General features: G+C 41.5%; 1 protein-coding gene across 2 annotated transcripts; it reads right to left on the minus strand.

Annotated features, from left to right (window-relative positions):
- Positions 1 to 3,533: 3,533 nt before the first annotated feature.
- On the minus strand, positions 3,534 to 106,524 carry LOC124281129 (enterin neuropeptides-like). 2 transcript variants are annotated; one of them, XM_046717148.1, is made up of 6 exons: positions 106,329 to 106,524; positions 51,338 to 51,516; positions 12,806 to 12,914; positions 8,155 to 8,269; positions 4,640 to 5,572; positions 3,534 to 4,495 (listed from the first exon to the last, which is right to left on the minus strand). In XM_046717148.1, exons 1-6 carry the CDS (start codon positions 106,404 to 106,406, stop codon positions 4,464 to 4,466), a joined length of 1,446 nt encoding a protein of 481 aa, XP_046573104.1. In that variant the 5' UTR covers positions 106,407 to 106,524; the 3' UTR covers positions 3,534 to 4,463. The 2 variants fall into 2 exon arrangements, with proteins under 2 accessions (XP_046573104.1, XP_046573103.1); XM_046717147.1 differs by having other exon boundaries at positions 3,534 to 5,572; positions 106,329 to 106,523.
- Between the last annotated feature and the right edge of the window lie 37,655 nt (positions 106,525 to 144,179).

Below are 144,179 nucleotides of genomic sequence, written 5' to 3' on the forward strand. Positions count from 1 at the left end.
GATGGGTGTCTGAATGGACGAGTAGGTGTGTAAATAGGCGAGTAAGTGTCTGGATGGGCGAGGGTGAATGGACGAGTAGGTGTTTAAATAGGCGAGTAGGTGTGTGGATGATTCTAAGTGGACGGACGAGTAGGTGTGTAAATAGGCGAGTAAGTGTGGATGGGTTAGTAAGTGTCTGAATGGACGAGTAAGTGTGTGAAATAGGCGAGTAAGTGTCTGAATGGACGAGTAGGTGTGGATGGACGAGTAAGTGTCTGAATGGACGAGTAAGTGTCTGAATGGACGAGTAAGTGTGAGACTGAGAGGGTAACTGTGTGAATGGACGAGTAAGTGTGGATGGGCGAGTAAGTGTCTGAATGGACGAGTAAATGTGAGTCTGAGATGGTAACTGTGTGAATGGACGAGTAAGTGTGGATGGGCGAGTAAGTGTCTGAATGGACGAGTAGGTGTGAGACTGAGATGGTAACTGTGTGAATGGACGAGTAAGTGTGAGACTGAGATGGTAACAGGGTGAATGGACGCGTAAGTGTGGATGGGCGAGTAAGTGTCTAAATGGGCGAGTAAGTGTGAGACTGAGAGGGTAACTGTGTGAATGGACGAGTAAGTGTGGATGGACGAGTAAGTGTCTGAATGGACGAGTAAGTGTATAATGGAGAGGGATAACTATAACAAATCGACACTTCCCTTCCAATGGGCGAGATTCTAGATTGTCTAATAAGTGTCTGAATGTATGATTTGACACCAAGATCGTTCAAATCGGCGTGAAAAGGCGGGTATGTGGGTAGATTAGCGTTTATAGATTACGGTTATTCATTGGTGGCAGTGTGAATACTCGTCCACACTCTGAGCAAACCAGGATACGAAACTTAAAGTCTGTGGAATCCTTCCCTGATTCCCAAACCAGAAAATTGTGCCATTGTGCACAACTGTCCTACACCTAAAGCTGAATACCATTGTGTCAACCTCGGAAGGACCCGAGAAATGTTCAAGATATCCTCACCGATATTCAAAATACAAAAACAAAATTCCCTTCGTGAACTACCGTACAGCAGACCACGGTGTGGAAGAGAAAGATGTTTAAGACAAAGTCGTTTGTATCTCAGTATTCTCAGCATCAAATCCATAGAGTGAGTGAGTGAGCGTGATTTTACACTGCTTTTACCAATATTCCAGCTTCACAGTGACGGATACCGACAACGGGCTTCAAGCATTGTATCCGTGTGGAGAATCGAACGACGTGACAAGCGAACGCCTTAACCACTAGGCTACCCAACCGCCCCAGTGTATAGTAGCTTGTGTTAATCAAGCAATATAATTGCCAACACTTGCAGTTGTCATTTCGGATTAAAACGTAAACTCGAAAAGAATGTAAGATCAACACATCCGATTCAACTTCACCGTTTTGAAATGAAGATTAAAAAAATAATTCCCATATAAACTCGCAAAACACAACTGGGAATTCGACACATCAGAGCTTGGGACAAAGGTTTAATACACTCTCGAACCAATTGGTCCTGGAAAATGTCGAAGCAGCACCTGTCAATATCACGAACTTTTAAAAAAAAAATAATTCGAAAACCGTCAAGATTACATAATCATGGTGGGCAATGTCATAACAATCATGGTAACACGTACGTTGGGCTTTGTTGCAACATATTACATCTCACATTAGCCCCTTTCACTGACTGAACATGTGATGTGATTACTGTCAGCACCATCAACAGTCATTCCTGACAAAAGATGCATGTTCAAAGCACCTGGCTTATTACCGAAACTCCTCCGCAATATACAGCAATCTCGGCTCACTTGGGTCTGCATATGGGTCATTGCGCTTCTGACGTAGGCTTTTTAATTTAGATTCCACGTTGTGATTTATGCTTTTGCGGGAGGGAAGCGTACCTGTCACTGGGCACTTTAGGCACATGCATACACTTATTTCTTCTCGGTATTCTTTTACATGTGGTATGTTATGGATGTATTTGTTTAGAGTAGTCTCCCTTTCTATGGAAGGTGGATAACTCTGGTGCTACTTTGATGCCAACAGAGCGTCCAGCACTTCAATGACAATTGACAAGTATTTTTAAGATCTCATCTGTGAAAGATGATACCAATGAGCTTGCTCCTCAGCCAGAGGAAAAGGAAATATCCGTTCCAGAGTCCCATGCACCACTATATTTAGATCCGATCAATTTCAACTTCATTTCTCCGACCCTGGTGATAACTCTGCCTCATTCCTTCATTTATGTATTTAGTTAGAGTACATGAGACCTTTCTGTCGCTTGTCTCTCGTATCCTATCGTCTAATTATGAGTCAGATTTCAACATCTACACCACGTGATGCGTATTGATACATCCTTACACTAGTCTGTTAACTGCAATCTTCTTCCGCATAAAGCTCCTACAAAATAGCGATTTTCCTTTAAGCGAGCTATTAAATACAACAATACCACTTTCAACATTTACACCAGGGTCACATCTTATGCTCAACTGTGTCACATGACAATCACGTGATTGTAACTATATCCAATATGGATTCTTCGAGATGACCAAGATACAACTGAGTCGAACAAACTTCGGTTAGATGATTACACGGTTAGATAGATAGAGAATGCCCTGAAAGTATCATTTTTAACACAGATCCTAGAGCTAAATTGAACGTGCTGCACTACAGAATGACAAAACAAATTACCGCTTCACAGCCTGATGACCGATGTGCCACTAAATCGCTGCCTCAGTTCAGCAAAACATTTAATACCGATGACTTCCGATAAATTTAGGTTTCGATTATTACACGCAGTTAACTGCGAATGGTCTTCAGTCGATTACAACAGACACCACCAATCAATAACACATCTGACCTTGCTTTTTTATTTCCTTAACGTATAATCATTTTACATTCAGAGAATCTTTATCCATTAGTACAGCCTACTGGAGCACACACACAGAGCTCGTACTTTGAAACAGTGGATTAGCTTTCTGGGTAATCGAGCGGTAATGTTTCATATACATCATTGATTTCGTTTTATTAACCATTGATTTTGTGATATAACATCCATCTGCTTCTTCATTAGGGACTAATTGTTAGCCCTCTCCATAACAAACCCATGAACGCCGGTACCTTTACAATTCTAGCTGTTAAACTAATGTCTTAATGCGTAGCTCCCGCGGTTATCTCCCTTGAAACAACGAAAACGTTAAAATGTCTGTTTTTCAAGTTTCGTAGGGGTCGCTATGTCAACGTTAAGTTATAAACTCGATGTTGAAAATGGTCCTTGCAGTTTGTATTCAAACATAAAAACGCACCTTATAATATTATTTTGACTTAATTTACTCTTTCAAAACTATCACACAAATTTGTATCACAGTGATAATGCATTCAGATATATTTCACAACTTATTGTTTGTTTATTATTGTATATTAAAATATGGTGGTATTATGCCCATGATTTTCAAAAGTCTCGTATTTGTGTTGACGTAACAAGTGTCATATTTTGTAAGAAGGGTCTTCTGAAAATAGTAATATAACACTGATAGAATAAATAGTATCCATGTTTTAATCCAGAGAACACATTGCAAATTTCCACTCCTCAACTCTGTGCCTGTTTGCAGTTCAGAGCTGCTACCTCGGGTCACGTGGACCTATCTTAGGTAACGTCATAAAGCCTCGCTTTCGTCTCGCTTATAAAAGTTACTGACATCACTAAGTCCTCGCTTATAGAAACCACTCACGTCGTCACGTGATCGTTTGTCAGCCTCGTTTTCAAGTTCGTTGTCTTCTCTGACGTCCGTGTCCCGTTTGTAGAAGCTGCTAAGATCTTCGTTTGACCTCTTGTAGAACCGACTGAGGCCATTTGCCATCCTCTTGTAGAATGAGCTTAGTTCTGCCGGGCTTCGCTTGTAGAATCCGCTGACGTCATTAAGGCCACGTTTGTAGAAACCAGATAATTCGTCACGTGCTCTCTTGTAAAAACTGCTGAGGTGGCTGTCGTCCCCGCTGCGCTTGTAGAAGCCCATTAAATCGTTTCTTGCGCGTTTGTAGAAGCTGCTCAGGTCATCACCACTTCTTTTGTAGAAACTGCTCATGTTGTTGTCGAGACCCCTTTTGTAGAAGCTGTTCACGTCGCTTCGTCCTCGCTTGTAGAAGCTGCTTATTCCGTCATTAACACTTCGCTTGTAGAAGCTATTGAGGCCTTCATTGAGTCCCCGTTTATAGAATCCACTCACGTCATCTCGTGCTCTCTTGTAGAAATTGCTCAGTCCGTCTCCACGTGAACGCTTGTAGAAGGAGCTGCTATCCTGAAACCCACGCTTATAGAAACTGCTGAGGTCACTTCCGGGGGCACGCTTATAGAAACTGCTGAGATCACCTCCCGGGGAGCGTTTGTAGAAGCTACTAAGATCGTTTTCAGGAGACCGCTTATAGAAGCTGCTGACATGATCCTTGCCACGTTTGTAAAAGCTGCTCATTCCATTATCCTGTCCGCGCTTATAGAAACTGTTGAGGTCACCTCCAGGGGCACGCTTATAGAAACTGCTGAGGTCACTTTCTGGAGCACGCTTATAGAAACTGCTGAGATCACTTCCTGGAGCACGCTTATAGAAACTGCTGAGGTCACTTCCTGGAGCACGCTTATAGAAACTGCTGAGGTCACCTCCAGGGGCACGCTTATAGAAACTGCTGAGGTCACCTCCTGGGGCACGCTTATAAAAACTACTGAGGTCACCTCCAGGGGCACGCTTATAGAAACTGCTGAGTTCACTTCCTGGAGCACGCTTATAGAAACTGCTGAGGTCACCTCCAGGGGCACGCTTATAGAAACTGCTGAGGTCCCCTCCTGGGGCACGCTTATAAAACTGCTGAGGTCACCTCCTGGGGCACGCTTATAGAAACTGCTGAGGTCCCCTCCAGGGGCCCGCTTATAGAAACTGCTGAGGTCACCTCCAGGGGCACGCTTATAGAAACTGCTGAGGTCACCTCCTGGGGCACGCTTATAGAAACTGCTGACGTCACCTCCAGGGGCACGCTTATAGAAACTGCTGAGGTCACCTCCAGGGGCACGCTTATAGAAACTGCTGAGGTCTCCCTCAGGGGCACGCTTATAGAAACTGCTTACGTCCCCGCCGGGAGCACGCTTGTAGAAACTGCTGGTGTCACCATCGACACCTCTTTTGTAGAAACTGCTCATTCCTTCATTTATTCCTCGCTTGTAGAAGCCACTGAGGTCATCGCGACTCCGCTTGTAAAAGCTGCTTTGGCCATCACCCCGAGCTCGCTTATAGAAACTGCTTACATGGTCCAAATCCCGTTTGTAGAAATTGCTCACATGTCGCATGGGGTCTCGTTTGTAGAAGCTGCTCATCCCGTTTTCTCTCGCTCGCTTATAGAAGCTACTCATTCCACGGTCCCTCTTATAGAAGCTGCTCATGCCGTTATTTTGGCCTCGCTTGTAGAAGCTGTTCATGCCACTGTGGATCGCTCGCTTGTAGAAGCTGCTTAGGCCATGGTCAAGTCCTCGTTTGTAGTCTCTCATTTCAGTCGCGTCAGGCTCGCCTTCCGGCAGTGGAACATCACCTGCAGAACACAGAACACATTTGCTATTGTGTCATCCTTATAAGCTACAAAGACATCCCCAAACCATAAGAAAATTACAACAGATTCTTTGATATTAGATTTGCGGTTAAGTTCTTTCAGTAGCATTCAGAAGTTGTGATGAACAACGGGGAGAGTTCTATGGAAATGCAACTGTTTATCATTTATATGAGCGACGTACGTTTCGATGTAGCTATTAACAACTTGCTTGATAGCGGTGTTAGTAGCTACACATAAACGTCGCTCATGAATTAATGATAAAGTAGATGTATATCCATAGAACTCTCCCCGTTGTAAATTTGCGATTATTCTCATGACTGCCTTAGGGTTGGGAGAGCAATGGTGACAGAATATCGCAAGTTACAAGGAAAGGGCAGAAACCTGTCGTCATTGGAGACAAACAGATTGATCGTACATTAAATCAATCGCCAAATCTTTTGAAAAGCGGCGAGTCACCGATCTGTGATGTCCGGTACTTTTCCAATCAAGGTCAGATACAGTTTTAACGAATTAAAACAAGGTATGGGAACATGTGACAAAGATCTGACACAATGCTATCACAACGCTATCGCAGTACAACTGGACACTGCCTCAGTATTATCCTAACACTCTCGTATTACCATCACGACACTATCTCAGTATCAAGGCATTATCTTTGCACAACACCGTACCGGGTCTATGAAGACACAATCACAGTACTATCTCGACACTGCCTCAGTATTATCCTAACACTCTCGTATTACCATCACGACACTATCTCAGTATCAAGGCATTATCTTTGCACAACACCGTACCGGGTCTATAAAGATACAATCACAGTACTATCTCGACACTGCCTCAGTATTATCCTAACACTCTCGTATTACCATCACGACACTATCTCAGTATCAAGGCATTATCTTTGCACAACACCGTACCGGGTCTATGAAGACACAATCACAGTGCTATCTCGACACTGCCTCAGTATTATCCTAACACTCTCGTATTACCATCACGACACTATCTCAGTATCAAGGCATTATCTTTGCACAACACCGTACCGGGTCTATAAAGATACAATCACAGTACTATCTCGACACTGCCTCAGTATTATCCTAACACTCTCGTATTACCATCACGACACTATCTCAGTATCAAGGCATTATCTTTGCACAACACTGTACCAGGTCTATGAAGACACAATCACAGTACTATCTCGACACTGCCTCAGTACTATCCTAACACTCTCGTATTACCATCACGACACTATCTCAGTATCAAGGCATTATCTTTGCACAACACCGTACCGGCTCTATGAAGACACAATCACAGTACTATCTCGACACTGCCTCAGTAATATCCTAACACTCTCGTATTACCATCACGACAGTATGCAGTTTTAACGAATTAAAACAAGGTATGGGAACATGTGACAAAGATCTGACACAATACTATCACAACGCTATCGCAGTACTATCTCGACACTGCCTCAGTATTATCCTAACACTCTCGTATTACCATCACGACAGTATGCAGTTTTAACGAATTAAAACAAAGTATGGGAACATGTGACAAAGATCTGACACAATACTATCACAACGCTATCGCAGTACTATCTCGACACTGCCTCAGTATTATCCTAACACTCTCGTATTACCATCATGACACTATCTCAGTATCAAGGCATTATCTTTGCACAACACCGTACCGGGTCTATGAAGACACAATCAGTATCAAGGCATTATCTTTGCAGAATCATCCTTGCACCAACCTTGACCAGCAAGGTACACTTTCTTTTGTGAAGCACTGTACCCATGTGTTCTTTATTGCCTTCATCTCGTGTTACCGAGCCTTATAAGAGAATCGCAGTTAAACGTTAATGAAGCTGGCTGCGGTGACGGACCATGATAATAACAAGATACGTCTCCCCCCTACTGATGGACGTGGACATCTACTACCTCACATTTGGCACCATCGGGAGATCGTCTGTGTCACGACTCACTCTTGTGTAATGGCCACTCAAACAAATCAGATGGCCCCAATGCATCTCATGTCTGGAAGTGAATGAGTATGCTTTTACGCCGCTTTTAGCAATATTCCAGCAATATCACGACGGGGGACGCCAGAAATGGGCTTCACACATCGTACCCATGTAGGGAATCGAACCTGGGTCTTCAGCGTGACGAGCGAACGCTTGAACCACTAGGCTACTCCACCTCCCCTTAGGATTTGTGAACTTGAACTTAATGTGTTACACGAGTCATTTGGATGCCACGGGTTTGCTTCCATGGCGCTCATGATATTCTGTTCCTACTGTCAAGCTCATATTGTTCCCAGACCATACACATGTTACCGTATCAAGACATATTATCGCATTTTCAGCAACCCATGCTTATCGTAAGATGCGACTAACGGGATTGGGTGGTGAGGATCCCTGACTTGGTTGACACACGTCATCGTATCCCAATTGCGTAGATCGATGCTCATGCTGTCAATCACTGGATTAGCTGGTACGGACTATTATTTACAGATACAGCTGTGCTATTCCTGAGTGTGGCGTAAAACAACAGACAAACAAAACTTACTGTCGCACATCCGCGCATGCACGCCGACCTCGCCTTTGTCGACGCCAAAGTTCTCGTAGTCGACCAACACGTAAGCCTCGCCTTGTAGAATACCAGACGTACAATGGCACTGGATCTGTAGAGAAGAACAATTGATAATGGCGTTACGCAGGTGCCAGTTTGAAAGGAGGACCATTATTTTCGTAATGACATTCACAAATTTTGATTTATGGATTTTTAGGTGTGTTTTATAAGCAACAACTTTGGCAAACAATTTTTATTGATTAGCCATAATTTGATTTTGTCAGCATACACCAAATGGGATTCTCTAATTTTGTTGTATTAATTTATTATAACAAAACATTTCGAAAGATGGTTTTATCGAAGTAAAACATACAGAAAACGTCTTGAAACATTATAAATTATGCATCGTGAATTTAACTAAAGATAATTTATCTATTAAGGTTTTTAATGGGGAGACTTTTAAGATAACGATCATTTGCACTGACGTTTAAAGAAAACGCAAGCCATCTGACGATGCCCTCGAACATTGCGGCAAATATTACCGACAAAGGTCTCTGGCGATGCTTTTGCTCGTATATATTGAGAATATCTCTGGCTATTTACCAATTTGAGCGAGTGAGGCAGTGAGTGGAGTTTCAGCTTTTCCACGGTGTGTTAGCTTGATGTGGAAAGAATATTGAAATATACGATTTGGCGCACGGACACTCCATAAACCAAACAAACCCAGAAAAAAACATTTAGGAGAACCTGGGATTCGAACCCACAACCAGTTTAACCAAAGATGCCCACGATAAACAAGTTAGCATATTTTGTGGATTTGTGGAAGGCAAGAAAGTATTTCTTTGTGTTGGTGACACACACGACTGTAACTTCCAGCGGGCGGTAGGGCAGCCTAGGGGTTACAGCGTTCGCTCATTATACCGAAGACCCGAGTTCGATTCCTCACATGGGTACACTTTGGAGAGCATATTTCTGGAGTTCCCCGCCGTGATATTGCTGGAATATTGCTGGAATATTGCTGAATGCGGTGTATAAAACTCACTCCATACTTCCAGACAGATCAGTGTGTGGGGGATCAGGGTGCCGTTGTACAAAGGAATCTCTGCGCTAAGGTGATCGTAACTGCCATACCTTAACATAGACTTACGACTGGCGTAGCGCCAAGGCTGCTTAGTACAACCGCACCCTGACCTGTACGTAGTATTAGGAATCGTTTTCGATGGTTACGCAGCCATATTTAACAAGATGGTTGGGCTAGTAAACCTATGAGACGGTGGGATGGGGCAGTTGTTAATGCGTTCGTTCGTCACGCCAAAGACCTGGGTTCGATTACCTACATGGGTACAGTGTGTGAATCCCAATTCTGGTTTCCCCGCCGTGATATTAATTTGCCGGAATAGTGCTAAAAGCGGCGTAAAACCCAACTCACTCACTCGTCCTAAGCCGACTACCCACATAGGTACAATGTGTGAAGCCATGATATTCCTGGTCAACCATAAGCAGAACGAGATTGAGGAATATTTGCATGTACGTAAATTCTCTCATTATCCCCGAGTCTTGTCTACATTTCCCAAGAGCAACGATGTTCATTAAGGGAAGATTTATTTCCTTTCGGGGGACATCACGTCTTACAGCTCCTTACACTTCCAAGGCTGCGTTCGGACACGCGTTGACCTGGAGCTTGAAAGCGACAGCAGCACGTTCGAACTGATCAGAGGTTCGCCCTTGCGCGAATAGTATACTCTAACACTGTTTCAGCTGCCTGTTCCATTAATTTAATGTCCAAAATCTACATACTGTCTTAAAGAAATATCTCCGAAAAATACAAAAATTGCGGTCATAATAATATTTATATATAACAGTAAACATTGTCAAAGACACAAGTCTCCAATTAAGATGATTAAACTGCTCTTTGCAAGAACCTTTAACCTTGGTTCGAAACAAGGGTTTCTGAAAAGTCTTCAGAGATATGAAAAAACACTTGTAATATACAAACTAATATCAAACTTTCAGTTTTTGGCACATTGTTATTTTGAAGCTAATGAATAGCTTAACCAAGAGGTCTAGCACGCCATCAGAACATTCACGAATATCAGGAAAGAATGATCCATTGTGAATTGAAGCCTGAAGGTTGCATCTCCGAAGGCGTTTATTATGTCGGTGAAGTTTTTGCTGTCACTGGGATCGGAAAACGTTAAGTGTCTCTTAAATGATGGCGATTTGGTGCGGATAAAACACTTCAATATAAAACTGTTTGTAGGCCGACATTAATTCATTCTGTTCTCTGGCCCGTGACTGTTGGTCGAACCCAACTCACTCACTCACTCACTCAACCGTGTCAGAATTTCATCTTTCTGCACTTATACTTATCATAGAGTTTTATAAAGATCCTTCACCTAATCTGTCTCTCGGATTCATGTTGCGTCATATTTTCTCGTCCGCTTTCTCACATCGTTTCATCATATACTGAGTTTTTTGTCAGCGGGATTTTTCTCATTGTATCGTGTTTTCGTCTGATATGCCTTGTCATAGCACATCTTTCTGCCAAAACCACTTATCATGTGGCGTCTTTCTGCCAATACCACTTATCATGTGGCGTCTTTCTGCCAATACTAATTAACATGTTGCGTCTTCCTCCAATACCAATTATCATGTGACGTCATTCTGCCAATATCACTTACCATGTGGCTACTTTCTGCCAATACTAATTATCATGTGGCGTCTTTCTTCCAATACCACTTATCATGTGGCGTCTTTCTGCCAATACCACTTATCATGTTGCGTCTTTCTGCCAATACTAATTAACATGTTGCGTCTTCCTCCAATACCAATTATCATGTGACGTCATTCTGCCAATATCACTTACCATGTGGCTACTTTCTGCCAATACCATTTACCATGTGGCGTCTTTCTGCCAATAACTTTACATGTGGCGTCTTTCTGCCAAAATGACCTTTCATGTGGCGTCTTTCTGCCAACACGACTGCTTAAACGACTGTTTCTAACACAACTTATGCGACGTGTTTCTTCCAATTCAACATCTCATACGACCCCTTTCTTAAAATACTTTTTCGCGTTTTTCTTCCAACATGACCTATCTTTATTTTCTATTCTGGTGAGACTCACACCAGTTGCTTGCCGACATTTTCTCTCGTTGGATCAATTTATCCCCCAGGGAATAAGTCTTTCTGATAGATATATCATTGAGGGAGGAGTGGTCCCTCTATGTGAATCTCTCCACTGAGAGGGTCAACTGCCTATGGGTTCAAATCCTCCCTTCCGCTTGGGTCTCACTAAAAAGGCCAACGTCTATCACCTTTGCTGTATTGGAGTTTCTCCCACATCTAACTGACGTGCTGTGATACATGATCGAACTACTATTTGAAGGGGTACGAAAGCCTAAATTACTCACTCAATCTGTCCTGACTCTTTTATCACTAAATGTGTTTTCTATAAATATGTTGCTTTTCTAAGGCCCGTGCGTCTGTGTCTTGATGAGTGCGTGGAGGGACTTTATTAACGCGACGGCAGCAACAGCCGTGAGAGGCTATTTATCTGTCTTGCAAGGTTTGTAGGTGTCGAGGAACCTATAGTTTTAGCAAGGTCAACGGAGACGGTATATTTATCGCTTTAGGGTGGGATAATCGATAGGCTGATTGCAGTACCTATTGTGCCTTTGTCGAGAGATTTGAAACTAACATTTGCATTTCGCCAGTGAGAACTCTTTGTCCGGGACCATCATGTCGATCATTGCAATCTACTAATACCAGAATACCGTGATACCAACGAAAATATATTACAAACCCACATTAAGCATCAAACCTGAATATGGTTTGATATGTAATCGGGTTTAATTTAAGCGCCAATAGGTACTCAATTGACCCTCTTTTGGCAAAATGTCAGCGTTAAGTTCTTGGTCTTTAGAATAGCTTAAAACAATCATTCGACCGTGTGAAATCTCTACTGATGGAGATAACAATCTTCGTATTTTTTAGGTAAATTGCACGTGTTCTTGTGGTTGAAAGCATTACGCGGGTACAATGTGTTAAGCCCATTTCTGGTGTCCCCGCTATAATATTGATGACCAGCGGTGTAAAACTAATCGATTCCCACTATTTCACATGGGTACAATGTGTTGATAGCTGGAATACTGCCATCTCTGGTGCCCCAACACGGGACGAGGCTTGGGATAATATTGCTGGAATACTGCTGAAAGCGGTGTAAAACTAATCTCACTCTCTCACTCACTATTTCATTAACATCACGGGACGAGGCTTGGAATGATAGTGATACGGTGATATTGCTGGAATATTGCTGAAAGCGGCGTAAGACTAAACTCACTCACTCACTCACTATTACTTAACATCCAATATGCTAGATTTACCTCCATGCTGACAGCGGTAACATATCCTATCTTTGGGATTACACTTTCTCACTAAGGTTGAGATTTTAGTACTATTTGGGTTCAGTCCCGAATGCATTCGAGTCCCCACTCGAGGGAGGCACCTTATCTGATACTGTGGTTCGAATCCCGGGTGGTACTGAACCCAAACGTACATTCTGTACTTCATAGAGAAAGTTCAGTGCCAACTGTAACACGTGTAACGTTTAATTAATTTACTTTCTGAATGACTTTCCGTAGTCTTACCTCTGTGTAGTTTTTCTTGTCGAAGTTCTCTGCTTCAATGACAGTACGTGACGCTACCTCGTCATCGTGACACGACGGGACATCTGACACGGGGCGACACAGGCCGTACCTGGAACAAGATGACGTCATAGTATCACAAGGAGTGGAATACATAAAGTGTATCCTTGCGTATATACAGTGCTGGTGATTTCGTCACATCTCATATCATTGGCTAACCAAATAGTTTGTTTGCCCGTGTGTTTCTATGCACGGAAAACAAGTTCGGCCACATACACCTGTAGACTAGTTTCCTGGTTATCTGAAAATAGAATGATCGAGGCTCGTGTTTCATTACTACGCTGAACGATATCACTGATTACGTGTTTGCTAATTTTGTAACGCGGATTTACACAACATGTACTTTTGTTGCGTTTAACCCTCAAACCCCTCCAATAAATACCTAAATTATTACATGAACGAACGAACGAACGAACGAACGAACAAACGAAAGAAAGAAAGAACAAAGAAACAAGCATAAATAAATAAATAAATAAAAAAATACATACATACATACATAATACATACATAATACATACATACATACATACATACATACATACATACATACATATATCAGGCGACAGTCCAATCTTTATTCTTTAAGACAGCTCTGTCGACGGCATATTTTTTACATTCACAGTATATATTTCTCTTGCTCTAAAACCTCCATTAGAGCAAGAGAAATATATTATATACTGTGCCTCTCGTCCAGTAACGAGGAGCAGGGAGGCCGGTGAATGGCCGACACCGTGGAACTGTCTTATGAGTCCGTTTCGACGCTCATACTATCAGCCACTGGTTTGGTTTGACTAGTGACAGCCGGCGTAATACGGCTTGGGTATATCTAACTAACGAGGATATGTAGCACGGTTTGGTTTCATTGTGTCCCCTCGGGTTGGATCGATGCTCAAGCTGTCGACCACTAGTTTGTCTGGTCAATATTTGATTATTCACCGCCGGTCGTCATAATCTTTTATATTAAACTGACTGCGGGGTTCATTCACTTAGTCTCTAACACGTTTCAGATCCACACACGAGCTATTGTATCCTTTAGGCGTTAGGTAATAATATCATGTAATTCTTATGTTCATTCAGCAGTAGAAGTATTCCATTGTATCGGCATTAAAATGAGTTAAGGCCTGATGGCATATGTGAGTGAGTGAGTGATAGAGTGAGTGAGTGAGTGAGTGAGTGAGTGATAGAGTGAGTGAGTGAGTGAGTGAGTGGGTGAGTGAGTGAGTGGGTGAGTGAGTGAGTGAGTGAGTGATAGAGTGAGTGGGTGGGTGAGTGAGTGATTGAGTGAGTGATTTTGGGCGAGTGAGTGAGTGAGTGAGTTAGTTTAAAATCGCCGATTTTAGCACCATTACAATAATATCATGAAGGGGGAATATTCACGATGGAATCGAACTCGGAAGGCTTCCACTCCTAAACCACCTCGTTCTCTTCAATTATAACAATTAGCTGATACTTGTTCACTTATTAAACTCAGTCTTTTAGTTTTCTGAATCCCGTCTAAAAAAATCCCTAACGTTATTCGAATTTTACGATTTGATATCCTTACAAAGTTTCCATTACGGAAATGTCTCAAAGCCTTCTACCGCACTAATGGCAGCAATTTGCCGAAAAGAACCCAACCCCGCGTAATTTAGAAAATTCGCCCATTCAATACAACATTCTGGTCAAGTAAATTTTCATTAAGATTAAATAACGAATGTTGTAACAGATTTTAATCAGTTTTTTTATTCATCATCGTACTAAATTTAATTCCAAATTGAGAGCCAAGGATGATAGCATATCCGATAAAAAAGTAATAGGATTATACACGCATCTGGCCAAGCAAGGCGAAGAAATATAACCTGTGTTCGTGCGTCCGATCGTTCACCAACCACATGGAAAGTATTAATTTAAAATAGTTTGAAAACAATCTTAAACGCGTGAAAACAATTGCTTTATAGGGGATAAAAATCAAAGAACAATAGCCGAGGGCACCGGTTTCCCCTAGCAACCAGATTATAGGTTGGAATCAAGGCGGTTCCATGGGATTGCAATATTGTTTTTAATAGGATCACTGCATGTTCACTCGCAACAGTTATCAAAGCTAATCAGCCTACAATGCTTCAAAGCAATCTTCTTTGCTCGAGGTACAGCGCTGCTGTATACGCTTTTGAAGACGTCGGTGTCGGCTTGCCGTGTAGCTGTTCAATTTAAAATTCAAACCTTCAGCGTTTTAATACAAATTTAAGTCAATTTCCGACGCACGGAGAAGCAACAAGTGCTAAGTCAGCAAGAGATTTGATGGAGTTGTCATTCTGGGGAAAAAGCTGAGAGCAGGGAGGAGGTTTGACAAGACGGCCCTAAGTCAATCATAATGTCATCTTTTGAAGGGTCGAGGTTTGATTAGGTTTGAAACATCGTGATTGCCTCGTGTTTGTTCAGAAGGTCAAGCGTTTGAGGAATGATGGCTGAATTTAAGCAATTTCCTCCCCGTATTGCCATCCAAATCATAAGAGAAAGGGATTATAAAGGAAGATTGACATTTTATGCCAGTTAAACCGATCTTATTGAAAATCTGTGTGCACAAAAAACTTGTCAGAGATGATCAGCAGCAGAGAGAATACGTACAATGAGATAAATGAGGTGGCCTTCTCGTCTCTCAGTATTATGTTCAATCCGCATTAAGTCTTATTCACGGTAGACTATTTTTTGATCATATGGTGTATGTACGGCGTATTGCTTTAATACAATGTTGCTTTCATAGAGGGGTGGACAGTTAAGACACTTAGCTGTTATCTTCAGGGAACAGAGGGCGAGAAATGGGAGTGGGGGAATTATGTAGGGTTGGTTGGTTGTTTTGTATTTTAACGCCGCACTCCTAAGTAGTGGATAAAAATAATTTTATCGGATTTAATGGCCGGGCAAACATGAGTGAGCGAGTGAGCGAGTGAGTGAGTGAGTGAGTGAGTGAGTGATACGCCGCTTTTAGCAATACTCCAGCAATATCACGGGACACCAGAAATGGGCTTCACACATTGTGCCCAGATGAGGAATCGAACCCGGGCCTTCGGCGCGACGAGCCAACGCTTTAACCACGGGGCTAATACGTTTTCTACACAGACGTTTGATATTTCTGCATCCGATGAAGGTCATGCTCAAAGGTTGATTAAATGTAATATTCAGTGACATTTGTAAACTATAACGTGAATCCCCTACGGTACTGCTACGCTACACAAGTGAGTGAGTGAGTGAGTGATACGCCGCTTTTAGCAATACTCCAGCAATATCACGGGACACCAGAAATGGGCTTCACACATTGTGCCCAGGTGGGGAATCGAACCCGGGCCTTCGGCGCGACGAGCCAACGCTTTAACCACGGGGCTACCCCACCGCCCCTGACACAAACATGACAAGCGTTATTAAAATATTATTACAACAGTAACACTTCAAACATAAGGTCGTAAACACAACTGCGAACCCCGTTTAAATTTTCACCACTGCACCATCGAATAATCATTTCATGGTTCATTTGGGGTTTCAAATAAGGGTGTACTCGTTTGTTTGCCCGGCCGTTTGTATGTTTGCTGTTAACGTCTCACTCAGAAATTTTCCAGCAATATGACGGCGGTCTGTAAATAATCGTGTCTGGACCAGACAATCCAGTGATTAACAGCATGAGCATCGATCGACTCAATTGGGATACGATGACATGTGTCAACCAAGTCAGGGAGCCTGACCACCCGATCCCCTTAGTCGCCTCTTACGACAAGCATGGATTACTGAAGACCAATTTTATCCTGGATCTTCACGGGTGGAATTATGTAAGGGCCGGTTGTCAGAATCTGACAGTAGCCCAGTGGTTAAAGCGTTCGCTCGTCACGCTGAAGACCCGGGTTCGAATCCCCCCAACATGGGTACAAAGTGTGACAGTCCCGGAATAGTACGAAAAGCGGCGTAAAACTAAACTCTCTCACTCACTGACTGTAGCCCGTCCCCGTTTCAGCATGACTGTTGTGACTCCCGTACTCATGAGTTTGTGTTCGCGTGTGCGTGTGCGTACGTGCGTGCGCGTGTGTGTGTGCTGGTGGGAGATGGATGGGAAAAGGTTGTGTGTGATAGTGCATGTGCGTAATACTAAAAACACTTTGTGGTAAGGGGTGGTGGGGTAGCCTTGTGGTTAAAGCGTTCGCTCGTCACACCGAAGGTCCGGGTTCGATTCCCAACATGGGTGCAATGTGTGAAGCCCATTTCTGGTGTCCTCCACCGTAATATTGCTGGATTATTGTTTAAAGCGGCGTAAAAGCATACTCATTCACTCACGTTGTGGCTAGGCACCCATTGCTGAACCCATACGCTTTTGTTACATGACCAATTACCTCTTATCACTTGCAGCTGTAGAATTCACCAATACACGTTCAGCATCCATTTCCAGTCTCATGTTTATAAACATATGCTCTGACATAAAGGTGAGGTGAGATGAATTGGGTTTAACGTCGTCCTTGAAAATATTTCGCTCATATGACGACGTGCATGCGTGTGTATGTGTATGTGCGGCTGCTTGTACTAGCCCAGACTTAAGCTGGTTTTATAGTGCTAGCCCACTGAGATACCATGCCGGAGTGAAGCATGAATACCCCACTCAGACACATTATACTGACTCCTAGCCGACCAGTCCTTGTTGTACCCATTAATGCCGAGCGCCAGGCAGGGACCAACAAGTACCATTTTTTAAAGTCTTTTGGTATGACGCGGCCGGGGATCGAACCCGCGACCTTCCGCTCTCCGGGCGGACGCTCTAACCACTACACCACGGAGGCTGTCTTCACACACAAAAGGTCAAATGGACTGGGAAAAAGTTAAAACGCCCTTTACACTCGTTTTGGCCTCATGCTGAATTCTCTAGTGCTAATGGTGAACGGTAAAATGAACAATTCCTCCGAAAATATATTTATACACCTTTCGATGTTCCATCTAGAGCGAGATATAAATACGTTTTCTACACAGACGTTTGATATTTCTGCATCCGAAGAAGGTCATGCTTAAAGGTTGATTAAATGTAATATTCAGTGACATTTGTAAACTATAAAGCGAATCCCCTACGGTACGGCTACGCTACACAAGTGAATTCGTCCACTTGGTATTGGTTTTGAAACTCAATATCTCTATAGGAAATCTAATATATTTATATTTTCAAGTTTCCTTCCGTCTAGGTATCATTACAAATTGATGTCGATTGTGGAGGCGAGGACTGGCGAGACTGTTACATGTCAGACAGTGTTGACATGGCTGGGAAGTGATTTTGTTGAGCGTTCTCACTATCAGGTTAAGAGCTTGTGTATCATATTTTGGATAAGCTAAATCGATAAACACTTTGGTATTTATACAGGCAAACATGTAGTCTTATACAACCAAAAACGTACTCGCAGTCATATATACGTATGGTCATATACGTACGTCATACAAACGAGCTCGGTCATACACCCTCTAACGTACATACAGATGCATACCTTACGCACACGCGCGTCCGTAAATATACTCACATACGTCATACATATACGTACTCGCGCACATTCGCACGCATACACGGGTACTCATTCACATACACCCGTACGTGCATGCGTACATGCATTCATACGTACATACATACATACATACATACATATATCCATCCATCCATCCATCCATACATACATACATACATACATACATACATACATACATACATACATACATACATACATACATACATACATACATACATACATACATACATACATACATACATACATACATACATACATACATACATACATACATACATACATACATACATACATACATACATACATACATACATACATACATACATACATACATACATACATACATACATACATACATACATACATACATACATACATGTCGACACAGCGTTTTTGTTTTGTTCTTTTACGCCGGAACCCGATAACATAATATCAGACGACAGTCCAATCTTTATAAGACAGCTCTGTCGACGGCATATTTTAGATTCACAGTATATATTTCTCTTGCTCTAAAACCTCCATTAGAGCAAGAGAAATATATTATACACTGTGCCTCTCGTCCAGTAACGAGGAGCCGGGAGGCCGACTGTGAATGGAGTCCGCTTCGCAGGAAACACCGACGACGGAACTGTCTTATGAGGATTGGACTGTCTCCTGAGATCATGTTATCGCGTTTCGACGCTCATACTATCAGCCACTGGTTTGGTTTGACTAGTGACAGCCGGCGTAATACGGCTTGGGTATATCTAACTAACGAGGATATGTAGCACGGTTTGGTTTCATTGTGTCCCCTCGGGTTGGATCGATGCTCAAGCTGTCGACCACTAGTTTGGCTGGTCAAGATTTGATTATTCACCGCCGGTCGTCATAATCTTTTATATTACACTGACTGTGGGGTTCATTCACTTAGCCTCTAACACGTTTCAGATCCACACACGAGCTATTGTATCCTTTAGGCGTTAGGTAATAATATCATGTAATTCTTCTATTCAGAACATGCACATATAGGTTATAATAATAAAGATCAACAAGACTGTCTGGATCAATGCTCATACTGTTGGTCACTGGATTGTCTGGTCCAGTTCTCGTTTATTTACAGACAGCCGCCATATAGCTGGAATATTGCTGAGAGCTACGTATAACTATACTCACCCACTCGCTCAAGAACATGTTCAAAACGGCGTAAAATCAAATCCACTCACTCAGCAAGTGAGTGAGCTGGTTTTACGCCCCTGTTCGCAATAATCCAGCAATATCATTGCGGGGACACCAGGAATGGGCTTAACACATTGTACCCATGTGGGGAATCGAACCCGGGACTTCGGCGTGACGAGCGAACGCTTTAACCACTGGGCTACCCTACCGTCATACACTCAGCAAGTGGAGCAAGCATCTCAGGATGATGATGACTTGTACACGAGCTCGCGCTCCCCATGTCAGCCTCCGACAGCACACTCGTTGTGTTGTTGTGTTCATTAAGTCATCAATTATACAGAAGGGCGAAGTGAACAACCGTGGGTCTCATACAACGAATAAACGGTCGGAGATGCGAGCATATCTCACCAATTATTCTAACCAGCAGGACTTAATTACCGTTAAGCCTTTGAGCTGGTGTTAGATGCCAGTGACCATACAACTCTCTACGATTGAAGCAGGCAAGTTGTCTGTTCTGGTGCTTGTTAATACGCTATGAATATGACAATATGAAGACACTTTGATGTTTTACAGATTTCCACGAAAACGCTTCAGCCAGGCACCGAAGCATCCAATGTTTGCGGGGGATATAAACCATTCTCTATTTTATCATTGCAATGAGAAGCAGTTTGGCATGACGAGAGTTCCTGTAGCTGGTCCAATAGTCAATAATCTTCAGACAATATCTGAAGGTTAGGGAGTCGTTGAGACTTGTGTGTCTTCAGATCTGTTTTAACGTGTTTGATGTGTTGGTTGCGAAACAGAGGGAGATCGTTTAAAGATGATTGAACAGTGGTGAAGGAATTTTTATGCTTTTCATTAATTAACAAATTGGCATATTGCAGATATAAAAGACATTCAAATTCCTATAACATCTGGCAGGTATTACAACCATCCTTTGACAAGGACTGTCCCGGCGCCTTGATGCTTGAAATAAAAGGCCAATGTATTTCAGTAATTCGGATCCTTTCCACATTAATAGAGTTCCGGGTTAAAGAAGACGAAATGTATTCGCGACAATCATGCGGTGGGATAACTTGGGCTTTTCGCTGCTTAAAGCAATATTCCAACAATATCACTGCGGAGGACACCAGGAATTGGCTTCACATATGTAGGGAATCGAACCCGGATCTTCGGCGTGACGAGCGGACGCTTTATCTACGAGGCTACCCAACCAAAGTCACCGTGGCCTATGGACTTTGACAAACGAAACATATATACACGCATACACAGCAGTCTCGTAGTAATTATAGGATTAAAGGGGAGATGTTTACGAGGCATATGATCCATTGTAAATGTGATCATAATTCTCAAGGAGCCGTGGGGTAACCTGATGGTTAAAGCGTCGGCTCCTCACGTTGAAGACCCGGGTTCGATTCCCCACATGGATACATTGGGTGAAGCCCATTGTTCCCCTCCGTGATACTGCTGGAATATTGTTAAAAGCGGCGTAATATCACACTCTCTTTCACTCACTCGTAGTGTTCAAAATGTCGTCGCTCACAACTTAAACTTTTCTATTTGATTATGAATAGAGAGCTAAATATCGCATGACAATATTAATCATAAAACGTTAATAATCACGTCTGTCTGTCGGTCGGTCTGGGGCGCCTCTGGGGCGCTGTCGAGGCGTCACTGTGTCCGAACCTACCTTCTGTATGACCCTTCTAACTTACAATCACATTAAATGACACGGAATGATCGAAATGAAGTTAAGGCAAACAGATCTCAAGCGACAACGTTGTCATACGGTCTCTAGAGGCTGCCGTTCAGTTGCACAATGGTTACAATAACACCTATACCTAATAGATAAACTTTGCAATGCATTTACTCCACAATTTCGTAATCACTAAGGCGGGGGTCTAAGCGATTGTTTACGTACTTGTATTGAATATACTACAGGAATGGAATGATAAATGTTTAATGAAGATCAGCATTCTACCATTAGCAGTTGTTTTGTTCCGTAGGCAGCTGAAAGCTTTATAGGCGAATGTCTTGCTATATATACATACGACTATTCAAAGTTCTACTTTACGACTATTTATTTTACCTTTAAGCACGTAAGACAAACAGGGGACTGATAAGTATTTAATGATCACAAACACAATGGCCATTGTGCTTACAGAAGCGATTTTCATTATTTTAGACCACAACGTATGACGTATGGAATTTTTAATCTGGATCTTCTCTCGTAAGTTTATTGTTTCAGTGTTTTGTATCGTTGGAGGGGAAGTGATTTCTGAAAACGATAGAATGTCTCCCTTACTCTCTCTCTCTTTCTCTCTCTCTCTCTCTCTCTCACACACACTCTCTCTCTCTCACTCTGTGTGGTTAACGCGTTCGCTCGTCACGCCTATGACTAGTCTTCGATTCCCCGCATTGGTACAATGTGTGAGGTTCCCGCCGTGATATTGCTGGAATTTTGCTGGAAACGGCGTAAAATAAACTCATCCATTCCCTCTTTCGCTATCCCTCTCCATCCATGCCTTCTTTTTCTCATCCCGTTTCCTCTTCCGTCCTTCCTCTTTCCCTTTCTCGCATCCATCACCACTCTCTTTTTCACTCTCTCTCCCCCCCCCCCCCCCCCCCCCCCCCCCCCCCTCTCTCTCTCTCTCTCTCTTTATACACATATATACACATTTGTACGATGTGTCTACGTGATAGTTTGGTTGTCCCGTTGATTTGGTTTGAGATTGGATTACACAACTAACAAACATTTCATTTCTCTCCCTCTCTGTCTCTCCCTGTCTCTCTCTCGCTCTCTCTCTCTCTCCCCCCCCCCTCTCTCTCTCTCTCTTTATACACATATATACACATTTGTACGATGCGTCTACGTGATAGTTTGGTTGTCCGGCTGATTTGGTTTGAGACTATAGCTCAATGTCGTGCTATTAAGTGCGAGGGAGACTGAACAAACCGAAAAAGATCCGGCCCCGATTTCTCGAAACAAACTTAAGTCTGAGTTTTGACTTAAGTAAGAGTTTTTTTACTCAAATTTGAGAAAAAGCAGGAAAATGCATTTCCTAGAAAGAACTGAAATCGATATTACACTCAAACATAGTTGATAATTCGAGTTGTGTAGATAGGCTACTTAAGTTGTTGGGGCTTTGTTATTAAAAAGAATGCAGTTGAGTTAAAAAATCAGCAGTTTCAAATTGTCAAACTCAGTTTGAAATTTGAGTAAAAACTTAACTTTATTTGAGAAATCTGAGCCCGATCTTTTTGTTGGACTCAGGCACACATGAATCTATAATTAGCACAAACGTAATTCATACCCATATTATTCAACACTGAAACATTAAAAGTTCAAACTGTCACTGCAAACATGTTTTACTTGTGTTTTTTCAGATTGGTTATGTTCAAACTGGAACAATAAATGACAATATTTTTTTCATTTGAAACCTTACAATGGAACAAAAACAACTGCGGAGGACATTTCATCCTTCAAGACCGAGACAGAATATGGTTTCATGTAAATTAGCAAGTTTTCAGTTGCAGAAGAATAATATTTTTTTATCCCGTCTCAAACGTATGTAAATGTGATTTTTCTTTCAGGATCAAATCCACGCTCAGACTTTGTTGTAATAAAACACTTTTTTAGAAGATGAACATATGAATAAACGATAGAAAAAAACGAACATGAATGCTATGCCCTAAAACAGCATGGCCATCAGATTCTGAATGCTGAATGCAACGAAAAGTATATTTCAGATGTTATGTTCGGTATGGGCTCAACGTTCTATAACAACGGCCCTGATAATGAATATGACTAACTTCCATTACAACTCTCCTCCATCAACACAACAATCGAATAATCGGCGCTTCTCCAAAGACAAAAAGACATATCTCAATATATTATTAATGCAATATAAATATAACATCCAGAGCATAATTAATCCGTTAAACTAGCAGCCCTTTCAACTAATTGGATATAATTTTAGGAGATGTTTGATAAAAGAACACTATGTCTATAAAATAGCCATGCATATCGATTAAGGTGATAACTAAAATCTGGTTGGTACTCATGGGACGTATTCATGTAGTCTTGTCTGGGGATTGAACTATTCTAAACACTGTAGCCTGACACGCGAACGTTAGATCTCGGAATACAGAATAACCACTGTAGTGAATGAATATTGCGTTACGCAATGTCCCAGCAATATCATCTTGGTCACCAGAAATGGGTTTCAGACTGTTCCCCAAACCGGATATTCCGCGTGATGAGCGAACACTTTAACCACGGGGCTAATCTGAGGCATCTGTGGAATGTATTCTGTTATACCAGATGACAGGTATGTTGTTTTAATTACGCATTTCAATCTGTGGCACGTCAACACAACATAAATCTACTTCAGCTATACAGGCGATCTACTTGACTCAGCAACACAGGCGATCTACTTGACACAGCTACACAGGCGATCTACTTGACTCAGCTACACGGGCGATCTACTTGACACAGCTACACAGGCGATCTACTTGACACAGCTACACAGGCGATCTACTTGACTCAGCTACACATGCGATCTACTTGACTCAGCAGCACAGGCGATCTACTTGACTCAGCTACACAGACGATCTACTTGACTCAGCAACACAGGCGATCTACTTGACACAGCTACACAGGCGATCTACTTGACTCAGCTACACCGGCGATCTACTTGACTCAGCAACACAGGCGATCTACTTGACTCAGCAACACAGGCGATCTACTTGACTCAGCTACACAGGCGATCTACTTGACTCAGCTACACAGGCGATCTACTTGACTCAGCTACACAGGCGATCTACTTGACTCAGCAACACAGGCGATCTACTTGACACAGCTACACAGGCGATCTACTTGACTCAGCTACACGGGCGATCTACTTGACACAGCTACACAGGCGATCTACTTGACACAGCTACACAGGCGATCTACTTGACTCAGCTACACATGCGATCTACTTTACTCAGCAGCACAGGCGATCTACTTGACTCAGCTACACAGACGATCTACTTGACTCAGCAACACAGGCGATCTACTTGACACAGCTACACAGGCGATCTACTTGACTCAGCTACACCGGCGATCTACTTGACTCAGCTACACAGGCGATCTACTTGACTCAGCAACACAGGCGATCTACTTGACTCAGCAACACAGGCGATCTACTTGACTCAGCTACACAGGCGATCTACTTGACTCAGCTACACAGGCGATCTACTTGACACAGCAACACAGGCGATCTACTTGACTCAGCAACACAGGCGATCTACTTGACTCAGCAACACAGGCAATCTACTTGACTCAGCTACACAGGCGATCTACTTGACTCAGCTACACATGCGATCTACTTGACTCAGCTACACAGGCGATCTACTTGACTCAGCTACACAGGCGATCTACTTGACACAACTATACAGGCGATCTACTCGACTCAGCTACACAGGCGATCTACTTGACTCAGCTACGCAGGCGATCTACTTAACACAGCAACACAGGCGATCTACTTAACACAGCAACACAGGCGATCTACTCGACTCAGCTACACAGGCGATCTACTTGACTCAGCTACGCAGGCGATCTACTTAACACAGCAACACAGGCGATCTACTTAACACAGCAACACAGGCGATCTACTTGACTCAGCTACACAGGCGCTCTACTTGACTGAGCAACACAGGCGCTCTACTTGACTCAGCTACACAGGCGATCTACTTGACTCAGCTACACAGGCGATCTACTTGACACAGCTACACATGCGATCTACTCGACTGAGCAACACAGGCGATCTACTTGACTCAGCTACACAGGCGATCTACTTGACACAGCTACACAGGCGATCTACTTGACTCAGCAACACAGGCGATCTACTTGACTGAGCAACACAGGCGATCTACTTGACACAGCTACACAGGCGATCTACTTGACACAGCTACACAGGCGATCTACTTGACTCAGCAACACAGGCGATCTACTTGACTCAGCTACACAGGCGATCTACTTGACACAGCTACACAGGCGATCTACTTGACTCAGCAACACAGGCGATCTACTCGACTGAGCAACACAGGCGATCTACTTGACTCAGCTACGCAGGCGATCTACTTAACACAGCAACACAGGCGATCTACTTAACACAGCAACACAGGCGATCTACTTGACTGAGCAACACAGGCGATCTACTTGACTCAGCTACACAGGCGATCTACTTGACACAGCCACACAGGCGATCTACTTGACACAGCTACACAGGCGATCTACTTGACTGAGCAACACAGGCGATCTACTTGACTCAGCTACACAGGCGATCTACTTGACACAGCAACACAGGCGATCTACTTGACACAGCTACACAGGCGATCTACTTGACTGAGCAACACAGGCGATCTACTTGACACAGCAACACAGGCGATCTACTTGACTCAGCTACACAGGCGATTTTTGACACAGCAACACAGGCGATCTACTTGACTGAGCAACACAGGCGATCTACTTGACACAGCAACACAGGCGATCTACTTGACACAGCTACACAGGCGATTTTTGACACAGCAACACAGGCGATCTACTTGACTGAGCAACACAGGCGATCTACTTGACACAGCAACACAGGCGATCTACTTGACTCAGCTACACAGGCGATCTACTTGACTCAGCTACACAGGCGATCTACTTGACTCAGCTACACAGGCGATCTACTTGACTGAGCAACACAGGCGATCTACTTGACACAGCAACACAGGCGATCTACTTGACTCAGCTACACAGGCGATCTACTTGACACAGCAACACAGGCGATCTACTTGACTCAGCTACACAGACGATCTACTTGACTGAGCAACACAGGCGATCTACTTGACACAGCAACACAGGCGAACTTCTTGATTCAGCTACACAGGCGATCTACTTGACACAACTATACAGGCGATCTACTCGACTCAGCTACACAGGCGATCTACTTGACTCAGCTACACATGCGATCTACTTGACACAGCAACACAGGCGAACTTCTTGATTCAGCAGCACAGGCGATCTACTTGACTGAGCAACACAGGCGATCTACTTGACTCAGCTACACATGCGATCTACTTGACACAGCAACACAGGCGAACTTCTTGATTCAGCAGCACAGGCGATCTACTTGACTCAGCTACACATGCGATCTACTTGACACAGCAACACAGGCGAACTTCTTGATTCAGCTACACAGACGATCTACTTGACTGAGCAACACAGACGATCTACTTGACACAGCAACACAGGCGAACTTCTTGACTCAGCTACACAGGCGATCTACTTGACACAGGACCACAGGAGATCTACTTGACACAGCAACACATGCTTTCTATCTGACACAGCAACACAGGCGATCTACCCGACACTGTAGCACAGGCGAACTACCTGCGTATATTTACAACTGTAAAGCAGGTTGGCGGGAATATTATGGCAGTTAACCGTGAAAGCAATTCAGAAAAAAAACATGCATTAGACAATTACGTCTCGGCAAAGTTTCCCTTTTGTCCAAACATAACGAATCGTTTTAAACGCGGCGCTTGGCGAACGATTTCCGACATCATCAGCGAGTTCAAGTAACGCTTAATATCACCCGCAAACTTATGATAATTGGATTCGCAGCTTTTAGAAATCCCTGGGAACATTGCGAAATTATTTTCATAAATTCTTTGACGGTTTTCAGATGAAAGGCAATTTAATTGTTTTCAACAAATTGTCATTTGGACAAGGGAATAACGAAAATGGCCAGCTCATACAGCGGTTGTCTCCCTTTATGGCCACTCGCCCACTATTTGTGTTAATGGATGCAATAACTTCTTTGGTAAAGCAGTTGAGAGAATGTCGTTAAATAGTCCTGCCAGGCAACCCACAGCTGGCGCCACTGTAATAGTATCAAATCAATCCAAAAAATACGTCAACGCTCAGTGCTTTCAATGACAGACTTAAAGATATGATTGATCCTCCAGGGGTATATATTGTGTCCTGAAAATCTCAAAGGACTTACAAAAAAATTAATCTCGTTTTTGGTAGAAGCAAGATGGCGGCGATTTCATCAGCATCTACAAAATATATTCTTAATCGGATGTGTGTACTATGTGATTGACATAATTACGTATATTCCACACAAACATTAAACTGAATCCATCATTTGATGAACTGAGAAGAAACGTGATCGAGTCCTTAACTACGAGTATTGATTTCAGTTTTCTGTCAAATAGACCGACTTTCATTATGAGTAGCGACAGTGGTTTTAATGTTAATTCCAAATTGATTTCGATGTCAGTATCATTTTGGTGAAAATCCGCCTGTATCATACGGGTCAGTGTGTTAATCAATATCAAATAGGGACAGGTGACAATCAAAACAATAAACAGGGTTAATTATGTGTGCATATCGCTGTCACTTTCAATGTTGATGTCAAAGTTACTTTCAATTATGATGTCAACGTTAGCATCGATGTAACTGTCGATGTAAATATCACTGTTACTTTCAATGTATATTTACTGTTACGTTCAATGTAAACGGAATTGGGGCGTCACAGATTGTACCATTGCGCAGATCGATGCTCATGCTGTTGATCACTGGATTGTCTGGTCCACACTCGATTATTTACAGACCCCCACCATATAGCTGGAATATTGCTGGGTGCGGCGTAAAACTAAACTCACTCACTCACACATTGTACCAATGATCCTGAAATCAGTGATCAATGTACCAGAGATCAAGAATCTCCCTCTTGAGTGAGACTAGCGAACGCTTAAACCACCACACTACCTACCGTAGAAGTCGGCACATACGCAACACAACAAATTGTACAATCTTTGTAAGTAAGAAGAATGGCAAAAGCGGCAACGCACGGAATCCATATGTTGGAAGCACAAGAACGTTTCGTCTCCGTCTTTTGCTTGCCTCTTGTCCGGATTTTAAGCCAAAGGCGGGTAACTCTCATTCCCTGACGCGAAACCGAAAAGGTATTAATATTTTCGTTATATCAACGTTTCCAGCCCCTATTAGTGTGCTCAACCAAAACATATCGCGTCATTATGGTCAAATCCACCCAAACAGAAGTATAATCCTTGTTGCTCAGTGCCACTTTATTCTATACGTATGCGTGCACCTTACCTATCTGACAGTGGGGTAGCCTTGTGGTTATAGCGTTCGCTCGTCACGCCGAAGACCCGGGTTCGATTTACCACATGCTTACAATGTGTGAAGCCAATTTCTGGTGTCCCCCGCCGTTATGCCTGGAATATTGCTAAAAGCGGCGTAAAACTAAACTCATTCATTCACTCACTTTACCGATCCGGAAGCCCCTTGATGTATCAAATAATAGTTAGCATGACCCATTTTGACAAGTAGCATCGTTGTCCGTCACAATCCACGTTGCCATGGTAATTGATTTGTTTGGAACTTGCAGGTCATGATCAAGACCTTTTAAACAGAAAATGTCATGGACGATATATAATTCTATTGGCATAGTGGGGTTGACCTTTCTGATTTGAGCCTAGCTAAGATACATAGCGTTCACTGACATGACTGACTGACTGACTGACTGTGTTTTGGTTTTACGCCGCTTTTAGCAATATTCCAGCAACATCACGGCGGGGGACACCAGAAATGGGCTTCACACATTGTACCCATGTGGGGATTCGAACCCGGGTCTTCGGCGTGACGAGCCAACGCTTTTACCACTAGGCTACCCCACCGCCCCTCACTGATATGAACGTTCATGTCAGTGAACACTATGTATCTTAGCTAATTTGAGCCAGACTGTTTTGGCCTTTTTGGTCCGCAGATTTTGATTGTGAATTAGTCATTTGGTCGAAATGTATGTTGCAAAATGGATTGTTCATGATTGTTTAAATTTAGGAAAGTTATACTTAAATCGTCAAGGCGATAAAAATACAATTTATCGTTGGAGTGAAATTCACTTTTACACCTAAATCCCTTGTATGTATCCATTGTCACAGCGATCTTCACCGTCGTCAGTATTTAAATACTTTTGTTCGAGTATCCGTTGTTAGACATGTGACATGTAAGTACCAGTAATAATTGAATCTGGACCAGATAATCCCGTGATTGTCGTGATGACCATATTGATGACACGTGTCAATCAAGGCAGCTAGCCTGACTACCCGATCCCGTTTGTCGCCTCTTACAACATGCATGGGTTGCTGAAGATCAATATTCTACCCCGGATCTTTACGGGTATAGGTCCGGGCTGTGTTGAAAGGCTAAGACCCCCTGTTGGATACAGTTTATACCAACAGTTTATACAAACAGAACAATTGTCGATTACATGAAAAAATATAGTTACCAAGTCGATTATTCGATACTAGCATCAATTATACTATCACATAAGTATATGTAAGTGTCATCGACGTTGAAGAAAGTATCTTCTACGCGGATGTATCTTCGTAATTGTTAGATTTTTCAGACTGTGGCTCTAAACCGCTTCCATACTAATCAGCCAATCAGTATTGAGGCTTCACATTGTCGGTACGTGTGCGCAGATAGGTCAAACTGGAATATCTTAGTTGGAGGTGGAGTTCCCGAATGTAGATAAATAAATCTACCCATTGAAATGTTGAGGATAATTTATACATCTTGTTGTTTCTGAGCGACACTGTATCTAATCCGATATTTTATGCCATCAAAGGAATATTGATGGTCAATACAGTGTTCGTAAAGATCTCAATTTCCGAAAAGAGATGGTAACGTACGTAACGGAGCCGAATAGTTTAGAAAGTTGACATCTGCCTGAGTAAACATTGGACTGTCAAGGTTCTCTCAGAGTGAGTTTAGTTTTGCGCCGCTTTTAGCAATATTCGAGCAATATCACGGCAGGGAACCAGAAATGGGCTTCACTCATTGTACCCACGTGGGGAATCGAACCCGTGTCTTCGGTCGGCGTGACAAGCGAACACTTTAACCTCTAGGCTACCCCACCACCGAGTTCATCGCACGCGAACTTCAGGCAATGTGTTCCGTGCTCGCCACACAGAGGTGAATCATTTCGGTGTAAATTGTTGGATTTTGGTGAGATTGGATGAAGATATATGCAGCAATTATACGATTCTCATTGCACATCATGACTTGCCTTCTTGGCCTCCATCAGTTAACCACTTGTATGTATGTTGAAAATGTTCTTGAAGAATGCAATTAATTATTTTAGAAAATATTCAATTTTCAAATTACATTTTTGAAAAAGGGAAAACAATTTATTAAAGTGCGTACCAAGGAAGATTAGCTGAATTTTTTATTACAACTACATGTAATGCATTTCATGAATTGTTAACAATGCTTGGATCATAATCATTGACTTGGATAAAACGTGTCACTTTTAGGTTTATACTTTCTCAAGATTTATTAAAGGACTTGCGTTCTCAAATTTCATTTTCTAGCATTATATATACTGAGTCAAAAAAGAAACTTCACATTCTTTATTCTGGGCACTATAAAAGAACAAGAGATGGTAAGATGGTTAAATTGTTCTGATTTCATTGCTGAGATCTGTGTGATGTACTCGATACACTGACAGTGCCATAATCAGTTCCATTAGGCTACACCGCCGTTCCAAAACATGGGTATACAGAATGTCAAGTCACAAGAATAAAAATGCGAAATTTCTCAGTTCAATATCGTGTATGGCCGCCCCGCGCATTCACCACTGCCAAACACCGTCTCCTCATCGACTGCCTGATGCTTGTGAACACGTGGTTGGGGGTTCTGCGCCATTGCTCTTGCAAGGCAGCGCCAAGTTCCTTCAAATTCTGAGGTTGGTTCCTAACACCACGAAGCCTTCTCCCAAGTGCATCTTAAACGTGCTCTATTGGATTAAGGTCAGGGGACCTCGATGGCCAGTCCATGACGTTGATTCCAGCGTTTTGAAGGAAATTTCGTGTCAACATCGCGGCCGAGCATTATCATGCTGGAGCTGTAGACCTGGGCCATGAGCCGCCATGAAAGGAACGAGTTCAGGGGTGAGCACCTGGTCGCGGTAAGCAGCAGCTGTGAGGTTTCCACGGATGACCAGAAGTCGGGAACGGTTGTTCCCACAGAAAGCACCCCACACCATGCAACTTCCGCCCCCGAATCTGTCGACTTCCTGTACACAACATTGGGCATACCGTTCACGACGTCGTCTCCACACTCTATGCCTGCGAATCTGAAGGTAAACCTGGATTCATCGCTAAAGACGACTCGATTCCAGTCTCTCTGGGTCCATCGGAGGTGACGTTGTGCCCACAATGACGTTGACGTTGATGAAACGGCGTCAATATTGGCCCACGATATGAGCGTCGAGAATGGAGATTGGCAGCCCGCAACCGATTTCGAATGGTCTGTGAGGACAGTCGACCTCTAAACATCTCAGCCCTGGTTCGTGTAGCCGGCAGACATCTGTCACGTAGGTGACGTAGGACGATTTGACGGTCTTCTGCTCGTGACGTCACACGTGGACGACCCGACCTTGGGCGATCACAAGTGGTGCCAGTTTGTTGTAGACGACCTCGCAAGTCATACACAGTACGACGGCTGCATCCCATTGCTCTTGCGACGTCAATAACTGATCTTCCCGCTTGCAACATGCCAACGGCATGTTCACGTTGCACATTTGACAATCGTGGCATTTCAAGTACCGTTAGAACTGTGGTTTAAAAGTGTTTTTTCAATTCTTGAGGCCAATGCAAACACGTGCATATGAAGAAAACTTCGATGCGAAGATCACGTGATCGACTGCACGTGCCAAACCTGATTTGGCACTAACGTCATTTGCACGACGAATGGATGGGTTTGTGTGGGTTTTGCTACCGTTTTTCTAGAGTCGAAAGATAGGGATCCCATTTCGGATACATAGATGTATCATCAGAGAAAAATTATTCATTATTTTACAAATTACATTTTGTGAAGTTTCTTTTTTGACTCAGTATATGTACAGTGGAGAAACCTCTGGAATGGAATAACGAAGTACAGTAAAGTGTCCTCATCTCGAAGAAACGGTTGTTTCGAAATCGCTTTTGAACCAACACCTGTATCGTTTGTGATCTTATCACTCTTCGAAGATTAACAATCATTTAATGTATTTCATGCAATCAGGCTAATGTTTTGATTACAAAACTCTGGATAAATGGAATCTGGATAAATGGAAAAGTTTGTACATGGTCATAACTGTATCATGTTGGGGATGCTAATTCCTGCATCGAAATCTGGGATGTTCCGCTGTCGAGGATACAGCCAAGTTATCATGATTCCATAACTGTGTATGCTAAAATGTAACTAGAAATATCCTATTGGCTGTTGGTCCTTGTATGATGTTTTCATGTCACGAAGGGTTGTGGGGTAGCCTAGTGGTTAAAGCGTTCGCTCGTTACGCCGAAGACTCAAGTTCGATTCTCCACATGGTTACAATGTGGGAAGCCCATTTCAGGAGTCCCTGGCGTGATATTGCTGGGATATTGCTAAAAGCGGCGTATAACTAAACTCACTCACTCATTCAGTCGTCACGGGACAGATGAGCCTAAAAATAAAAGTGAGTGAGTGAGTTGGGATTAACGCCGCTTTTAGCAATATTCCACCAACATCACGGCGGGTCAAACCAGAAATGGGCTGCACACATTGTACCCATGTGGGGAATCGAACCCGGGCCTTCGGCGTGACGACCCAACGCTTTAACCTATATGCTACCCCACCGCCCCCCTAATAATAATAGCCTTAGCATTGGTGAACATATTAAATTCACTGTAAGGTTACAGCTGTAAATGCGCTCAATTCCGGTTATAACGAAGTCAAAGAACCTATAATTTCAGTACGTTTTAACCGTAGTTCATTAGACGCATGGCGTTATAAGCATGTTCGATATAAACGTAATTTACTGTTTATATGTTTAACTTCATTATGTTAATCTGATTTAAAATCTTGAGCTGATATGAACTTGAGAAATGATATTTTCAAACGGTTAAAAATAACCAAATGTATTTATACATTAAAGTAATCACTTGCTAAAGTTTGGCACATTTACGTTACGACTTGGAATGTATTTCATTGCGCGATGTCCATTTCATCTATTATATTAATTAAAATTCAACTATTTTAGATACATTTAAGAGCGAAAAAGCTTGTTCTTCCAAATTCAAATTCCATCTTTTACACCCTGTCTTAGTAAACTATGTTCCAAAAAATCAGTCCAATCATGTTTAATACCTGGAATATTGATCGTCAACGACACACTCGCATGTTCAATACAACTAACCCATATTCCGTCAAACATGTCTGTTACAACGGATGTGTTGCCAAACATCCAGAACGAATTCCATTCAAAATAGTCAGTGCTCTGAAAGAACTCACCACTGAAACTAAACTATTCCCGATACACACTAGTCAGAACTAGACCAGGGGAAATGCCACATTTCTTCAAACTCCTGTTCTGTTCCACGCCCAAACCGGTCTTTTATAACCCCGAAAAGGAATCTGTATGAGTCTGAATGTTTATAGAAAGGCCAGTAAATACAATAGAGCTCCACTCAAGCGCCGGTAACGCTGTACCAATGAGATACTTATTACCAATGTAATACGATGAATGTCTGCTTTGTACGACGATCGGCACTTAAACTGATTAACTGCCATTTGGTGTCGTCAAGTACAGAGCGCCTTGTGTACTTGAGTACCAAAGCCAAAATAACAATGATGTTCACAATATCGTGGAAAATACAAGTTACAGTCCAGAGATTGTCCAGAGACTCACGTAAATATATTTCGCTCTGATATGTTCTTGGGGTGTAATGGAAAAAACACTAAGCGTTGTCGTAGGCGACGTACAACGACAGTATGCCCTTATGTACACAGAGTATATACATATTATATGTATATTAACGGCCACTTTGTCGTTTTTCGTTTGTGTATGTTGTTTGTTTGGGGTTTGTTTTCTTGTTGTCTTTTTTTTATCTGAAAGGCAATAATACAGCCATATTTAGCGAAAATTAACGATATCTGTATTCAAGCAAACACTATGATATTCATAATGACACCCCTGGTGAAAAAAAGTGATGCGTCTACGTGACAGTCACTCTCTCTCTCTCTCTCTCTCTCTCTCTCTCTCTCTCTCTCTCTCTCTCTCTCTCTCTCTCTCTCTCTCTCTCTCTCTCTCTCTCTCCACATATATACACATTTGTACGATGCGTCTACGTGATAGTTTGGTTGTCCCGTTGATTTGGTTTGAGACTGGATTACACAACTAACAAACATTTCATTTCTCTCCCTCTCTTCTCTCCCCCTCCCCCTCCCCCCTGAAAACAAATAAAAAGACATATCTTCACCATTAAATCAATAACAGGGTTCCCGTGTCCGTGCTCAAGCTGACCGATGCACTTTTAAATGGACCGAGGAGGAATTCACACAACTCACGCAGTGTCCAGCTACTGACCAAACCCACACTGCCCTCTTTGACGTACGTGAAGCATCAGGAACTACGTGCCAATTGTGAACTTCCAATTATGCTGTTTGACGGGTTAATATGAAGCAATAAACCCCTTCTGTTCTGTTTCAAGACGCCTACAACGACGACAAGATCACACCATTAAGCCCTTACAGACACGAGCGTTCACGATGATACTTCAGTGCGCGCAAATGCATCGTGGGAAGTTCATGCCAGCACAACGTCAATTTCAACCCCACTTTGGCAAACGCTGGAAGTATCGTTTACCACTTGAAAATGACCTTGGAAAAATCGAGTCCGCGAAGAAAAAACGAAAAAAAAAGTTAAACGTCTGTTCTTTACGATGCCCTAGAATGAACTGATTTAACCAACTTGTTAGAAAACTGTATAATTACGACTATTTATTTTGTTGGCAAAACAGCGGATAGCTGGGATTGGTAAATCAACGGACAGGCGATAAAAGTGAAAGATAATCAGCAATACCCTACGTGCTTTAGACTGTAGTTTAAGTGAAAGGCCTGGTATTTGCTGCCACAATGTGGGAACATGAAGATTGGAAAGAGATGCTACACGATCCGTTGTTATTTGTCAGCGTGGCCTCTTTAAAGTGACCTTCCTCGTATAGCTGGTTAAACGACAAGGATGGTTCAGAGTGTCACAGATTTGAACAAAGGTCGGTGATTTATTGTCGGGGCAAACGAAATGTCTTCATTATGTCTGTGTAAATTAGGTCTAACGTCTTCAACAGTGTTGGAGGTTAATCACAGTACTCCATAATAATGTAGGGCTGCAAGATGAACGGGAACATCACAGATATATTTCCTTCAAACCAGGCAATTTGGGTTGAAGAACGTGCATAGGGAAGGGGACAAATCCTGGATTCGAATCTTCAAACTGCGGATCCTGACACAAAAGGGAGGCAACTGGCAAGCCAAATGTAGTGTTTTTGGAGTATTAGAAAACCCGTGTCCCTAGCCTTGAAAAGATGATGTGTCTGGATTAATAAAAAGATATTTTGTACATTTTGTTTCGTAGTTAACATTATTGGGGTAAAAAATAAACCAACATAAAAATGAAGAAAGGCAGCAGTTGTAATCTAATATTGACACTTTTAACAAGTTATATCGGCATTAGAACAATAGATGACAGGAACACCTAAATGCCCAAAAGTTTCTTATAAAATTAAATGTAACTAAATTGTATACAGTTTCAGTATCATTTTGAATATGTTAAATATAAGGTTGTCCGATTCTGTTTCTGTTTTGTAAAGGATTTGTAAAGTATTATGATACGGTTGAGGGCACTATTTGTTTCTGAGAATCCAAATATCATTGTTCGAAGTTTTGTTTTGAATCTATGATATGACTTGTTTCCACATTTATGTTTCTTACAATTGGACAACTATAAAACACATGTCAGTTTCTTGGTCAGTTTTAAAAAATGTAAATGAATTTGAGTATAGTTCATTTTAAAAAGCATATCCTTTGTTGAAACTCTTATTTGAATACGTCTGAATTGAAACCATTGATGTTTGCAGTTTACAGTCGCCCAGAAGGTTTTGTGGACAAGTGCATATAGTCCGTTTGACTTCATTTTGGACCGATGAATTGCTCACTAACACAAAATGTAATAATTGCAACAAAACCAAATTTGCACAGTCACGTGAAATCGACAGACCAACTCTGATGATTTGCCTCATAATTTTGGACACCCGAATAAAAATGTTGTTTAACAAACGATCATTACTTTGTTGTCACTTTTCGCTATTTCATACGAGGGAGAACCACTTGCTAGTAGAACAGCCAGGTGTGCGAGTTGTACGTGTGAAATTGAAATTGCACTGCACACCCTTGTTGATTACCTGGCTGTTCTACCAGCAATTGGTCCTCCCTCGTAAGAAATAGCGAAACGTAAAAACAAAATAATGATCGCTTGTTAAACAACTTTGTTATTCCTATGTCCAAAATTATGAGACAAATCATCAGAGTTGGTCTGTCGATTTCATGTGACTGTGCAAATTTGGTTTTGTTGCAATTATTACATTTTGTGTTAGTGAGCAATTCATCGGTCCAAAATGAAGTCAAACGGACTAAAGTCGTGTCACGTAAACTTCTGGCTAGCTATTCTCGAAACTTCTTAAGTCCTACGACCTTCGTAAGCCCATTCTTAACACATTGGCTACGATCAAAGTTAAGAATTCTTAGGGCTACGAACGTTTCGAGAATAAGGGCCCTGCTCATTCATTTTCCCACTTTGTCTTATAAGATTAGCTCTGTTTACTTTGAGATGTGTCGGGTATTCAGAGCAAATCTGTTTACCACTGTACTTAGTAATATGAATTAATACCTGTGAAGACCCGGGGTAGGATTGGTCTTCAGTAACCCATGCTTGTCGTAAGAGGCGACTAACGGGATCTGGTGGTCAGGCTCACTGACTTGGTTGACACATGTCATCGTATCCCAAATGCGTAGATCGATGCTCATGTTATTGATCACTGGATTGTCTGGTCCAGACTTGATGATTGACAGACCGCCGCCATATAGCTGGAATATTGCTGAGTGCGGCATAAACATAAACTCACTCACTCATTAGTAATATGACGATGGCCTAATATTCAAGTCACACAAAAAAGTCATTGAAATGACGATGGCTTGGAACCATTTATATGGAACCTGTCACGGGCCTCAAATTAATCTCAATTTATTTCTAAAACTGAAAAAGCACAGTTAAACTGACGCTGTAGGCATGGGGACCCCATTACACTGCTGTATATCTGGAAAAAGGGTTCTTTTTGTAAACCCCTAAAACAAATTCTTTTCAAACCCCCACACACATGTCCACTACCATTCCTGCCACCCTACACACACGCACACGCAAACACGTACGCACGCACCAACAATTCCAGCAAAACAATAACACATACAATGACATTTAGTAAAAACAAATTTCATAAAGAATTACATTTACTCTTGAAATAATTGTTATCCTTATTTGTTGTACGCGCCATGTCGCCACTGAAGTCGACGTTAGGGGCAATACATGGAGCTCGCAGACAACGTCGATGATGAATGACAAGCCGTAACCTTTTTCCCCCCATCCATGCCCCCAGCTCTGACAGTGATATATAGACTTAAAGTCTGATATCTTCACCTTGCCTCTGGCGATCAAATCTGAAACCTATGCTTGTCGTTCGAGAAACCGTAGACGGCAGAGGCCCAGATAAGCTGCGTATCCGGGTAAAATACGCATAGAAAATTTCCAAATACGCATTGAAAAACTAATTGTTGCGTACCATTTACGCATTTAAAATGTTAGATACGCAAAATGTTTAAAACATATGCGTACGGAGTATATTTATAAAAATCGCTTGCGTAATGAAAAAGACATCGATTGCTATCAAGTTGTACTGTTAGTATAGGACAAGTGTTGTACTGTCAGTATAGGATGAGTGATTGTTTATGAAATCATTTCCATTATATTTAAGTTGGTTTTGATTAGGTATGACATGAGGCAGAACATATCTGCTTAGTAAACTTACTCAATGACATAATACTTAGGTGAGTAAAATGACTGAAATACGCAAATATTTGAAAGCAGTGGGTAACGGAAAATGAAATACCCACTCAACATTCATAATACCCAGTCCCAAAAAATACAGTGGGTACGGTACCCACATGACCTAAATCTTATCTGGAGCTCTGCATAGACGTATTAAAGATTGAGACTATTTGCAATACGTCTCACGTTACCGATAGCTACTAACATCAGCACATGGCAACTGTCATACCAGATGCGTAAAACCAAGTACGTATTCCTAAAAAGAAGACATTGAAATTTTCGCTGAAATTCCTTTGATGTCGTATATTGTTTAATAAGGGATTAAAGCATCAGGTAGGTTCAATATGATATCTGGCCAGTGATCAATATCGAGTTGTTTGCTGAACACTACCGAACAGTGGATTCATTTTCACTCTTTACAAAGAATTGGTATTTGAGTATTTTAACTACTTTTTCTCTCATCTCATCTTAATGTATCTATTTACATAGTATGTATTAGATTAGCGACGGTCTCGTATACTTTATCGAAGCAATAGGTACTTTAATATTAAGTATGGATGTTCATTATCGTATTGTATTGTTTTTGTCGATGAGGTGAGGTGAGGTGAAATTGGGTTTAACGTCGTGCTTGATAATATTTCGCTCATATGACGACGTGCATGCGTGTGTATGTGTAGGTGCGGCTGCCTGTACTAGCCCAGACTGAAGCTGGTTTTATAGTGCTAGCCCACTGAGATACCATGCCGCAGTGAAGCATGAATACCCCACTCAGACACATTATACTGACTCCGAGCCGACCAGTCCTTGTTGTACCCATTAATGCCGAGCGCCAGGCAGGGACCAACAAGTACCATATTTTAACGTCTTTTGGTATGACGCGGTCGGGGATCGAACTCACGACCTTCCGCTCTCCGGGCGGTCGCTCTAACCACTACACCACAGACGCTGTCGTTTTTGTCGATAATGTATGTAACTAGTGTAACCATACTGTGATACTATAGACTGAGTACAATAGGGTATATTGGTACGTTATTTGTTTAATTTAACTGGGGCATTAACACTCAAACGATAATTCTTGCGATTAGTCTTAACATTTTATGTTTGGATAATAAATGCGTAGTGTAAATGTTACGGACCGATATTGATTCTGAAAGGAAAATTTGGCTACTTTGTCATATAAAACATATCGAGGTTTGTTAAGATCCCAATTTCCGAAAAGAGATGGTAACGTACGTAATGAAGCCAAATAGTTTAGAAAGTTGACATCTGCCTGGGTCGACATTGGACTGTCAAGGTTCTCTCAGAGTGAGTTTAGTTTTACGCCGCTTTTAACAATATTCGAGCAATATCACGGCGGGGACACCAGAAATGAACTTCACACATTGTGCCCATGTGGAGTAGAACCCCGGTCTTCAGCGTAACGAGAGGACGGTTTAATCACAAGGCTACTCCACCACCCCATCCAGGCATCGACTCAAGGAAGGACGAGCTGAGGCGCTCTTTTGCTGCATTCGTGAGAACCTGTAATTCCCGGTAACAAGCTACTACTTACAAAAGAAACACGCAGTGCTCCAAACTAAACAGCTGTGCCTGAATCATCACCATGCTTTGCCAGAAACAACGCAACAGCCTGAAAGTCACACTGGTGCCAAAACAGCATTCCTGTGCCAGAAATAACATGAAATGCATGTAGTATGCCAGTGCCTGGAATAATGCACCAGTGCCTGAACGAACATGCCAATGCCTGGAATTACATATGAGTGAGTGAGCGAGTTCATTTTTTCAATATTCCAGCTATATGGCGGCGGTCTGTAAATAATCGAGTCAGGACCAGACAATCCAGTGATCAACAACATGAACATCAATCTACGCAATTGAGATACGATGACATGTGTCAACCAAGTCAGCGAGCCTGACTACCCGATCCCGCTAGTCGCCTCTTACGACAAGCATGGGTTACTGAAGATCAATTCTTACCCGTATCTTCACGGGTTGAATTACATATGAAAGCCCGAAGCATGACAAAAGTGCCTGAAACAACATCATTGTCTAGAACAACGCACCTGAATCGAAATGCTAGACCCAGAAACAGATTGCCAGTGCTAGAAACATCCTATCAGTTCCAGACACAACTTATCTGTGCTTGAATTATCGCAGCTGTGCCCGAAACGTCGTAAATATTGCACCAATGCCCGACACACCATAACAGTACCTAAAACAACGTAGCAGTATTATATAAATGTATCAGTACCTGAAACAACATACCAGTGTCTGAAACAACACGATAATACCTTAAAAATATACTAGTGCCGGACACAATATAGCAGTGCCTGAATCAGCATACTGTCGCATAACAGTTCACAACAGTGCCCGAAAGAACATACCAGTGTCTGAAACAACATACCAGTGTCTGAAACAACATACCAGTGTCTGAAACAACATACCAGTGCCAGACACAATACAGCAGTGCCTCAATATGCTTACTAGTGCATGATAGAACACAACTGTGCATGAAACAACATACTAGTGTCTGAAACAACATACCAGTGCCAGACACAATACAGCAGTGCCTCAATATGCTTACTAGTGCATGACAGAAGATAACTGTGTCTGAAACGACGAAGCAGAGTCAGAACCACGAATGCAAACATGGCGTCGCGAGGAACGGATCCATTAATCCACTGCGTATGTCAACTGTATCCAAATATAGCGGCTGTCACTTAACATTGCCAGGTCATGAAGATTATTTCTTTCCGGTTGCATTTAAAGTCAAACGGCAAGCGGAATTAGTCCAGCAAGTCTGGAAATATTTGAATGATCGCCATTCCCAACAATAAATCTTGCTCAAATACCACAATCGGATCTAGGAAATGTATTCTCCCAGTCAATACCAGTAATCAACAACAACGACAGCGGCATCGCCGACGTTAACAATTTAATCCAGTCTTGACGAAGTGAGGAAAGACATTAAGTTCAGAAATTGGCATTTGATGACCGGAAATCACGGAAGTCCGAGTGGTGGGTGGGGGCAAGCTTAAGCTGGGGGCCGGAAACGTATGCATGGAGTATCATCGATAACGATGCGATTTTGATAATTAGATATTTTTGTAACGCTTTTGCTTTGGCGTCAATCATATATAACACGGACGTGGATATATGCTTTATTGTGACCGCTGGTTTCAAAAACAGTGTTGTATTATTCGATGTTGAAATTGCTTTGATAAGAACCATAATCAATTTAAAAGTTTCAGTGCAAGCCGAAAATTAAAACACCATTGAACCTTTTGGCATAAATTCGTCATTTTTACTATCTCAATATCCATAATTACATATCCAATCTTTAAAAACACATTAAAATTCATGTGATATTTTATCCGTAAAACAATTATTTCATAATTCGTGAGAATTAAACTAAAAAAAATACTTTATACTTTAAAAAAGCATGAAATGTATTCATTGATTCATGCAAAAAATACATGATAATACATATAATCGCTGATGAACGCAAGCCCTGTGTCAAGCAATATGTCATTTGTCGCATTATTCACTTATTGACACAGGACGTGACACGTTATGTGTAAATGAACTGGGAAAGGGACAATAGCTTATCATTACCCGTTCTTAAAAAAATAATTGCCCACTGTATCCTTACTTTGGTTTTGTAAATTTGAATTTTAAAAAAGGCTACATGTAGACAGGCATATTTACCGGACTTTAGAACAGCCTATGAATCAAAGCAGCAAAAATATAGCAAGATTATTAATCAATAATGATAAGAATGGGGTCATACACTCCATGGCAGTCATCTTCATAATACAGATGATGATGAGGAGGATGAAGACCGAGGACTTCTGCAAATGATAATGCCCTCAAAAATAGCATTACCGTTATTATTGCTAAAATACATGGAATTTGTGTTGAAAAGAAAAAGGAAACAGTGAAAGAATTTGACTGTAAGTTTACTTAAAACCAGCTTCTGACGGGGTTGACTGCCCGAATGCAATTACGTCATCGAACAATTCAAGTGACGTCAAAACAGAAAGTGACGATATTCGACCTTGGCCTTGACAAGACCATAGCCTGCAACATGTCAAACTATGTCAGTGTTCGGTTTTTTTTGGTCCATCAACAGACTTAATAGTGTAATTGTTAAGGTTAGCACCAACAAGAAAGCCAATGTTACCGCTATTTAATGCGGGAATTCGGGTTGCTTTGACTTGTTTGACCCAGAATATCTGCCAGTCGAAAGCCAATTAATGTCGAATGAACCGTAAGCCCACGCACCCACTATGACGTCACTTGACAACAGAACTGATAGTGGCCCGTCGTTAAGGTTGAGCGGTCCAATATCATTTGCAGCGGCCCGCAAATTTCTGGTAATGGGAGGGCCGTTTCATGATAATTCCATTTATTTTAGCTATAATTTCTTATAATGGGAGGGCCGTTTCATAATAATTCCATGTATTTTAGCTATAATTGCTGGCAGTGTTTGCGCTGAAGCGAGGTGGATGATGATTAAACAACGTTCATAAGGAACCCGCTTATCACGAACTGACGGATATTACGAAGTTATAACAGAGGTTCCTTCGAGTTCGGGATAACTGTAGTTTACTGTACGCGTCCAGTGACTGCCGTCGTGGCACAGAAAACTACCCAAGCGATGCAAGAACTGAACGTTTGAAAACAAATCAATTAGTGGTGGTCCAATTGATTAAAATAATCGAAGATTGGTCGCAATGACTAAACGACCAAGCAATCGATCACATTTTGTCAACATCAAACACAAACGATTCTGGAACACTTGTTTGCATTAACAATATTTATCACAAGGCTGGTTTTGTTTGTTACGTTTCATAAGCACTACAAGCTCGTTCCTAGTCAGGATTAAAATTTATCTTGAAGACTCCAGGAAATTTATGTTCCTAACATACTAGTCATCCTTTAAAGACATGAAATTTGCCAAAACAAACGAAAGAACTACATGTTGTTGTTTTTTATTTTTTGTGCATTAACAATCATAACCAGGACAATTTGATAAATAACGCTAACCAACTATTTTCGATGATTGATCGGTTGTAATGAACCAATCATCAATTATAAGATTTTAACCAATTCCCAACACTAAAATCAATACGATTTGAAGGCATGATGATGTACACATATTTCTCGCCAGTTCTTGTGTATGTGTATATCGCTATAGGTGCCACGTTTCTAAACACGATACTGATAACGAGCTCGTGATGATGATGATGATGATGATGATGATGATGATCTTGATGATGGTGATGGGATTAGACGAAGCAATAAATATATCCCAAGGCACTAGGCACTGACATTGGAGAGTGGCACGCGATACTAAATCGATTAAGACATATCACAAGTAATGCTTTCGCGACCAGGTGAAGGACTATTTATATCGGATATCGAGTTTCACACTGATGTGTCTGGAAATTGTTCAAATATGTCCAAGAGTTTTTCTTTTGCTATGACTTTTGACTTATTTGAGAATGTTACTTGATAAAATGTCTCTTAAATGCCAAAAAAGTATGATGAATGAATTAAAATCTCTTAGACGTCTCATTGTCTCGACCAACATAAAGCTTTCATTCCAAATGGAAGGTATATGTCTGCGTCACACTGAAATATAGCTTAACAGCACAAATTTAACTTTATGTGACATGTCTATAGGGAAGGTTTGTTTTCAGGAAACTTTTAAAATGAGTGCAAGTGTCCGTATGTGTGAGTTTGTGAAAGTATCACTGGGTCCTCAATACCTTAATGTGCTCATGATTTAATTTGTTAAAATTGTTTTTATTTACAACGTTTTTAGTTTCAAATGCGTGAAAGTTTGTGTGAAACATTATTGAATACTTTAAGGGGTATCATAATATCAGTTTCCGTTAGTTTACAGGGGGGAGGTACTGTCAGGCCGACAATCGGGTTAATATCTCGGTTTCAGCCCCTTCTCGCAAGTCGGCCTGGCGCAACATTTTACCCTTATTTAAAAAGGATTAGCGAAACAATGGCAATGGGGGATTGAATCTGTTGGACATGTCCAAAAACAAAGTTTGGGGAAAAAGTATTTTCGACTGGCACGATGATGCGTTTATTTACAATACATTAAATTTTGAACGATTTTCGTATATTGGATACATTTACTTTAAGCACTTTTCAAACAGACAACAACTTCGTCCACAAACTGTCGCTAGCTGTTGGAGGACTTCTCTTCAGCATACATTCCCACGATTGCTAGGAATGTCTCTGCCTATTGCTCTTAAACATGTAGACCCGTGAATATCCGGGTAGAATAGGTCTTCAGCAACCCATGCTTGCCACAAAAGGCGACTATGCTTGTCGTAAGAGGCGACTAACGGGATCGGGTGGTCAGGCTCGCTGACTTGGTTGACACGTCATCGGTTCCCAATTGCGCAGATAGATGCTCATGTTGTTGATCACTGGATTGTCTGGTCCAGACTCGATTATTTACACACCGCCGCCATATAGCTGGAATATTGCTGAGTGCGGTGTAAAACTAAACTCACTCACTCACTCACTCACTCACTCTTAAACATGTAACCTTAATTATAATGCACTTATGCCTTATATATACAATAGAAGATACAGATTAATATGTACTGTTTCTTCTTTTCCGTTTTAGTTGCATATGATTTACTGCACAAGCGTTTGTAAATACCGTGGAGATGGAGAAAAAAAATGGATGACGTTTTCCCAATCTATTTCAGTCTGAATATTATTGTTAATATAACAAAACTAAAAGTTAGTGTTAAGTTTAAAACCACACCGTGTCTCTTCGTTCACTTTGAATCAGTGGCGTGCAATTCTTTTGAGTTTTACATCGCATACAGGTCTGATATTGTTATGAATTTATTCATTCGTTAGCTTTATTGAAGGATTGTCGCCGCAATTATCTATACAGAGTTGCGTCCCTTGACGTCACAGAATCCCATGAGTGTATGTTCGGATCCGGATCGCCCGATTACGTTTTTTAAGTTAGGCAGCAGCAGACCCGTTCACGTGGGTTTTACCAAAGTATTTAAACTCTAAGACCAGCATCACCCAGGCCTTCCTCCCACACCAAGCCAACAATCCGGAATATAAATTCAATATTGTTGAAAACAAAGTCACACCAAACCCACGAACTCACATTTTTTAAAAAATGCCTACGTCTGCTATGAAGCTGGCATTATCAAGAATCACAACGCTTTCGTCCGTGCAATGATTCTCCGTCTGTATGTGTACACGTGGGCTGCATCAACGACTTGCGTGACTTTGAACTTATCTCCCACGCCAGTCTAGAATTGAATTACTGTTGGAAGGAGGATTAAACCCAAATTCTCTTTCCTTTAGGGATAATTTGGACGTATGTTTGGTGAGTTGGCGAGGGAACGCAATGTCCTATAAGAATAATCAAATTCTGTGTGAAACTGTAATTCGTGGTCCAGTTGGCGGATGGGCTGTTCAGACCAGAAGGAGGCCAAGCAAAGAACATTCCGAGATAAAGGTCCACCAGATGTGTCTATTTAGCGCAATAAAAAATATGAAAGATGTCAAGGAAATTCTATTAAAACGATCACTATTACTTCAGTTTCCAGTGCCACCACCGCTATCATCGCTACTACTACAGCTACTACTACTACTACTACTACTGCCACTACCACTATCAGCCCCCCCCTCCTCACCACTACTACAACACTAAAACTACTACTACTCCTACCACTGATATCACCACCACTACTACTACCACCAGCAACCCCACTGCCATTACTAAAATACTACAAGTACTACTACTACTACTACTACTACTACTACTACTACCACTACTACTATCACCACCACTACTACGATACTACAAGTACTACTACTACTCACCACCCCCGCCACCACTACTACAACACTACTGCTATATCATCACCACCACTACTACAATACTACTAACCACTACTACAACACTACTACTACTACTACTACCATCACCCCACTACTACTACTACCATCACATACACCACCCACTACTACTACCACTTTCATCACCCCCACCACCACTACTACAACACTACTGCTACTACTACCATCACCCCCACTACTACTACTACCATCACCCCCACTACTACTACTACCATCACCCCACCACCACTCCTACAACACTAAAACTACTACTACTACTACCATCCTCACCCCACTACTGCTACTACCATCACCCCACCACCACTACTACAACAACTACCACCTACACCCCCCACTACTACTACTACCATCACCCCCACTACTACTACCACCATCACCCCCACTACTACTACCACCATCACCCCCACTACTACTACCCATCATCACCACTACTACTACTACCATGACCCCCACCACCAATACTACTACCGGCACCACTGATATCACCACTACTGCTACCACTATCAACCCACCACCGCCACCACTACTACAACACTACAACTGCTACCACCACCACCGTTATCATCGCCACTACTTCTACTATTACAACTAATACTGATTCCACTACATCTACAACTTCCACTGCTACTACAGCAACAACTACTACACCAAACCCAACATCGTCCCAACCACTACCACCAACACCACAACCACTGCAACAGCTACTACTACCGTCCATCAAAGACACTGGTTAAGGAATCTTTATTCATTAATATGTTTTTCAGTTTGTAACCAGACATAACCAGCCTAAATATAACGGGAATATTGCAGATTCCTGAGTTGAACAACAAACAAATGGTACCTAAAATTGTGTAATCAAGCAATAGAAACGTCTGGGGATCGAGACGTCTTTTATGAACACACGATGGTTAGTCGTTCGTCTTATAATCTTATAAAACGGTCTTGTGAAGTAAAACGTTCGGGAAATGTCATATTGACAGTGTAGGCAATTCGACAGTGGGATAATCATGTCGGGGTGGTCTCTGTTACTCATAATCCTGCGACTGATCGTGGTATTCCAGAAGAGTTGCGTTTGAAGGATTTATCTAAAGCTATTACTACGATATAAGATCTGTTCAACAAATTGTCCCGCTGGAATTTCAAACACCGATCTCCCCCTTTCTATCTTGTTATATCAATCAGAATTGATTCCACGAAGATATCCATTTTCTTCTAGTACATGAAAAGGATGTGACGCATTTCTAACGCCACCTCCAACTGCATGTAAAACATTTTGGACATATTTCGTTTCAGCAAAACATTCCTAATTTTCTTGGTTTTGTCTTACTGCAATTGTAACCTCTGAACCGCATGAACGACATATGACCTTGACCTTGTCCTTCGAACGCCATACACATGTGCTGATTGAACAACTGTCACATCACACCATATTCAATTTGCATACGACACGACTTGAAAGGAAATAATTCTACAGAGATTTCGAGTGATTATTAGGACAAGGGTTTTAATAAAAAAATAAATGCCTAACTCAATTCATTTGATTGGTGGCAATGTTGCCGGGACGTCATTTCTCGCGGAGGATTCGTGCTTGTCCGGCTGTCATTTTTCATAACAATTAAAAACTGACATCCTTTAATCCATCTACAGTGTTATCGAAGACGACAGTGCTGTAGTCTGAAGTGGAATTATTTTGTAGATAGGAGAAGCTAACATGCTGAAAACTTAACGTAAGTATTTTAAACATCCTACTTATGTTGCAAATTATGTTCAAAGCTACAATACTAATGTCAAACCCTGAGCATCGCGGCAATTCCCGAACCGAATGCCACAACCCTACTAACTTTCTACATTGTCATTTTTATGGCGATTATTTTGCTAAAAAACGACATGTTTGCGGAATTCATTAGAAGACGCACGATCGTTGAAGCCTACGCAACGTCGCCTCAGCGTCCAGACGTCGCCGATAGTGATCACTGAGGCAACAACATGTCAAAGACGAGTGTCCATCTAGGGCTTATCAGCTTGGGACTAGAATACAAATCAGTCGTTGGGTAAACAGTATACATCTTCTTATGTCAGCCAGAAATTACGGTTCCTCATAATGCAATAAGGCCGGCGTTGCTTCATTCTCCTAACTCATTTCACTCCTCCTAAAATACCAAGAGGAACCGATGTTATATGCCTCGATAACAACAGCGTATTTGGCTATCTGTTGACTCTCCAGCAATTTACGTGTTATTGCGGGTCCGGCGACACCGTAATTTGATCAAAGCCCTCAACTCAAATCTCTGTAGTTCCCCCCGGGAGACAATGCTGGCCACCAAGTCGATTACGCGAAGATTTCTCAACAGTTGTCTCAATTGAGAGAGACCGCTAGGGCCCGAAAGGAAGAAAGGTTTTAAAAAAAACCTTCGTGGAAGTGAGGCGGCGGAGAAAGTTAGGGTAGTCGGGCGGTTTGCAATTGTTGTCTTAAGCACTGCGGAAACATTTGTTCAACCAGGGCTTTCAGTTACTGTGTAATCACAGGCTATCGTGGTGCAAGAGGTCTTGGTGGTTTATGTCCTTCGGTAAAGAAAGGCCAGACATTCGCGCCTGAAAGTTGGCGAAAATATTTGAGAACGTTTATGATGCCACAGCGAATCCAAATAAACTGAAGAGCGAAAGAAAGTATACACACGATTATGGGATTTGACAAAAACGCTACGTTACTCAAAATGGTTGTCGAAACGCTGCAAACAAATGGTCCAAAACACAACTTCAATACCCACGTGAAATATGTCACCATCGATGCATCATTTCGTGTCTAGTGCCAGGAAACACTGGCGTTTGCTGTCTTTGGTTAGACAGTGTACTATGTCTATGAATATGACATCAGGCGTGTAGCAAGCTAATTGTTTTCGTGTATGCACGATAGGTCGCTAGGCTTTATATTTAGATAGTATTGAGGGCTTGCCCAGCCTTTTTAGAAATAATCATGTGTAAGCCCGGGGGCGGGCGTAATGGTAGCTACGCCCCTTGACATAATAAACGACTGAATATAATGTCCGTATTGGACGATCGTAGGGAGTGGATTGTGGTGAGTGTTTAGGGTTAAAAAATCTGTTTAAATGTATTTCCGTCACACAAACACACACACACACACACACACACACACACACACACACACACACACACAGAGAGAGAGAGAGAGAGAGAGAGATTGTCACGTAGACGCATCACTTTTTCTCACCAGGGGTCCAATATGGGTCCACAGAGAGAGAGAGAGAGAGAGAGAGAGAGAGAGAGAGAGAGAGAGAGAGAGAGAGAGAGACACACACTCACTCACACACACATGTACAGAGCTGTAATTAAGACCATGGTCTCCTGTTCCAGTAACAAGTAATGTGTCAGTCAATATTTCTGCGTAGGTTGGTGGGGTGGGGATGTCCCTTGGGCAGCGCCACTGAAGATCTCAAACGTGTGGGTCACGCGTAATGGCCTGAGCCCGTTACAATCACCAATAAACATCAAATAAATATAATCCACATTTTCCACAGTCACACGAAAGCTCTGCCAAAAGAAGATTCGATTCCCACTCTATCATGAACATGTATAATATGTTACTGTCAAACAGGTGTTCGCGAACAAATGAGCATATATTGCCGTATCGGTTACATCATGAACACAGGTTCTCGTGTCTTTGCGAGGATTCAAGATTTAAAAACACAGTACAATTTTATTGTACTGCTTCACAGTACAATCTGATTGTTTTTTCTATTTTGTATTTTAATCTTTAATTCTCACGAAGACACGAGGGCCTGTGGTCAAATGCTAGTCAATGGTTCATCTGAAAGATGACGTCAGGTGTTCACGAAGTCCTGGCAAGCACTGAAAAACATCCACCAATACACGTTCTCCTTGGACAGGTGTCACAAAACTGCTACATCGTGATGATTCGTTCCTAATAGTGACTGTTATATGCGGTGTACTAAACACAAGAAGCCTTGAGACATACACCATTGCTCTGCTACAGAGGAATAAAGCTAAAATATTACCCGGTGGTAGGTATTGGTTTTGCGGTTTCTTCTCTTTCGATTGGTTGACGCTGAATGAATAGAGAGGTCCTCTGTTTCGAGATGTGTTGTTACCAACATTTCCATCACAATTAATGAAAAGCGCTTTTTAGTATAGATACTTCTGTTCTGGACAATCGTTTCCGGAAATCAGTATACAGGTCTACGGATGTAAAGCTAAACCTCGATCCTAAATCCGACATATTGACCTTTCCGCACGAGATTTCATTATCTGTTACTTTAAAGGGGTTTCACTGCACCTACAACAGGGATTGCGGTTCTAGTCCCAAAAACAGAGTTGGGATTGGGAGTCAATTGGTACCAAAATGTGACTGGGGATATCGTGCTGACGGGGGTATATCGGTGAACATGCAAATCTACCCCTTGACACTCGTTTATGGCTGTAGAATCGGCCTAAAATTGTTTCAAAATTTCAGACAAGGCCGAAAATGTGCATTCAGCCTTCACAAAGGGATGATCATTTAATGTTGCGGATGGGTGGCCTGAGAATGTTTGAAAAGTAATTATTCTCTGACGGCGACAAACGCCACGTCTCCATCACCATCCGGATGTTAAGTAGTTAGTACCTCACCTCTGGGTTTGTTGGCTTTCCTTTGTTGTTTTACGCCGCACTCAGTTATATGGCATGAGCACCGATCTACGCAATTGGAATACGATGACATGTATCAACCAAGTCAGCGAGCCTGACCACCTGATCCCGTTAGTTGCCTCTTACGACAAGCATGGGTTGCTGAAGATCAATTCTAGCCCGGGTCTTCTCTAGGTGTAATTACTTACCACAGACTCTCTGTCATCTGCAACGTGGAGTTGTTAGGTTTTGTAGGACAGGAAGTTGAACCTGCGCACGCACACACAGGAAACACAATGTGGGTTCCCCTGCCATCGTCCGGAGTGGGGTTAGTTTCGACAGACGAACACACGGTGCGCGGACTAGGGCAGTTAGGTAGTGGCGAGTCCTGAAAGGAATAAAACCATATTGTACTAAAGAAATCATAACTGACATAACTGACACCTACATCGGATGTAAGAAAGATAACCTTTCCTTAAGGCGTGCGTCCATTTCGTGCTTGTTCGTATCTTTGATTGAACCAATATGTCGATGTTGAGATTAACAGGTTATTTTCATAATCATCCGAAGTAATACAGTTCATCGATTCAATATTTTTTTCTCATAAGGCCATTTCACCAATGACCGTGTTCAGTATCAACAGGAATGACTAGCAGATTGATTTATTGAGAGTGTCCGATTTTTTCTAGAAAGGTGTTTCGGGTATGATTCAGAGATTACACACACACTATTGCTTTAGTTACACGCACAACATTGCTTTAGTTACACGCACAACATTGCTTTGGCAAGACCTGGTATTGAAATGCCCCGAGATCAATATGAAATGCGTTACAGATTATAGCATTGCATTGTGGTCGTATTATTAAGAATGTCGGATTGAACGAGGTCAGTTTTGTTTGCTTATAATATACCATTTACCTGGCAAGCACGACGTTAAACCCACTTTCACCTCACCTCACCTCACCATTTACCTGGTGAATACGTTATCATTGACTCGTCATTTAGCTGGTGAAACATATTGTCATGGATTCATCATTTAGATATTGAGCATTCTAGCATGGATTCATCTCTCATCTGAAGTACCATGTGTTAAGGAAACTGCATTTAGTTGGTATATAACTGACCATTGATTCATCATATTTTTATTTTTTTAATTTATTTATGTTTTGGTGTGTGTGTGTGTGTGTGTGTGTTGTGTGTGTTGTGGATTCAGCACATACAATTAGTCTGGGCGTTTTGTGAATTCACTATTAAATTTTAGCCTGTGAAGATTATATATCATGGGATCATTATCAAACTGGTGATCACTTTATCATGGCTTTGTCAGCTGAATCAGCTGCACAATTTATCCTTCGTCATTCAGATACTAAACATGTTATCGTAAAGCGATGTGTTAGTGTTCCTACACAAAGACAGGTCGATAAATCTGCAGTGGCAGTCACAAATTAAACTGGGGGGATTAACGATAAATGCATTAGCTCGCTCCTTTGACCATTTTCAGTGCGACGCTCAGCATCCGGATGGGATAACGTCCGTGTTAAGAAGTCGATTTTGCAGAGAAACGTAAAGATATAACTGCAGTAAGGTGATAAAAATATACAAATGTCATTGTTCATCAAACATTTTTCTTCCAACAAACAAAACTATTAAGACTGCATTTTACGTTTTCTTGCGGACTCTAAGTAAATAATGTCGACAATGAGATGCAATCGTTTCAGATAGCGCGGAAAGATTGGACAGAGTTAGTACTTCTGTATCTTTTGTCATTTTCACAAATGTGGAAATTTGCGAATAAAGTCTTCACTTTAATCATTAATGTGATCTGAACCGATGCTGTGCGGAAACTGTAGTCGAGAAATGTCTACCGGGACTAGGTCGGTGGGGTAGCCTTGAGGCTAAAGCGTTCGCCCGTCACGCCGAAGACCTGGGTTCGATTCCCCACATGGGTACAATGTGGGAAGCCCATTTCTGGTGTCCCCCACCGTGATATTGCTGGATTATTGCTAAAGACGGCGTAAAACTCACTCTACCGAGACTATGAACAGGCCATTCCTTGTTTTATGCCATTAATTCGGAGTTCCAGTTTAAACTATTTCAACGCTTTTTGGAATATTGTGGTCAAGGATCGAATCACTTCCGGGTTAATGCTCAATCCACTACACACAGAGATAGTCGGACCACTCAGAACCAACATCACTGTCTGGTTAACTTACGGCTTTAGTGGAGGTCGTAGTTAATGAATTAATGATGGCAAGCATTACGTATATTTACGGAGCTTCACAAACGGCATTAATTACAAATATAGATCGTGAACATCATTGAACCGACCGCCCCCTTTACGAAACTTCCGTTTGTGACGGAACTGCCTTCGGGTTGAAAAATACACCGTAGGGATTACTGCACGACACGTCCAGTTTTATTACAGCCGATTTCCGGCTGAAAAGAACCGGAAGTCCAAAACAGCCCCTCATCCGACAAATATTAAACGTGCCTGTTTCGAATCATAGCGTCTCTGGTTATTAGATAGGCCTCTGGATGTGATTGCATTCACGCGGAGTATATTCTATTATGGGCCAAATGTTTCGGAATAAACTAATAAAGAAACTCAAACTTTATTACGGCTACCGTTTCCCTAAACCAATTGTGACCGGTCAAGCGAGCAGCACGAGATGCAGGCATCTTGTCCAAACACTGACCGCCTACTTCTTGACCAACAAGCACGGACATTAGACTACAAACTGCTGCGTGTCTCCTCTGAAATGTCGTTCAATCGCGTTAGACATATTTATTTCCCACCGATCACGTTACAGGTGCTACAAACGTGTAACATGAGCACATCTCATTTGGAGTTGAACAGAATGTTCCAGAAATAGGCTCCACCTCAGACTTTTCATAGAAGAATTTGCAGTTTTCGCCTTTAATACCTATCTGTTCTTGTACGCCTGCGCAGAATAAACTTGCCTGAGACGATAATGAAACCGATAAATGGCATTGTCAGCTTATCCGGCTCGGCAATTTGGGATAAAATGTCCCTGAAGCAGTGATTAGTTGGTTCTTGAACAATACAATACCTACATCAGTCGTTATTCAGTCTGGTGGTTTGTTTACAGGACAGATCAGATGCTGAAAATAAACACGGCATTGTGGACAGTCATTGTACACGAGTCACAGATAGGCTTAAAGAGCGGGTGCTCATATGCTTTCATAACGGGGATAAGGGGTTCTCTATTGCTTAACGCATTCGTCCATCAAGCACACACATGTACGTGTTCTTCTTTCACGCATTGCCCCCTAACCTGCGATTTACATCCGTAGTTGTTATAGTAAAGGATTTGGTTTCAAAATGTTTTTAGGGTGTTATACGTTAGAGTGAGTGAGTGAATTTGGGTTTTGAACTGCATCTAACAGTTTTCCAACCATTTCCATTAGGGGGTCCTGTCGTCTACGGTGCCGCAATTTTCGTTGCAGAGTTGCGCCCCTTGGGCATTGCAGAATCCTGGTCATGGCTCCAAATCCCGGTTCGCCCTGATTATGTTTCGAGGTTTGTCAGTACCATACTGTGATCATGGAAATTGTCTGAGACCTGTGTTACTCCGGGCTTTCCTCCCACATTAAGCTGACACGCCGTCACTCACTCACCATATCAAATGGCTAAATGCACAAATGTTACATTGAGATATAGACGAATCCATCTGTATTCCGCACCATCTTCATCTTATCTGTTTTGTCTGACACACGCCCACTGATTTCATTGTTCACGACGTGACCTCCCAAAACTGACGTTACATATGTACTCAATCGCATTAAACGTCAGGTCTCACTGGCGCTAAAGAAATGAGGACGTCCCATTTCGAATCACGCCCGAACGACATTTCATCGACCAGTCAGAGCGTCGCTAACAAACAGGAAAGTGACAGTTGGAATGTGTTGTCTTAGCATGCAGCCTTGTAAAGGTAAATACGAGGTATTCCGAACGACAGTTACCAGCTGTACGACTGAGACCGATAAAGTGCAGTGTCTAGATTTTCGAAACTCTCTTAGCGCTAAGATAATTTAATGTTAATGTATAGCACTTACGACCATCTTAACACTAGAAGAGCTTCGAAAATCTAGGCCCAGACTTTGCGGGGCGGTGGGGTAGCCTAGTGGTTAAAGCGTTCGCTCGTCACGCCGAAGACTTTGGTTCGATTCCCCACATGGGTACAATGTGTCAAGCCCATGTTTGGTGTCCCCCGCCATGATATTGCTGGAATATTGCTAAAAGCGCCGTAAAACCATACTCACTCACTCACTCGCCAGACATTACATACGTTGGTAGTACTGCAATACAATCAAGACCATCTGTTCGACATTCCAGAATGCCCCTTTGTTAAGACTGCTGATTGGTTAACTTCGACTTCTGAGACATTTCATTGGTCGGATAAAGTTTACAAAAGTTGCAAAATGCAAACTTGGATCTTACCGTGATCTTTAATGAGATTACAGATGCACTTTTATCCATAGGCTTATTATTCACCACATTACGGTGAGTTTGCAATACAGCCGCCACACCCACCCACAACAAACACAGGCTGAATATTGCGATAAAGTAGATTATATATCAGTCGACAAAGTATCTTAATTTTCTATTAACGCGTGAGAACCCCAATGCACTTTCAGAGTAGCCATTGCACTACGATTAAGATGATACCAATGCGGAGAAACATCCCCGTAAATAGAGTTGCTATCAGATGTCTGAAAAGGAGGATTAGTATCTTCGGCTGGAGCGGAGGTAATTATCAAGCCATCAGAGGTCTTCAGTACATCTGCTTCGCCCTCGAGATTGAACCGCGGCCCACGTGACAGTTGGAAAAGATTCATAGACAGTTGCATTGCACTTTCGTAACATCCGTATTTACGCATTCTTCTGGATCATGTGAAGGCCGTTGGCTATCGTACATGATCCATTGATCCGCGCAGTCAAGACGTGCAATGCAGTGTTTCGTTTGTGAAATCCGAGTTGGTGTTTAGCAGATCAACGAGATTTTGCTCTCCGCGAAAAGTCACGTGACTAGTAGCTAAGTGAGTGCATGTGATGATTACACGATGGGGATTAACCCATGGTGCCATCTTTGTTTATGAAGATAAAACAGCTAAACCCGAAGGTCGTGGTATGTTAGGGCCGTTTCATCTGTTTAAAAGCGTCGCCTAAGGGCGTCTCCAAGGTCAAGGTCACAATAAACGTTTGAGACGATAAGGTTTTTTAACAGGATTAGCACAGAAATAGAAAGTGGAAATATTCCAGTCGAGACTTATGATCCTTCATTTTCCTACTAGATATAGGTTTGTGATTTGAAGAGAGCAAGGGTTGTCCAATTGTTGGGATCGGGTGGTCAGGTTCGATGACGTGGTTGACACATGTCATCGGTTCCCAATCGCGCAGATCGATGCTCATGCTGTTGATCACTGGATTGTCTGGTCCAGACTCGATTATCTACAGACCGCCGCCATATAGTTGGAATATTGCTGAGTGCGGCGTAAAACTAAATTCACTCACTCACCATTCACTCCTAACGCCACAACTGCTGTAGCTTCTGTAAACATTGGAAATTCAAGGTGTTTGTTTGAATCCTAGGTACCACAAATGAATATGGTTTTACGCCACTTTTAGCAAGATATTGCTGTTAGGAACACCACAAATGGGGTTCCCACATTGCATACAGGTGGGTAATGGTTAATCTTTAACCATTGGTTACGTCATCGCCGCAGATACCCAAGAGCACATTAAAGAAAAATATGCTCTCTTTATTACATTCAATTATACAATCAGGTGATGAGAAAGCGAAAATGTTTTATCCAAAGCAGTTTTCCATCGATTTCAAGACTAGGGACATCAGAAATGGGCTATACAAATTGTACCCATGTGAGGAATCGAACCATGGGCTTCAAGCATGACGAACGTAAGTAAGTGACTGGACGTTGAGGAAATACTAGAAATGGATTTAAAACATAGGATTCGAACCCGGATCTTGGGTGTGATGTATGGTAAGCGCTGTGACAAATTTTGGTGAGTGAGTGAGTGAGTTTGGTTGTACACCTTTTGAACAATAATTCTGTTATTACACGATGTGTTAGCTTGCACAAGGACAGTCCAAAGTGATTACAAAGAATCATTTTCAAGGCGAATCTGGGGTTCGAACTTACTATCTAAAGAATGACAATCTATAATGGACATAACTCTCATAAGGCTTAAAGAGGCCTGGGGGTAAAGGTCACCCATTTTGTTACGCAGCGTTTACTAAAATGGCTTCAGACATTGCCCCTTCTGAGGCGTGACGAGCGAACGCTTTAACCACGAGGCTACCCACCCCGACTCATCTTTCCCCATCCATTCTCCTATGGAACTGCAACTAAAACACTTTTCACAACGGTTTTAGTGACATATCACTCACTCTTGGGCTTAGATGGCTTCAAGTAGTGGGCGAGACAACAATATAGGAGGGAGTTTATTCGAGCCGGGTTAAAAACACAAACACACCGTATTCTGTCATTTCCAATCACAAGATTGCAAAGTTAAGAAAAAAAAGAGGTTGGCGTTTGATTCCGTGATAATGGCTGAGATTCCTGCTCGTAAATATACCGTTAAGCAGCTTACAGAAATCTCAAGGATGGCATGAAGAGATACCGTTACATTATAACCTCTTTGGAAGCGAAGGTATGGATAAAAAACATCTGATTTCTGACAGTATACGCTCCGTATGATACGTAAAGAAAAGTGAGTATATTTTTTCAGTAGATAAAATGTGTGTGGGTTATATTCCACCTTGGCACATTGAGTGGTATTTGTTGTTCGTTTTGAGCATCAACCACAACCATAATCTACGTCAGTAAATGTATATTGCATTAATGGGTTTTTTTCAATTTCTCGAACCTATGTATGATGGAGTTGATAAAATTAATTACAGATGCTGGTACAAATGTCATACCGATATAAACCGACTATCTGAAAAATAACCGAAGTAATTCATTTGCAAATGACGACTGCGAATCTCTCACAAAGAGAACACCGTTCTCTTAAAGGTAAAACATGCACACGTTGATATGCCAAATGAAACTTTCAAACAATTATGGATAAACCGACCCACGCAAATACATCTATATCATAAGATTACTCTTTGTTGAGTTACATATTTTGTTTTCTATTTAGAACGATTGATATAAATAGGCTACCAAATATCCGTACACCATATTCTTCTTTCAGTACCCCACAACGAAGCACGTTTAACACATGTGGCCTCACCTTTGGCAAGCGGCTTTTGCCAAAATTGAATCTCGTCAGCCAGCAGTGAATGGGTACCCGGTAGGATGAGATCGTCGTATGATTCTTCAAGCGCCAAACAGGCAACTGGGTTGTAGCACCCACTTATCCATTGACCGGGGTAATGTTAGCGCTTTGGGCATACACCTTGAGTGTAGACATGTGCGAAGTATGCACATTATTATTATATCCGCAAAGAATTTTGGTCTGATGTCAACATAGCACTGTATTTACACAGCCCTTCACTTATTCCTTCGGGCTGGTTTCATACCGTGGTTTCGCGACAGTCTTGGTTGTATGCTTTGTGTGAACAGAAGGTAGGACCTGAAATTATTTGTTAATGTATGTTTTCAAGTTGTCAGATGCGTTCATGATGGGTTCGTATGGGTGAGAAGAATGATTGTCTTTCTTTCTTGTTTATCGCCGTATAAAGCAACATTGAGACCAGACAGTCCAGTGATTGATATCATGAACACCAGACCAAACAATAGGGAAATGATATCATGGATCAAGTCCCACTCTATGGGCTGCAGCGGACCGACAGTATATTCTTACCCGAAAAACCAATCCGGGTGCGAGGAATAGAATGTTTTGCGCTATCCCGGTTCTGCTGACTTTAGGATTATTCGAACTTCCTTAAAAGGAAAGGTCAGTTTCTAGTGTTTGTGAATGATTTCAGGTTTCTAGTCGACATTTACTATACCAGATATTACAGATCACGTAATCCTCATTTTTGAATGAAATCAAAATTGGGTTATTCATTCGAAATCTCAATAGAAACTGTTTCTATTGTGTATAGCAAGAGAGTGAACATCAGTAATTTTGTAGCTAATGGCGGCGAAAGTCTCACTAAGAACGCAGTATGTAACTTCAATGTCATAATATATCATGTTCAAAAACAGGAGGAAAGGGGCGGTGGTCTAGCCTAGTGGTTACAGCGTTCGCTCGTCACGCCAAAGACCCGGGTTCGATTCCCAACATGGGAACAATGTGTGAAGCCCAATCCTAGTGTCCCCTGCCGTGATGGGATATTGCTGGAATATTGCTAAACTCACTGGAATATTACTAAACTCACTCACTCGTAGGAAGAAAAAATAGCATTGGGAAATTAAAACATTCGGCACTGGAAAGGGAAATAAGTTCAAACATGAGTAGAAGCAAAGTGTTAACGATACGCGCGCTGTATAAATCCACCACTCTGCCAAATACTGACACCTTAATTAGATACACCTTGTAAAATACAGCAGTTGCTTGAGCTTCTAAATCCTTTTCAGGACAATTTGTCGGAATAAATGTCATGTTCGGAAAATAAACACAAGTCACAATCATACAACATAATTAACGCTAACACAAATCGGAAAATATTTCGAAACAAAAAGTAGATCAAAGGCACATTACCGATGCCGAAATTATTTGCGATATGGAATTTAAATGAAACAATTTTGCGCGTAATATTCTCGAATGAAAATAAAACACGTCGCTAAGTATTCAAAATATCCGTATGAGACCAGAATCCTTCAGCAATCCTCTTTCAGAGCACTTCGTATTTCTATTATGAGAAGAGACGGGTAATCTTTGTACATTGGCACCAGTGCTGTAATGACAGCGCTTCCGTCCTTGAGTAGTTCATTTCTATGTTCAACTTTTGAAACTGTTCTGTTCTTATTTATACGATACTAAGAAGATTGTTCTGAAAAAAATGTACCTTTCGTACACAGAAACAGAGTAATCGTTCTTCCAAATCATTCCAACCACATGTTCTATGAAAACTGCAGCGCAAATACCATCATCATCTTTGTCCATGTCGTCACCACCACCAGCACCATCATCATTATCATCATCATCATCATAATCATCATCATCATCATCATCATCATCATCATCATCATCATCATCGACCACCTCCGTGGTGTAGTGGTTAGAGCGTCCGCCCGGAGTGCGGAAGGTCGCGGGTTCGATCCCCGACCGCGTCATACCAAAAGACGTTAAAATATGGCACTTGTTGGTCCCTGCCTGGCGCTCGGCATTAATGGGTACAACAAGGACTGGTCGGCTCGGAGTCAGTATAATCTGTCTGAGTGGGGTATTCATGCTTCACTGCGGCATGGTATCTCAGTGGGATAGCACTATAAAACCAGCTTAAGTCTGGGCTAGTAAAAGCAGCCGCACATACACATACACACGCATGCACGTCGTCATATGAGCGAAATCACCACCACCACCACCACCATCATCATCATCATCATCATCATCATCATCATCATCACCATCATCATCTACACCACCACTACCATCATCATCATCATCATCATCATCATCATCACTATCATCATCATCACCACCACTACCATCACCACCATCATCATCATCATCATCATCACCATCATCACCACCACCATCATCATCATCATCATCATCATCACCATCATCATCATCATCATCATCGTCATCACCACCACCACCACCATCATCATCATCATCATCATCATCATCATCATCATCATCATCATCATCATCATCATCACCACCACCACCACCACCACCACCATCATCATCATCATCATCATCATCATCATCATCATCATCATCATCACCACCACTACCATCACCACCATCATCATCATCATCACCATCACCATCATCATCATCACCATCATCATCATCATCATCATCATCATCATCATCATCACCATCATCATCATCGCCACCACCACCACCACCACCACCACCAGCATCAGCATCATCAGCAAAATCATCACCACCACCACCACCATCATCATCATCAGCAGCAGCAGCAGCAGCATCATCAATAAGCATATCATCGATGTCGAAAGCTATAGCTTTGTGAACAGTGGCAATTACCTCATCTTTCCACTATCTTTCTACAAAGCGCTGTCAGTTCTACGATTGTCTGCATTCTTCGACAGACAAACTGTGGGTACACACTAGTCATATTGCTACAGTTGGTTTACGAAATGGGGTCCGGTTATGGACACTCAAATAGCCAAGTGGGAATTCTGAAGTAGGTTCCTTGAAATGCTTTAGATACGAAGTTGACTGTACTTTAACCGAACACTCGTCGCACGGTTATTTTAAGGACAAGATATTCTTGCATATTTCTCTATCGGTTAATTGTAAAACATTTTGGTCAGATGTTGAAGATCGTTTGTAATCATACCTACGCTGAAGTCACTCGGAGCTGGTGGGCCTTCCGAGTTGGTCGGTTTGTTGTTAAACGCCGCACTCAGCAATATTCCAGCTATTTGGCAGCGGTCGTAAATAATCGGGTCTGGACCAGACGATGTGTCAACCAAGTCAGCAAACCTTACCGCCCGATCCCGTTGCTGAAGACCAATTTTATCCCGGATCTTCACGGGTTCCGGACCAAGTGAATAAATATAGTTTTACGACAGTTTTAGCAATAACCCAGCAATATTTTGACAGGGACCCCAGAAATCAGTTTTACACATTTTGCCAATATGTGGAATCGAACTCGGTCCTCAGGCTTGACCTTTCAACATACTCACCGCATGGCCTACTCAATGCCTATCAACACTAACCTGTATACTGTCAAAGTAAGAGTTATGTGATAATAGCTTTAATACCAGTTGTTTGAACATGGCATTGTACAATACAATACTGAGCAACAAATACAATATTCCGAATGGGTTGAAATTTTTGTGACATTATTTTGAAACTTCTCCCGGTTTTTATCTACTTTACTCTCCTTATTTAGGCAGTGAGTGAATTACCGCATATAACATTCGCGTTGAAATGTTTAAACCGTCACGACTACAGGTGAACGTGTCTTTCAAACGTCTCCAAATTGATTCCAAAATCAAATTCATGCCAGCTAAAGAGACCCTTTAAAACACGTTAGCATCGCACGAAAACTTTCAACAACCTTAATAGCCATAAATAACTCCATCGTATTACTCCCTTTCGATCCCTAACAGAATGGCGTGTCTCCTTTTTGCTTGATTTCTTGGTCAGTGGGTAGATTGGAAATTCTGGGCGAATATTTGTCGTGCAGAGTAATCTTGAATGCATCACAGGTTATTTGTTAAAAATTTGGTCATGGGTGACGATATGCCTTCTGATGCTTTAATTCGTTGTGAGGAATTGTGGTTGCCCTTTGCTGCAGGATTCGCTGATTAGATAACGTGTTCATAACGAACGACAAATGACACCATTACAGTTTGTCCCGGCTAAAGTCCGCCTTTTTATTATTATTTTTTCCGGAATTTAAAGACGGTTGTAGCTTCCGGTTGAAAATGTTCATTGAATTGGAAGATCTTTGTGTGCTTTAGGCTCTTCCGTTACAAAATAGATACGTAGTTTCTCTTTCCTGAAACCAATTTTACAGTGCCGTGGCTTTGGTGGTCTTTCGCCTCATAGACACTCGAGGCACTTCCCACGCCTGTGGAGTTTGGATTGGTCAGCGTCACTTCAAATTTCCGGACGGGAAAGATCACACGCCCGAGAGGCTTCAGGTTACGAGGTTGGCGAAACAGTGACCACTGGCTCCCATCCAAATAGCAGACAAATCATTGGTCGTTTGCAGAATTGGCCATTAACAAGGATTTTGAAAGAGTTATATATCCCATTTCACTAATTTAAAGCGCTCGCATTTCTTTTCACTTCCGAATTGAAGCTCAAGCAAGAATGCAAGTCATTTTCACAGTGAATTTGTTGTTGTTTTGTTTTATGATAGAAGACATGGCTTTTTGTGTAGATGAGTTCAGTCTAACAAGAAGCCGGATGCGGTCTTAAGACACTGTGAATTGTATTGACAACACTTTGAATCGCCCACCAGATGTGAGGTGAGGTGAAATGGGGTTTAACGTCGTGCTTGAGAATATTTCGCTCATATGACGACGTGCATGCGTGTGTATGGGTATGTGCGGCTGCTTGTACTAGCCCAGACTGAAGCTGGTTTTATAGTGCTAGCCCACTGAGATACCATGCCGCAGTGAAGCATGAATACCCCACTCAGACACATTATACTGACTCCGAGCCGACCAGTCCTTGTTGTACCCATTAATGCCGAGCGCCAGGCAGGGACCAACAAGAACCATATTTCAACGTCTTTTGGTATGACGCGGTCGGGGATCGAACCCGCGACCTTCCGCTCTCCGGGCGGACGCTCTAACCACTACACCACGGAGGCGGTCTCGCCCACCAGAGAAGACCGTGGTAACAAAGTGGTAACAAAGTGGTAACAAAAAGGCATTTAGAAGTTGGACGAACATGAACACATGACACGTTTCATGGGTGACAATTTCTTTGTATTCTTTATGTACATATTATTCTAAGTACAAACATAGCATTATATTGTAATGACAAAGCCAAGAGCGAGGGGTGGGGGGGTGGGGGTATATTAACACAGGCACATTACCACCGCCCACACCCATTCTTGGCCTTGTCATAACAATATATTGTTATCTTTGTACATTAATCCTAGTTGACTTCGTGATTATATTGTTATCTTTGTACATTCTCCCACCTTGCGTTGTGTAAACATGTTTTATCTATATATATATATTTACTCTGTGCACTGACTCAGCATTCACCTGATGAAGAAGCATGAATTAGCTCTGAAACGTCGTGTGTAGACTAAAAAGAAGTTGTTATCCATAAAAAAATGTCCATTTGGCAATTAACATACTCAAATCAATATGAAAACATTTACGTTTCTTTCTGTGGCATTTGATGACAAATTTAAGGTTATTTTTTCGTTTAAGCGGAATTTTAAGAGTGTTTCTGTATTTGAATATCGGATTACTTCTAAAATGCACAGCCAAAGGGTTCTTCAAAATTCAAAGCGATCGTTTTCACCAGAGTATAATTTGAAATGACACAAATACATTACTTCTTTCTTTCCTTTTGTTTCATAGTTTATTGAAATTTGATATATCTCAACAAAATGTTTTCGCGAGGAAGTAAGTAATTATAATCTAAAAACCATAAGTCAGTATGGCATTGTCGCATTAACGATCAAGAGATATGCGAGTCTCGACAAGTGCGTCGACTAAACTGATTTATGACATGTTATGGATTTCATTGAGCAATCCCTCTGTGACGACATTACAGCATCATTAAGGTTCAATTATCACTGTGATGATGTTGTATGCTGCGAATAAGTATCATCTTTCTATACTGGACCTCTAGTAAATGGAATCTGTCAAAACCCCACCTTGTTATTTCTCAGTAAGAGTCTTATATTAAAGCAAGTGTATTATGTCTGTAGGCTGTGTCAACACGCACGTCACATTTACGCGATAATGCTTTTTCAGCCGATATTTATCACAACCAAACCGTTGTTAAGAGTTAAAATTAATTCTCAGTCCATGATAATATGGAATTATAAATGGGTAAGGTTTCTGCCAATTGTAAGAATAACCTATCCTGACATTTATTTAACAGGAGGATTATGTACCTTGAGCAAAGGGAAGGCATAACTTCAGAACTTTTTCTGAAGCATATCAATTAGATTTTGTGTCTGTCCTCAATCAAAAGAATATGCGAGCGAAATCTGCTACTGTCTTAACCATTAGCGTTGTTTGTGGGCGAGACGTATTCTTCAATATTATACTGTCATACAAGTTGTGTCGAGTGCCGCTTTCAACAGTATTCCAACAATATCACGGCGGGGGACATAGAAATGGGCTTCACAAATTCCTCCAAGTCATGAATTAACCTACTCTCATCTACTAGTCAATCAAATGTGTGAGACTCATTTTCACCGTTGATATGCATATAGACTGATGTACAAAAGAAAGTACACTCCTGGGTCTGTAGGATTTTTTTCCCTAAAAGCAGCGCAAATATTTTTAAATGTTTTCTGAATTGTGTACGTGTTGCGAAAACATAATTGTGCCCATAATCGAACAATCGAATCGAACCAAAATCATCCAATCGCTCAATTATGTCCAATTTATGTATTATTTACCAGAACCCGATATCTAGTAATCAAAAGAAAGAATACAAATGGCTTTTCGTCACATCTGTAATTCCCACGATTTTCAGAGCCAAATTTATTTTCAGCAACTTCAAATCTTACATTCCAAGTCTGCCAAAAAGGGCTGTTTTCTTGACTCGTCCTTTGAAGTGAACATGTTTTATGACTACAAACACGACGTTAACTACACGTCAACTATATTTAATATCGTCAAGTCGCAGATAGTTGACTAACAAGGCGACAAGGACACGGGTTAAAAACGGAAAAGAAATTTCCAGGAGACTAATTTTGGTTAGTGGATTTGTGTCGCAGGCTGGATTTGGTACTCAGCACTTTCATCTGCAGGGAAATGAAATCAGATCCCCCTACAAACCCGGATGTTGGACTTGATGAACCAGTTTTACCATTGTTTTCTTATAAGAGGTTTCGTGAACGTAATGGAGAGCAATGGAAGCAAGATCACCCATGTAACAAAAACGTTATCGGTTGAAAAAGACCCAAATTTGGCAGTGATAATCCATCAGAGCTGGTGTTTTGTGGGGCTTTGGGCGTTTATTGGTCGGAAATCGAATATACGTCGTCAAATTGGTTGTTTGGATAGGATACCGCGGAAACACGGTGTAAAGACCACTAGTGACATGATATGTCGACGAAGACGATCGCCAGAAAGAATAGCAGCAATAAGGAGGAATACTTGGCAAAGAGCAGCAATATTGATCTTGTCATTTTCACAGCACACCACACATTAGCGAGCCTAACCGTTTTACACAAAATAAAATACTCCATGTTCGTTTTTGGTATACTGCATTACCCTCCTAATTCACACATGCGCCCGATCTTGGTTTTTAAATTAACCCTTAAAAAGTCAATATCTGGCTGTTTGAGTACTTAAAGCGAGCAGACTGAAATTATTGAATTTTGAGAGCAATCGACCACATAACCGTTGAGGTACATGAAGCCAATCCATTGTAATACTAAAGATTTAAAGCTGTCATCATTTCAGAAAACTTCATCACTTAAAGAATTGTGATTTGTCTTTTTTCAGATTTGTTAAAGTCAAATGTCTCTTTAAATGTATGTCAACACACTGAGCAGATTAGCTGAGTTATACGTCTAGACTACTGAAACGAGATTTGAAGCGAAAACGTTTCTTGTTACCGGAATTAGACAAGAGAGATTGATATTCTGCTCAAGGCAAGGGCATGGATGACAACGACCAGATGTTCTTCGTGAAAGGTCATGTCTTGCTCGGGAAGACGATGGTGTGGAATTCATGTTAGGTTTTAGGTTTTCCTGTTTGGATGCGCCTGACAATGGATAGAAACATATGTGCGTGTTTTATGCCGCATGTTCCAACAGTGGGACAACAAGAGTCTTGGTCTAGAGACACAATACTCATGAATTGTTAGTTTGATGAAACGGGTAATGAGAAGACCAATCGGTTTCAAAATATCATCACTAACCTATCAGTATCTTCACGAAAGAGCCCGAGTCAGCAGATGTCATCTGGTATCGGATCTGTGAAGACCAATCAGTTTCTAAATATCATCACTAACCTATCAGTATCTTCACGAAAGAGCCCGAGCCGTCATATGTCATCTGGTATCGCATGTGTGAAGACCAATCGGTTTCAAAATAAAAATCATTAATCTATCAGTATCTTCCCGAAAGAGCCCGAGTCTTCAGATGTCATCTGGTATCGCATGTGTGAAGACCAATCGGTTTCTAAATATCATCACTAACCTATCAGTATCTTCACGAAAGAGCCCGAGTCTTCAGATGGCATCTGGTATCGCATGTGTGAAGACCAATCGGTTTCTAAATATCATCACTAACCTATCAGTATCTTCACGAAAGAGCCCGAGTCTTCAGATGTCATCTGGTATCGCATGTGTGAAGACCAATCGGTTTCAAAATATCTCCACCAACCTATCTGTATCTTCACGAAAGAGCCCGAGTCTTCAGATGGCATCTGGTATCGCATGTGTGAAGACCAATCGGTTTCAAAATATCTCCACCAACCTATCAGTATCTTCACGAAAGAGCCCGAGTCTTCAGATGTCATCTGGTATCGCATGTGTGAAGACCAATCAGTTTCTAAATATCATCACTAACCGTCATATGTCATCTGGTTTCGCATGTGTGAAGACCAATCGGTTTAAAATATCACCACTAACCTATCAGTATCTTCACGAAAGAGCCCGAATCTTCAGATGGCATCTGGTATCGGATCTGTGAAGATCCGGGTAAGACATGACTATCAGCTACTCATGATTGTTGAGTAACGGGACATCCACCGCCATCCACCATCAGTGTGATAACTCGCTCCGCTTAACAAGTAGCATGAGCTGAATACTCCCCACGGCGTTGAGTTGGTTGAAACAATGCCAGAAAGAGACATTCTGTGATAAAGGGAACATTCCAGCGCCTTGAACATGTACTTGTTGAGCATGAGCTGATATGTGCTCTATATAAATATCCAATAATGAATAATAATAATAATTTTATCTTTGGCTCAAATCTTATGTTTCCTTGTTGGATTTTTCAGGTGAACGATTGACGTATCCTTGTTGGTTTTAATTTGATACGCACACCTCGAATTATGAAAATCAGATCATTGTATGACAGACATTGTACAATGGACTCTGCCACCGGCATATGTTTCTTATTATCGAACGGGTTCTATTTTGTTTTTGCTTTGTTGTTCCTTAAAGCCACACTCAGCAATATTTCAGCTATATGGCGGCGGTCTGTAAATAATCGAGTCTGGACTAGACAATCCAGTGATCAACATCATGAGCATCGATCTACGTAACTGGGATACGATGACGTGTGTCAACCAAGTGAGCGGGTCTGACCATCCGATCTCGTTAACACTCTTACGACAAGCATTGGTTGCTGAAGACCAATTGTAACCCGGATCTTCACTGGTTGAACTGGTTACTATCAACGTTCATATCTGTCACAATTTCCCATATGGTCATCCTTGTTTACATAAATGGTTCTACATAAGCCCAACACTGTGATATATTTACCCTATACTGCGTATTTTCATCACGTTTAAAACCCATTTCTGGTGTCCCCCGCCGTGATATTGCTGGAATATTGCTAAAAGCGGCGTAAAACAAAACTCACTCACTCATCACGTTTATATGTCAGTTAGTGCAATCTGCTATTGGTGAACAAGTGCTGATAATATAACAACGGAAACGTCAGTGACGTCAATTCGTTTCCTGTATTCCTTACATACTAAAGCATCGGGTTATTAAGCTTGACACACGTGGTGTGATGTAATTTGAAAAGAACCTGTTAAAGGAATAAAGAATGTATCCCGAGGTATGGATCGTTTGATTACCAAACCGTACACTGAATTCTCCATTTTTCCTCTAAGCAGAAATTTCTGATTGAGCTAATCTGTGCCATTGTCACAAAAACTGAAAAAACGTTCCCGATTGATGAATTAAAACTTATTCTCCGAATTCCTGTGGCGATTAATCCTTTCAAACGAGCATTGAATCGACCGGCTAACTTCCATCACAGTGTGTCATAATTGAATAACTAGAGCCAACCCCATCACTTATAATACCATTGGTGCTACTCCTGCGACACCTTCGTATCATCAATACATCGCACTTCATGGATGGAAATCTTGTTACAGAAGTTATAATTAAATCTCAGTCTTTCCTCGACGTCTCGGCAAGTTCTACTGCTCAAATGGGTTTATTGTCTGGAGAAAGTATAAATAGGTGCTGTCATATCTGTCAACCTTGCCGCCCACCTGCCGTCAACTACGTGTTTTGTTTCGGAAATATAGATGTCTTAATGTGTTGTATTTTGTTCGTGGTGCTCTATTGATTATGCTTCCTGAATTGAGATATTGCTCCGAATAACGCTTCTGTGATTTATTCGAAGACGGTAAAATATTCGAGCCATATAAATATCATGTTCGCATGTGTTTCGCAAAAGGCAGACAACTGTACGTTTGTAATAAGCATAGGGCTTTAGTTCAACCCACACTGTGATTTGATCGAACTTTGGAATTAAGGAACCTTGACAGTCAGTCAACAGTGTTTTGCAAGTTTCAAATATACTTGTTACGGCCATATGCAGAAAAAAGAAGACAATAGAAAAATACAAAACAACTGTACTCAAGCTAACTGCTATCATACAGGTCTACAAGCATATGAATAAAGCGCTTTTGACCAATTCTGATTAATTTCAAGAATATCCAGTGTATAAAGTCTGCATGGACCACGTACACTGGAATACAGGTGCCAATGTTCGACACATTTGAAACCTAATCTTAAAGATGCACGAATGTCGAAACCCATACACTAATGTTCCAGTTGAGTGAAACGTACCTGTTAGCGTCAACGTGTAACGCACATGGCAACCATGTTCTTACAGCTTATGCTCGGTAATAATATTTGACGCTACTCTTCAACGGACTGGGATAGCCAGATGTATTTGAGAAACAAACGTAAAATAGGACATCGTTATGAACAACACACGTGACGGGCAACCAACGCGTGAACATCAAACTCCTAATGACAAACGCACTTAGAAATCTGGATCATATGAGAACTATGATCAACGCCCTTGGAAATCAAGATTTTTATGATCAAAGCCTTTGATGTTCCAGATATTAATAATGAACGCACTTGGAAATCCAGGTTTCAAAGAGCTAAGCACTTAAACATTCGGGTCATCAAGATAAATGTACAGTGAAATTCAGATCCTAATTATCAACGCACATGACAATCCAGTTATTGCAGATCAACGCACTTGGAAATCCAGGCGTTACAGATCAACGCACTTGGAAATTTTGGTCTAAATGATTATCGCACATGATATTCGCACATGTGAATTCAGGTTTTAATTATCATCGCTCATGGAAATCACGGTTTTTTTCAAGCATGCACTGTTCTTTGGGACTTACGAGCTGGCTGTTATGCCAGTGACAGCACTACACTTACTGACTACATGTTTTCTTTATTATAGGATATTTATATAGCGCACATATCCACGCACTAGTGCATGCTCAAGGCGCTGGTATTTATTCCCTCCATCATTGGATGTCAATCTCAACGGCACATCGCATTATCAATATCAACACCCTGGGGGAGTATACAACTCTTGCAGCCACTAGGTTGCACCGAGTTATTGTGGCTTTCTTATCCTAACAAGGTACCCATTCACAGTTCGGTGGACTGGGACACATATTCACAGTACTTTGTCCAAGTTCACTGCACGTTGCTGTACCCGCAACTAGGTGTTTGCACGTATTCATGTGGCCACCATCTGGTCAAATATCAACGGACTCGTGGGTTCTTTTAAGTACACAGGGTTGTGTACTGTACACTAGGGGTTATGACAACACTGAAAGAGTCTGCACACAAAGTTGACTCCAAGGTTTTTACACCCGGTCACAGGTGGGCTCGATCTCGACACCTCAACCTCGCTGGACCGCTAGCCTGGCGCCTTAGCCAGCTCGCCCAGCTCTTCCCATGTTTTGATAATATCAGGTACATTACTGAATACTCCATCCATCCCTGTAGAGCTACTAATGCTCATTGCTTCGTAACAAGCTATCCGCAAAGAGTTGCCTAGCGTTGAGCATAATAGCTGGGCGGTTAAAAGGCCCACGGGAGGCTACAGTGGTTGTAAATGACGCTTGGTGTGTTCCGACTGAAATCCGAATACCGAGGGTTTATTGGTTCAGCTTCAAGAGGTTCAACATTTAGGTTTCTATTTTACTGAAGTGCTGTTACTGTTTGTGGTATTTCGTAATGCCACACACAGACAGTTTTATTGCTACTGTACGTTTACAACATTTTTAACGTGATTATATGTAATACTCTAGTGTATGCTTAACTACGTCAAATGAACAGTCTTTAAGCCACTATTTCTAACTGCTTTATGTGATATTAATCAAATCAGATCAGCATCATAGGTCAACATCGACGTCGTTTAGTGCACGCCCTATCACGATAGGATAATCCCCTGGTGATGCCATTGTTGAATTGACTGTACCGCACTCTGTTAAGGATAAAACTGTCCCTATGGCAAGTATAATTAGAGGTTACGTTTCAGAGGAGTACTAAAAGGTTATTATTTTTAAAATGTTATTAAAGGAACACAAATCTGTTTCCAAGAATTCTTTTTATTTGAATATATTTATTTCAGGTCAGGCTATTGTACTCAACGAAGCTTTTGAAAGGTATTTAGAAGATGGACGAACATGAATACATGAATTTATGGATAACAACTTCTGTTTTTCATTCACCTGATGAAGGAGCAAGAATTATCTCTGAACCGTCGTATGAAGAATAAAAAAGAAGTTGTTATCCATAAAACGTGTCATGTTTTCATATTGTACTCGACAGAACAATAAAAAGGGTAAGGACCACCCTAATATTCAATATTTATGTATTATGTGCATCATAATATGAACAACTGAATACTTTCATCTTGAAAATTGGGGTGGTCCTTAACTTTTATTGTTGAGTATATTTCATAACACAGTCATTATTCTTAATGGGGGTAACATTCACTGTACTTAAAGAGAGCTGCTGACTTCTATTGTTCTATTTCATATTCAAAGGTTCCTTTCAAAAGGAACTTTCTGTCAAACTTTCTATACATGTTTACACATATAAAGACTTCAGTTATCCAAACATCTCGCTCCTAATTGCACAGTATTCTCGAATATATGTTAAAATCGAATAATCAACTTCTGCACCTTCGTTATTTGAAAGCTAAGATTAAAGAAATATTTTGTTAATTTTCTGAGGCAGACACAAGAATCTCGGAAACTTTCTCTGAAAATTGGTCTGATGGCAAAGGTATATATACCCAGAGAGTCTGTAAGGGCATCATTTTTTTATGTGTTTCACGTACCCACCAAACTTTGAACATGGGTGGAAAAACAAAACTTAATAAAGACAAAAACTATCTCAATAATGTTCTTGATGCTCAATTATTGTAATTCTTATTACAATTTATCGCGTTCTTTGGATTAGTGGCAGCGACTGATTAAAAGATAAACATTTTATATGACGAGGCGGTACACACCCTTTTAGGTTCGAGTCGTTCGAATGAACAAAAAACGTTTGTTTGGGGGATCGGCAATAAAATTAGAAGGGTCGGTCGGGCGATGTGAAACACAGAAAATAAAAATGCTGCACTAATATACAGGTACCTCCGTCTTTAAGGAAGGAGTGTAATGTTTCTTTTGGTGTTAAGTGTATAGCAGTCGGGGTGTGCTGACAATCGAACTATCAGTTTGTCACAAACAACCAAATCCCACGTCACCAGCTTACACAATCATATATGAGAACATTCTCTATGTGGGAGGGGCGGTGGCGTAGCCAAGTGGTTCAAGCGTTCGCCCGTCACGCGGAAGGCCCCGGGTTCGATACCCCATGTAAGTGCAATGTGTGAAGCCCATTTCTGGTGTCCAACGCCGTGAAATTGCTGGAATATTTCTACAATCGGCGTAAAACTAAATTCACTCACTCACTCACTCATCCTGATACAGCAATGACACCTTGACGTCATAATTAGTCGTGTATGGTTTGTTCAGGATTGTATCTAACGTACTCTAAACATTTGTTTTGTTAGGTTGTATATTAGGGCTGCGCAATATAACCAGTTTACCGGTATTTACCGGTTCAGACATGAAAACGATACGTATTGCGATACGCTGATCGAAAACCGGTATTTTGACATGCATTCGGAAAACTTCGTAACACTCGGAAATCTTCGGATATTTCCGTTTTTTAAATTGTTCTTTTCCCTGTTTCATTAGTGCCAAATGTTAATTACATTTTTATTTTGTCATGATTAAAAGTTTTTATAAACGGTAAATCAGTCATAGTGATTTTGTTGTGTTTTTGCTTGTAATCAAACATTAACTCGATTATAAGTAGTTTTTGTTAAAAAAATAATCCTTGCAATATATTGCAATATATATCGCAATATATGCTTCCGCATCGCAATATATCGCAATATGAAAATTCGCTGCAATACCCACCCCTATTGAATATTGGATATTATTAAACGCCGCAACGAGTAATATTCAAGCTGTTAACGGCGGTCTCTACATAATCGAATCTGAACATGGTTGTTGGATTTCATCGTATCCAAGATCGATGCTCCTGATGACAATCACTGGATTGCCTGGTCAGGTATTTTTGCACGCCGCCATCACATAGTTGAAATATTCCTCTTTTAAAGCGTTATACAACATGCAACAAATAGAAACCATACAAACGATACCGGTACATTTCAGACCGACAATGTACTGTCACGAGTAATTTCGCTCTTTTGAATTGGATTTTGCACGGAATGCACGTTCAGCACCTACTCGTCACTGACAGTTGTACCGTTAGCCATGTTACAGTTGGGCTCAAGTCACGATAAAGAATGGCTTCCTGCGTGACACGTGAGGAGTATTCACTATCTATTTTTTCGTTGCCTGATCTTCTGAAGTGTGCCACAGCTTTAAACATTGAAAGACAAGGTAATTTTATACCAAAGCACAGTTGACTAACGTATATATATATATATTTGCAAGCTTGGCGAGAACAAATCTCAAGTCACGATGAAGCATGGCTGTCAGCGTAACACGATAAGAGGTGGTGGAATTGGGTTTTACGTCGTGCTTGAGAATATTTCGCTCATATGACGACGTGCATGCGTGTGTATGTGTATGTGCGGCTGCTTGTACTAGCCCAGGCTGAAGCTGGTTTTATAGTGCTAGCCCACTGAGATACCATGCCGCAGTGAAGCATGAATACCCCACTCAGACACATTATACTGACTCCGAGCCGACCAGTCCTTGTTGTACCCATTAATGCCGAGCGCCAGGCAGGGACCAGCAAGTACCATATTTTAACGTCTTTTGGTATGACGCGGTCGGGAATCGAACCCGCGACCTTCCGCACTCCGGGCGGACGCTCCAACCACTACACCACGGAGGCGGTCAACACGATAAGAGCATTTAATATCTATTAGTAATCAGTTAAGACGTCCTAAATATCTCAGTGTCAAAATACCCAGTTTGTTTAGCTTAAATATATTTATAATAATAATAATAAGTCATCTTCTATAGCGCACAGTCTCCAAACACCAAGTGGTTGCTAGCGGCAAATATCGTTGTAAAGTCAAGACGTAGTGGTTTATAAAGCACGTTGAAAGCAAAATCTCCGCTGGGAGCATGCGTCATAATTAAGAGCTTGGGAACGCAAACAAATATCATAACTTGACTGCTGACCTCTATTTATTATTTCAGACCATGAACAGTTCCAAGAACGTGATGATTAAGGGGAGATTAATTCCAAACATATTGTAAACGATTGTTTTGAAATCAGTTGATAATATTCGGCTTTGAAAAATAATTTTTTTATTGTCGTAACTGTCCATATTTATGGCATATTTATTGTTAAACTTATTCCATTCCCCAACAATTACGAGTTTTAATGAGTCATTTGTCAACTCAAAAAGAAAATATTAATATATATCCGTTAACATATTTTCGAATGTCCAAATACTTCGCAATATGCTTCGGATTAGATCATACATTATTTCTTCCTGGCCTAATCTTCTGAAGAGCATCACGGCTTTCAGACACTAAAAACGACAAGATGATTTTATTCCAACGTAACGTTAGCTGAAGCAAATGTCGTCTTGAACCCTTGGCGAAAACAAAACGCTGGTAACATAGACAGAGAACCTCGGCGTTTTGTTTGTTTTGTCGTGAATGTCAAGAGTATCATTAGCAACCTTTATTGTGACTCGGGGCAAAATACCCCATTTGATATTATTCCGTGATTTCTTAAAGATGCGCGAAGGGACCTGGGTCTTGTCTACTTATCTTTATTGTGACTCTTGGTTACAAGGGGTCGTCGTTCAGCCAATCACTCGAAGTGATTAGTTGGAGAGATCGATGATCGGTAGAAATCCAACAGAATTGTTGACGCTGTGATGAGGCTGTTGGTGTTTGGTGCCAGAGAGACGATGAAATGGTGTGTTAAGTTTGTACTTCCTTACATGACACATGGACGACTCGTGTGGGATCTGTCATCGTGTTTTGTCGTTGTACTATGAGGAAACGATTGCCGCTCAAAGTGGATGTGGTTGGCGTTTGTAAGGATTAAAGGTATTATGAGAGAGAGAGTGAGAGAGGGAGATAGAGACGAGAGAAGTAGGAAGGGAGAGTCGGAGGTAGAGAGAGAGATAGATGGAGGAAGGGAGAGTGAGCAGAGACAGACGAGAGGAGGGTGGGGGAGAGAGAGAGAGAGAGAGAGGAGCGAAGCAGTAAGGGAGAGGGAGAGAGAGAGGAGGAAGGGAGAGGGAGACATAGAGAGATTCAAGGAGGAAGTGAGAGACAGAGGGAGAGAGATAGAAGGAGGTAGGGAGAAGAGAGGCATTGAGAGAGAAAGGAGGAAGGGAGAAAGAGACCACATACAGACACAGATTGAAAGACAGAGGAAGAAAGCTTGACCGAGGCATAAAGAGACACAGAGAGAGAGGGAGCGGGGTTGGGGGGTAGGGAGGCGTATATTGCACTCAGTGTCTATTTCCCCATACATGTACTCCCGTCCAAAGTTTTCAGCAAAAACAACTTTCCTCTACATACGAATACAACATGTCAAGTTGTTCATGAAGGCGACATTTGGAGGACGAAACGGAGCCTTCGCCACCTCCAAACCGTGTCCGCGCTATGTCAATTAAATCACAGCTTATTCTCCATGCCACTGAGATAAAGCTCCAGCAGGTTTTGATGGACACTTTGATCTGCTGGAATATCAATATTAATCCATATGATAAGCAGGCTCCATATCAAAATGTCGTCTTATTTTGTTCGCAGAATTTTGGAAGGTAGTCATAAATTGTTGGCAGAAAAGAATACATTCTTTCATGTCAATGTCGACACACACGTAAAGACAAGATACGATATTTTTGTTAAATTTCACCTTAGGTTGAAGCAAAGCCACACTGACATTACATAAAGTAAAAGAAAACTTTTGCATGTTGTTTGTGATTATTTAATGCTGCTATTTATGTAGGCTTGTCACTCCTCAGAGATACAGTCTTTTTATTCATGGGTTACTTGTCAATAACTGAGCTGGGAGCAGCAAAGAGATACGATTACATGATTGAAAAGGCGAAGAAGGTTATAGCGCTTTCATGATGACTTGCTGCACCACGTTTACGTGTGTGTGCGTGCGTGCGTGCGTGCGTGCGTGCGTGCGTGCGTGCGTGCGTGCGTGCGTGCGTGCGTGAGTGTATGTTTTGGTATTAGTCCAAACTAATGATATTTCATAGTATTATCCCCTGAGATACCATGCCTCTGTTTAGCTCGGAGACACTACTTGCGCACATTATACTGACTCGGTGTCTACCAGTCGTTGTTCTATCCCTTAATGCTAAGCACCAGGCAGGGCAACAACAAATGTTATCTTGACCAGGGATGGTACCAACGACATTCTGAGAATACCCCCAACCCATTCACGTACATATCCATGCCTAAACGATGATGATGCCTTTAAATAGTTGGTGACCAATCACCTTGTTTTCATTAATATTGAAATGAAATGACGGAAGACACACTTTGGAAAACCCGTGAAGATCCGGGTTAGAATTGATCTTCAGTAACCCATGCTTGTCGTAAGAGGCGACTAACAGGATAGGGTGGTCAGACTTGCCGACTTGGTTGACACATGTCATCATATCCCTATCGCGTAGATCGGTGCTCATGATGTTGATCACTGGATAGTCTGGTGGTGAGGGTGATGATGGTTGTAAGGTGGGATCAACAATTGTGTTCTGGGGAGGTAGGGGGTCATCAATCTTGTACACATATACTTGGGGAAGGGGTCATTTGTACATAAACATATCTAAAATTTATGTTTAAAATTATGGGAGGTGTGTGTTTGGGCTGGGGGTTATGATTTGATGTTGTACATGACATTCATGGGGGGGGGGAGTCACTTACTTTGTACATATATTTTAGGGGGGATCATTCACATCATACATGTTTTTGCATAAAAACCATCATCAACGCCCCCTACCACATCTTCCCTAGCCATCAAATATTAGCGGTCCCTAAGTAAATTAACACAGCCGCGACGCGATTATGACGTATATCGAACAATTGTCGAACTGTCACGCCTTGCATAATATTGGGTCAGTTTTGTGAGGACGACAACGCGACGACGTCCATAAGCGGACCGATAAATAAATGACTCTCTGAATGGAATAAATACACTCACACTGATACCTGTCAGGAAAATGTTGACATCAGGTATAAGACACATCCATAAAATATGCCATCACTTAATTAACCTGTCATATTGATCAAAACAATTAAACCTTAAAGCCACAAAATATGTTTCTCGTCTGAAGTCACTGACACATTCAACCTTTACTTCAGAGGCTGAACATTATGGTTTAGCTTCCGGTGCGGTAAGCAAACATAGGATAGGAAAAGACAACTCTTACGTTAACATCCGCACAACCTTGACATTGCTAAGACCAATAAAACCTTATTTACGCCGGACAGAATCAAATATTATTGAAAACAAATCAGGATTTTCATGTTGACGAGAAAGAGCACAATCTTCTCAGTCTGAAATGTGAAATTAATTCAGGAAGATCCATTGCCATTAGTTTGATTAAACGAAGGTCGTACGACAATGAAGCGAGAGGAATCTCACATTTGACAATACATGCAGCCTGGGTTATCAAGATGTGAAATTAATCGGCGCATGAGAACGCCCCACCTGACACTGTTTACTGTGGAAGATCTCCCACCGTGTATGCTTTATTGTTCCCCACGGTTTTGTTCATGGCAATATTTACCCACATAAACCATCAATGGCCAACATTTAGCCCAATGGTCTCTATCGCCCGCCTAAATTGATTGCCATTGTGGCCACAGTGGTATTATTTAATGACTAATTGTGTCCACTGCACTATCCGTGACTCGTGGAATAATTTGGTATTTACTTTATCAGTTAAACAAATCCAATATGCTCTCACATTCGCAAATATACCACTTTTAGCATCGAAAGTTCTTTTCAGTCTCAGAGGCTAGTTCCGATGTAGATGTTATGAGGTGATGTTTTGAGAGGACGAGGACGTCGTCAATAACACAAACACGTGATTTTGTTGGTTTCGTATATCTACAAAGATCAAAATATAATAATTACGGATATTTTGGCAATATTTGCAATGTCTCTTTGCGATAACAAAAGAAAGATATTGATATTATTGATAGCCTTAACGCCCCTTCTCACTCGACTTTGACCAAGGTTCGAGACAATGATATCACATTAACCTTTAATGTTAGAAAAAATAATACATATGTTTGTCCTATTTCAATCTTGAGACTGCAATAGGAACTGATTAGTTTAATTTCAGAAGATTATAAATGAGACTATTTTCTTCAGGGTATGCGTCTGGAGCTAGATATCGTCTCGATCAAAACGATTATCTATAAATGAAAACGCATTCTGAGGAACAAACACTGAATTATTATCTAAGCGAGGCCTGTTGTTTGCTAAATACAACATTTATCAATGTGCAAAAATACTGTATTTTCACATTACCAAATTCGGTACGTTCTTGCAGGCTTTCGATTTTCTGTTTTTCTTCAACAAAGAACATTGTCGATTTCAATCTTATACCATTAAATGTCAAGTGTAGTTTGGAAAAAAAGAATCCTCAATTTTAAGCTTGGTTTTACGTAGTGACCCTGAAGGCACGTTGTCCTACAGCATTAAACAGAAGAGGTGGGGGAATTAAAAGATCCAATAAAATGGTGCTCAGGGCTTTTCGATGCCAATTCCAGATGTGAAGGGGAAGGGGAAAGACCATCACTCTTGCTCCTCGACCGTCCTCTCTTTAGATGACAATTGACTGATAACTTTAGTTATTTGGAGTAGCCCTGGGTTAAATGTCACGAATGCGCTCCCGGTGAACTTGGCGCTAATAGTTGTCTCCGTTATTTCAGCTGCTGAATTGAGACCTGCATCACTGATGTTCCCCACATCATTAAGGTGGTGTGATGAAACTGAAATAATGTTATAATACGTTCAACCAGTCTCAATCAGTCACTCACCGACTGACTGACTGACTGACTGACCGACTCGCCATCCCACCCCCACTCACCGGCTCAGTCACTGACTCACTCACGCACTTGGGTGTTCACTGACGCACTCACCCACCCATCCACTCACTCACTCATTTACTCACTCTCACCAAAATGCAGTAGTTATTTAACCATTGTGAGATTTCATTTGCAAGGTGACAGGTAGTCCATTAGTTCCAACACAGTGCATAAAGTCTCACTGCTATGATATATAAGCTAATTTCATTGTGCAGAGTTTAACCATGCCATGCCAGAAAACCTACGATTTTGAGGCCTAGATGTATCCATTCTCATGTCTTACCCCAAGGACAGACATCAGCGATGTGCATCATTGTAAGGTCAAGCTCAATTATGTTGTAGCGTTAACCTCATCCACTCAAAAACCCGCTCATTTTGATACAACCAATACATTAAATCAGCTGATCATTTTGAGACAACCAACACACTGAATCACCCGCTCATTTGAGACAACCAATACACTGAATCACCCGCTCATTTTGAGGAAACCAATACACTGAATCACCCGCTCATTTTGAGAAAACCAATACACGAGACCACCGCTCATTTTGAGAAAACCAATACATTCAAACACCTGCTCATTTTGGGAAAACAAATACACGACATCACCCGCTCATTTTGGAAAACCAGTACACCGAATAACCCGTACATTTTGAGAAAACCAATACACTCAAACACCTGCTCATTTTGAGAAAACCAAAGCACTCAGAAATCCGCTCTTCTTGAGACAACCAATACACGAGACGCCCAGCTCACTTTGAGACGACCAATACACGAGATCCCCAGCTCAATTTGATGCAACCAATACACGAGATGCCCCGCTCAATTTGATACAACCAATACACGAGATTCCCCCACTCAATTTGAGACAACCAATACACGAGATGCAGTTGTACGTGTATTCTGAAACCATTCACCATACATCAAACCAAAAGGAATTAAAAAATGAATAATTTATTAACTAAGCTATAAAATATATCAAGATGTGATTAACGATATGCATATAATGTTTATTCCTGTAAATAGTTTACGCTCCCAAATCAAGTCTTAATATACATCTGCAGAGAAGATGATTATGACATGACCCTGCATAATGAAGCACAACATTGACCAAACTGTACTCGAAAACTACAGCAAAACCCTATGAAATACACACAATACATTTTCTGAACATTACAAATCTCTCACGACTCGCAGCAGCAAGCAGTCACTGTGCACATCAACTTTGTTACAGAGGATAACAAATGATAGATGACACTGCGCATATGGGCGATTTGGGCCGCCTTCAGCGTCCAGGGAGTATAATAAACGTCAATTTTCTAACTCAGAGTGGTAGCGACGGTGCCAGGCTGATGACATCTCCCGTCTGTCACTCATGTGCCCGCTGCAATGATGAGGGTGTAACAGCGACTCCTTGGCTGACAATGACGTCGGCCCTGTGGGCTTCACAACCGTTTGAATACCGCTGGCGCTATATTCAGTCTGTTTTATACGTATTTGAACTATTAGGAGTCTACAAGTACAGTCCTCGGAGGGAAATGAAATTGAAGCCATGGGTTAAGTAGTCTCAGTTCTGAGAGTCCGGCTGCATATTTAGATGTAAGAAATGAGAAACATTCTGTTTTCGGAGAAACAGATTTCCAGGGAGAGAAAAAGTAGATAGTTCAAGCTTCAGTTGAGACAAAGGGAAGGCAGTATGTTTATATTTACCAGAGGAGAGGAAAGTTCTTTGACATTTAGATTTGGTTTATAGATGGAAATTATAGTTAATTCTATTAACTGTTATTCGGGTGGGGGTGGGTTGGGGGACTTATTGCACGAGCAGCAGTGCAATTTGGTAAGTATTCATGTGATTTACATATCTATTTTGTGTTTTACAAATTCCTTTACATTTAAATCAATTTCACTCAAGACTGGTTCTCCTTGACCTATCAGAATCTGTGGGTCAGTTCTCAGAAAGTAATTATCAAATGGGATTGTAACTTGGAGCACGGTAACCAGAAATTAAAAAAGACACTGTATTTGCTCATAATTTAGCAATAATTCAGCAATACCACGGCGGCCGGCACCAGAAATGGGCTTCACACATTGTGCCCTAATTCCCTTCTTTTCTTCTGAGTAGTATATGAGTGGGTGAGTTTAGTTTTACGCCGCACTCAGCAATATTCGATGTTACGACATCTAACCGGGACCTTCACGGAGAGGGAGCTAATGGCTATCATTGCCGATCCCTATCTGGAATAAACTCTTTGAAAATTACTTCGTTGGAAAAAAACGGCATGAGTTTGAAGACAGGTGAAGCCCCAAAGCGACGCCAGTCTAATTTGCTGACACATGAAGCTCCATACAGCGCATCTCGACGCCTCCGTCGACTGGGCTTATTTGTCTACGTGAGACACCGTAGCGCATCGTATCTTTAACACAATTGCGAAAGCACTTACAGCTTGCGCTGTCACAACAATAGTAACCACGTTAATGCAGTACAATTCTCCTCAATAATATTTTGTACATGGAACTGCGATGCACTTCATGCAATAAGTACGTAAGCTTTCACTCAAATGTTAATGCATTTCCAGTTGCAGAAATCATAATAGATACTGCATCTCGAACATCGGTTCACACGGTTCGCAGTCGAGTAAAACAAACATCCAGGCGTGCGTGGTTAAGTCTGTGATTCAAGGCAACAACCAAACGCCCATCATTGGCTAATTACCATCTCACACTAAGTGGCTTTCAGAGCAATTGACGGTAGACAAGAATTTATTAGCTGACAACAGAAATCAAATAAAATTACCGAGCCCCGCGAGAGAAGTAAACCCTTAAAGCTCCCTTAGTCTAGAGGACCTGTCACGCGTGGGATTTCGTGAAGATTTGACCTTTGGAGTGATTTCAGTTTGGGGTGGAGATTAGCGGTGATTGCCGCATCTCTGGGAGTTGTGACATATAGAATTGGAGCCCGAAGAGCTTATAATAATCAGAAAAGGATATTGGCACTAAACGGGAATTTAATTAGCAGGTGTAAAATTTGGGAGGCAGATTGATTTGACTTAATTGCATTAGGGTAAAATGGTTTAGACATGCTCAAGCTTTTGTTCGTCCTCCGTCCGAAATGCTATTCATAATTTACGTAGCGGTCGTAATTCACGAGGTAACAACGAACTGATGCCCAGAGGAGTGGTGGCACCGCTGTTCCAGTGTCAAGTATTTCGTCCGCAGTGACTCGGCATGGCGTGGCACACTCATTGAAATCCCGTGAAGATCCGGGTTACAATTGATCTTCAGCAATCCATGCTTGTCGTAAGAGGCGGCTAACGGGATCGGGTGGTCAGGCTCGCTGACTTGCTTGACACATGTCATCGTATCCCTGTTGCGTAGATAGATGCACATGATGTTGATCACTGGATTGTATGATCCAGACTTGATTATTTACAGAACGCCGACGTGTAGCTGGAATATTGCTGAGTGCGGCGTTAAACAACAACCAAATCCACTCATTAAATACCCTAAATTCGCTGAAGGGAGTTGGCTTCCTAAGATGTTGTCAGCATATTATGATCTTCAGTTAAACTTTCAGAGATATTCTGTTTATAACTTCTTGCTTGCTACAATCACAGTTAGCCCTGAAGGCCAAAAGGGTAGAGTGACTTGGGTATTTCATGTCATCGTATTCAAATTGCGTAGATCGATGATTATGATGACAATCAGTGGATTGTCTGGTTCAGTATCGAGTTTTACAGACAATCGCTATAAAATGAGCATCGATCTGGAAAACGATGATCTGCATCAACCAAGTCTGAGGGCCTGACCACCCGATCCCGTTAGTCGCCTCTTACGACAAGCATGGGTTACTGAAGACCAATTCTTTGTTTGCGTAGTGGTTAAGCGTTCATTGATCAATGTAACGGTCCAGGATCAACAGCCGTAGAAAGACCATTTCTACATTCCCGGGCCGGCGGTTAAAGACCCAGGTTTGAACCCCGACATGTGTGAAGCTCAGCTGGAATGGTCAGTGACATAAGCGCTGACATTCACGTTCCTTGAAGGCGACAGACACATTAATCCTAGGTTTGACCTCTAAATTATATTTCTATGGTTGTCAGCGCCATACGGCAGCTTCACCAAACACCTGCATCACTGCATGTTATTTTACGCCAGAACTCAGTCTTTGGAAATGTATTGGAAACGCCGAACTAAGTATTCAAGCTGTTTGACGAGACTTGAAAACCATAATCGTCAACCACAAGCATTGGGTAAATAAAGACAAAGATAAAGATACAGTTCCCGGATCTGGAGGTGAGGTGAGGTGAGGTGAGGTGAGGTGAGGTTTTGTCCCCATTCGGACACAGCATCCTTAATTCCGGACGACCAGTCATAGTATTATCTTACAGCCTTTCGCCGCGATGCCGAAACCCGAAACAAAATCTCATACAACAATAATAATGACTGGACATTCTCTTTGAAAAGCATTTAAATGAAACTCCGCTCAGGTATGCCTCTCTCAATTTCTCACTACGTTTAAAGAAGCACCAGTTCCTCAGAGTACCCGTACATCCTCTGTCTGATTGGTTAACTCTATAACAAGGCTGGGCAAGAACAAGCGCCATTAACTTTCATGAGACTCTTGTGAGCCTCATCTCTTGCCAAGCTTGGAGCAACAAGCACGAGGCTGTACATCAAATTGTTGTGATATCTGTCTTTAATCTGATTCATTAATCTGATTCTATAATCTGATTCTTTAATCTCCCAGATTCTTTTTACACTTGAGTGAACCCTAAATTCTTTAAATTCTTTAAATTTAAGAATTTACTCGTGTCTGCTATTTATCACAGTGTTTGGAAGTAGATATCAAATCTCTGTAACAAGGCTGAGCAAGAACAAACGCCATTAACTTTGATGAGATTTTTGTCAGCCTCATCTCTAGCCAAGCTTGGAGCACAGGGCTGTGATATCTGTCTTTAATCTGATGCTTTAATCTCCCACATTCCTTTTACACAAGGGTGAACCCTACATTCTTTAAATTTAAGAAACTACGCATGCCTGCTATTCATCACGGTATCTGGAAGAAGATGTCAAAACGTCATCAAGTGCATCATAAACTCTTGGCGTGTCTTATTTCAACTTGATAACATTAACTTCGTCACTGTCTTCTATTCTGCGCGCGTCTATCCAGTGATTTACTTCCGGTGGGCCAGAGTTCCATGCGGCCAGCACGAAACCTCTGCCACATTTGATTCGTCTCATCTTACACTATCCTTTCGAGATCCTACATAATAATGTTTTCCATACTTATATTTTTTGAAAGATGGCATATGGATGGAATAGTTAACTTTCATTTAGAAAATATCGTAAAAGGTGAAGAACTATTTCCATTGGCGTAGTTAACTTTTGTTAACTTTGGTTGTATGGCTCCACGTGCTGCCATCGAAGACCTACGGAGAGATGGCGATAGTCACATTGATGTTTAGATATGGATTGCCATACACTTTACTGTCACCTTTCTAGTAGCATATCTACATAATTACACACCGTTAGGCTCGCATTATGCCAGACCACCTTATTCCAGGACACGCGCGTTTGTCTACTGACAAGTGAAAAGTCCGGTCAAGTCATATGCAAATTAGCCTGTGGCAGTCATCACTAAGTTATCACTGCGCCGGAGTGTGTGCGAATAGAAGGAAGTATGCTAACTTTAGGCAATAATCATCATCATTTTCGGTATCGTTGCCATGGTTTCGTTTGTTATGCTCTTCACTAACAGATTATATTTAGCTTGCTAACGAAACGCGATTCCCCACTCACTCACACCTAACGAAACGTGTTGATTTCCGTAATATTTTCTTCTCAACATCTGCAGGGACGGTGCGGTAGCCAAGTGGGTAAAGCGTGGGATTGTCACGCTGAAGGCCCGGGTTCGATTCCCCACCTGGGTACAATTTGTGAAGCCCATTTCTGATGTCCCTCGCCGTGATATTACTGGAATATTGCTAAAAGAGGCGTAAAACCATACTCACTCACCCACTCAACATTTGCACATTGACATATCCATACAGCAAGAACCGTTCTTAAGCAATAAAGTAAGCGTCATGGCGCCTATTTCTTCGTTGATGGTCAAGCAGTTGGGGCGCTGGGGTAGCCTAGTGGCTAAAGCGTTGGCTCGTCACGCCGAAGACCCGGGTTCGAATCCCCACATGGGTACAATGTGTGAAGCCCATTTCTGGTGTTCCCCGCCGTGATATTGCTGGAATATTGCTAAAAGCGGCGTAAAATCAAACTCAGTCAGTCTGTCAGTTGTCAGGTGATGAATGAAAACCTTAACTGACTGACTGACTGACTGACTGACTGAGTTTGGTTTTACGCCGCTTTTAGCAATATTCCAGCAATATCACGGCGGGGAACACCAGAAATGGGCAAACGCTTTAACCATTAGGCTACCCCACCGCCCCCATCTGACGACGTTACAGATGTCATCATTTGATGTACGAAGATACACAATGTATAAATACATTTATAATACTCTGATCAGTCGATAGCTACATCAGTATGAATCGTACTGTATGGAAAATCAGTTATTCCCGTAATTCACTAATCTGTAAGTTGATCGGATGGTATTGACTCGCACTCCTCTAATCGTCATTGTCCCGTGCACACCAATCGAGCAACGTAATCCTGTGCTGTGACATCCCATAATGCAAACCTCGTTAATACGAAAACCCCACCAAATATTGATCGGACTGTGTGTATTATTTAGATACGTAACTCCAACCCACGATGCGTCGGACAAGAATTTGCAGATCTGGACGAATTCTTTGGGAATTGAAGATTCATTGAAAATTCACATTTACTGTGGCATTACAGTTTATCACACTGCTTGATTTCAAAATGATATTTTGGGCTTTATTTTCCTTCCTGTATTTCTGCACTGGTAACCTATTTTCAAGTTCAGTTGACAAGATAATCGGAACCTGCTGTCGCTGAAAACAATGAGAGGCAAAGCAATTTTCTCGTGCGCCATGTGCCAGTTATTTCTGGCTTATGAACTGTCACGATTTCTCACGGCTAAATATCCCTGAAAGCACGTGCAGAATGCAGCCCTTGGAACTGTACAGTCTGAAGACAATATATCAGAGTATATACCACAACTGTTTTGTTGTTTAGCGCCGAAGGGCAAGAGTTCCTCCCGTTCCCCCATCCCAAAATATAATTATAAAATAATATATACTAAAATTATTAACAAACACAACAATTATTAGAGAACTCACAAAAATAACTACGATCCCCAAAATTTATTATAATATATAGGGTCGAACCACGTTGCGTTACCTCTGTTAATCTGCGGAAGAAAGAAGTGGGAGAACGGAAGGACACGCCGCAGTTAGCAATATTCCAGCTATATGGCTGCGGTCTGTAAATAATCGAGTCTGGACCAGACAGTCATGTGATCAACAGCATGAGCATCAATTTAGGCAACTGGGATACGATGACATGTGTCAACCAAGTCAGCGAGCCTGACCACCCGATCCCGTTAGTCTCTTACGACAAGCATGGGTTACTTAAGATCAATTCTAACGGGATATCTTGACGGGATATCAATGAGTGTGCCACCCCATGCCGACTCATTGCGGATGACATACTTGACACTTGAACTGGAGCCAGTTCTAACCCGGATCGTGAGGCGAGGCGAGTCGAGGCGAGGTGAGATGAGGTGAGGTGAGGTGAGGTGAGGTGAGCTTGTGCCCCATTCGGACAGAGTATACTAAATTCTGGACTACCAGTCATATTTTATCTCCTTAAAGTCCCGCAAAGGCAAGGTAACAAAAAGTAACATATTTAAGGTCTTTTGTTACGATGTGGCGTAGGCTCAAACCGCCGACTTTTAACCCTCCTGGAAGACACTTTAACCGCAAGTGTCTGCCAGGTCTTCGTGTGATAATTTGACCAACATTTGTTGGATGAGCTATTATCGTTTAAAAGAGGATTTGAGCAATATTCCGTGAACATCGAAGAGAACACCAGAAATAGGCGTGTATTCTATCCACTGTAACCCGTGACGAGAGACAGCTTTTAACACAGGACAACCCCACTGCCCCAAGACTGATTGGACAAGCTTTTGTTTGTCTCACTCACTCTCTCTCCTTACTCACTTCGTGAAGGTCCGGGTTAGAATATTTATCTTCAGTGACCCATGCTTGTCGTAACAGGCGACTAACGGGATCGGGTGGTCAGGCTCGCTGACTTGGTTGACACATGTCATCGGTTCCCCATTGCGCAGATCGATGCTGTTGATCACTGGATTGTCTGGTCCAAACTCGAGTATTAACAGACCGCCGCCATATAGCTGGAATATTGCTGAGTGCGGCGTAAAACTATAGTCACATACTTGCTCACTTATTCAAATAATTTCATAAAACATCTATCACAATGTCTGATTTTTGAGCCAACGTTTTTCAATATTTGAACAGTAGCATGTCTTTGACTCCGATTGTCACACATATTCATAAAAGGCATTACAAACATGGTACAGGATTAATCTCCGGCTACAGAATATGACTTTGTGCTGACTTCTTTGCTCAGTTTAGCCATAACTCTGTCTTTGAAAATGTCAGAAATCAAAACTTGCATGTCTGGAAAAAATGAATATTTGTCAGCTATTGATAATTTTCTTCTGAATATTTAAAATGTGACATTCCTTGCGAACCCAAAGGAGCTGTTATCGGATCACCTCCGTTACTTCCATTAAGACAAGGTCTGACAAGTACACGTGCTTGCGGGATCCCAGCCCTCCAAAGTTAACACGCCAAGATCTGACAACATAACTACCCAGTGAAACCTCACTCACCCACTCCAGTGATGGACCGCCTCCGTGGTGTAGTGGTTAGAGCGTCCGCCCGGAGAGGGGAAGGTCGCGGGTTCGATCCCCGACCGCGTCATACCAAAAGACGTTAAAATATGGTACTTGTTGGTCCCTGCCTGACGCTCGGCATTAATGGGTACATCAAGGACTGGTCGGCTCGGAGTCAGTATAATGTGTCTGAGTGAGGTATTCATACTTCACTGCGGCATGGTATCTCAGTGGGCTAGCACTATAAAACCAGCTTCAGTCTGGGCTAGTACAAGCAGCCGCACCTACACATACACACGCATGCACGTCGTCATATGATCGAAATATTCTCAGGTTGGACGTTAAACCCAATTTCACCTCACCTCACTCCAGTGATGACGGAAACCAGCTTAGACACAAAAAATTCGTTCGTGTTTTCACTGTTTCTCATTCCTTCCGGCACCATAGTGGTGCAAGATATTGAGTGAATATCTTTCATTTGCATCCCCTTTTTATCTACTACCCAAATTCATCAAGTTGTTCACTAGACCGTGTTCGTGGACACATGTCATCGGTTCCCAATTGTGTAGGTCGATGCTTATGCTGTTGGTCACTGGATTGTCTGGTCCAGACTCGATTATTTACAGACCGACGCCATATAGCTGGAATATTGCTGCGTGCGGCGTAAAACTAAACTCACGCACTCACTATACCGCGTTCATGCCCTATCAATCTACTCCACACAGCCTCGTTATTACAGCTACCTCGCTCACACCCATCTTGTATTACATTTTTATGAAACTTTCAGTTACAATCTGATTTCACTCACCTAACCATTGTATCCAATCGTCATCCTTCTAAAAATTCCCCTCTCATATCCTAATCCCCACCACCCGCCCCTAACTTTTCTCATCAGCTTCACAATATAACCTGAGACATCCGTGTTAATACGGATAAGAATAATGCCCATTCACACACCCTACCCATGACGATTCGGGTTAAAATTGATCTTCAGCAACCCACGCTTGTCGTAAGGTGACACATGTTTTCGAATCCCAATTGCGTAGATCGATGCTCATCATGTTGATCACTGGATTGTCCAACCGACACTCGATTATATACAGATCGCTGCCATATAGCTGTAATATTGCTTAATACGACATTAAACATCAACTTAACAAAAAACAAAACAATGGTCACTCTATTCGAACCCCAGTGATTGATATCACTCCCCCCACCCCACTTCTACACACACACACACACACACACACACCATTTGTTCTGGTCCTACATTCAAAATACTTTTTTTTCCTGCCCCATCACTGCAATACCTACCTGGTCACCTGTCAATCATGTCAACACAACATCTTTCCGGGAAACCCCCGCTTCGACCCACAGCTCAAGTTCAGATCAACCTTCAAACACCTCCTCACACCCCCACGCCTGTTGGAAGCACCCCCGGCTCCGATAGCCGCTTCCTACGACGTGACACCACAATAGTAGAGATACACAGTGCTCCTCGCTGTTAAAAATATCTTCTTTCCTTCGGAAATGCCACGGATGAAGCTATAAAGCGTGACATTTGGTTGTGACATTTTTCTCCTTGAGTGTTCCCCGTCATCAAGTTTCCTCTGATGCTGAGATCAATGGAGAGTTAACGAAGCCGGCCAACTAACTCTGTGTCGAGACTGCAACGCTCTTTTACTGGTACGCGTGTTTTGAATGCCAGATACAAAATGACTAAATATTGTGATTTGGTGGTGAATTCGTAATTCGAAGACGACGTGTTTGATTGTCCGAACGAGAGTGAATTCGATTTTGCGTAGCTTTTAGCGATTTTACAGCAATATCACGGAGGTGGCGACAGAGCAGGGTCTCAATGTACAAAGCGATCTCAGGTCTAAGGTGATCGTAACTCCCATACCTAAAGACCGCTTCATACCAAAAGACGTTAAAATATGGTACTTGTTGGTCCCTGCCTGGCGCTCGGCATTAATGGGTCCAACAAGGACTGGTCGGCTCGGAGTCAGTATAATGTGTCTGAGTGGGGTATTTATGCTTCACTGCGGCATGGTATCTCAGTGGGCTAGCACTGTAAAACCAGCTTCAATCTGGGCTAGTACAAGCAGCCGCACATACACACGCATGCACGTCTTCATATGAGCGAAATATTCTCAAGCACGACGTTAAATCCAATTTCACCTCACCTCACCCATACCGAAACCCACGATGTGAAATGAACCCTGGCAGTCTGGTCAAGGGAACGCATTTTCCACGGGGCTGGGGTTATATAACAAATATGGTTTTCAATGGCTGTTTAGAAACGGGACGCATAGTAAGTCTGAAATAAAGTTGAGTAGCAGGTCCACAACAATTAATGTTTGTATGATCCCCAGGGAGTTGAGATTGATAATAACATGCGCCGTTGAGATTGACATCCAATGATCGAGGGAAAAACTACCAACGCCTTGAGCATGCACTAGTGCGAGGATATGTGCGCTATAGAAATATCCAATAAGAAAAATTACAAAATAATAATGTTAACATTTAATTTGTACGTTCGTTCAGTTCTTTAACCCCGCACTCAGTAGTATTCCATGTTTTACGTCAATCTGTAAACAACTGCAAATTGATCAGAGTCTCGAGTGACTGATGCCAAGAACACCGGTCTACGCGACTTGGATATCACATGCATCGCATGTTTGACTATAATGTAAGTTGCTCATATACTCATGCCAATAATGGTTGTCACACCCCCCCCCCCTCCCAACCCCACCACCTCTCCAATAAAAAAAAAAATTGAAGGGGGTGCATGTGACAACCATTATTGGCATGAGTATATTAAAAATTGATAGAAACAGAAATCTTGTATCTATTGATTGTTTTATGACATTATCATTGGACTACCCGATCAAATGCCCCTTTAGCTTCATTGTATCAGATAACACTATCGGCTTCTTGTAATAAGGGCAGCATTTGTATTTTTTGTGTTTCTCACCACACACACACACCCCACACCCCCCAATAAAAATAAAAAATAAAAATTCCAACACCGCCAACTCAGACCTAAAACGTACCGCCTCGTCATACAAAATCCTTATCTTTTAATCAGTGGCTGCCACGAGTCCAAAGAACGCGAGAAATTCTAATAAGAATTACAATAAATGAGAATCAAGAAAATTATTCTGATAATTTTGTCTTTATTAAGTTTGTTGGGTGTTTTTATTCCCGACCGACCCAGGTTCAGAATTTTGTGGCTACGTGAAACACATGAAACAAAATTGATGCCCTAACGGTTCTGCAGTTTCTCTCAGTTTCTCTCATAAACACCGTGAGTAGTGAGTATAGTTTTACGCCGCTTAAAGCAATTATCCAGCTTTTTAACGTTGGGGATGGCCTTCACACATTGCACCAATGTGGGGCATCGAACCCGGGCTAAGGCGTCCGCGAACTCTTTAACAACTAGACCACCCCACCCATCCCTCGTCTTACTGGATTCAAGGATACACGTAGAAGATGAAGACAAGGTTTCAGAAATATGAACAGACCACTACGCAGTTCTTATTCTCTGGCATGTATCTCGTTTGTCGTCTGGAAGACTGTTTTCCGGAAGACTGTTTTCCTTGACAGACAAGGTTCCACTGAACTTCTGGTGACATTTCGCCGCCTTGATAAATACTACCTTGATTTTACATTTCATCGCCTCCTCGCTTCCTGACATACATTCTGATTAAGGGCGTTTAACCTTATGCTATTTCATCACAGCGAAGATTGTTTAAGTCTGAATGGCTAACTAAGTACATCTTCAGACATCTTCCAAGCGTCGTCTGTGAAGAATTACATGACCCGAATTTGGTACCAGACCAGTGTTTCCTCCTGCAAGACTCGAGACCAACTCTTGAAGCAACGCGAAGATTCTTGATATTCGACAAAGAGGTTCGTTATTACACGACTGTCAATCACCATACGGCGAGTGAGTGAGGGATTTTTCTGTGGTTGGGAATACCACAACCGCTTTTGTAGGCTCCAAGTCTTTTTTTTTGAGATGCATCTGTCAGATCAAAGCACTAGAGCGTGCTGATAGTGCCATACTATATCTTGCTATGTCCGTCAGTACTCAAATTAAATTTTCAGTTCCCTCAACCAAGTAAGCGAGCCTGACCACCCGATCCCGTTAGTCGCCTCTTACTACAAGCATGGGCTGCTGAAGACCAATTCTCATCTCGGATCTTCACGGGTCATACATATATCCAAAATGAGTAGATTTTGTCAGGATAAAACTGACTTTGTACACAAGATGAGTCGATGACCATGGTGCCAGTCATCATTGTGCGTAGTAATTGTGCACCCAACGTACATTCTCCGCTCCATAAAGACCGAAGTCACGCCGAAGCTGTCTTGTAGGATTTGCAATCGCCTAACCATTTCAACCTCCCGAGTACTCATCTATACATTGACCGGAGTTTGGAATAGATACATGTGTATACAAGAGAGCATACGTTAAAATGTGTGTTGAGATAACTTTTTTCAGTTTAACAGGATATGAGGGAATCAAACATTGTCCTTACAAGACTGACTGACTGACTGAGTTTGGTTTTAAGCTGCTTTTAGCAATATTCCAGCAACATCACGGCGAGGGACACCAGAAATGGGCTTCACACCTTGTACCCATGTGGGGATTCGAACCCGGGTCTTCGGCGTGACGAGCCAACGCTTTAACCATTAGGCTACCCCACCGCCCCTTTCCTTACAAGACGGAGTTCAAGCACGCACGCACAACACGTGGACGTATCCCACTTCTATCGTCTTTCGTGCCAGTATGAACCTTTTTTTTTCATAGAGTTAATAGGAACGGGTAGTCTAGTGGAGAAAGGCACAGGTTCTCCATCAGTCGTGACAAGATCCGCTGTATTCTGGTTCGAATCCAAGGTTGGTGTTCATTTTTTTTCTTGCTGGGACAACTAACACTCTGCATGAATTTGTTGGCCAGTGACTTAAGTGAAGTACTATTCAACCCAACTCGCCCACTCATACGGATTCACAACCCCTTAACTCTGATCAGTGTCCATGATCAGATAACGCGCTGCCTAAAAGTCAGCAGCTCACACCGAAACAAACATGCACCACTACCCTTAATCAACAATCTTATGCAATCAGAATATCTTCACGGGACCTTAATTGCCTCGGAAAATATCCGATGTTTTCTGACTGCGTTTGGTAATAAGTACTAAATGGTGCCGTTGTATTAAATACTGGGAATTAGAAACGGTTTCAGGAATGCAATATGCTGACTGGTAGATTTTGACAAAACTACTGCTAAAATGCCATACGCCCTGACAAGGCGTCAAAAAGCTAAATTAAACCTCTGCATGACGCTTGTAAAAATAGTTTTAATGAGGATAACGCGAGGACAAAATGTCGAAAGAACTTCCATGAATTGTGTTGTGTGATGTACGTCAATATTCACGGCGTTGACGTGTATGTGATCATGGTGAAGTATGTTTGAAATTACACCATTTCAGTATTACCTTTGCCTTTGAAGTCTTCCAAATATATATTTGCTATTTTTTCTTGAAAGACAATGTTCAAGAACCTGTTTCCGGTACGTCGTATTAGGTAAGCGCATGTCTTGGCGGGGGTGAGTTACAGCAGTGATGACATGTTAACATCTCTTCACCACTGTAAGTCACCCCCCGCCCGCGCGTTGTCTGGAGCGGCAAATATTTATCCGGTCTTTTTCCGGATTTTCATTGCAAGCTTACTGAGATTCGTGTACAATACTCCAAGCCGTCTACATCGTCATTTAACCAGTCAAAGTCAAGCGCCAGGAAAGAAAACATCAAATACCTTCATTCTACGCATTTTTGTTTAAAGACCTTTGCGTAGACGTCCTAGTCTTATAATTCCCTTCACTTCTTTTGAGTAGTATGAGAGTGAGTGAGTGAGTGAGTGAGTTTAGTTTTACGCCGCACTCTGCAATATGCCAGGTATATGGCGGCGGTCTGTAAATAATCGAGTCTGGACCAGACAATCCAGTGATCAACAGCATGAGCATCGATCTGCGCAATTGGGAACCGATGACATGTGTCAACCAAGTCAGCGAGCCTGACCACCGGATCCCGTTAGTCGCCTCTTACGACAAGCATGGGTTACTGAAGATCAATATTCTAACCCGGACCTTCACGGGTACTGAGTAGTATGTATATGTTAAGGGTCCTGAAGAATGTTCCTGTTAAACTTCAGTGCATACTAATTTACACTGGTAGAGCATAAGCTTTGAATATTTAACACCCAAATGATTCGTATGCATCACACACAGAAAACCTATCGAAGTTATAATTCTGCGCTCAGGAGTCTCTCCGTAAAAATCCGGGTTTATTTGGTCTCTCAGAGTGAGTGAGTATGGTTTTACGCCGCTTTAACAATATTCCAGCAAAACCGCGGCAGGGGACACCAGACGTGGGCTTCACACATTGTACCCATGCAATGAATCGAACGCGGGTCTTCGGCGTGACGAGCGAACACTTTAAACACTAGGCTACCCCACCGCACCAAGTCTCTTAGACTGACTGACTTGGTTTGGTTTTACGCCGCTTTTAGCAATATTCCAGCAACATCACGGCGGGTGACACCAGAAATGGGCTTCACACATTGTACCCATGTGGGGATTCGAACCCGGGTCTTCGGCGTGACGAGCCAACGCTTTAACCACTAGGCGACCCCACCGCACCAAGTCTCTTAGAAACCCATGCTAGTCGTAAGAGGCGACTAACGGGATAAGGTGGTCAGGCTCACTGACTTGGTTGACACATGTCATCGTATCTCAGTGCGCAGATTGATGCTCATGATATCAATGTTTGGGCACTCTGGATCAGACTCGATTATTTACAGATGTCAATTAGCGGTAGTCATCTTGGAGACATTGATAATTTACAACATGCCATGTTTATTGTAAAAGCCAACTCATGAGGACTGAATGACCGCAGTTAGTGACGTCTCTGATTTTGTGCCTTCATAACATCAACCACTGGTTTGCCACACTCGATCATATAACCTAACTTATACTGCTGGCACCAGTCACAGAAAACCAAAGGCCATTATTCATTATCACTTGTGTTGCAAACTACGGGCGTTATACAACGTCGTTATTTACCCTCTCAATCAATAATATTGGGTCATTACTCGTTAACGAAAACAGGTTACACAACGCGACGGCAACTAAATGGTTGATACCAATTGCATCATGTAAACACGGTATGCTTCCTTTTACATTCGCTGCTGAATAGCAACATGTTGATATTACGTAACAAATAATTAAAGCAATATTTTGTTCATGTGTACAATTAGCATCTAATAGGCAGAAAATGATTCAGTATTTAAGTAAGAAGCATGAGATAATAGTCAGTAATTGAAGTATTCGGAATATTTAGTGCAAGAGAGTATGGTTTGGTGTTGACATTGACCCGGTTTGACAGAGGCCACTGTTTACAATACTATATAATGTTGCTGTGATAACGCGTTGTGCCATGGCCGTAGACTATTTCAGTGCTGTGCATTTCGTTTTGAAAGTTTAGTTTAGTTTACGTCGATTTTAGTAATATTTCAGCAATATCACATCGAGGACACACGTTGTACCCATGTGAGGAATCGAATCCGGGTCTTCGGTGTGACGAGCGAACGCTTTAACCACTAGGCTACCCCACCGCCCCCGTTATAAAACTGACGGCCTTCAGATAGGTACACTTACACAAACCTGTCGAACACTGCCCACTGCGCCCAAGGTATGGAATTTCCTTGTGTTGGCATACTGTAACTAAGGCCGATAAGTCAGAATCTCTATCGTCCGATGGAATCTTACAAAGACTCGTGAGATGGTTGAAGGATATCTGTTATCGTGTACCACATTTACACTTAAGTTACAAATACGAGAAAACCCAAGGTAACGTAGGAACATTTTCAATTTTCCTCAATGTGGTGTTAAATGCGAATACTATCACCAAAGACAAACCGAACAGACTGACTATTTTACCAAATATGGCGCTGTCCTTATTGCTGCGGTACAGTTATAGGGGAGGTAACTCGCGACTAACTCACTCTTCAGTTCAGAAGAAATGACATAGAGTAAAACTATTTTTGCACAACGATGCATTTAAGCATTGTTTTGTTTTTGTTAATTTCCTGCACGTTGTAGAACGGGTGTTCCAATTACAGGGTAACACTATGCGTTGAAGAAGATGAATGATGTTTTATGCCACAGAATAGATACTGGGGTGGAGCAAGTAAACCACGATAGTTATACTCAAAAATTAACCGAGTGAAAAAGGAAGTGGCATGCCATACATTCAAATATTATTCATAAGAAGCGGCCATTGTGGTTAACTTACTCCAATGGAAACTGTTAGATTTTCAATATAAATTTCTGCACGGAATTGTTTATACCAAAAAAGAAATTTTTAGAATGAATCTGGTGGACAATACAATATGTTCTTTGTGTAATGATTCTGTTGAAACCTTATGCCATGTATATTAGGAATGTGATGAAACCAAAACTTTCTGGAAGAAACTTGAACAGTGGATAACAAAACGTATCAAAACACTTAATTTGACAAAATCTTTGAGTTGGTTTGGCTTTTTAGGCAAGAACCCATTATTGAACCACATAATCTTATCTGCTAAGAGATATATTTACACTTGCTCTTTGACAAAAACCAATTCCAAAAGTTGATAATTACTTAAGGATATTAAAAGACATATTTACCACTGAATCATTCATCTCCAGAAGAAATAATAATGTTGAAAGCTTTTTAGTCAAATGGTTTCCTCTCATCCCTGAATTTAACCCTGAATGACTATTAAACAAAAATCATATCACTAATATTGATATTCAATGTAATTAATGTACTATATCCCTATTGCGCCCTCTAGCTGCTATGTGCACATATTCCTCTATATGCTTGTACTCATCATGTTTTTGTACTTATCACATTGGGAACAATAAAAAACAAAAACAAAAAAAACCCTACTCCAATGGATATCTCGTTGTGAGTTATTGGCATTTAGCGCCTATTTCAACCCAAGATCAGCAACATGGCGGCTATGAAATTAGTGCAGTGATATGAGTTTATTAGAAGATTGAAGCGGAAGAATTTTTTTCTTGGGTTGACATTTCAAACGTTTCTCCTCATTTTCCGTTCTTAAGATCACAATAGCAGCCGATGTGGGCTAGATATTTTCACCATCCATTCGCATATAATCCGCCATTCCACCCACCACTCTGGCAATTCTTAGAGCTATAATCCCGAAGGCTAAAGTCCCACGAACACAGATTTTCAAAACAATCTATCGAGGACAGCAGACCCTGAAATACGTTATATGATGGCAATCGCGTAAGTATGACGTCACTGTCATAACACCAATATATGTGATCTCCAGTGACGTAGTGATAGCTTTAAACCACTTCCGGTAAGGATAAATGAACCAATCGGAAGTCTAGTTTCCCTAACCGCAAATCAAATGCGAAACAAAGCTATAAAACCAGTCGCTCTAAAGCCATAACCCATTTCTCTTTTCTCAAATGGGGAACAATTATGACTATATCACGAATCAATCCGGATGAAAAGTTAAATTATTTTATCGACCATCATGTTGATGTGTGCTCGCAACAATACTATTTTAGATTCGAGAAGTGCCGCATTTCCTCGTTCGACATAATTACAAAATCAGTTTGTAAAGAAGCAAATTACCTCCCAAGCCCAGATAGTTTGGAGTGTTTCTGAACACCCACACAACCGGATGTATGCCATAAGCTGCATCTATCTTTACAGCGTCATAGATCAACCTCACCAGCTGAGACTAACACATACAAATAAAAGCCGTGAATGTGTTTGTGATTGCCCTATTAGTTCGCGGAAACGATCGTTAGATAATTCTTTGATTTCAAAAGTCATGATTATAATTTTTATAGATATACTATTAAATTCCAAACACGTGTTTTCAATGTTTCTTCCTCGTAACTTCTATCTGTAATATTTAAGGTTCTTTATTTTAAAAGGGTGGTGGGGTAGCCTAATGGTTAAAGCGTTGGCTCGTCACGCCGAAGACCCGGGTTCGAATCCCCACATGAGTACAATGTGTGAAGCCCATTTCTGGTGTTCCCCGCCGTGATGTTGCTGGAATATTGCTAAAAGCGGCGTAAAACCAAACTCACTCACTCACTCACTTTATTTTAAAATCACAAGCCTCCCATTTGCCTACGATAAAAACATCAAATCCTTACCAGTACTGCTGAAACGTGACACACTCAAAACGGTTTTGTCGGAAGTGGTACTAATTTGTCGTTATTTGGCGTAATATAATATTACGACAACAGTTCGATCGTAATTTTCACATGATGACTGACAATAATCTCCATGTTTTATGTACGTTATCCACTATAATGTTTTGTTAGTGTCTATTTTGTGCGAACGTGTGACAAACATTGGAAATATATTTATTAAGGTTCTATGCTTGTGGGATGCAAGTTAAATCCAATCTTTATATGGACATCCGCATCTGATATTATTTATAGGTGGCTATGCCTACTTTTTAATGGCACTTTTGTCTACAAAGACGCGTCGCTTTATAAACATTTGGTATCTCCATAATCCTGTGGTATCTAGTGAGTGAGTGAGTTAAGTTTTACGCCGCACTCAGCAATATTCCAGCTATATGGCGGCGGTCTGTAAATAATCGAGTCTGGACCAGACAATCCAAACAATCAATCTGCGCAATTAGGAACCGATGACATGTGTCAACCAAGTCAGCGATCCCGTTAGTTGCTTCTTACGACAAGCATGGGTTTACGAAGATCAATATTATAACCCGGATCTTCACGGGTCCCTAGTGAAAGGCAGACTCTCTTTGAAACAGTCTATGAACGAATGAGTATGGATTTACGCTGGTTTCAGCAATATTCCAGTAATATCGCGAAAGGGCACATCGGAATGGGCTACACATTGTACCCATGTCCGGAATCGAACCTGGGTCTTCAGCCGGTAGGGTGAATGCTTTACCCACAACGCCAAACCCACCTACTCATTATGAGTGAGTGAGTTTAGATTTACGCCACTTTAGCAATATTCCAGCAACATCACGGCGGGGGACACCAGAAATGGGCTTCACACCATTTGTGGAATCGACCCCGGGTCCTCGGCGTGACGAGCGAACGCTTTAACCACTAGGCTACCCCACAGCCCGCTATCCATTATGATAAATGCTATTGTTATTAGTACTATTATCAAGATCATGGGTTTTAAACATAAGATAAGACCAGTGCGCGAAATAGTTTCCAAATTTTGCTGGTCAGTCGGGCTAGCTATGCCGGAAAATTACTTGCCCACAAAATAATTCACTAGTCCGAAATTTGAATGCAGACACGGGTTTCATCATTAAGCTGCTAATATGATGAACATTTTTCTCAGGCCATGCGTGATTTAAAAGTGTGTTATAACTTAAGTCGGAGAGAGTGATATATTTCCAAAATGACCCCATGAACATTCACCAGCTAGTCGGGCCAGTGACTGTGGAGATTCACCGGCCCGACTGGATTTTTACTAGCCACGGGCTAACGGGCCAGTGGCTATTTCGCACACTGGATCATGAGACCTAGTGTCTTTTGCTGTAAAACTTAAAACCACTGTACAGGCGTTCGGACACGTGTCTATTTAGAGACTCTAGAAGAAATACCAGCGATTCCTAAATCACGTGGTAAATCGCCTGCGGTTTGCGGGATGAGGTTTTCTGACATATTTATCCCATTTCAAATTTTCAGTCATTTAACATTTAGAGTGGATTCATTGTTATGATTTTACCGGCGTCTGTGTCCTCCTGTGTCAGTTCCGAAGGGCGATGTTGCGTCCAGCTTAATCTATAATCGATTAGGTCTGATATACAGCATATGTTTCATAACTTTACCTAGGAGGCGAAATATAATCAGTCTAGACATTAAAAAAATATCGTTCAGCTTCGGAAAAGATAAGACACGATTTACCGATAGGACTGGAATTTGTAAAATGTCTTTAGAATTGTATCAAAATAGACAATAAAAACTGAGTAGAATTTGGTTTCGATATACATGCTAATGATAAGAAAATGACTTTGGAATTGAAGTCATTTGAATATTTCATGAAAACTGACGAACCGATAAAATCAGACGAAAAGCTATCATATGTATATTTTATTTACGAGGCTTGTAAGTTTCCGCATGGTGTGTCCGATTGTTGCCGCGATTGCCCATTTGTGAGTCATCTGTTATTAGTTATGCGATATTTAACGAGGAAGTATATACATTGATGAGTTGGAATGACATTCAATGGGTTAGACTGATGGTTAAAAGTAGTGAGGGTGTTGATGAAAACACTTCTGACTGGAATGATGATCATCTCCTGAGAGAGACTTCTGACTGGAATGATGATCATCTCCTGAGAGAGAGAGAGGAAGGAGGAGAAAGGGAGGAGAGAGAGGAGGATTGGAGAGGGAGAAAGAAGAGAAAGGGAGGGAGAGAGGAGGAGAAAGGGAGAGAGAAAGAGAGGAGAGGAGGAGAGAGAGAAAGGAGGGAGAGAGAGAGGAGAAAGGAGAGAGAAGAGAAAGGAGGAGAGAGAGAGAGAGAGAGAGAGAGAGAGAGAGGAGAAGGGAGGAGAGAGAGAGAGGAGAGGAGAGAGAGAGAAAGGAGGAGAGAGAAAGAGGGAAAGGAGAGAGAGAGAAAGAGAGAAGAGAGGAGGAGAGAGAGAGAGAGAGAGGAGAAAGGGAGAGAGAGAGAGAAGAGAAAGGAGGAGAGAGAGAGAAGAGAAAGGAGAGAGAGAGAGAGAGAGGGAGAGAGAGAGAGAGAGAGAGAGAGAAGAGAAAGGGAGTGAGAGAGAGAGAGAGAGAAGGAGAGAGAGAGAGAGAGAGAGAGAAAGGAGAGAGAGAGAGAGAGAGGAGGTGAGAGAGAGAGAGAAGAGAAAGGAGGAGAGAGAGAAGAGAAAGGAGGAGAGAGAGAAGAGAAAGGGAGGAGAGAGAAGAGAAGGGAGGAGAGAGAGAGAGAAAGGGGGAGAGAGAGAGAGAGAGAGAGAGAGAGAGAGAGAGAGAAGAGGAGAAAGAGAGAGAGAAAGGGAGAAAGAGAGAGAGAGAAAGGAGAGAGAAGTGAGGAGAGAGAGAAGAGAAAGGAGAGAGAGAGAGAGAGAAGGGGAGAGAGAGAGAGAAGAGAGAGAAAGGATGAGAGAGAGAGAGAGAGGAGAGAGAAGAGAAAGTGAGGGAGAGAGAGGAGGAGAAAGAAGGGAGAAAGAGACAGTTCGGAGTGAGAGTTCTGTTCACGACCAAAAAGCGAGCTTGCAGATCCAGGGTCTGACGCTTTTACCACAATTCACAGCCACGTGCAACCATAAACTGACACAAAGTGATATGAATGTGATACTGTTGAAAGGATCTTACTTTAGACTCATTTGAATACTGTGACCCTGTCAAACCGAACACTTCCAAATCTAACCATAATTGCTAGGACATAACTTTGGCTCCGAAACATGTTCACTGGACGATTGTTGGCGATTGGCGTGATTAACGAAGTATTCCTGGATGTAATTGTCATGGCAACAGGGTAATATTGTCCCTATATGGTATGATAACATGCATAACGACTTACACGCACGGAGTAGTCAAGACCTCTCTGTCATGATCAAAACTGTTGTATTCAAATAGTCGCATGATTGATAGCAAGCCGAGGTTCTATGTGATCAGATGTGATCAGTGATCACAACTGATGCAGTTATTGTATCAAGGTGACGTTGTCGCTCGTGCCACAATGGTGCACATTGTTGCAATGTGTTTACGCTGCGCACGTGTTCCGCGCGCAAAGACAGAACACCTGTCAAAAATACTGGGTCCGTTCCTCGCATCCGTGGTGACTTTTCACGAAGGTGTTTTTGCGTGTCAACCGGTTGCAACCTATGCTGAAACCCGACAAACTCATTGCCAAGCTTTTCAAAACGTTCTTACCTGCCTCGCCATGGTATTGTACTGCCACAGACGAGGCTTCGAATACTACATCACTGCATGGAGCTCTCAAGCATCAAATGGATTATCAGTCATCACTTTCGTACAGGTGTTTGAGTGAGGTTAAGGTCATGCACATTTGGTTGGTTGGTTGGTTGGTTGTCTTACGCCGCAATTAACGATATTCCAGCTATATGGCGGCGGTCTGTAAAGAATCGATTCTGGACCAGACAATCCAGTGATCAACAGCATGAGCATCGATCTACGTTATTGGGATACGATGAGATCTATCAACTAAGTCAGCGAGCCTGACCACCCGATCCCGTTACTCGCCTCTTACGACAAGCATGGGTTACTGAAGACCAAATCTAACCCGGATCTTCACGGGTTCATGGTTCGAACCCGGTGACTGGTGTGAGAAGCAAACACTTTCGCCCGCCTAAGCAGATAGGTACGATATCATTTTGCTATATTTCGAAGATGGTGTGAACTTCTTAAGGGACTAAACAATTTGGTGTTTGTGGGTGTGTGTGTGGGGGTGTTAGCTAAAACAAAAAAAATCATACTGTCTTGCATTCGGGTTTGATGTAACGTTGCCATAGATTCATGCGTAGACATATCGCTTGCGAAAATGATATGGAAATAAATATTTAAAGATGTCGACGTGATTGTGTCAATTTCATCATTTTAAGCGCAGTACATGTAGGTTGGTCAAACGATAATGAGGTAATAACGTCTTCAGTTAAACCATTCATATCGATCTTTTAGCCCATTACCATCCTTCTTTTATGTCATCCCAGGGAAGAACATATACGAGTGTCTATGAATATATCTATACGGCCCCCAGGGTGTATCTTTAGAATTCTCGTTTTTGCAAGCTTCTTTGAGTGAGAGTTAATTTAACAAACATTAACTCTGCTACTGAAATTGTTCAATTACTTCCAGTATTGCAGCGCCAAATTAATTCACGATCGCTAAATGTGACGATACCCGTGGGGAATTTCTCAAAAACATCAGCGCAAATTGAAGCAAATTGGATTATGCCTATTGTAACGTGGCCAGCTGATGAAATATACATGTGTCAGTTTCAAATACTCGCTACTTCATTATCGACAGGACGGAACTACCAATGTATTACCGATGTTGTTAATATCCTTCATACATTGACAGGCTGGTATAACAGCGGGTGACGAATGTGCTGGTTAGAAAACCATCATCCTTTCGGTTGCAAAATGATGACCGTCCGATGATTGCTGAATCAGAGCATCCATGACGTTTAAAAGTGAACATCGGTAGAATGTTTGTGATAAAAACAGTGCTACTAAATCAATAATATTTTTTACAGCTGTCATGACAACTGACTCTTTATCGTTGAGTACTAGCAAAGTATCAGGTGTCTGCATTTTTTTTATGGCGCGGCACTAAGCAATAGCCCAGCTGTATGGCGGCGGCATGTGAGTGAGTGAGTTTAGTTTTACGCCGCTTGTAGCAATATTCCAGCAAAAGCACGGCGGGGGACAACAGAATTGGGCTTCGCACATTGTACCCATGTGGAGAATCGAACCCGGGTCTTCGGCAACTAGGCTACACCATCGCCCCGTGCGGCGGCATGTAATCGACATCAGACAAGCTAGTGATTGATATTACGAGCAAAGATCCCAGCCGTGGGTATACGATGGTACCCTGCCAACCACTTTACCCAGCTTTGCTACCCGATACATGAAATCACATCTTATGATCAACATAGGTTGACAGTTCTAGCCTAGGCAGACTGTATTAAGTGAGTGACTGAGTGGGGTGTAATGCCGCTTTGAATAGTATTCCAGTTACGCCACGACGTTTCAACTTAATGAAAAAAGAAATGCCGAACTTCTGCACATATTGGACGTTTATCAACGTGATCAGGACAAACCGAGATTCAAACCCACAACAGCTCTGTAAACCGGATATATTGCCTTGGACCACTGGGCCACCCGTAGTGTTTAACATTAAATGTCGAAGACTACGATTGACTTGTCGATGGATTATGAAATATCAGTTTTAACAAAGAACTTAAATAGCCAATACCCACTTGCCCAAGACGCCCCATTACACTAAACAGCCGTTTTTCAATTTCGTCAGTTTCGAAAAATATATTTATATAGCCCTCATTTCAAGGAAACAAATACCGTCTCCGTGGTGTAGTGGTTAGAGCGTCCGCCCGGAGAGCGGAAGGTCGCGGGTTCGATCCCCGACCGCGTCATACCAAAAGACGTTAAAATATGGTACTTGTTGGTCCCTGCCTGGCGCTCGGCATTAATCGGTACATCAAGGACTGGTCGGCTCGGAGTCAGTATAATGTGTCTGAGTGGGGTATCCATGCTTCACTGTGGCATGGTATCTCAGTGGGCTAGCACTGTAAAACCAGCTTCAGTCTGGGCTAGTACAAGCAGCCGCACATACACATACACACGCATGTACGTCGTCATATGAGCGAAATATTCTCAAGCACGACGTAAAACCCAATTTCACCTCACCACCTCAAGGAAACAACGTTTTCAACGTCAACTCCAGGTATTCATCACAAAGAGCAATGACCTCAACCAAATAAATCTCATCATCCGTTTTTACGATTTAGTGAAATTCGAACATTGCAGATATATATGCTTCATTTCAAGGGAACAGTACTTCCAGTTTAAAAAAAACCCAGATCTAGTCAACACTCATGTACCAGAAAGAGGAATTAAATCAACTATCAGTCAAATAATTCACCTTATCGCAGATATTTTAAGCTTTTCATTTACTTTTATCTGTTGCCGTGGCAATTGCATTTCACGAGGATCAGTTTTCCTTTTTTGGGGATGCATGATTGGTGAGTGAGTTTAGTTTTAGGCCGCGTTTAGCAATATTCTAGCAATATCACAGCTGGGGACACCAGAAATGGGCTTCACATATTGTACTATTGTGGGGAATCGAACCCGGGTCTCCGGCGTGGCGAGCGAACGATTTTAACCACTAGACTACCCCTTCGTCCCAGGGTTCATGGATAACCTACACGGGAGCCTATTCACGCTGATATTATTATGTCATATACATCTCACCCGATTCATGAAAATGGTATCGTGCATTCAGTAATATTTACTGGGATTGGGCGCAGTGGCATTGTCAAAAAACATTGTATCGTGCATTCAATATTTACTTGGGATTGGGCGCAGTGGCATTGTCAAGAATATCCATATTCTTCCATTGCAACGCCAGTCTATTCAAATGTGAATAAATAATTCACCTTTCAAATGACATCTATTCGCTATGAGACACATTAAGGTAACCGTATATTGTCGATCTGTATCTTTGTCAGTTCACCTATTCACTGCTGAAGCGAGCACTATTCACAGTTGATATCCATATAGTAACAACATGCATAGAAATCCGTCATTCCCCATGCAATACACCAGTGCTTTTATTACTATTGAAGCAGATATTCAATGAATAGTTTAAATCGGTATATTGATTAAAGTTTACAATGGCATGACAATACCTCAGGTGACAGAGTAAACCTTAGCCTATATCGCAGAGTGAGTTAAACATTATTAACTTATATAACTCAATTATAACTCAACAAGATAATGAATTGCCAACCCGTTTAAGTTACTTTGCGCACCCTTTTGACATCGGAATGAACCGTTTTAGTACGAACCGTTATAAATTCCCTAATTACTTCGTAAAAACATTTACCGTTATTCGACCGATCATGCCAACATTCTTTCAAACTTCATCCAAACCTAAATTCCTTTGAAAGCATCATCATAATCTGGATGTCTGTGAGTTTGAGGGTCAAACATATACGAGTACAGAACAAGAAACTCAACTCGGATCAAATAGATGTATATGTGCTGTAAAGATTATCAAATCTGATTTCGGTATTGTACGAGAACCTTAAAGCAACACTGTACACAGTCACTTACCGTTGCTTCAGAAATATCGGCTACTCCCATGTAGAAAAGACAAGCTCCCCAGAGTAGAACCTGGGACCAGGATTTCATTGTGATCTCACAAAACTATATCTCTCATGAAACGGTCCCCACGGGCAGTATGAAGACTGTTATACGGGAGTCACAGCACAGGTATTAAGTCGACCCCTCACTACACGGGCCTCACGTGCAGCCGCAAATACATATAGCCTGGCTTCCTCCGCCCCCCTATCGTCGCCCCGCCCTCTTTCCGATTATACCATTATAATATTAACTTTCCTCGAACATCACTGAAACGATCGATCGCACATGTGACGAGCACTAGGTGGGTGGGTTGAGGCTAGCGCGAGACACAGCGCTGTTCGGAGCTTGTCGCTCTCACAGCTTCATCTGTCACTGCCTGTCAGTCACCCGCGCTGCTTGGAGCTGATGCCATCCACTTACTGTTTTACGTACGTGTTATGGCATTATCCTGAAAAAAAACTGTCAAAAATCAGTACGAGCGTCATGCGTTTTATCTTTTGTCACAGCACTTATGGTCCCAGTGGAATAACACTGAAGGGATCCTTGCCTCGGAAAACAAAGCACATTTAACACTTAAAGTGTTTGTTTTTTGTGTGTGTACATTCGTGCCAATTAACTGAACGGAAAGTGTATTGCGATAGCTGTAGGTTTTACTTATATTAACGATAATAAACTTTGAGGGAATTCGAAGTATCATGTTCTTGGAAAGAACATTCAAAATTAATCAATTTATTTCATTAAGTTTAATTTAATTAAGTTTATACCACGGTGACATATGGCACTGTCATCTGGTTAATAATTTATCTTATGTACTGCTGGACTTCAAACGATCTTTTAAGAGACCATTAACATCAACAAGTGACATAATTATATGTCTGTAACCTTGAGGCAAATGTTTGCCAAGGATTTTCTTTGTAAAATAAATCTTTACTTTACATGGCACATTTTGTACAATCACTGCCATTTGTCGAGGATATTTGTACGTATCGGTGCTAATGTTGTTTGTGAAACCTGTGTAAGTTAAAGTAAAGGCTGGTCTGGTTTGACGAATTACAGACGCTGTCTGCTAAGAGGTGAAGTAAGAGTCAGAAATGCGTTGCAGAAATTACGCGTAAGATTTAGATGCGTAATTGTCGCAAGTGCATTACCAGATTACGGTCACAGATTCGGTATAGTTTCGTAGTATTATCATCATATTCTTGTTACAGTCCACATCGCTACACTTACGGGTACAACATTACCATAGATTTGATACAGTCTACATCGTTACAGTTACCGGTATAATATTACCATATATTCGTTACAGTTACCGGTACAATATAAACATATATTTGTTAAAGTCTATATCGCTACAGTTACCGGTACAATATAAACATATATTACAGTCTACATCATTACAGTTACCGGTACAATATTACCATTTACTCGTTACAGTCTATATCGTTACAGTTACCGGTACAATATAAACATATATTTGTTACAGTCTACATCGTTACAGTTACCGCTATAATATAAACATATACTCGTTATAGTCTACGTCGTTACAGTTACTGGTGCAATATAACCAGATATTTATTAAGTCTACGACGGTACCGTTACCGGTGCAATATAACCATATACTCGTTACAGTCTATATCGTTACAGTTACCGGTGCAATATAACTATATACTCATTAAGTCTACGACGATACAGTTACCGCTACAATAAAGCTATGTACTCGTTACAGTCTACATCGTTGTAGTCTCCGACGCCGCATGATGATAAATACGTTACCGTCTTATACGTTTCCAATAACAGGCGCGTTATAATCGCTTCGCATCGCAATCGCAGACTCGTCACAGCCTCGGGAGCGTCACAATGATACGCGCGACGGTCAGATATAGTGTTACAGGCTCAGACGCGTCATAATCACATAGAGGTCAAAGATACTGACGTATTACAAACGGACACCCGTCATAGGCACATTACAACAAAGGACGCCTCACCATCACAGTACCGCTACAATCACAGACGCTTTTACGACATAATCAAACGGTTAGAGTTAAATATATAACACGTGCCCAATAAACATATAATCTTAGTTCCTGATTCCTGGGATGAATCGATTGGTTGTACATAAGCGTACGTACAGAGTAGGGGCGGAAAACTTCTGACAATCAACGAATATCGATAGCTGGAGACGTTTGTAGTTAGGCACGAGACATTCGCAGACTGAAAGATCTAAAAGGAACATTCGTAGATAGCGATTGAACGTCGCAAAATGACAGCAAAACACATTCGGAGATACACAACTTCGTACATTCGAAACAGCCGAGACATTTGTAGATTGACAGCGAGAGGGTTCGTAGATTGGTAGCACGAGACATCCGTAGATTGACGAGAGACATTCGCAGATTGACAACGGGAGACATTCGTAGATCGACAGTGAGAAACATTCGTAGATTGATAATGAAAGACATTCGTAGAGTGACAACAGGAGACATTCGTTGACTGACAGCGGGAGGCATTCGTAGATTGAGTGTAACAGACATTCGTAGATTAACTGTAAGATACATTCGTAGACTGACAACAGGAGACATTCGTAGACTGACATTGAGAGACATTCGTATATCGACAGTGAGAGACATTCGTAGACTGACAGCTAGACATTCGTAGATTGAGCGTAGCAGACATTCGTAGATTAACTGTAAAATGCATTCGTAGATTGACAGCGAGAGACAATCGTAGACTGACAGCAGGTGACATTCGTAGATTGACTGTATGTGACATTCGTGGATTAACTGTAAGATACATTCAAGTCAAGATACATTCGTATGTTGACCAGACATTCATAGATTGACAGCAGGAGACATTCGTTGATTGACTGTAAGAGACATTCATAGATTGACAGCAGGAGACACTCCTTGATTGACTGTTAGAGACATTCGTAGATTGACTGTAAGAGACATTCGTAGATTGACTAAACATTCATAGATTGACAGCAGGAGACACTCGTTGATTGACTGTTAGAAACATTCGTAGATTGACTAGACATTCATAGATTGACAGCAGGAGACACTCGTAGATTGACTGTAAGAGACATACGTAGATTGACTAGACATTCATAGATTGACAGCAGGAGACACTCGTAGATTGACTGTTAGAAACATTCGTAGATTGACAGCGATAAACATTAATCGATTGACTGTAAGAACAATTCGTAGATTGATAGCGCGATACATTGATTTCTTAGACTGACAGCGAGTAACATCGTAGGTTGACAGCGAGACACATTCGTAGATTGACAGCGAGACACATTCGTAGATTGACTTACTGAAACACATATAGACTCCTTCTGTACTGTCGCATCTGTAACTGCAGCGGGTCTGAGACTGCGACGAATCTGCAACTGTTACACATCATATACTGCGGCCGTGGCTTATCGAAAGGACTGACTGTAATGTGTCATTTTTGCCAGACCTATCGGCTTCCTTAGTCATTTAGTCACAATACGCGCCCACATAACCGATGGTACATCGTGTGTCTTTCTATATATGTCTGGGGGGTTGGGGTAGCCTAGTGGTTACAACGTTCGCTCGTCACGCCGAAGACCCGGGTTCGATTCCCCACAAGGGTACAATGTGTGAAGCCCATTTCTGGTCGTGATATTGCTGGAATATTGCTCAAAGGTCGATGGTTAGATCCGTATCAGCGCTATAACAACAGATAATGGATGGTGGTACTGTTTCGGCACAACAACCACAAGATTTAACTTTACTTCTCATCAAATGTTTAGACTCACTAGTGTAAATATAGCCACTTACTTCAGGCAACTGTTCTAAACTAAAGTTTGCAAAATATTCCATACTGTTTAAAGTAACTGTTTACACATTAACTGATGTATTGTAAAACAAATTCGTAACGTTGAAAAGATTAGTGTCATGAGTTCAGTAAGTGATGAATATCAGCGAAAAATGGCGAATTCTCAACAAACTTTACACCATAACACAGCTGTTCACATGCACGATATTTGCACATGCCTTTGATGCATGATCCTCATGCAATTCAGCTGCATAACGTTTGCAGTTGGTTCCCCCAAGTTATAGTCTTTTTGCAGTGAAAACGTACCGATGAATTTCACTTTAAACAAAAAAGTAAATCAAATAAAGTGAAATTAAAATTGCGAATCCTAATAATTTTACCTTGCCAATTGACCATTTAAATCTCAAAATTTTATTCATCTTAGGATAAAAGTTGTTTTACAAACGATCATAGATTCAAATCGCTATTATTGGGTTGTATTACAAGGGGGTATGTACATTAAATGAAACACCGAGAACAAGTAGGTGTGGTCTAAGTTAACGCTTTCCACGTACCGCGCGTGCATTTGTTTCACTGTTCCAACTACTGTGCTAACCCCCTTGTAATGCAAACAAATAATAGCGATTTGAATCTATGATCGTTTGTAAAACAACTTTTATACTAAGATGAATAAATTTCACGTGATCTTCAGTAACCCATTCTTGTCATAAGCGGTGACTCCCTCGCTCCCTCACTCACTCACTCATGTTAAAATATACTCAGCGTCATCATTAGAACATCACCTATGTGTGTTGGGCGTCATACATGAATATATGCCTACAAACCTCAATTGGTCTGAACCCGTGAAGATCCGGGTTAATTAGAATTGATATTCAGTAACCCATGTTTGTCGTAAGAGGCGACTAACGGGATCGGATTGGTCAGGCTCGCTGACTTGGTTGACACATGTCATCGTATCCCAAGTGCGTGGATCGATGTTCATGCTGTTGATCACTGGAATATTGTCTGGTCCAGACTCGATTATTTACAGACCTCCGCTATATAGCTGGAATATTGCTAAACTCACTCACTCACTCATGTTAAAATATACTGATTAGAACTTCACCTATGTGTGTTTGGCGTCATACATGAATATATGCCTACAAGCCTCTATTGGTAGTTGGCAAAGTTATTCGTGCATATGACATGTCACACTGCTTAATGAAACTGGCAAAACGTGTCAGTAGAATATTAAAGGCGGTGAACGTCAACACACGCCTGCACCTAACCAGTGGTATCATGCACGTGCTGTGCATAACAAATGCAAGCCAATGCGGCTATTAAACTGCACTCGTGAAAGTTGAAAATGCGTCATTTCAATCTGAGTGAGGCCCTCAGTAACAATTCCGGATATACTTAGATAACACGTCTATTCTTGTTAAGGGCTCTCGATTGCCTTAATGTCCATCAGACTGTTCCAGCGACTGATAAAACCCGTATTGGGCCGAGTACTATGTTTTAGCACCGGGGTCATGCGCACGCACATCAGCAAGACGAAAACACACTACTCAACATCCATATTGCAGGAGTGATTCAGATTAAATATAGACCGCCGAAATTTTGGGCATAGTTTTCAAATGTTTTCCATAAAATGACTAATAGTAATACGGGGATGTATTATCAAGTTTGATAAAAAAGAAATATGTTTTTAGATATGTTTCAAGTTAGAGAACACTCTCGTAACTGTTTTTGAAAATGAATCGCTGGGTGGTTGCAGTATGCCATGCGTTTTCATGTTGACATCATTTGAGAAAAGTGAAGAAAGAATTAAGCACGTGTGTCGCCAATTGCAACGCTGTGGGCATTGATTACATTCGCCAGAAGCTATTAACAACTATTTTTAATCACCATGACAACGCGGACCTAGAAATAATGTATAACTGAATTTTATCTGGATAATTCTTTTTTCATAGTTCTCTTGTAATATTTGGTGGAACTTGAAGGAACCTGAAAACAATCATTTATCGATGTGTTCGACACATATAAAACAGATTTCCAGCGTTATTCACAAACAGGAAAAGATATCTTATTTTACATACGATACTCCGGACTGGGAATCAGTGACCTGGTTGATGCACATCATCGGATCCTGAAATCGTAGGTCGAAGCTCATGATATCAATCACTAGTTTGTACAGAATTGATTATATAGTGACCACAGTCACAAACAAATGAAACATTGCTGAATGCAGCGACAAACCATACCAAAAACACAATAAGCTCCACACACCCGATTTCGACTTATCAGGGAAATCATATCGACTAAAAATATGAATTTGCGGATACCGAACAATGCTGCCTGACTGACTGACTGAGTTTTGGTTTTATGCCGCTTTTAGCAATATTCCAGCAACATCACGGCGGGGGACATCAGAAAAGGGCTTCACACATTGTACCCATGTGGGGAATCGAACCGAGTCTTCGGCGTGACGAGCGAACGCTGTAACCACTAGGCTACCCAACCGCCCCCCGAACAATGCATTCGGTACAACCTAAAATCCGACACAATGGTGGGCTATATGTACATGTAACTGTATGCGTAACTGGGGCGGTGGGGTAGCCTAGTGGTTACAGCGTTCGCTCGTCACGCCGAAGACTCGGTTCGATTCCCCACATGGGTACAATGTGTGAAGCCCATTTCTGGTGGTCCCCCACCGTGATATTACTGGAATATTGCTAAAATTGCTGTAAAACAATACTCACTCACTCACTGTATTCGTAACTAAATCATGATGTATTATAGACAACGTTTGTATAGCCATTAAATTTATGGGACAATACAAATCATTGATACCACACCTTTACTACAAAGTCAATAACTGTGCACTCATTCAGCTGATCTTCCAGGACAATTTAATCATGTTTATTGACAGACATATCGGTACCAAGAGGATAAGCATCTGGAAAACGCACTCCAGGAACCGTGGTGACCGGAAGCTATGAATGCGATCATAATAATTACATACATGCTTTCATGAAGTATGATAGCAGCATCCAGTTTAACGCAACCCATTTCATTGAAATACAATGACGATCGGTTGAAATGAATCCCTCCAGGGTACTCTGGTACATTAGATACACTACTATCCAAAACAAAGTTCCAATTAGTCGCGACACTGACGCGAGCAAGACGGATGGTCGTGATTACACGTTCATGCATTTTGGAAGCTTATGCTTTTTCACGGGCATGGTTTTCGTGATCATTTCGCAACATTTTCATCGTTTTTTTGCCTGTTACGCCCAACTGGTAATTCTCTGACGTCACCGGTCATTATTTATGAATATCAGCCATATCCACGTATAATAATCGCGATTGCACCGCGACGTTCTCGTTGTGAGTTTATGATATTGTTCGTACTCAGTCATGGGCTTCACGCATTGTACCCATGTGGGGAATCGAACCTGGGTCTTCGGCATGGCTAGCGAACGCTTTAACCTCTAGGCTACTCCACCGCCCCCTCTTACTAGTAGAAAAGTTAATTTGTGACAGACAGGTTTAAACGTTGTAATGCGATATGCACCAGGATGATCCCATCAGATAGAATTTTGGTAACAATACCGGAGGTGCGTCACCAACAAGGCACCAAGCGTCAGAATTGTGTTTTCGTCCTATACACGTTAAGACTAAATCCTACATCAGTGTTTCGATTAAAGGAAAATCGAAATGATCCTTTGAATATAATTGTACTTCTTATTAAACAGACAATTTTCCACAACCGTATGTATGGTATAGTACACGATCAAAAGAACATTTTTAGAAACTGCTGCCAAGACTATTATGTCTCAAAATGTATTGTTTTACAACCTGTTCTTATGATAGATTTATAAAATTTTGGTCATCGCTACATACTTTATTTGCCTAGTAATATATCACTTGCTTGGGATAAAGTCCAAAAATACTGACTGACTGACTGAGTTTGGTTTTACGCCGCTTTTAGCAATATTCCATCAACATCACGTCGGGGGACACCAGAAATGGGCTTCACACATTGTACCCATGTGGTCCAAAAATAACATTGAACATAAGCAAAGACTGTAGACCAATATACATGTATGTTCATAGCTGTATAGCCTCTGATATTAGCATCCTTATATAAATATATATTCTCTTCAAGGTATTAAAAGCATGCAATTAATAATCTACTTATTGATTATATGTGACATGTGACCTCTACTTTGAAAAAAAAGTATTTCGATGCCGGTGAGAAATAACAAAACAACGAAAAAACAAAACAACGTCAGGAAGAAAATTATGATTAATAAACCATTTACCTCCTGTTACCTTTGTCTCAAAAGTGGGGCTGAATCTATATTCATATAATTATCTAATTTGGGTTATAATACTTTCATTTCCCTCCAGGATTCGTTAACAATATTACAGTGAAATAATTACCCAGTGTAGGCCACCAAATCCGTCTTCCATTGGATAAAATGCAAGGCAAATGAGGGCAGCTATCGTCAAATTAAGTTTGATCCTCCAGGAAACCGATGGGAGACGCAGTGTTGATAGACTTAAAGACAATTTAATCTTGAGACCTTGGTTGAGTTTCCAACTTAAGAAATTTAAGGGATTCCTATGACTAATTCACGGTTAAAATGTCCCCAGTAAAGCACAAAATCTAGCTTAAACTCTAAGAAATGAATTTTGCAAAGATATCTAGTATCTATTCAGCGCCTCTAAATGATCGACCTGTGAAGGTCCGGGTTAGAATTGAACTTCAGCAACCCATCCTTGTCGTAAGAGGCGACTAACGGGATCGGGTGGTTAGGCTCGATGGCTTGGTTGACACATGTAATCGTATCCCAATTGCGCAGATCGATGCTCATGCTGTTGATCACTGGATTGACTGGTCCAGGCTCGATTATTTACAGACCGCCGCCATATAGCTTAGTACACTGGAAGAGAGCTTGAAAATTGACTATATAGTCTCCCAATTGCGTAGACTGGTTGTAATGATGTCAATCACTGGATTGTCTGGTCCAGGCTCGATTATTTACAGAACGTGGTCGTAGAGTTGGCATATTGATGCGTGCGGCGTTAAACATCATACCATCAATCCATAATGGTGAGCAGTTAAAGTCAGTCAAACAGGCCAATTCCAAGACCCCAAGTTGTGTCGGTCAGTTTGACCACTCGCCTGTCCAGAGTTCCTACCTGTCAAAGCACACAAGGCCACAGGTCAGCGTGATATGGCCATACGTCACATCTCACATACTCCATTGAATAAAGTGCATATTTTTAGTTTAACATTTGCTCTGAAACGGCTGACGTTCATTGAGAAAATATCCAAAAACGTAAAAAAAATGTTTCCGCTTGCGTATTCTTTCCCCACATAATTTGTCCGGTTTCACCTGCCATCAAGGCGTGGTCCTTTGATGTGAAACGGCGTATTATCATACTCCTCACTGTCGTATTTGTAGTAGCATCTCTATTTAATTATGCAAATATATGCAAATCGCACAGCAAGGCCTTTTATTACCACTGACTACCCTGATATCAGAATAAACAGGCCTCGTAATAGACAATTTAGCTCGTTGATGTAGGGTAATGCTGTGCCATCACAGTGGCGGAGTGTCCATTCTACCAATGTTTTGCCACTCAAAAAGGCAAACTGTCCACGCAGATCGATGCTCATGCTGTTTATCACTGGATTGTCTGGTCCAGGCTCTACTATTTACAGACCGCCACCATATAGCTTAGTACACTGGAAGAGAGCTTGAAAATTGACTATATAGTCTCCCAATTGCGTAGACTGGTTGTAACGATGTCAATCACCGGATTGTCTGGTCCACGCGGAATTTCTTTCTTATGTTGAAGGCAACTATGTACATGTACCATTGTATGATTAATTGGTTCATATTTGAACCCGTCGTTTGCTATGAAGTTGTATGTAAGTGTAGGGTATTTTCAATATGTACATGTTCAAAGTGACTCTGGTTTTGAGGATGTATTTGGTTTCACGATACATCAGTGGAGGGTGCTAAATCCCGTTGTGTTGAGTGAGTGAGTTGGGTTTTACGCCGCTTTTAGCAATATTCCCGCAATATCACGGTGGGGGGACACCGGGAATGGGTTTCACACATTGTGCCTATGTGGGAAATCGAACCCGAGTCTTCAGCGTGACGAGCGAACGCTTAAACCACTGGGCTACCCCACCGCCCGCCTTACTGTGGAATAGCAAAAGTTAAATTGACAAGTACTGAGATTCATAAGGTAAGAATTATAGGGAAATCTTCGGTTGTGAGATAACATTATGTTTTAAAAGCATATCCTTGAAAAAAACAACTTAAGTTATCTGTGTGAATTATGAATATATCACTTTTAAATACAATACAATACGGATGTGACCTTCGGACGACGGACAATATGATGATGTGCTGATATGAAGTACTTCCAGAAAGGGATTAACACCCTAAGTGGCCATAACAGTATACGCCCTTCCATGCTACTGCATAGAGTCGGGCGGCAGAGTAACAACTTTCGGGGACAACCTCGAAGACTCCCTCGCCCTGGGAGGTCCGTGACGTTAGCAACACCATCACTCATCCAAAGAATCCACGATGTGTTAAACCCGAGCGGAAAATGACTGCGCTTCATAGTTTTGGTTCAGTGGGCATTTCTCGGGAGACGCTACAATCCATTATCACAGAAGCTTTGACAATTGAGAAAGTATGAAATCAATGGGTTCCCATTCTGATCATACACACACAGACGATTCAGCATGTTTGAAGATGATCAAGAAAGGTTCTTGCAACGATTTGTGCCTTCACTACTTCCAGCCAAACAACAATCACAAGAGAGGAAACATTGAAGGCAAAGCTTGTTCTGTCAAGTGGAAAACCTACGGTGGCTTTGTTCTAAGATTCCAAGGCTGTCGTGTTGGTGTACCATCGTCGACAAGAAAAGAAGCATGTTATGTTGCACGTCAGATGCAATTATATGATGAATTCGAAATTATGACTGAGCGACGTCGGAAACTCAGAAAATGTTTCTTCTTCAATCAGGAAAATGATCCAGTGCACAAATCAGTCTTTGTCATGGCTACAATCAACGACTGCCGCTTTGAACGCATTCAGCATTCACCGGACTCTCCAGATCCAGTTAAAACTTTCCCCACGTTTTCCTCAGTTTCGTGTGTGGTGTTGTCAATGATATAACGGCTGCCTATAATCTTCTTTGAACGAAACTAACCAATGATTGATATTAGGAGCAACAGATATGATGACATTCAGGGCAATGAGTGGCACGGAAGACAAAATTTGCAGAGGAAACGTTATATTCTGAACCAGAAACCCTCGAGGGATTATGTTAAATTAATAATGTGTGCTTTCATCATGTAATTGGAACACATCGGAAACTGTATAATGATCACGTGTACAGCTTGTTCACCTTGACCTGAGCTACTCTATATATGCATGACCCTGGAGGTCAAATGGCACAAACGGCAGGTCGAGTTAACTTCATTAAATAGGGGAGCAGAGGATGTTATTAATGTTGCTGCTCGCTGCCTAAAAGTCCGAATCGGAAACATTAAACCATATGTAGCTTCTTTTTAGGTTTAAAGAAAGTTAGGACATTGCTGACGTATTCTCGACACTGGGATGTCAAACGGCGACCTTGTCCCGGCTGTTCGGACATGTTGACAATCGACTGACAAAGGTGCACCCCTTCATAATAATAGACCTAACGCTTCGTGAGACGGCCACGCAATACATTAGTATTCACTTGATCAGGTCACGCTGAACAAGGTGTATGTTTGTGTTGCTGTGTGTTACAGTACATTGGCGGATCCTGAGGGGGGGGGTTCAGGGGTTCGACCCCCCCCCCCCTTTTGAAAATGACTTACGATCACATTGAAGAATTTTTTTTGCGTTGGCGGAACCAATCGAACCCCCTGAACCCCCTGAACCCCCTGAACCCCCTCCTTTCAAAATTCCTGGATCCGCCCATGCAGTATACCTGATCCAAGAACATGCAATTCAATAGTTCCGTCAATGTGAACATTTTCCCACGGAAACTCAAGTCACAAGGGAGGCGTAAAAAAACATCTTCGGGATGATATGGCCCTAAATAATTCAGAACGTCTAGCTCTTCTTCCTAGGGACGTCTGTGGCGACACCCACTCCACCGCCAACTGTTCTATGCATAAACTCTTAATTACTATGAGTTTATAAATCAATAACGCGACAGAATTGCTCAACAGGGATCATGTTGTGTAATACTGCTTCAATTTCGTTATCGTCAATTAAGAATCCACCGAACGATCTCAGCGATGAGGAGGGCACGTATGGACCAGTCATCTAAGGCAGCAGATCGCTGTGTTGGGTCCCTTGGGAGCGCCAGAAAATTATCGGGTTCGAAGCTCGATTAGTGCAGCTATGTTTCTAGGTTTGTTCAGCACAATTCCCGTGCTGGACGGTTTAATGTATGTTATCCCCGGCTGCGTCATACCAAAAGACGTTAAAAAATGGTACTTGTTGGTCCCTGCCTGCCGTTCGGCATTAATGGGTACAACAAGGACTGGTCGGCTCGGAGTCAGTATAATGTGTCTGAGTGGGGTATTCATGCTTCACTGTGGCATGGTATCTCAGTGGGCTAGCACTATAAAACCAGCTTAAGTCTGGGATGGTACAAGCAGCCACACACGCATGCACGTCGTCTTAAGAGCGAAATATTCTTACGTGCGACGTTTAACCCCATTTCACCTCACCTTTAACGTATGTTGTGTAGGCTCTCGGGATTTTACCCCACATTAAGCGGACGCGTCGTGATATACGGTTGAAAGTGACGTTAGACGTTGGAACGTGAACGGCGGGCTCTCAGACATAGCGATCCCTTCTCTGTATTGTCCTTTTGAGTCATAGAAGTGGCACAACGTTTGCTGTTTCCGGAACACAAATCGTGACGTTTTGGACTGCATTAGTCCTAAGAACTCTGTTTAAAGAATATGTTAAATATATGAAAACGAAAATGAGTGAAAAGAAGACAGAATCTAACTATATAGATCGTAAGTAAACATCAGAATGTGTTTGCTGTTTAACGCTGCCTTCCATGTTACTGCTATATCATGATGGCGGTCTGTAAATAATCGAGTCGGTCCAGACAATCCAATGACTGATATCATGAGCATCAATCTATGCACTTGCAATCCCGTCAGTCGCCTCTGACGTGAGTGAGTGAGTGAGTTCAATTTTACGCCGCACTCAGCAATATTCCAGCTACATGGCGGCGGTCTGTAAACAATCGAGCCTGGACCAGACAATCCAGTCATCAACAGCATGAGCATCGTTCTGCGCAATCGGGAACCGATGAGATGTGTCAACCAAGCCAGCGAGCCTGACCACCCACCCGATCCCACCACCCGTCGCCTCTTACGACAAGCATGGGTTACTTAAGGGTCATTCTAACCCGGACCTTCACGGGTCACCTTTAACGACACGCATGGGGGGGGGCATTGGGGGCTGAAGACTCATTCTTATACAGATCTTCAGGACAGCTTGTTTCGGAAACAACGTTTGACTAAGATGGCCGTGACGTTTGCTGTTAAGATACAGTGTTTATGTGTTGTATGCAGTTTTCATTTATCTTGATTGATTTCAAAGAAAAAATACGAAATCAATATAATCTTTCTTAAAAAATGTGTGCAAGCTTAAATAACCTTGAAACACTGACTACAGTAATTCAACATAAAAGCATTTGATTTACGACGTCCTTGCGCTAAAAGCTTTTTGTGTGACTGGACCTACTTGTACAAAACAATCCTAAGATTACAATAACTAAGACTTATGACGGTCGAAGCGCTAAGGCCGCTCCGCCAAATGAGTCCCTGGACTCTTGTGTGCGCGGTCTGTGTTCCTGGGAGGTTCCAAGAGATACTGGTAACCAGCAATTTGGTTGCTGAACACGACGGATGACCTGGAAGTACTCGTAAATAAAAATACCTTGTCCGGTTTCTCCCTGAAAAGACAACAAAAGTACTTTTTTAATGCAGTGAACGGACAACATGTCCTCTCTCTGTTTCGACAGAAATCCCCTACCCACACCGAACCCCACCCCAAAGAGTGAGTGAGTGAGTTTATTTTTACGCCGCTTTTAGCAATATTTAAGCAATAACACTGCGGGAGACACTGGAAATGGGCTTCGCAAATTGTACTCATGGGGGAAATCGAACCCGGGTCTTTGGTGTGACGTGCGAACGCTTTAACCGTTAGGCTACCTCACCGCCCCTCTCACCCCGAAGAAATTACATGGTCGGGCCTAGAGTGTAGCTTGACATAGTGTGTGTAGGCTGATAGTGATTTTGCTGATTACGTATTGCCTGACTAATATTAATATGGAATAAAGTTGAAATGTTACGTTATTGAATCGAATTTGGATAGCCAGCGGGCGGTGAAAAGTACGTGGATGAGTGACCCCCACGTCAATTGATTTTTTTTCATAAAAAGGGACTGCATTATTTACGTACCACTGTAATTGATTGCATCAATTGATTACATACCTTTCGAAATTCACATTTGACTTGATATTTAAGTCACCTTAAAGAATAAATCTTGAATCACGGCACAAGGTTATACAGATCATAGAGCAAGTTAATTACGTCAATTGAAAAATTCATTACATCACCTGGCACTCACAAATGTATTAAACGGCGATTATGATCTAAGAGACTATTATGTCATACTGTGATTGTTGAAAAGGCCACAAACCGTCTAGGTGGTGCAGTAGGTAGAGTGTTTGACCAGATAGGAAAGTCGGTGTTCTATCCGAACGACGTTGTGTCCAAAAGGCATTGATAGATGCTACTTGCCCCCAGCGTGTACACATGGGACCAAATTGGGTTTAGAGTGGGTCAAGTAAAGCAACTGGTCAAGAGGTTACCAGCTGGTGTCCAGATGGATCTAAACAGATACAGTACCCCATGGATACCCACTATGAACGTAGGTAATCACAAGCGTGTGCTACTATTTTCATGTTTGATGAAGTTTCTTTGACGCAGTATCCGTGAAGATCCGGGTTAGAATTAATCTTCAGTAACCTATGCTTGTCCAAAGAAGCGATTAACGGGATCGGTGGTCAGGCTCCCCTGACTCGGTTCCCAATTGCACAGAACGATGCTCATGATGTTGATGACTGGGTTGTCTGGTCCAGACTCGATTATTTACAGACCGCCGCCATATAGCAGGAATATTGCAGAGTGTGGCGTTATACAACAAACAAACAAACAAATATGGTTTGGGTGTTCTCAGCATTTAATTGACCAAAATTGTCATCGTGTCGTTATAATGTTGCTCATTTTATTAATCCCTAGATTTCCCGGTAACCTTCCGTTAAAGCCTTCCAAAGACCCGGGTTCGATTCCCCACACACGTACCATGTGTGAAGTCAGTTTCGGTGTCACCCGGCGTGATATCGCTGGAATATTGCTAAAAGCGGCTTAAACCAAACTCAAAAGATGCAAAAATTCAGTTAAGAAATAATGATTTGTTAAGGAACGCCGAAGGCGGCTGTAATACATTCGTTTGATAATTGTCATAGGTGTTACCAGCCGTCGTAAAGTACCATAATTGCTTTGATCATGTATTACCGTATCTTTGTCGATTTCATACCTATTCGTGTAGGCGATAGATCGACTCACGTTGTGTCGTCAAGGAAAACACGATGTGCGATGTTCATTACTGCGCAGTGTAAATGAAAAACATATATCGCGTGACATCCTTAACCTATGCGTATCAGTGTGGGATAAAACCATATATAACATCCTAAATCGGCTTGGTTGCATATTTGTGTTGTGAATGAGTGAGTGAGTGAGTGAGATTAGTTTTACGCCGCTCTTTGCACTATTCCAGCAATATCACGGCGGGGTGGCACACATGGGCTTCACACATTGTACCCATGTGGGGAATCAAACCCGGGTCTTCGGCGTGACGAGCGAACGCTTTAACTACTAGGCCATCTCACCGCCCCTGTTGTGAATGAATGGCAAGCCAAATGATCATCATTACAAAGATGGAAATAAAATTGTGCAACTTTTCCTTTCCAGAACACCATTAAATTCAACGAAAACCAGCTTTCTATATTACTTTCTTATCTGATCTCGCATTGCACAAAGTTAGAAAGGCGATTGATGACAAAGTATAGCAAACCATTTCTGTTCGAGATAATGTATATCAGATATTATCTTATTATTATACGTCAACTTACACCGGCGACAGCATCTTGCTATAGATATCCTACCCAAATACGTTAAAATAGGGTACTTGATGTTACCCTGCCTTTGGATAAGCAACGTGATATGCCAATCTCATGTTGGCTCTGAGTCCGAAAATACTGTTTGGTGTCCATGATGATTAATACAAGCAGGTTAACACACACACGCACGTATACGCATACACAAACGGGCACGTACGCACACGCACAAACAGACACACATTCATGTCGCTTTATAGCTCAATAATTTGGACACTGAACCCCATTTCACATGAGCTCACAGAGAAATGTCTGTTTACTACAAATTAGGTAAACGTGATATCGAGCAACTCCACATAAATGTCAACGACTCGATGTCTTGTAATGTGATAGTCACGTGAACTAGTGAACTAGTGAATCCAATATGGATTCCCTGAAAGCTGGCCGAGAAGACTACTAGGAAGGGAGGTGAGTCGACTGGACACAGGCGTGATTGTTCCGTACGCCTAACTACGACACCCTAGAGAAAGGAATTGGACGTATTTGTTATCCGGAGCTGGGCTCCATCTCATCAAACGTGGTCATGTTTCTAAGGGATATTGTGTTATATAACGCACACGAGCCGGAAATTTGGCTACAGTATTATACAATTGAGAGTCAGCGGTCACACCTGATCGCAGAATGGTCGGTCTGGGCGGAATTGTTGTACTCAGCGGGCAGCCATGTCCAGTCCAAAGTGACTGGCAGCGGCGATTCCTGGCAGTCTTTGATAACAGCAAAGATCAATAAAACTAACCTCATTAAGTGACATTGGGAGAAAGGACAGGCGCAATTGGAAGCTCGTCGTGACAGTCAGCGCAACTCGGTCTCCGATCAGTTGATAGATGCTACGTCGATAGCCGGAGTATTTTGGCATGGACAAAACATGACAAACAGTGATTCAGGAGCTTGGAGGGAAGATAAAGATATGTTTTAGGAATCGCATATATTATGGTGTACGTTTGTCTTATCCAGTGTCACCTGACACTCCGACGTTATGACTGACTGACTGAGTTTTAGTTTTACGCCGCTTTTAGCAATATTCCAGCAATATCACGGTGGGGGACACCAGAAATGGGCTTAACACATTGTGCCCATGTGGGGAATCGAACCCGGGTCTTCGGCGTGACGAGCCAACGCTTTAACCACTAGGCTACCCCACCGCCCCCGACGTTATGATGAGTCTGAATGTTTACGGGGCGGTGGGGTAGCCTAGTGGTTAAAGCGTTGGCTCGTTACGCCGAAGACCCGGGTTCGAATCCCCACATTGGTACAATGTGTGAAGCCCATTTCTGGTGTCCCCCCACCGTGATGTTGCTGGAATATTGCTAAAAGCGGCGTAAAACCATACTCAGTCAGTCAGTCAGTCTGAATGTTTACACTATGACATTGAACATGCATCAAGGTTCTCGTTGTACTATACTTAATGTTTCAAAATTCAAACTCTGTCACCCCTGCGTAAGTCCACAGTAAGACATTCCCCGTGTTTTAACGTCCACGTTGACATCATTAGTCTTTCAAAGTCCACAATATGACATCCTTTATTGTTTCAAAGTCCACAGTATGACAACCTTTATTGTTTCAAAGTCCACAATATGACATACTTTATTGTTTCAAAGTCCACAGTATGACATCCTTTATTGTTTCAAAGTCCACAGTATCACATGCTTGATGTTTTAAAGTCCACAGTTTGACATCCTTTATTGTTTCAAAGTCCACAGTTTGACCTCTTTTCCTGTTTTAAAGTTCGCAGTATGGCATCCTTTATTGTTTCAAAGTCCACAGTATGACATGCTTGATGTTTCAAAGTCCACAGTATGACATCCTTTATTGTTTCAGAGTCCACAGTATGACATGCTTGATGTTTCAAAGTCCACAGTTTGACATCCTTTATTGTTTTAAAGTCCACAGTATGACATGCTTGATGGTTCAAAGTCCACAGTTTGACATCCTTTATTATTTCATAGTCCACAGTATGACATCCTTTATTGTTTCAAAGTCCACAGTATGACATCCTTTCCTGTTTTAAAGTTCGCACTATGACATCCTTTATTGTTTCAAAGTCCACAGTATCACATGCTTGATGTTTCAAAGTCCACAGTTTGACATCCTTTATTGTTTCAAAGTCCACAGTATGACATGCTTGATGTTTCAAAGCCTACAGTTTGACGTCCTTTCCTGTTTCAAAGTCCACAGTATGACATGCTTCCTGTTTCAAAGTTCGCAGTATGACATCCTGTATTGTTTCAAAGTCCACTGTATGACACCCATCCTGTTTCAAAGTCCACAATACGACATGCTTCCTGTTTGAATGTCCACCGTATGACCAGCAATCCAGTCACACGATAGCACATGTAGTGACTCTGTTGAATCTAAAACGTTAAACGTTCTATTTGAATTAGGTCTGCTTCGAAAAAGTGCAGAAATTCTGCTGTTTACACGGAAAGGGAAAAAATAGTATGGTACTATTTCCAACACGGCTAAGGTCGCTGGGAATGGGATTGAAATGATGTGTTCATGTCTAGACCCAAACACTGTAGTACATGCACATGGCCCCATGCAATTGCCAACTGCCTCAGAGATTATGATGAAGCCTGGGATTGCAGTGACGAGTGGACATTATCACCACCGTCATCTCTGAACGTCACAATTTATAGGAACAATCACCAATGTCCAGAATCGAGCACGCACGAAAAAGAGCACACAAACACTGAAGTTCATAGTAAATAAAGTGCATCGCCTATTATCTCTCACAATGCATGGTATTGTCACACTGAACACGCCGAACAAATAACATCACAAAAATCAACATTCTGCTTTTGTTTTGAATTTACATGCATGTGATAAACGATGAATTTCACAAACTGTACTTTGAGCGAGTTAGTTATAATAGCCCTGATAGGCATGTATAAGTTGGAGCAATAAGGAAGGATAACAATATATGGATGAACTTCTTTACTACAGCCAGAGCGACGTTTTGGTGTAGGTTGTGACACCGTATTAGGCTAGTGATGAGCAGAATAAAATCTGAGATATATATATACAAGTGTGATGACGTGTTTATAGAATGGGAATTAGGAGTGCAATAGCATGGGGAAGCCAGTTAAGGAGATAGTAATATATGGCTGAACAACTTCTTTATTAAAGTAAGAGCGATGTTTTGGTGAAAGTTGTGACACCGTATTAGGCAAGTGATGAGCAGAATAAAATCTGAGATATATATATACAAGTGTGATGACGTGTTTATAGAATGGGAATTAGGAGTGCAATAGCATGGGGAAGCCAGTTAAGGAGATAGTAATATATGGCTGAACAACTTCTTTATTAAAGTAAGAGCGATGTTTTGGTGAAAGTTGTGACACCGTATTAGGCAAGTGATGAGCAGAATACAATCTGAGATATATATATACAAGTGTGATGACGTGTTCATAGAATGGGAATTAGGAGTGCAATAGCATGGGGAAGCCAGTTAAGGAGATAGTAATATATGGATGAACAACTTCTTTATTAAAGTAAGAGCGATGTTTTGGTGAAAGTTGTGACACCGTATTAGGCAAGTGATGAGCAGAATAAAATCTGAGATATATATATACAAGTGTGATGACGTGTTTATAGAATGGGAATTAGGAGTGCAATAGCATGGGGAAGCCAGTTAAGGAGATAGTAATATATGGCTGAACAACTTCTTTATTAAAGTAAGAGCGATGTTTTGGTGAAAGTTGTGACACCGTATTAGGCAAGTGATGAGCAGAATAAAATCTGAGATATATATATACAAGTGTGATGACGTGTTTATAGAATGGGAATTAGGAGTGCAATAGCATGGGAAGCCAGTTAAGGAGATAGTAATATATGGCTGAACAACTTCTTTATTAAAGTAAGAGCGATGTTTTGGTGAAAGTTGTGACACCGTATTAGGCAAGTGATGAGCAGAATAAAATCTGAGATATATATATACAAGTGTGATGACGTGTTTATAGAATGGGAATTAGGAGTGCAATAGCATGGGGAAGCCAGTTAAGGAGATAGTAATATATGGCTGAACAACTTCTTTATTAAAGTAAGAGCGATGTTTTGGTGAAAGTTGTGACACCGTATTAGGCAAGTGATGAGCAGAATAAAATCTGAGATATATATATACAAGTGTGATGACGTGTTTATAGAATGGGAATTAGGAGTGCAATAGCATGGGGAAGCCAGTTAAGGAGATAGTAATATATGGCTGAACAACTTCTTTATTGAAGTAAGAGCGATGTTTTGGTGTAGGTTGTGACACCGTATTAGGCAAGTGATGAGCAGAATAAAAACTGAGATATATACAAGTGTGAGGAAGTGTTTATAGAATGGGAATTAGGACTGCAGTAGCGTGGAGAAGCCAGTTAACTACGTATTGCTTGAACTCAGATAGAAACCTTAACGCATGAAGCCTGCAGTATAAACAAAGGGAAACGTCGCTCTCACTGCAACAGAGAAGTTTTTCATCGGAAGGAAATCAATTGATGTATTGTTAACAAGGTGACATGTAGCAATGGAAACGAAATAATCTTGTACGATAAATGCCATGAGAAAAAAGAGATTCCAACCTTCGTTCCTTTAACCGCACTCAGAGAACTTCTCCATTGCTCTTTCTTTGTTGTTATTGATATTGGCAATCCAGCGATATACATGATAATTCCTCGAAGGCAGATGATTTTCTTAACAAAATAGGAATTCGATGTATTTTTGTATTTTGTTTATCCTAGTCAGGTGCATGTTTTTATGTATTGTTTAATCAATATTGAATTAAATCAGAAATTTAAGTTGTCCAAGCAATTAGATTTCGTATTAATTTTTTTTTTTTGTAGACTCTGTGTTTGAACTATAACGATGTTTTAAACGATGTTGTATTCAATGAATATTACCATATTTGGTATCATATACTTATAATAATACCCCACACTTGTGCAGAAAAACATACACACTTATATGACGAGGCGTTGTCTCCTCTCTTCTGAGCTACCATTGAATGATATATCATGACATATTGGCATATCTCTCACACACACACACACACACACACACACACACACACACACACACACACACACACACACACACACACACACACACGCACGCACGCACGCACGCACGCACACACTCACGCACACACACACACGCAGACAGGCAGATTCTTTATTAAAGTCTAACCTTAATATAAAATAGATACTGTACATTAAAAAAATAAAATGGCAGGATTTGGCAGCAATAAAACATACATTTGGGCTGGATGAGATATAACATGATTTTCTATTGGCTTTTAAAACCATTACATCTATCACATTCATCATTACATTTGTTAATTAAAATAAACCTCTCATTCACATAAAAACAGGCTCACTCACTCATTCAGTAAAACATGGCACTCATCTTCCACCTCAACCTTACAATCTAAGCAAACTCTCTCATTTAAAACATTGCCACTATACCGTCATTGTTATAAACGATGTCTGTTTCAATGCATATTGCCATATTTTCGTATAACATACATTTACTTATAATAATACCCAACACTTGTACAGAAAAACGTACACGCTTTATGACAAGGCGTTGTCTAATCTCTTTCTGAGCCGACGTTGAATGATATATGATGATACATGGCATCACACAACATCCTTGTAACACCCACTACATCATAGTGTAGTGGCTGGAAGTGGTTCGATCCCTAAGCCGAGCCATACCAAAGTAGGTCATATGATGGGACTTTTTGTTACCCTGCCTGCTCTTGGAATAAAACGCCCAGAATAAGTTCGGCTCGACTCGGGATCAGTATGCTGAGTCTGTAATGTATCTATGTTAATCTGTGGCACGGAATATACAGCGTATAAACACAGATCTCTGTGGGATAGCACTTTGAATCGGACGGGTAAAAACGGTCCCACACACACGTGCATACATGTCTCTATATGTATGCAGTATTTTTGAATGTGACGTTAAACCGTGTTTCATTTCATGTTAACAAAACTCTGGTGGTATCTGAAGAATACATTTACAAATACAAGAATACAAATGTACAGGAATTGGCCGGAAATTAAACCTCTTATGTCATCAAAAGGTTAATGACGGCATCACTTCTGTCCATAGTTACATCAAATGGTTACATCAAATGGTTGCGTCAAATGACCCTGTTGTTTCGTCACGTTACATCACATCGTTCTATCGCCTCACCACATTGTCTTGCGATACTCTGGTCCACAGAACGGCGACGCATCGTCGCACTGGCAACGTAACCGTGAAGGTCCGGGTTACAATTGGTCTTCAGCAAGATGCTTGTCGTAAGAGGCGACTAACGGGATCGGGTACTCAGGCTCGCTGACTTGGTTGACACACATCATCATATCCCAATTGCGTAGATCGATGCTCATGCTGTTGATCACTGGTTGTCTGGTCCAGACTCGATTATTTACAGACTGCCGCCACATGGCTGGAATATTGCTGAGTGCGGACGTAAACAACAAACAAAACAAAACAATAATAACGTTGCTTTTTGGAAGACGCTGACTTTATGTGCGAAACGTTCCTCAAAGATGACGTTTTTTTATTCACATTCTTTCACACCTTTTGCACACAACTTTTGCATGCATTTTTTTATATGAATACGTTTTGTGCATATTCTGCTAATACAATAACCTAACGTAAACGAGAGCGAGGGTATTATATAATACTTTAAACAAAGAAAATAAATACATCAATCACTATTAAGTTTGTGCGGTTAAACTACTGCCAATATCTAGGCCTATTGCTGAATGCATATGCCTCCACTTTGAGTAATAAATTGGATCATATTTCTGAGCCAGATATATCTCGTGAGAATTGTTTGATAAATCTTTCAGTCAGCAAATCGGTCAATTAATAATATCTCTTGGTCAAGGATTAGATGTTCGCAAGTGATGCCGAGATAACCTCTCAAATGGAGATTTTATCTTCCAAGGTTGATGTGATTTTGGATGCAGGCAGTGTCATCTTGGCACGTCACGTTTCCCGCGAGACCACGGCGTGATTTTACAAGGCCTCGTGAGTTTTCCTCTGAAGCAACACCAGACAGCTCGCTCTTCTTTCGTGTCATATCACGGTATGTTTTAATTCAATTATTTTACAAGGATATTGATTTTGTCCAAGGTCTTTAGCGGTGTAAGGTCAACGATTCATGTCAGTTTTGTTTACGTCCTTTTACCTGGCTTTGTGTAGTATGGAGATTCTCAGTTCATCGCAATGCATAAGGCCAGGCAGTCAGCTTCAAAACAGATTCTTGGTATACCTTTGAGAAGGTAAGCATTTATATTAACCCGTATTTCATCACCCTGGAGACGTGGAGACCCGGGTTAGAATATTGGTCTTCGGCAACCCATGGTTGTCGTAAGAGGCGACTAACGGGATCGGGTGGTTAGGCTCGCTGACTTGCTTGACACATGTCATGGTATCCCAATCGCGTAGGTCGATCGATGCTCATGTTGTTGAGCACTGGTTTGTCTGCCCCAAACTCGATAATTTACAGACTGCCGCCTTATAGCTGGAATATTGCTGAATGCGGCGTTAAAAAAAAATTCACTTAGGTCTTTGTAGAAGGAAAGCCTGAGGTGACGTTGCTATGAGACTGTAAGGCCACGGATATGACGTCACAACAAGAATCATAATCAGAACGAAACGGGGATTCGAACTCAGGGTGAACATGTATTGGTGGGTAAGAGGATCGTAGAGTTGCCAACTTGGGTTCAATCCCATGCATTCGGATATGTTTGAAAGCAAGACGATATGCTGTAAAACAGCGTTGTTGCAATCGCCCTGGGATGCGATAAACTTTCGCAACATTAGTGGTCTTTGTCCTGGGAATTATAAAGACAAAAAAATCAGTCAGTATGTTTATCGCTCAGCCATGGACTTTGAAATATTTTGTGATTGTGTTAAACACCGCCAACTGTAACAGTCCAGCCTAGACGGTGGTCTGTAAATAACTGGGCCAAACAGTTCTGTGATTGACACCAGGAACATTGCTCCACGCGGGAATACGATGACATGCATCAACCAAATGAGCCAACCTTACCACATGATCTCGTTTCATAGGACACGCATCGATGCATCGATCGATTGGCCACTGACACAGTGAATCGATACTAAGTTTTACATTGTTGTATATCCCAATACGATACTTCAAATGTGCCACAATACACCGATGGTAAACTTTGAATTTCGCCGAATCGCTATATCTGTCAAGAGATACAGTTTTTAAAATCAGCACAAATTTCATTGCATTATGTGACTACAGTGACAGCATCCAGCAACATGCAGTTATTAAAGATGTTTTTGATCTATGTTTTCTGTGTATATTACAGTATTATCTTTTATTTATTTTGTACTTGCTTTTAAAAAAAAGCGCCTGATGTGACTTTTTTTCAAAATAAACTTTCTTTCATTTAAGCATTATTTTTGTCTTGATCTTAAGGTGTTTTATAGTTGGTGTTAGAATTAGTATCGTGATACGTATCATATCGCCACCCCTTATATCGGGATTCGTATCGTATCGCAGCTTTAGTGCACAATACTTGGCAATCTATCCTCGTGACTAAACTTTTAGTATCGTGATGTATCGTATCGCAGGTTGTATGCCAATACCAGCACTATGTGACAGGCACTGGTTACTGAAAACCAATTCTGACCGGGTCTTTGTGATGATATTGAAATTTGATGATAGTCTTATTAATTATGTGATCTAGTTTCCTCCCTTTTACTTTGAACAATTAAATTTTAACACTGTATCTGATAGATGTATTTCGAAATACAAACGTGAACAATTTCAACCCCATGTAATAAAACCGTCATACACTTGGTTCTATTACGCATGATGTTACGGTTAACAAATTTGCCGTGACAAAAGGTTTAATAGTCCCCTTTGAACCAGCACAATAGAACACAGACAAGTCTAAAATATTCAATGATATACTGAACAAACAATGAACAAGCTACAGTGAATGACAATACAGATTGCTAGTACAATACAATTTAGTCACAAATCTAAAATATTGGGTCACAAATCTAAAATATTAACTCACCAGATAGGCTGTTGAAGGCTGTTTACAATGACAACAGTTGAATATAGGCAAGCACGATCGCTCTTGAGATGATGCAGACAGATGTGTATAACTCCAGTCATGTAGTAAGTCCGTATGTAGCGCAACTCAACAACCAGCCTTTATATAATAACTATTACACATTTCTCGAGCATTCTAGGAAAGCTAGGTTCTTTCATTATTCTTTCGGAACATTAGGCGATTTTCTCGAACATACCACCGGAAGTCAAAAACAAAATAAAGCCAGCCAAGGGAGGCAACTCTGAAGTGCTATAGAAAAGGCATACCGCTAAAAATACTAAAATACTATTGCCATTGAACATATACGATGCGTGATGCGAGCCAAAACCAATACTCAAAGCTCCAAACATTGTGACCCACAATAATTACCACCCAATCAATGATAATACAAATTACAAAAATACCCACTCTCATAACAATGAAGATAAGTACTAAATATAACGCTTATCTCCAGCTGTCTATCTGATGATGCTCCACAATATATACTCTCCCCAAAAAAGAAACGCATATAGGAATTTCAACTGTATTTTTATGTTTATTTTGAAACATCTTGTAGGCTTTATGAGTTGATATAATACAGCGAAATTGCACACTGGGAATGCAGACTTATCCGTCTTTGGCACCAACTCGAGGAAAGTCAGTTTGAGTGCCACATGGAGACGTGTGGTGGCGCTGAAGTCAATACCTAGTGTGACCACCGTGGGCATCCAGAATTGCACGGCATCGCCTCGGCATCGAATGAATAAGTCTCAGAATCTCGTGTTGCCCAATCGCAACCCACTCTGCCTGTAGTGCCTGTGCGAGTTGCTGAAGTGTCTGGGGCTGAGCGTTACGGCGTCGCACCCGTCTGTCCAGGGCATCCCACAGATGTTCAATCGGGTTTAAGTCCGGTGATCTTGAGGGCCAGGGGACCACATTGATGTTGTGGTTCTTGAGGAAATCTCTAGTGTGTCCTGTTGGCATTGTCCTGTTGAAACAACTCCCTCTGGCGATCAATGATTGGAAGGAGGTGTGGGCGTAGGATTTCGTCACAGTACCGTTGAGCTGTCAGGTTGCCCTGGATGATCACCAAATCACTTCTCATACGGCAGGTGATCGCTCCCCACATCATAACTCTGTCCCCGGCCGAATCTGTCCGCCTGGGGAACGAAAGCGTCGACGAAACGTTCACGTCGACGTCTGTACACCCGCATTCTGCCATCGCGTCGTTCCAATAGGAATCGTGATTCATCACTGAACCAGATTCAACGCCAATTCGGTAGGTTCCAGGCCTGAACGTTGGTGCACCATTGAACTCGATGTCGACGATGTTGTTGTCGAAGCACAGGGCCAACATAAGGTCTTCTGGCACGTAAACCAGACTCTCTCAGCCTGTTCCTGACGGTCTGTGCAGAAAGCCTCCTCAATCCGGGTATTTGTCGAGCGGTACTGGTCGCCGTAGCTGTTCGATGATGCAGGTGATGTACCCGGATGTAGCGATCCTGCGCCGCAGTGGTGGCTCGAGGTCGCCCACTACGAGGGACATCTGCTACCGCATTCTGCCTGCGATATCTCTCCCAGAGCCGTGAAATGGTGCTTTGGTGAACATTCATGCGTCGGGCAACTGCACGTTGAGACTGGCCAGCTTCAAGCAAACAAATGGCGATATGACGGTTGGCTTCACTTAGACGTGGCATTTTGCGTTCGTCAACAATATTCCAAATACAGTGAATAATCGACAGACAGCGATCAACCTTTTATACCCATCATTGAGACTATCTAATCCCCAACTTTCACGTGCATTGCATGTGAATTGTGTATTTTGTGACACTACACGCCGAAATTGAAAATCATGCTGTTAAACACGGGTATTTTACGGATGGTGCGTTTTGTTGTGATGTTTCAAACCATAAACACCATAGGACTCATAAACAGAGCAAAACCTTGTGTAAAATGAATCACGTTTTAATTCATTTCTACATGAAATTGCTATTTTCATGATGCGTTTCCTTTTTGGGAGAGTATATGTGTGACCTGCTCACGATATATACTCCCAAAATATCTCTTCGATCTAAATCCAAACTCGACTTGACTTTTCTATCAACTAAACCTGGGAACTATGGTCATCTATCTTTCTCGTTCGCCACAGAGTCAAACCCTCCTCCTCCACAACTGAGACAGTCTCCAAGCCTATCACACCTCAAGTCTCACCTTAACACCCATCTGTTTCTGATCCAGTTTCAAGATTAACTTTTTCACTGTGATTGTGAGCTTTCACAACTGCAGTCTGTGTACCAGCCAATCCATCATCTTGGCCCTCTGATATCTCATTCTTTACGTCATGGATGATGGAACTGGAAATTGGACATGGCTGTCTTCAGGGATTGGTCTTTGCGTCGGGTATCACAGACTGTGTCCATCCATGCGAGGTAAGAAGATCCAGACAAATTGGTACACTGGATGCCGGGTGATGAATCCAGGAGATTGGGATGTCCCGGTGTATGTAAGGGGACCTGCTGCTTGATCAGCGGGACAAAATATTGTAATCATCTGGATGGGAATATTTCTCAATTGTCTGAAATGCTTTATGCGAGACAATATCCGAAAGAAATGCAAATTGGAAACAAAGCCCTCCCTTTAGTTACTAGCGTGTGTCCTACTGATAATTAGTATTCTCCAATCTCATAAGACGTATAATTAAGAGGCCGTCCATGAATTATTCCGTGCGTGCGTGCGTGCGCGTGTGTGTGTAATATGGTTAGTTGCTTTGTTCTTTAATGCCGCGCTCTTCAGTACTCACCTGTGTGACGACAGCTTGTAGATAACCCTGTCTGGACCAGACAATCCACTGATCGATGTTGTCAGCTACGTCCATCACAGTCGGGATAGGCTGCGTCGTAGTTAACATCATCGCAGACACTCAGCACCTGATTAGTTAAGTCGTCTATACGACCCTCATAGTAGGGCTGCTGGAGACCTAGACTCACCCTGAAGCTGCACAGGCCAACAACACTCTTACTGCATCACTCTATTGACTTACTTCAGTTGCAGTTTGTTAGTAGGTGTAACGTGTTTGAGTGGCATTTTAGAGTGAGTGAGTTTAGTTATACATCAATGGTTTCAATACAGTAATATAGATGTCTGTCAACCAGCTCATGCACATTATAAAAATATAGATGAGAAATGATCTTGCATTTATTTTACGATTATCCAATAGTTAAAGATCAAAGCTATTTCATGGATTCAAAATGACTATGTCACTCGTTAATTAATATTACTGATATCTTTGAATTATATTCCAATCATAATGTGAGTGAGTGAGTTTAGTTTTAAGCACTCAGCAGTATTCCAGTTACATGGTGGCAGTCTGTTAATAATCGAGTCTGGACCAGTCAATCCAGTCATCAATAGCACGAGCATCGATCTGCGCAATTGGGAACAGATGACGTGTGTCAACCAAGTCAGCGAGCCTGACAACCCGATCCCGGGCATTTTAGAAGTTGGGTTGTACATTATTGAACAATCTTTGTGAATAACAACGAAATAAAGAAGTTGTTATACATAACGTTTGTTCAATTTCGGTCTGTTGTTTGTTGTTTAACGCCACACTCAGCGATATTTAAACGGGTTTGAAGCCTTGTTTGGTAAAAACGTCGCTTTTAATGTATGATATCATACTCTTAGAGTATTCGTTTTTGGTTGTTTAACGCCGTACTCAGCAATATTCCAGCTATATGGCGGCGGTCTGTAAATAATCGAGCCTGGGCCAGACTATCCAGATTTTTTAAATCAACAATTGTTCAAACATATATGAATAAGATATACCATCTGTGTTTAGAAATTTCATGTAGTCATACTAAAGTTTAGATACCGCATACTTTAATTTGGAACCGAGTGTTTGCCCTCCTAACTGGTTGAACTCTGAGCTTCAGGCGACGATACAAGCGAGACTGCACATTTTCCTGCTCGGCGTTAAGATGAAGTCTTTCAATGACATTTAGAAGTGATACACATAAAAGGGAAATTAATGGATGTCAACTTCTGTAATATTCGGAACATGACATTCAGAGCCACACATTTGGTTGACTTCCGTGTGATCATTTTCTTCTGCCGGTGGTATTGCCCCTACCAACACCCACCAATACCCCTTGCCCTTCCTTGTCCATCGTCTATATAAAAAAATAATACATGTAATTTGTATTCTGATCTACGATATGACTTTTGGAAATTTGTAGCTTGAACAGGTTCTGACTTAATGTCTGGTCCGTTCTAATAAGTTTTAATTGACATTATAATATGCAGCTGCATACTCCACAGATCTATATATTTGTAAATTTGTGCCTAATTGTTAAAGCGTTGGCTCGTCACGCCGAAGTCCCGGTTTCGATTCCCCACATGGGTACAATGCGTGAAGCCCATTTCTGGTGTCCCCCGTCGTGATATTGCTGGAATACTGCTAAAAACTGCGTGAGACCATACTTACTCACTCTTTACTCCAATGTCCTAAATATGCATGTTCAATTAATTATTGATCAGAACTTCCTAGTATATAGAAATGAATCACAAGCACTTTATCAAAGTTGCGAAATAAACACCTTGGCTTATTACCCTGCTGATTGTGTGTCACAAAACTTAATCACCTGGACGAATGGTACTTAAGATATTCTTGTGATCTACTCAAAAACAGAGCTAATAGAGGCATATATTTGTGACCATAGTCCTTAGCGATAACAGAATACACGAGCAAGTCTCGATGGATCCAAAAGATGCAAACTGGTGCTTATGGTTTTTTTCATCAGGGACAAAAGATGAGATGGTGGCTGATGAGGATTACGCCAACGGAAACAGGTTGTTTTGTGATACACGTGCCCTGCGCGGATTGTAAGGCCAACTTGTGACAAATTGTTTCTTTGTGCTAAAGGTGTTTGGGAGCCGTTTTCATCATACGACGATGATTTTGTTCCAATCATGTTTTCATAACCTTTCTATGGAACTGTGTTTTTGAGGACTCGTGTGTATTTTCGTAATGCATGAATGTTGTTTTTGGTAAAGAAATGTTAGATCTTTTTCAGAAATCCCCTGTAAAAAGACTATGCTTGGAGACAAAAACATCATTTGTTTTTGGAGTGACAGATGAATATAAGTTTATTTCAGGAACACATGCTACATTTTTCGGCACAAATTTAGAATTTGTAAATGAATAAGTCAAGGCTAATATGCATACACAAACATACTTATGCACATTTACAAACCTCATACTTATACTACAACATAATGATTGGTAGCCGTGAAGGTCCGGGGTAGAATATTGATCTTAAGTAACCCATGCTTGTCGTAAGAGGCGACTAACGGGATCGGGTACTCAGGTTCGCTGACTTGGTTGACACATGTCATCGGTTCCCAATTGCGCAGATCGATGCCCATGCTGTTGATCACTGGATTGTCTGGTCCCGACTCGATTATTTACAGACCGCCACCATATAGCTGTAATAATGCTGAGTGCGGCGTAAAACTAAACTCACTCACTCACATTATGATTGGAATATAATTCAAAGATATCAGTAATATTGATTAACGAGTTACATAGTCATTTTGAATCCATGAAATAGCTTTGATCTTTTACTATTGGATAATCGTAAAATAAATGCAAGATCATTTCTCATTTATATTATTATAATGTGCATGAGCTGGTTGACAGACATCTATATTATTGTATTGAAACCATTGATGTTTACAGTTTACAAGAGCTCTGAAAAGCTCCTACTTTGATTTGTATTTGTAGTTTCTGCTGAATATGATAAAATATACTGCAGCATTTTTTGCATCTAATCAGACGTTGCAAGAAATGCAGTATACATGGCATAATTGGGGGGGGGGGATTATTAACCTACGTGAAATTGCAATATATTTTAGAAGTTTTAATGCCTGTGGGTTCTATACAATTTGTTTTGCATTCGATTGTATTTCTTAAGCTTTCAAAAGTTAGAAACTGTCCATCTAGTATCCACAATATCATTTGTCAAGTTTTTTTCAACTATTGCATATTGCAGGTAACATATAGGTGTTTCCGATGCGTATGTTGTCATTCTGATAGATCGGTTGTGTTCGTACATATATATCTATGAACTGACCCTTACATGTGATGAATTTACCCCAAGAAAGCATTGCGTCAGTCCTAATGTCGTTGGTTCTTTTTGTAAGAACAGGTAATTGTACTTATACAGAAAGATTATCAACAAAACGTACACTGCCACGATTGTATCATTGCCATTATAATCATTATAATTATTGATCGACCATTGTTGTAACAATTAAATTAAATCATCACCATCATCATCATCATCATCATCATCATCATCATCTACGTCTTCTTCTTGATAATCATAAACCAGTGAAGGTCCGGGTTAGAATGAACCTTCAGTAAACCCATGCTTGTCGTAAGAGGCGACTAACGGGATCGGGTGGTCAGGCTCGTCATCGGTTCCCAGTTGCGCAGATCGATGCTCATGCTGTTGATTACTGGATTGTCTGGTCCAGACTCGATTATGTACAGACTGCCGCCATATAGCTGGAGTATTGCTGAGTGCGGCGTAAACATAACTCACTCACTCACTCATAATCATAAACGATGTAATCCATCATCTTTTTGGCTAACAATATACAATTATAGACTGGTGATGATGTCAATACCTGTTTTTATGGACCCGCGAAAAACAAAATTGACCCAGGACGAGTCCGAGGTCAATATTGCTTTTCGCGGGTCCATAGAAACAGGTATTGACCGAATTCACCAGTCCATAATTATTTATTATGTAATTACAGAAAAAAAGCTTCTAAAAACCAAAAGTAATTATATTTTCACTACAAACCAATAGCGTTATGTCAACAATACTGTGACGTAAGCAATAGAATGACGTCATTAATTCAAGTCAATATGACTTTTTGTCGGGTCTGGGTTGGAGTCAATATGCATATGCAGTCATCACATTTGCATAAATAACATTAACATAACATTAACAAGTTGTTAACCTTATCAATTTGGAGTTGTTTGCATTTTTCAATCAAACCTTGCCTTGTTTCCGTTCTGATTGATCAATCGGAGGTTTTAAATAGAATTAATCACCTCTGATCGAAACCGTTGATTTGACGCCCACAGAAAGTTGACATTTAAGGAAAGTAAACATTTCACAACAACTGTCAAAAGTCATAAAGTACTCTGCTATGATATTGAAGAATTCCTGTTTCTGATTAGTTTAAAAGGTTTCCTGTTTCTTAATGATGCTTCCTTTAAACAGAGCCTTGACACAAGAAGGTGTCGAGGAAAACATACATCTGTCGACAGTCTACGCTAAGGTGTATTTTGCAATGATCTCTTATAACCAGTATGTGTTCGACATCAGAACAACGGCTTATCAAACACCCATTTCGAAACTCATACGATTATGTAAACACACATAAAACACTGTGTCATGGTCACCTTAACACTAGAGAGAAAATTTATGGACATCAGCTTATGAGTAAGACGTTTAGGAATATATGCCTTACCCCTTCATCAGGTGAAAAAAAGCTCGGATGCAGAGGCGTATGGGGCCTAAAAGTAGACCTTAGTACCTCGCGAGACCTTAGAACAACGTAGACTTGGTCCGGTCTAGTAAAGTCATATTTGGCGGTCGCGCAATTTGGAACCAGAACTGCTTTACTTACGCTTCTCACCGGAAATATGGTACCGGAAGTAAGCTGGGCCCCGTCTCGCATATCTCAAGTACCAGCTTAGTATCGGAAGAGGCGCCTCGCGAGACATACAGGCCCAATATATGCATGTGTGAAAACAAAAGTAGTATGATAAAAGTTCATCTTAACAAGGGATGCCAGTACTCAATTAGTCTGATTGAAGCCAGGAAATTGGCTTCACACATTGAAACCATGTGGGCGAACGAATCCGGGCCTTCGAAGTGACCAGCGAACGCCTTAACCACTAGGCTACCCCGACGCTCCTGTAAGTCTAGATATAGACGATGGACAAGGAAGGGCAAGGGGTATTGGTGGGTGTTGGTGGGGGCAATACCACCGACAGAAGAAAATGTTCACTCGGAAGCCAAATAAATGTGTGGCTCACAATGTCATGTTCCAAATATTGCGGAAGTTGACATCCATTAATTTCCCTTTTATGTGTATCACTTCTGAATGTCATTGAAAGACTTCATCCTACCGCTGATCGAAAAATTTGCAGTCTCGCTTGTATCGTCGCCTGCAGCTCAGCGTTCAACCAGTTCGGAGTGCAAACACTCGGTTCCAAATTAAAGTATGCGGTATCTAAACTGCAGTAGAACTAAATGAAAGTTCAAAACACAGATGGTATGTCTTGTTCATATGTGTGATCAGTTATTGATTTAAAAATTCCAGATTGGAGGTTCCTTCACTATTCAATATTCATCTGAACTTCTGAGAAAATAAATTTAATGCATTAGAAATAGGCGTTTTTCAATATCTAAATGTTATTTGATATCATTATAAAAGTACCGGGGTTCAGTCTACAGATAACTCGGGTGTATATTGAAAACAAAATATATTTATACTTTAATCTACTAATTCTCAAATTAGTAGTGTATACAAAGTGCTCTCATGCCAAAACATAGATAATTAATTAACCTAATCAACTGCACCAAACACAATTTTAAATTTACTGTTGACTACGGAATACAAACACTATATTTGGAAATACTAGAAAAAAAATGTACATAATGTTATCACTTGTTACAAACGCGTTTAACGGGTTTAACGTCGTACTTAAGGGGTTCAACATCGAACTTAAGGGGTCCAACGTCGTACTAAAGGGGTTCAACATCGTACTTAAGAATATTTCGCTCATATGACGACGTATAGGCGCGTGTATGTGTGGCTGCTTGTACTAGCTCAGACTTAAAATGGTTTTATAGGGCTAGGTCACTGAGATACCATGCCGCAATTAAGCATCAATACCCCACTCAAACACATTATATACTGACCCCGAGCCGACCAGTCCTTGTACCCATTAATGCCGAGCGCCAGGCAGGGACTAACAAGTACCATATTTTAACGTCTTTTGGTATAACGCGGCCGGGAATCGAACCTGCAACCTTCCGCTCTCCGGGCGGACCTCTAACGACTACACCACGGAGGCGATTGACATAGTCTGGACGGGAACGATACCAGTCTTAATTAATTAGTAAAACATATTAGTTTCTGTTAAAAAACACATGTCTAGACATTATCAGTAATGATGAACATGACAGATTGACTCGGAATTGTCAATTGCCAAACACGTGGATTGTATATGGTACTCCAAGGGCAACAACATCACCTCGCTACTAAGTGTCCAAAGGATGACCATTGAAGGTTCTGTAGAGTGTGTAATTAGAGGTGCGCGGGTGTAAGTTTTGGTGGGGCTGGAGGTGTTACCGTTACGTGAGCTATCGACCCATGTGCAAAGGTAGATGCAGAAAATATATGCATACATGTCAGTTGGCAGGGACATACGATATACAAAACATTATGCATCAAAGGCATAATACATGGCAAAATGTATTTTCAGCCAAACGTTTCTTTTAGAAACTACATTATGCTGAACGTATCCAGAATATATTCACATGTTACAAATACAACAAAAATTAAATCCCTCCGACCCCCGACCCCACCCCACCCCACTCATCCCAGTTCCCAATATGTAGGGGCGGTGAGGTAGCCTAGTGTTTAAAGCGTTCGCTCGTCACGCCGAAGATCCGGTTCGATCCCCCACATGGACACAATGTGTGAAGCCCAATTCTGATGTCCCCCGCCGTAATATTGCTTGAATATTGCTAAAAGCGGCGTAAAACTAAACTCAATCACAATCAATCTGAACATTTACGGTAGTATTTAGGAAGCCTTGTGAATAAGCGTTTGCTTGCTCGCCGATGACCCATACAGACTTATGTGAAGCCTATAGCGGATGTCCTAGCGGTGTTAGTGCGTGATCTTGCTAACAAGCGACAAAGCCCAACCCAGTGGCGCAAATAACCTCTTTATTCCGGTCATATTGACAGTAAAGGGGATATTTACGATAGCAGACATTTGGAGACATAGACAACTTCATCATAGCTTTTCTGTTACATTATTTAGATTTCACGTTCTTCTACAAGTTTCATATTTTGTTAACGTTAACGTCTGTGGAAAGAAGAAAACATTCGAGCTGAAATATATTTTGTCAAGACAAATACTTAAACACGTCTTGGCTAGGCTAGACTAGGACTTTGTTCCTATCTTCGGTACAAACCGAAATGAGGAGCGGATGGTCACAATGTCTGACGTGACTGATTGTCAGTACCAAAGACACCGACGTTGGCAATACTCTCAAACACAGAACTACCTGGTTGAGAGTAATTATAGGTCGCTATGACATAATTAAATATCCAACATCCTCATCTCAAACCAACCAAAACTATCGGATTCAGCACCACCTTCAGCATCCCTCCATAAAACAGAAAGCGTGGGATGGGGCCGATATAGTTATAAACAACATGAGTCTACCATTAATTGGAAACTTGTGTCTCCCGGATACTTTTAACGTGGGTGCAACCTACTGAAGTACACCTACCTTATTAGCAAAACAAAGACACTACTCTGAAGAATCATGCTTTGTATGGCCCGTCCCCTTGAAGGCGCTGTTTGTTTCTAGCGTTATTTCTAGCCGCGACGTTAACGTTGCGCGCACTCAAGTCAATATGAAAGGTCAGCGACTATCAACATGAAATCGTCCTTACGGTTCCGTTATTTCTTTTCTTCCAAACTTCTTATGAATATGCCAGAGAGCCCTTAATGGCCTGGCTAACTAGCCAACTCTTCTTCTAATGAATACCCGACGCTACTTTGATTAACAGGCTAAAACTAAACCCGTGTTTCCGACATCTCTTTACAGTGTTCTTGTACTTATGGCGTATATTTTTGTTCGAATAAGGTTTATGGTTGACCGGTTATTTGTCTGGTGATGTTGATTTTCCTGTGTTTATTGCCAGTAATGTATCCGTGCTTTAAGCAGTGACGCCTTAACGGTACTCATGTAGATTTACCGACTGACTGAGAATTATCAATTATCCAGTTTGTCACTCGAAGAAGGAAAACAGCCACCTTTCTTGAATGCAGGTTTTCATACAGACAACACAACACTTAACTTAAGTTGTCGGTGTTCATTTTCAAATGGAGAGTGTCCGTTTATTTGCCAACTGTTTGTTTGTGACTCAGGTTAATGCGTGATTGACTTTTCTTTGACTGGTGTTTTGTCACATGTTAATAATGTAAATTATTTTCGAATTCCTAATAAGCGTTTCTATTTCAACTTTTCTGTTTCTGAACCTTTGGGGCCTCAGGCGAAGAACCTTTCTCTAAACGCATGTTGTTGTTTTGGTGGGTTTTTTTTCTATTTGTTGTTGCTGGCTTGGTTTTTGTTGTTGTTGTTTTGGTTTGTTTTTGTTGTTATTTTTTAAGGGGGGTGGGTCGTGGGTTGGGGGTAGGTGAGTGGGTGGAAGGGGAGAGTCGGTTTTGAACAGGGTGAAGCTTACTGGATTAAAGAAGAATACGACGCATAGCTTGATGCATATCGAATCTAGTGCTTTTCAAAAGTGAGTAAGTTACAATTCAATGTCGCATCGGGATTATTTATGCAGCAGCATCTCTTCCATTCACTATGTTTAAAACATAATTGTATTAAATGTATCAAACATTCCCTCCGTATATACACAAGTATAAAGTTAAATGTCGCTGTTTTTGGGGGGTTGATATGTTTTTTATCGTAAAAGCTGACAGTTATGTTTTCCGACACTAATTGTAATATCCCGTGAAGATCGGGATTTGAATTGATCTTCAGTAACCCATGCTTGTCGTAAGAGGCGACTAACGGGATCAGGTGGTCAGGCTCGCTGACTTGGTTGATTCATGTCATCGTATTCCAGTTGCGTAGATCGATGCTCATGCCGTTGATCCCTGGATTGTCTGGTCCAGACTCAATTATTTACAGACTGCCGCCATATAGCTGGAATATTGCTGAGTGTGGTTTCTGTGAGTGACTGGGTGAGTGTTTTTAAGTGTGAGAAGAGGTACCGCCAGTTTTAACATTCAGTTCAGTAATAAATGAATAAAATATAGTTTAAGGCAACGATGAGAGCTCCTTGGCTTTAGTTCTATCTATTGTATCTGAGGGCTAGAAATCATCGTCCAAAACGGAGCCAGAACACGTTTTTGACAGGCGAGCGGATCTTCCAAATACAGCCGGAGTCGCGGGGGTCATGTACCTTTTTAAGACGTTCCGGAGAAGAAATAGTTCCCTCTTTAAAAGGCTGTATCTCAGTTGTTCTTTGGTCTACGGTCAAAACAATTAGTGTTCTGGAATCACCAAGCCTTCATCTACCATACTGGCACTGCTGAAAATGGCACATGGCCAAAAAATGAAAACAAAAATAACTGCCAAACGGTACGTTTTAGCGACTTGACCCGTCCATGCAAAATTGTTGGGAATTCGATTGTGCATCTGTACAAGAGATTTGAAAGTGTTGGAACAATTAGTTCTTGAGGTATTTGCTGTCAAACTATGAAATTTTTGAATTAATTTTGAATTATCTCCCCTTTGCTATTGGGACTAGAGCCT

This window comes from Haliotis rubra, unplaced genomic scaffold, assembly GCF_003918875.1.
Source record: "Haliotis rubra isolate DU_JTF1 unplaced genomic scaffold, ASM391887v1 Scf28, whole genome shotgun sequence".
NCBI lineage: Eukaryota > Metazoa > Mollusca > Gastropoda > Lepetellida > Haliotidae > Haliotis > Haliotis rubra.

Coding starts and splice junctions, on each gene's coding strand:
- LOC124281129 (XM_046717147.1), bottom strand. CDS start 106,406: ATGAAATCCTGGTCCCAGGTTCTACTCTGGGGAGCTTGTCTTTTCTAC. Junction 51,517..106,328: donor CCGATATTTCTGAAGCAACG/GTAAGTGACTGT, acceptor TATTCCTTTCAG/GACTCGCCACTACCTAACTG. Junction 8,270..12,805: donor ACAAGAAAAACTACACAGAG/GTAAGACTACGG, acceptor TCTTCTCTACAG/ATCCAGTGCCATTGTACGTC.